This window comes from Trichosurus vulpecula, chromosome 4 (genome assembly GCF_011100635.1).
Source record: "Trichosurus vulpecula isolate mTriVul1 chromosome 4, mTriVul1.pri, whole genome shotgun sequence".
Taxonomy (NCBI): Eukaryota; Metazoa; Chordata; class Mammalia; order Diprotodontia; family Phalangeridae; genus Trichosurus; species Trichosurus vulpecula.
In genome coordinates, this window is record NC_050576.1 from 387,385,115 (window position 1) to 387,529,293 (window position 144,179).

The window sequence follows — 144,179 nt, forward strand, 5'->3', positions numbered from 1 at the left end:
AGAGAATATACTGACTGACCTACATTGTCTTAGGAAGTTCCCTCACCTGACAGTTCTCTTTACTAACAAAATCATAGGCTTAGTCCTTCTCTTTAACTAAATTGAACATTCTATCTACAATGCAAACTAAGTCAGTTATTATAAATGTTATTATACAGCTGATGAAAGTGAAAAATCTCTCAAACATACTAATAGAAATGAAGCAACTTCTACCAGTTTAAAATTTAGTTTTAATGTTGATTTAACAGCAGAAAGGAAAACCTTAATGTAAAGTTTTACTCTTCCAATAGTAAACCTTGAATCCTATGTCCATAAAAGAACACATTTCATTAAATCCATTTCAGTTTCCAGTTTTTTGCTCCTCTGTTCCTGGTTCCAGCAATTCCCATGTAGAAATACTGCTCCTATCCTATAAATCAAAAGAAAAGAAAATCATCATTAAAAAGCTACCTTTTTTCACATAAGCACTCTTTTTTAAAAATAGTATTTTATTTTTTTCAATTATATGTAAAGACAATTTTTAACATTCATTTGTGCAAAATTTTGAGCTCTAAATTTTTCTTCTTCCTCTCCCCTTTTCTTAAAATGGTAAACAATTTGATATAGGTTATATATATGCAATCTTGTAAGACATAATGCCATGTTAGTCACAGTTGTGAAAGAAGAAACAGATCAAAAGGAAAAAACATAAGCATGCCTGATGGCAAGATTTTGAATAAAATTCAAAAAGGGGGATCTTAAAAGCCTTTATCATTTTTTCTGGTGAGAATTTTGGTGCCTTTCGGTCTCAGGGACTCCTTAAAGAAAAGCAGTTTGCAAGCTACTTAAAGACAGCCACTCAAATACTCCTTTTTTAAGGAACTGTCAAACAAAATGCATAAATCTCTTCTCTCCAACTAACGCACATTATTTAAGATACACGGTAGCAACACTTCCAATCTCAATATAAGGAATTTAAAAATCTGTACCTTCTGGCACATCTCCAAAAAAAGAGGCACCCCACTCCCTTCAGAAAATTCTGGAGCATATTTTACACAAAGCATAAGGTATTTAACTAACCTTAATATTGATTCCATAGGCAGCAAGGTTCTGCCGGAGGCTATCGCAAGCTTGGAGCAGTGGTTGCCTTTCTAACAGCAGCTGTTGCCTTTTCTCTCTCTGTAGTTTCTTGGCTTCTTTGGACAGGTCAGATGGGGCAGTCCCTGTGCCTTCTGGTGCAGCCAGGGAGTACTGACGGACCTTGGAACGAAACTGCACTAGCTCATCAACCACACTATGCAGAGTAGCTGAGCTCCTATTTTCTGAAATAAACTTAAACAGACAAAATTCCATTATAAAAAAAACACAGCTACGTCTGGGTCCTGATGAACAGCTCACAGAAACAGTAATTTTCTTGATTTGGTTCAATAAAGTTGATGCAATGACTAGTCCTACAGTAAGCATTTTTTTTTTGGTCTGGATAACATTTATATAAAGAAAGTGCTTGATTATGGAGTATTTGTATTTCAGATAGCAAGAAGAACAAAACTTCAGCAAAGCTATTTATAAATATTTTGTCTAGCCATCAAGTATCTACTAGTCTTCAACTCCCCTTAAACTTTGTCCTCATTCCACATTTGACAAAACTAAACTCTCAAACCAGCAACCAAAGTAAATATATTAAGAAGAGTGAAGTATACAAATTGAAAGCTATAGTTTTCATAAGCATAGATAAGGGAAAATTCATGATGACCAGCCTAAGATAGAAAAGAAAGTAAAAAACAAGACAGACCATCTCAATCACATAAAATTTCCATAACATAGAAAAACAATTAGAAATCGATGAAGCTAGAACCTTGATACAAACTGTGATAAAAATCATATTAAGTAACTGATAAAAAGTCTGACAAATAAAACCTAAATAGAATTGACAAATACAGATTTGAATATTGAATCATTAAGTGGTCAAAATTATGAACAAAGAATTTTCAAAAGAAATTTAAATTGTCAATAACCCCCTGAAAAAAATGTTCAAAAGCACTAAAAATCTGAGAAATGCAATTTGGAACAACACTGAGGTAGCACTTCTCACTGATCAAACTAACAAAGATGGCAAAAGTTGGGAAAATTCATTGTTGAAATACAGAAATAATTTTGCCTCCTTTTGGCCAATGAACACCTCTTTCTTTTTCTTCATTGCTATGATTAGCATTGCTAACATTACATCAACTAATAACCATGACAGTAGACATCCTTGCTTCATGCCAATCTTGATGAAAAAGCTTTCAATATTTCTCCATTAGGAATAGAGTGCAAAGAACTAGAAATAAAGTATATGTCCATCAACCAGCAAATGCCTAACAATTGTGGCATATGAATGTAATGGAATATTAACTGTGCTGTGAGAAATGACAAACAGGAACCATATAGAAGAACAGGAAGAAAACAGCCCTTCCAAAGCCTGATGACTACGTTACCCCAAGGTCTTTTCTCTTCCAAGCTAACCATCTCATTGCTCACAAGGCAGGGTCCAGTCCTGACACCATCCTAGTGATCTTTGGGAAGCATGCTAGCTTATCAATGTGCTTCCTAAAGGGTGGCACTCAGACGTGAATACAACCCCAAGTGTGGTCTCACAGAGCACTGGAGGACTATCCCCTCCTAGCCCATTCTGGACACTACTTTTCATGCAGCCTAAGATCATATTAAATTTTTGGCAGTCATGCTACACTAAGGACTCACGTAAGGTAAGTAATCCAATAATGTAACAGAAGTCACTGGACCTTTCTGAGTCTCAGTATCCTTATATGTAAAATGCGAAGAATGCTGCTAGCATTTCCTACCTCACATGATTGGTGCAAGGGAAATGTGTGCCAAACCTTAAAGCACCTATTAAACTGTTATCATCATTCTCAGTGATTATTCCTTGATTTGAAAGCTGTTTTGTTACAGAGACAAAAGTGAAAGAGCCAAATCAATCCTGAGGACAGGGGGAAAGCTTAATTATTAGCTGCTTCTGACAAGGAGAGGAAACAGCATGGGGGTGTCCCTGTCCTTTCACAATTTCATCCTGAGAAGCAGGGATCTTCTGCACACTCTTAAATGCAGGTTTCAAAAATCTGTAGAATGTAAGCAGTGTTTAAAGATTTGGAGGAATGGGGCGGGAGGAGCACTGGCTAGACTACAGTAAAGGAGCCTTGGGTCACAATTCTTGTACACAATGCTTTGTGTTCAGAGTAAAAGGCAGACTCATTCTGAAAAAAAAGAACACTTCTTTGTAAAATGCCCTGCATTCTGAGTCAGTCATTCATTCAGAATATGTTTTATGAGCACTGACAGCAAGGATTTGACTTTTTTTCTCATCCATTAAAGGCAGTTAGACAAAACAGAAAATAATGGTGATAAAATATGAACTAGAAACAAAGTATCCAAGTTGTGGTTTAAAAACAAACAAACCAAAAACACACACACACCACACACAAATCCTGAATATCCTCAAATTCCTTAAATGCTCTCGGCATATAGTAAAACCCCAAAAAGATAATACTCCTGGCATTGTTCATAGAGAAGTTATCTCAACAAATCAAACACTCCCTGAAAACAGGAACGATTCCTTCGGCATTTGTGTATACCCCCACAACACCTGCCATAAAGCTTTATATTTTATCGGTGTTGAGTTTCTCTATTGAATGAATGAGTATAAATTCTAGTATGTTTTTTAAAAATGTCATTAACAGAAGCGGAGCCAAGATGGTGGAGAAAAAGCAGGAAGTTGCATGAGCTCTCCCCAGTTTCCCTTCAAACAACTTTAAATCAAGCTGCAAAACAAATTCTGGAGCAACAGTACTCACAAAAGGACAGGGCAAAACAATTCTCCAGCCCAAGATAACCTAGAAAGACTTCAGGAAAGGTGTGTCTCACTTGGGTAAAAAAGGAGTGCAGCCCAGCACAGGTGGTGTCCAGGCAAGCCAGCAGAAGGTCCCTAGCTCCAGCAGAGATCAGCAATCAAGGGCCCAGGGTGCCAGCTCAGCAGGCCAGAGGCATAGCAGGCCAGCTGTGAGGCCTCCAGTCCCAGTGCAATGGGTTAACTACCAGCCCTGGAAACTCCTGTGCAACAGGCACAATTAGGCTGGGCAACCCCAGCACAGTGGGCAACCTCTGGAGGTCCTGGAACAGCCAAGTCAGTAACCAAATCCCTGGCCCCCAGCACAAGAAGCTTGGGATAGTGTCCCCTGTGACCCAGAAGCAGAGCTCAACTTTAAGTCACAAAATAGACTGGAAAATGAGAAAAAAAAAACCCTGATCACAGAAAGCTATTACGGTCACAGGGAAGATCAAAACACAGACTCAGAAGAGGACAACAACGAAGCCTCAAAGAGAAATATGAATTGAATTCAAGCCCAAAATGTCCTCCTGGAAGAGCTCAAAAAGAATTTTAAAAATCAAATCAGAGAAGTAGAAGAAAAATTGAGAATAGAAATGAGAGGTGGAAAAGAATTATGAAAAAAGAGTCAACAGCTTGGTAAAGGAAGCACAAAAAAATCATTGAAGGAAACAATTCCTTAAAAAGTAGAATTGGCCAAATGGAAAAGGAGGTACAAAACTAACTGAAGAAAATAATTCCTTAAAAATTAGAATTGGGCAAATGGAAGTTAATGACCTTGAGATATCAAGAATCAAACAGAATCAAAAGAATGAAAAAATAGAAGAAAATGTAAAATACTTCACTGGAAAAACAAATGACCTGGAAAATAGATCTAGGAAAGATAACATATGAATTATTGGAAATTATTGAAAGCCATGGTAAAAAAAAATCGGGGGAGGGGGGTTGGAGAACATCTTTTAAGAAATTATCAAGGAAAAATGCCCTGATATTCTAGAACCAGAGGGTAAAAAGTAACTGAAAGGAATCCACTGATCACCTCCTGAAAGAGATCCCAAAATGAAAAGTCCTAGGAATATTATATATATATATATATATATATATATATATATATATATATATATATATATATATATATAAAATATATATAATATATATTATAACCAAATTCCAGAATTCTCAGAAAGAAATAATTCGAATACTGAGGAGTCACAGTTAGGATTACACAAGATTTATCAGCTTCTACATAAAGGATTGTAGGCTTGAAATATGATATTCTGGAAGGCAAAGGAGCTTGGATTACAACAAAAAATCAATTACCAGCAAAACTGAGCAAAGAAAGTGTTCACTTTTAAATGATATTCCACCTGTAAACTTAGTGTTTCCATCAGCCACACGATACAGAAATTAATGCAAGCTCCTGAACTTTATTTCCAGGTCCTTGCCAAGGGAACTGGATCCACAAATGCAATCACAGCGAGTCCACCTGGCTGGACTTCAGCTCGCACAAGAGAAGTTGGGCACAGGCAAGAGACAGGAGCTTTCTTCATAAGAACCTAAAGCTTTAATATTCCCGGGCAACTTGGACACCAAAGTGTTGTGAGGTACTCTTGACCCAGCAATAGGGCTGTATTTCAAAGACATTTTTTAAAAAAGGGAAAAGGACTTATTTGTACAAAAATATTTAAAGCAGCTCTTTTTGTGGTGGCAAAGAATTGGAAATCAAGGGGATGTCCATCAATTGGGGAATGTCTGAACAAGATGTGATATATGACTGTAATGGAATACCACTGTGCTATAAGAATGACGAGCAGAAAAACCTGGAAAGACTTACATGAACTGATGCAAAGTGAAGTGAGCACAACTAGGAGCATGCTGTCCACAATAGCAGCAATACTTTGATGATCAACTGTGAATAACTTAGCTAATCTGAGCAATACAGTGATCCAAGATAATTCCAAAAGACTTTGGATGAAAAATGCTATACACCTCCGGAGAAAGAACTGAGGGGAGTCTGAATGTAGACCGAAGCAGACTTTTTACAATCTGTTTTTTCATTCACAAAATGACTAACATGGAAATATGTTTTGCATAATCACACTGGTATAACCTGTATCAAACTGCCTGCCACCTCAGGAAGAGGAGGGGAGGGAGAGAATCTGGAACTCAAAATTTTAAAAATGTTAAAAATTGTTTGTATGTGCAATTGGGGGAAAATTATAACAAACTTTTAAAAAATGTTCTGAGGATAGAAAACTTATCTTTGCACATAAGTCTCTGAGCAGCTCCCAAATAACACTGCTAAATAATGGACTACATCAGTCAGGTTCACTACTGCTCTAGACCTCTAAGTCTGGTTTCTTTATGTGTTTGTCCTTAAAGAGAGTACATCTCAAAAAGTTTCGTGGCTGTGATGATCCAAGTAACAGGCAAATGGTACTACAGAACTAGAGACTAAAGAATTCAAGATGAGAGAAATATTCAGGTCAAATGCCTCAAGATGAAGAAACACAAACATAGGAATGTGGATAATAGTTCTTCAAATGGCCATTAATGCCAAAGATTCATCTTTAATTCATTTAAAGCTGTTTTTCTTTCTTCCTAACCCATCTTTTTTTATATACTTTTTAAAAAAAAAATAGATTTTTATTGCTATCTTTTGTTCTAGTATCAACTACATTTCCCCCCTCCCATCCCTCCCCTTCCCCTTTCCAGAGATTTATACTTTATATTTTAAAATTTATTTATTTTTAGCTTACAACATTCAGTTCCACAAGCTTGTGAGTTTTAAATTTTCTCCCCCTCCCTCCCCTTTCCCCACCCTAAGATAGCATGCAATCTGATATAGGTTCTACATATACATTCACATTAAACATATTTTTACATTAGTCATATTACAAAGAAGAATTATAGCCAATGGAAAGAACCATGAGAAAGAAGAAACAAAACACAAAACAGAAAGAGAGCAAATAGTTTGCTTCAATCAGCATTCAGACTCCATAATTCTTTCTCTGGATGTGGATAACATTTTCCATCATGAGCCTTTTGGAGCTGTCTTAGAACCCTGCATTGCTGAGAAGAGCTAAGTCTATCAAACTTAGTCATCACAGATACTGTGTATCTGTAATCCTGCACAATGTTCTCCTGGTTCTGCTCCCCTTATTCAGCATCAGTTCATGTAAGTCTTCCCAGGTTTTTCTGAAGTCTGCTTATCATTCCTTATAGCACAATAGTACTCCATTACATTCATATACCACAACTTTTTCAGTCATTCCCCATTTGATGGGCATCCCCTCAATTTCCAGGTCTTGACCACTACAAGAAGAGCTGCTATAAATATTTTCATACATGTAGGTCCTTTTCCCATTTTTATGATTTCTCTGGGATACAGACCTAGAAGTTGTATTGCAGGGTCAAAGGATATACACAGTTTTATAGCCCTTTGGGCACAGTTCCAAATTACTCTCCAAAATGGTTGGATCAGTTCACAACTCCATCAACAGTGTAACAGTATTCTAATTTTTCCACATCTTCTCCAGCATTTATCATTTTCCTGTTTTGTCATGTTAGCCAATCTGACAGGTGTGATGTGGTACCTCTGAGTTGTTTTGATTTGCATTTCTCTAATCAATAGTGATTTAGAGCATTTTTAAAATAAGACTATAGATAGCTTCAATTTCTTCATCTGAAAACTACCTGTTCATATCCTTTGACCATTTCTCAATTGCGGAATGACTTGTATTCCTATAAATTTGACTCAGTTCTCTGTATATTTTAGAAATGAGGCCTTTATCAGAGATACTGGTTGTAAAAATTCTTTCCCAGTTTTCTGTTTCCCTCCTAATCTTGGTTGCATTGGCTTTGTTTGTACAACAACTTTTCAATTTAATGCAATCAAAATTTTGCATTTCCTAATGTTTTCTATCTTGTTTGGTCATAAATTCTTCCATTCTCCATTGAGATCTATATGTTATAACAGAAAATTCTTTTGTTTTTATAAAAGAGAGGAAAGACTTGGCAAAACCAATCAACACAACAAATAAAAATCTGATGTTCTATGCAATATTCTACACCAAAGCTGGACTAAATGGAAAGAGAGAGGTAAAGAAGGAGCAAGGACAAAGGAAGAGGGGGAAGGTGCCTTCTCATATCTCTTCTTTGGTTCTTGATATATTCGTAAGAGGCAGCTGGGTGGTATAGTGTAGGGAGTGCTGGACCTGGAGTCAGGAAGGCTGGAGTTCAAATTTGGCTTCAGACATTTACTAGCTCTGTGACCCTTGCCAAGTCACTTAAACTCTGTCTGCCTCAATTTCCTCAAATGTAAAGTAGGGCTCATAATAGCATCTACCTCCCAGGCCTGTTGTATCAAGTGAGATAATATTGGTAAAGTGTTTAGCAGCAGCACAGTGCCTAGCACATAGGAGGAACTTAAATGCTTATTTCTTCCCTCTCCCTCCCTAAGCACCCCTCCAGATTCCCGAAACACCAGCTGTCAGCTTGAATCTATTTCTGTTTTGTAATACACTATCCTGCCCACCTCCCCCCCACCCCCTCACCCCCCTACCCCCACCTCCAGCCCCGGTTCTTATTAGCTCTTTTCCTGCCTATTGCATAAATTTACTTCTCTCAGTGGGCAAGAGGCAGTTTCCATGTTTCAAACTCCTGCTTTTCTCTTGCTGACTCAGGAACACGTTTAGGTCACATGAGAATTGTTCAGTAAGCAAAAGTTTTAACAAGAAGACAGGTTATTGGATTGGCATTTAGAGAATACTGTTATGGTTAAGATTTTTGGACAGTATGACTTACCTGTCTACTTGATAGAGAAATTCCAACTGTGTCCAAAAAGCTTTCAATATAGGAAACTATGGCACCATAGACAGCAGGACTTCTAGGACAGTTAGCTTCCTGTTATAAATTGCAAATTATGTTTATAACTCAGTCTTTATCTCGGTGTGAAGAGATAAAATTTGGGCTCTATGCCTAAATGTAAACATACTTCAGGAAGGCTGAAAAGCTGAAAACCCTCCCTGCCCTTCATGATTTAAAACAACCATTCCTTTCCTGGAAGCTAAGAATAATGGGTTTCTACCTCTAGCTAACCTGAGTTGGGAAGATTTGCATTCACTTCTAACTTATACTGCCATGCTGACCCCAGGCTAGTTACAACTCTTTAAAATAAAGTTGCCACCCAATTGCTGATTCGGATTTAGAGAATTCAATGAAATCACAACTCCAAACCCCAACTCATTTATAATATGCTTTTACATACACTATTTCCTTTGATTCTTGCACTGCCCCTAATAAGGCAAGCAGGGCGGTTAACAATACCAGATTTATGTGGCAACTCAGGCTCAGAGAAGTACCTGGCTCAAGGCTGGGCAGTTAGGAAGGGGCAAGCATTAAGACTCAAACCCAGGTTAATCTTTTGAATCCTAGGTTAGCACTTTCCCTCCTAGACGAATGCACCTTAGAAGTTTTTCACACTCCTTTCTTTCATTTTGTCCTCATCAACAACTCTGTGGAACTTCAGTCTAAGAGACTAAATTTTAATAGAGAATTTTCTAGGGGACTAAATTTCTGATTTAGAGCAAATCTAAGATAAGTTTTTAGAAATCCATTCAATAAAAGGGTCAGGAAATGACCCAGCGTTGCAGGTAGCCACGTTCCTATAGGCTTGTTACTACTAGTGGTGGTGAAGTCTATAAGGAAATAGAGTGTGGTCAGGGTTTTACATGATCTAACAGCACAAATGTTTTTAATGGATATCATCTAGATTCTGTCAATGGGCTTTACTAGAATGGTTAAAAAGAAGCACGTGCCAGTGGAGATCCTGCACTCCTTTGTAAAGCTGTCTGAGAGCAAAAATAACAACAAACCCCAATTTTTCTGTTCATCGATGGTTACATTAAACTTGCTTATTTGCCACTTAGTATATTAGCTCCTGATCTATATTCATTCTTGGCACAGTATTTAGGAAGTCTCAACTATTTCACTTGACCTTCGCCTACCCCAAAGAGAGAGAAAAAAAGAAGAGAACATGGCTGTTGTGATTTGTCCAAAGATGGAATTGTACTTTGGTGGCAAGTCTATTGTATTTTGATCTAGGACACATTCCTTTCTACTTGGCTTCTAAAGAACTGGGCAGGTAGGTGGAACAGCGGATAGGGTACTGGGTTTGGAGTCAGGAAGATCAGAATTCAAATCTGGTCTCAGACATCTATTAGCTATGTGATCCTGGGCAAGTCACGTAACCCGTTTGCCTCAGTTTCCTGAACTGTAAAATGGGGATAATAACAGCACTTACCCAACAGGACTGCTGAGGATCAAACGAGATCTTTTGTAAAGCTTTTAGCACAGTGCCTGGTATACAGTAGGCACTCAATAAATGCTTATTTTCTTCCTCACCCCCCCTTTCCCCCAATACTGAAACTGGTCAAGACTGGAGAACTCAAATCTTTGACAAGTAAGAAACTTGAACCAAGTGTAACAAAATATTTGAGCTCAAAGATAGAAGCAGTTTGATGACCAACCCCCTCTCAGGGGCAAGTCTGACTCTAATGTCTCAGACTCTAAACAAGGAATTATAGCCTGCCCTAAGACAGAAATGAAGGCAAGAGTAACTAAGATGAATAATAGGAACAGTACCATGTCAGTCTAAGTACAGACCACACATGACCCCTCAAGCTTGGCTTGACTAGAACCCAACTGATTTAATATTTACTTATACGTTCAGACTTTTCACTTGCCCTTTTCATGTCACAGTTTGGAATCCATGTGAGATACTAAAAAGGAAGACAGTATACATGCCATGTGATAAGAGTGATTTCCAGACTTTGGAGTGAGGAAGAGAGGAATGCAGGTAAGGCTGGCTTTCAGTCTCCATTTCAGTCTTGAAAAGTTAAATTCTAGGCCGAGGGTCTAAGTAGTCACAATGGGCAAGGTACTTTTAATTCATCAGGTAAAGAAAAAAGCCAGTACCTTTAGTTTATAGTCCTCTGAGAAGAGATTTCAGTCTAAGTTAGGGGACATAGGAAGGGGGAGAAGGGAAGGAAAATGAGACAGAGATGATATAAAGTAAAAGGGGAAAGTTTGTACTCCTTAAGCCCATAAAGGGAAAATGAAGTTAAGGTGACAAAGCTGGGTGAAGGAAACTGCAAAAAGATCTCACTCTTATTAGGTTGTAGCCTACACATGGAAATTCATTTGTTGTTTTCCCACTACTGCAATGACACTTCTCTGATTAATCAATGCCTTCTATGGATTCAAAGGTTGGCTTGTAATTTTTCTTATTTAATATTTAAAATATTCTCATGTTGGAAGCAAATCTAAGTACAAATTTCCCTTCTTGGTGCTGAGTTAATTAATTAGAATAATAGGTTAGAATTAGGTAGAATATAAAAGAAGATAGAAACTCCTTCTAGTAAATTTATTCTCTATTCCCAGATACCTGACCGAATCTCTACAGGTAAAATTGACCACATTTTAAAAGTTCTCTGTACACCTATGAAAAATCTGATCCTTGAGAAAACATTCTTAAAAGTGTTGTTAATCTCAGAACTACAGAATTTCGAACTTGAAAGGGGCCTTAGTATCATCTAGCCAAGCCCCTCATTTCACAGATGATGGCACTGAGACCCACAGGTTAAATGACTTGCCTGAAGTTAACCTAGTTAATTTAAGAGTCAAGGGTAGCCAGGTGTGCTACCAGGAAGGCTGAGGCTGATGAGCTGGTCTGAGCTCGAGAGTTCTGAGCTGCAGTACAGCTAAAAACAGTGAGTGTCCACACTAAGTCTGGCACCAATATGGTGAATCATTAGGCTGCCTAAGGAGGGGTAAATTGGACCAGCTGGAAAAAGGAAGCAGGTTAAAGCTTCTGTGCTGATCAGTACTGGGAATCAAGCCTGTGGAGTGGCCATTTCACTATCAGCATGGACAAGTAGGGAGATCCAGTCTTCAACTGTGCACCCCGTCATTCTCATTGCCCCCCTCCCATTACCATCCCCCTCCCCTGAAAAAAAGAGCCAAGAGCAGAACCCAAGTCCCTGATCTGGGGCACACTGACTTCTTCTAAGTCTTACCTATTGCATCACAGTAAGGCAAAGGAGGAAACAGATTTCCCCAGACACTGAAACACAAAAGAACTACTTGGGCCCATGTTCTTGGGTTGCCATTGTTAAAATACAGGTCTCTCCAATAAAGTTAACAGGATTCCCTTCTCATCATTCTTTATAAAGATAAAAACATATTTTGTCTGTATTAAGCAACACAACTGTGGACAGCTGCCATTTTCTGAATTCTATATCCTAATGGGTTACCTTAGTAACAGCCTTAAGCTGTCTGTTGCCATGGTGAATGAGGTCCATAATTGCATCAACAGCCCTGGGGGTGTCAAAGTCATCTGCAAATGCTGCCTCTATCGCTACTTTGGTGCTCGTTAGTCTTTAGGAGAAAAAGTATTAGGAAACAAGAAGGCATCAGCGTAGTAGATTTGTCATCTACCCCAAATAGGAAACTTAAGATTAACAAAAAACAATCATTTCCTTAATCACAGAGAAAGTATGTAATCTGTATAGTCAAGGAGCTCATGCTACTTTTAAAAATGTTCTTTCCCCAGTAGAACACTCTAGTAGTGATTTGGGATTTTTCTGGTTCCACCACCCATGATTAGCAGCCTTCAGCTCTCTTTACCATCTTTCTAGCTTGCTGTAGTCTTTTCTTTCCTTTTCTACTTGAGGCCCATGAAAACATATGGTTTAGATCTCCCCAGTCTTTAGATTTTCCTAAAAGTACCTTGTCTGGATCTTCCTTTTGCCCTATTTATTTTGCCTTTTCTCTGTGTCATATTGTCCCCCACCTCTAGTAAAATGTAAGCCCAAGAGTAGTGATTATATCCTATTTTATCTATGCCTCAAATATCTCCAAAACTGTTAAAGAGCTGGAAAACGGTTTGGGCAACAGCTATAACAGATGAGGATACTGTGGCTTGGAAAAGTGACTCTGTCTCAAATCACAAAACATTTAAGTGGCTGAGGAAATGGGGCCCAAAACCCGATCTTCTGATCCTAAGGGGTTCTTTACATTTCTCTACCCACCGGCAACAAAATTGCTGAAGACCAATTTAAAAGGATCAGACTATTACAAATGGTAAACTTTTCAAAGGCAAGGATTCCATCGATTAAACCTACCATAAGCATATAAGCACCTTCCTAAGTGTTTTTTTAAATTATTAATTTAACAATGATGAATCATTTTTAGAAAGTATGAAAAACTACTCAGAATAATGATATAATCACACCATACTTCGTAATTTTATCATAAAATATAAAAAATCAAAAGAGAAGAGAAACTCGAATTCATAGGAAAATTTATTGTGCTCACTGCTCCAAATCTCAAAACCTAAAATTGCTCTGGACAACAATCACAAAAATACATCCCATGTTGGTGTAGTAGAAAAAGCACTGAAGTAAGAATCAGGAAACTTGGTGTAACCTAACTCCACCACTGGCTAATTTGTGTAACTAACCATTCGAAATCTCACAATCATTAGAATCTCAAGAGACAGAAGTGACCTCAGGTATCCACTATGAAACCTTTATCTAACAACAATGACAAAGTCAGATAGTCTTTGCTAGACAACCTTAGCACTTAGCACAGTGCCTGGCACATAGCTGGAACTATGTAAATGCTTATTCCATCCCTTTCCTTCCCCCAACCTACGCTCAGAGTTGTGAAGGTCAAATGAGATAACATATGTGGAGCACTCTGCAAATACTATAGTGCCATGTAAATACTAGAGTTACTACTATTATCATGATCATTACTACAGTTATCATGTATCCTCCACCAGTTCTACTCTTCTCTAGGCTAAGTATCTCTGTGACCTTCAACCAAGCCTCTGGCGGTAGAGTCACTCTTTTCACTCTCATGGTTGTGCTGCTCAAGACATGCTCAAAGTTGTCAGAATTATTCCAAAAACGTAATCCCCAATATTCTCAAATACATGATCTGACCAATGCAGAATACAGAGTGACTATCACTTTCTTTTATTGCTTCTCTCTATAGCTTTAAATACTCTCCTATTAATGTAGCCTAAGATTCTACCGGCTTTCTTGGCTTTCATGTTACACGACTCAACTTGAAAAGCACTAAATTACCCAGATCACTTTCACCTGAACTTTCTTATCCTTAACCACGCAGATGATTTTCTGAACCCAGGCTTTATAATATTTAGCTTAACAGTCTACCCTATTAAGATCTTTTTGGATCCTCACTGTTTTCTTCCTTTCTTGAATGCACAAACCTCATCAACTCTAGGAGGGAAAAATACAGAGAGGGTCATTTACCTTTTTGGAATCCTCAAATGAAACATTAAGATGTACATCTGTACTGTTAATGTATTTTTGCTTGACGGTAAGATCTTTCCCACACACACACACACACTCTGAGGTGTTTTGCTTTGGGGCTCACTCATGGGAGAAGTGTTCGTGTGATATAGCCAGATGAGACTCTGGGTAGCCATTAAGGAGCCCCCCAGCTTTGAAAACCCAGATGTCGGTGCTTCTCTCTCTGGTAATTATGTATGTATTGCTTTTGGTCAGACAGTTGGAAGCCCTGTCGCTGGTCTCTGCTGTTTGTATTTGCCCTGTTTATATAATTTCTGCTTGTAATTCCTGTTTGTATTTTCTCTGAAGTTCAGGGTGCTGACTTTTCCTCTGAACTAAGTGAATAATATATGTATATGTTTGATTAAAGTAAGATTGTTAACCCCTTAAAGTTGCTTTCCTTTAGAAAAGCAGACCAAAGAACCTGTGCTAGCATCCCTCCCGTGTGCTGGTGTTATTGGTCTTACACCCCCACAGCAGCTGCAAGTAACATTGTTGTTACAACATCTTACCTTTCCCAGAGTAGGTCCTCCCTGATAGGATCACACACCAGCTGTCCTTTCATATACGCATTAGCGTCATCCATGAAAGAAGCTATTCCAATGAGGTGGTGTTTGGCTTCATGCATGTTGTCATCACTATAATCTATTGCTAAGAAAGCAGAGATTTTCATTAAGGTTGTGAAAGCTAACATGCCACAAAACCAATATGGAAAATACATATGTAAAATTCATTCAGGGGAAGCATCAAGTGGAAGAAGGTCAACAGACAAGGAGTCAGAAGGCTTGGATTTGATTCCTGGCTTAGCCTCCTACTGGTTGTGTGACGTTGGACAAGACTACCTAAATTCTCTGAGAACCAGTTTCATCATCTGCAAAACTGGGCTGACATCTGTTTTAAATATTGTTTTATTATACAGTATCAAACACATATATTTAAACACAACAAGGCTTCCTACTGGTATTTTCCCAGGAGACCACTGTACTCTGTTGTCAGCCCTAATATATTATAATCCTTTAGAAATCAAGCAGAAGAACTGATTATTCATTGGTAATCATGCTTTCTCAAAAGTATTAGTGGGTCTATGTGGCCCTAATTATGACATGCTGACAAACAATTATTTCCTCCTTGAGAGAAAAATCACTGTCCAAAGGAAAACCTTCAGAAAGACCATTTAGCTCAGCAGGTCAGTCAGCCTGTCAATCATATCTCCACTGACAGATGGGCAGAAGAGCTGGCTATGCATAGGAGAGTATAGGAGATTTCATCTTCCACATTCATGAAAGAACAGAAAAGTCTAGAAAAGTATGATCAATGACTATACTATACAGCATATCCTTTAAGGATGTTAGAGAAGAAGGCAAAGTAGAGTCTGATCTTAGCACAGTGCCTACCACATAGTAGATGCTTAACAAATGCATGTTTCTTTCCTTCTCACCCACCAGAGGCAAAAAGCTTGAACAAGGAAAAAAAGCTGGAGAAAGTTCTGAAGATAAACTCAGAAACTAAATTACCAGTTCCATTACAAGTTGGACATAAGGCTCCAGAATGAGGGCTTAACTCTGGATAGTTTGTGAGGTGGCATCAAAGACTTATAAAGTCATTTTGACTCAGTGATGAAGAACTTGCAAGAAATATCCAGAGGAGAGAATGGATTCCTCTCTATTCTTCATCCTAATCCCCGTAAAAGAAATAGCTCTAAACACAGAGAAAAGCAGCTACCCTTGGCTTTCAAAACGCAAATCTGCACAATGCTGAACCTGGAATGTTTGAAATGAGTTGTAGAAAAAAGTTTAATTTCAATTGGTTTTGTGAACCAGAAAAAGATTTAAAAAGAAAAGAGGAAAACAGCCCATCAGCAGAAGTCTCCCATCCCCCAAACTGCCGATTCTAGGAAGAGTATAAACAAACCTGAGCAATGAACATTTAAAACTCTTATTCAAACATAACATTTCAAGAAACAAGCTTCTATCAAACTTGGACGAATCTGACACACACTTTTATAAATTAATTTACAAACTTCTAAAAAGCCTTCCCCAAAATACTTCTTTCCAACTCCTTGGTTTCCACCACCTGGGTATCTATCAGAAAGGTAAGAAGAAACTTAAAAGCACTCAGTGCCTTGCAGCTAAAAATGCAGCTGAGAGTAGAAGGGAAACAGCTGAGGGAAAAAAAAATCTTAGCACAAAATTTCTCTGATAAAGGTCTCTTTTCCAAGATAAATAAGAACTGATTAAATTTGTAAGAGTAAAATCTATTCCTCAATTGAGAAATGATCAAAAGATATGAACAGGCAGTTTTCAAAGAAAGAAATTCAAGTTATCAATAGTCAGTTGAAAAAATGCCAGTCACTAATAACTTACAGGTACCACTTCACATCCCTCACACTGACAACCCTGACAAAAAAAGGGAAAATGATAAAATTTGGAAGAGCTGTAGGAAAAGAGATATTTAACACACTGTTGGCAAAGCTGTGAACTGGTTTAATCCTTCTGGAAAGTAATTTGGAACTATGTCCCTAAAACATGCTTTGACCCAGTGATACCATTATTAGGCCTACACTCCAAAGACAACAAAGAAAGAAGACCCAAATGTACAAAACTATTTTTAAAATTTATTTTTATAGCATATATACTTTGTAGTAACAAAGCAAGAACCCTCATCAATTAAGGAACAGTTGAACAAGTTATGATACGTAATGGAACATCATTCTACCATAAGTGATGCAGGGTGAAGTGACCAGGAGTATCAAAACAATTAATACAACAATTACAATGTTGTAAAGACAAACTACTTTGAAAGACTCAAGAACTCTGATCAACGCAAAGACTAAGCATAATTTCAAAGACCAATAATGAACCTCCTGACTGGTGATGCAGAATAAAACATACATTTTTACATAGCCAAATGGGAGGATCTGTTTTGTTTAACAATGTATATTTCTTACAGGAGTTTTGTTCTTTTTTTCCAATGGGACTTAGGTGAGGTAGGAAAAATAAATACTTGTTAAATGAAAATTTTTTTAAAAAACATGGTGCAGACTGAGTTGAACAGCCAGGGAATGTCTGTCCTCCTAGGAGTAGCCACGCCTGGGGCAGTGTCTTTTCCACAATCCCAAGGGCTCCTACTCTAATCACTCACTTTTCTAGCTGCCCACCTCTCAGAAAAGACCATGTCTATACTTCTTGGCCTCCTGGTCCCTTACAAGCTAACAGCCCCCACACTTCCATAAATGTATCACTTGCCTAAGAGTCTGGAGCTAGGGCCTCTTACAAGGCTGTGCAGAGGACTGCAAAGCCCACTCCAGGTCACAGCCCTAGCTGCTGGCACATTCCTTGCCTGGCCTGAAAGGTTCTTCCTACAGAAGTGGATAAAATCTTCCAAAGCCTCCTTGCTAGAATAGCCAAGCCCTCCCATTAGATAGTCTCCAGTGTGGGTCAGACACTTTCTTACAGTGTCTCCATGTCCCATGCTTCCCTGAAATCTCCAAATGCCTCTTCACCAAGATACAGAAAGAATCAGCCTCAGGTTGCCAGGCCACAAGTGGCCATGATAAGGAATATTCACCTTGCTCTGGACAACAAGCTTCTACAACAGACCTAGAAAGGCAAGCTATGCCTGAGCTGGAGGACTTCTACAGCTACCCAGAAAGTACCATTGCTGCCACTTTGCTACTGCCAGTGCTTGTACAGCCCCTGTAGCTGCTGCCTCCTAGGAAGTACCAGAAATTGTTTCCAAAACTAAGGCTGTAGCTTTCCTCACTTATAGTCTTTTGCATAGTTACAATGTCTTTGAAATAACAAAGTACCAAGGCTTCAACTTCTTGTGTACCTCATTCTTGCTATAAAGGAATTTCTCTTTTAATGGATCTTTGTTCTCCTAAGCAATTAAGAGTAACTCCTAATCAGGAGACAAAAAAATCAGTCTGTTGCTACTGTTATGTTATAGTTAACCCCCATGCTCCCCCCCAAAAAAACCAGGAGGAAGAACTTGTTTAGACTTCGTCAAAATAGAAGGACAGAAGACTCTAAAAGATGCGGAGCAAAAAAAAAAGCTCCAACCAAAATCTAGCTAATGTTGGAATTTATCCTGGAGGGAAATGAAAAAAGGAGAGATGCTCAATGATCCTTTAGAGAAACATCTATTACAGCTTTTAAGACCATGGGAAATATCAGTAGAAATCAAATCTCAATTTAAAGGAAATACCAAGTTCAAAGGTTCAATTAACCTATACCCTGTAAGCTACAGAAACCTTACAAGAACACAGCAAATATGCAGGATAGTCCAAAAGACAAACAAACAAACAAAACCCCCTGAGTATTGGGCCTCTTTAAGATGTACAAGCTCTGTTGCAGTTGACTCCCTCTGCTCTGGATGGTTCTATGCTCCATACTTTGACAGCAGGATGTGCTCTGGCTAATCACTGTCAAATCCCTATCTGTTCTATCAGAGATGGGAAATCAAACAAAAGGTTCCTCCGTATAAATCAACCAATCAATCATTTATTAAGCAGCTACTACATTCCAGGCACTTGTTAAAATGGCTGTTGCTTACACTATGGAGCTGCTGAGGGTGGAGGACTGCCCTTCTTTTACACTGACTAGGATGACTGATGGAAAGCTGGTGAAACTGGGCACGTCAAGTCAAAGGGATAGCCTCTCTCTGAGAGCATGACCACCCACTCTCATCTTTCCTCCTCTTGCTTCGGCCAATTCACTTCCCCTTTATAGGTTTCTTCTATAAGATGAAAAACTTAGATCTGGACTCTTAAGATCTTATCTCTTTCAGTTAGTCGTTCTATCCTATGATTTTCCTCTCCATCCTCAATCTTAATCTTGGTCCCACCTCCAACCCACTCAACCAGCCCAAGGCTCCTTGTCTTCAATTTAAGGGTAGGCAGGAAGGAGGGTGGGCAAGTTGGCAGATATGTGGCAGCCTCCCTGGTTGCATCCTTCTCTCACTGCCTGGCATGATACCACCCATGGGTGCTTCATGTTACACCTTAAGCCTTCCTACATATGGGTTAAAAATTAACAACAATAAAGGTCTCTTGCTGCTCTGATTCCTTAGTGAAACCTCTTTTAAATCCTCCAACTAATAACAGTCTGGGACAGTAGGCAAATGAAAATTGTCCATCAAAATGCAAACCTAACTGCCCAAAACCTACTGATGGGAAATAGCAAATGAAATTTCAAAACAATTTTTAACTAAGGAAGATTTGATTACATGGTAAAATGGCCAAGAGAAATATGTAGTATTTCTTTTTATTTTGGAAAGTTACAATTAAAATTTGACACTTTTCAAGTGCATCGAAGCAAGAAATGCCAAAGACAGTTCCTCTAGCAGAAGATGTTAAAACTCATCAATTCCTAAGAAGGGCCACAGTACATTCATTCACAGGTGAAGAGAACCAAAAAGGGCCAGGGTCCAATCGTGAACAGATATTTGCTGTGTATTAGGTTAATAGAATATTTCAGACAACTTAACAGTAAACTGAATCAGACAAATTTATTGGATGGCATAATCTAAGTGAATTGTTATCAACAAGGGAAAAAAAACCCTAACTGAAGAGCTACCCACTGGATTTCCAAAGCTCTATTTGAATACAGAAAGAAACATTTGTAAATATACATAGATGAATTTGAATGGATTCAGAGAGCAATGTTCATACACTCATCCAATAGTATTTTACAGAAAAAAGAACAAATAAACTGAGGTAACCTCACCTGCTGACTGAGGAGTAAAGTAGTCTCTATGGAGGGAAAAACTTTCTCTCTCATTTTCACTTTCAACTTTTTAAGAAATATGAAATTTTTTCAAAACTTAACTGAATGCTACAGAATGCTATTCTACACGCTCAAGGATAAAACACTGTAGAATATACTTCTTGCGGGCAGGGACTACTTCATTTTTGTATCCTTTAACATTTAGCAAAGTTCCTCACCCATAATAAATACTTAATAAATGTTTGTTGAATTGAACCAAAGGGTGATCACAGGGTATATGTTTCAAACAAATTTCCAAATATGTTCTAAGTCATGCCTAATGAGAGTAGGCCCTGAAGGCCCCTGAAATTTGCAATGAAACTCAAACAGAAGTTACATCCCAAGATCTATTTCATCTTTGTTGGAAAGTTGGAAATTTAGTCTTCAGAAGCAACACTGAAGTTACTGTGAGTAGACTTTTACATTAATATTCTTCAGCCCTTTTTACATACAACATGAAACTACCACTCCAATACCAGTAGAAATGTTTTATTCAGTCGTCACATTGGGCATTCATCTATCCATTTTCTATTGCTTGGATCTCTGGTGACCAACAGCATATACCTGGGCAGGATCAAAGAGATAATCTGGATACTTTGTTACTTGAGCCAGGATGGAAGCAAAAGACATATTTGGCTGAGGAATGGGGGAAATTTTCTATGCACCATTCCATTAATTCACTGCTGAAGCAGGCATCAGAATGCCAATAAGGTTGTCATGAATAGCCTAGCCAATCATCATACTCAGTCACTGAAAGAAAAAGAGCATGAGAAACTAGAACAAGGCAGTGAGCTGTGGTATGAAGCTCTCCATATGTCCAACTTCATGTATGCCCAAACAAGTTACTTGAAGGGGAAACACTAAGGTTTTAGTTTTTTTTCTATTATTTCTTCTATTACTAATAAAATGAATTTTCTACTTGACTGTTCACTTGAATATCAAAAACATGTCCCTCAAAAAATCCTCCATGCTTTCTCTAAGCTTTGTCAAAAACTCCTTACAAAGGCATATAAATTTGACTAGATAAATCCTGCAAAGTGATCATCTGTTGTGTTATGTACATATGTTTGATGGATAAGGCAGTAGGATATTTGATCAAACAGGGCAGTCTGGCTTTTTATTTTAAAGGCTTACTATAAAAGCTTTTTAAAGTCTGAAATGTCTATGTCCTAAAATAGCTGTAGTAAAGACTGTCACATTAAAGATCTCCTGTCACAGAGGTCTCTTCTTAACATTATCTTTTCCTACACTGGTTTTCTTCACTTTTCTCATTTTCAACTAGTGCTTTATTAAAGCTAACTTTTGGATGACCAAGAAGAAAAAACTAATAAAACATTAGGAGGGGTAAAACTATCAATACAAAGCCTTCTATCCTGAAAGCCTTCTACAGGTGGGACAGGAATTGTCAGGGGGTGCACTAATCCTGCCACTAGAGTCCAGCTACCACTCCCAGTACTGGATCCTAAACTGGGCTTAAAAAGCATCTCCCTATACCTAAGGAAAATTGAACATGTAACAAGACCTTAAAGGACCATAATCAATCTATGATATGTGTAAATAAAAGGCCTGATCAATGTTCATTAAGGATTCTGATGCACCAACGATAAGAATAAGTTACTACTCTTCCTCGTTCCCTTCCCAAGGAGCAGACAAGACCCATAGAAAAAACTTCTCTAACATTGCTTTGAAGTGGAATGGCTGTTTTTTCCCAATTATATTTTTAACGGTCCTGAGACAACAAAAGTTTTGGTCCCCTTAAGAAGGGGACAGCTCACATCAGTAACAATGAGGTTGTAAAATGAAGATGGAACATTTCTTAAAGGAAAGGGAAGAAGATGCATAGAAGCTAATTGCTAGAGAAACCTCTTTCTAGTTAATCAAAGACAGTTACAGGGAAATGTGGAAGGTGAAATGAAGTATATGACTCCACGTTCTTTCCTCTACTTTTCTATTAGTCTGGAAGTTGGGGGAGAAAAAAGAAGGCAAGACAAATGAGGAAAAACAAGAGAGGCAGGGGGGAAGACAAACTCTGTGAAGGAAATTAAGGTGCTCAAGAGGGGAAACTGTACTAGGGAGGAGTCCTGAGATCTGGACCCTTGTCCTGTCACTAGTTGTGTGTGATTTGGACAAATCATTTAACTTCCCTGGGCTTCTGTTTCCTCCTTTGAGAAATTCAGGAATAGGTCCAGATTATTTCTAAGGTCTCTAGAAATTAATGTTTGTGATTTTACTTTAATAAAAGGTTGTTGTTTTTTTTTTTATAAAAGCTTAATTGGGCTAGATCATGTGCTTGATAATCTGTGCCTATGAAAAGCCTGTGCAACTGGCTGCCAAAGTCATTCATATGGTAGTAACTACCCTAATGACTATCACAACAATTAGGAAGAAACATTCAGTCTCCACAGGGCTAACCTTGAAAATGCAATACTACTAAGTGACAGCTATCATCACAAATTCTTATTAGAGGAGGGTGAAAGAGGCTTTAGTTTTTTGTTTTTGTTTTTTAAATACACTAGCTCCAGTACTACCTACTTTCTTTATCTTTCATGTCATAGAACCCTAAAAGCCAATGGAAGTCAGGTTGAAAGTTGCTACTGACCTCGGGATTAGTTATGGAGGGGAAAATCTGACAGCTAGACTTCTCTGACCTGGACTGAGGGAAAAGCATTATTACCCTAATGTTCAGCAGCTTCTTGGATCTATTAATTTCTACGATTAAAAATGTGCATGTAAGATGGAAAAGCCTCCTAATAACAGAAATTGTCTCTAAAGCTCCTGAGAACACCTCATATATATTTACTTTCTATCACTGTTTTATCTCCTCTAAGTATGAAGGACCAGAAGACTGATCAATGCCCTGCTTCTAGGTAAAGAAAGAACTTCCATAAAAATTCCTTTTGAGAGATCAGGAAACTGAAGCCAAAGACCCAAAGTAGCTTGCTTTTATATAATGAGCAAAACCATGGTAGACTGGAATTGTAAGGCCTTTCTCCTGACTTTTTTACTCTATCAACTAATTACTCTACCCCTGAGGACATGAATACGTGTGAAGTCACAAACAATAATGTTGTTAATAATGGTGAACACTTTCACACTGTTTTAAACTGATAGATCTATGACACACAGACTAATCAGTATAGCACAGATCTATGCAAAAGTCCCCTGTGGTCATCATTCTCATCTTTTGTAGTATTCCATTCAGAGTTCCTCTACTTTACAGAAAGCAACAGACTTGCATCCATGAGATTCTATTCATTGTTTTTACATGCCATATAGCAGCAGTTTAGAGCATCTAGAAATTCCTCACTAGGCAATAAACTAAAATTCAGAGGTTCTACAAATAATTAGAATTTCTGAAACTGCTGTCAGTCAGAAAGCTTTTTTTTGAAACTGAATTGCTCACATAACAAAGCTCACAAAAGAATTACACACTGACACAGATTAACCGAATAATCTGCCTCTGCCACCTCCCTTCTGTCATCATTTAAAACTGAGAAGGGCTCTCAGGCTGGGGGACTTCATTAATTCTTTTTTCTTTTCTTTTTAAAACCAATATAGGATGTACTCCATGTGCTCTGACATCTAGTAGCAATACCACCAGCATGAACCAGATTATGTTCTGTCAAGGGACATATTCTCACCTCCAATTTTGTGTAGGGTGAAAAACCATTTCTTTCTTCACTAAGATGTAATTCATTCATTAAGGCAAGCTACTTCCTTCTCTTAAGGTGTTTTGGGACTTGACGGGGGTAAAAGGCAAAGGTTCTGAGCAAAGAATCTCTTTCATAAGAAAGTTGGGCACAAAGAATCATTACCTATGTCAACTGTCTTAATTTTCTTTAGCATAATGCTTAAACTTTAAAACTATCGATTTTAATAAACATTTGGGACTTTAGCCTCTTGAGAGTTCCACCTCTACCTAAACACGCACCTTCCCTAAATACTGCTTTTATTTTAAGGGGTGAGGCAAAAAACCTTCGAGTACTTACACCTCTATATTTTAAGTTGTTTATTCAACTTAGAGCAACTTCTACCTATAATTTCTCTCAAAATATTAACATACCTTTACTTACTTTGATAATCACAGGGGACAAACTGAAAACCACCCCCCAACTGCCAAATAAATACAAAGTTTAGTTTTATCTTTTTTTCTCATGGACTTAAAATGGAAAAACATGTTTGTATTATAGATATCTTACATAGAAAGCTCTCACAAAACCATAAACCAAGTAACTGAGTGGGATGTGTACATTCACACACATAAAACCTGGAATAGGGAAAATTAAGAGCTGACGGTATGCAGCCAAAAATGTTGTTATTATCATGAGGGTCTAGCAGGAATAAGTTCTGCATAAGCAGCAGACATTTTGGCAAGCATTTAAGTAGCTGTTCAGTGTAAGGTCTGCATTGAAATATAGAGGCTACCGCCATTATTTATTCAAAGCAATGCCTCCAATTCAAAGGCTACATCTCGTTTATGCTTAAAAAAGAAAAAAGGTTCCCCTCCCCCCACATCATTATTATTTCATGACAAGCCCCAAACTGTCTAGCATTCCACATCTATGTTTGTTACACCATTTGAAACTGCATTCATAGCTTTTCTTCTGCTCACCATATGCTTACATCTGTCTAAACCAGCTGACTCCCAAAGAAATATTGTTGTTATTAAATGCTGTGCTTCCTTCCTTATCTCCAAGCCTTTATACTCTATGCCTGGAATATGGTCCTCCTGTTGAATTCTTTCCCACTCTTTAAAGCCATCAATCATCTCCTTCATGAAGTCTTTCTTGATTCCCCCAGTCAGGTATACCCTTGCCGGCCCTAACCCCTGGGTCTCATACAACAATTTGTTTTGCAATTCTGTGATGCATTCTGAAATCTGAGCTAAAAGTAGTTGACATAATTTAAAAATGAAGTTCTAAGACAGAGTAGGATAGAAAATGAAATACTGAGGATAAATGGTTTTCTTACCTGACCTATAATTGCTAAGCATGCAGAACATCCGGAAAACATCTGGAGAAAACTTCCTTAGAAAGTCCTAAAAAATTTTTAAATGAAGTACATTTATTACAATTTTCTTCTAAAAGTAATTTTTATATTAAGTCAGAGATTTGTGCAGCATAGCAGATAGGGTACTGGAATTGGGAATTAGGAATTAGGATCTGGGTTTGAATTCCACCTTAAACACACTTATTACTATATCACCCTGGGTAAAAGTCACTTAACTCCCTAAGATTCAACATCTTCATCTATAAAAGGTGTGTCATTACAATAGCACTTACCCCAAAGAGCTGTTGTGAGAACCGAATGAAATTACATCTACAAAGTGCTTTGTAAACCTTAAGCCAGTGTGTTACTGTATGTAATTATTACAAATGTATGTTAACTCATATAAAAAAGTCTTTGTGGAAATGTTCTCAACCAAACTCTAAGCATCATCAACACCTTTTCTGAACAATTATTCCCCCTTTAAATTTTACCAACACACTAATAACACCGTTGGTGGAACTATGCATTGATATAGAAAACAATTTGTAATTATATAAAACTATTATTTATTATATAAAACTAAACTATGAATTTATACCCTCTAACCCATAGCTTCCACTGCTAAATGTAAATTTCAAACATGGTCAAAGACCAAAAAAGGGCTAAAATATTAAACACAAGACTTTGCGTTGTAGCAAAAAACCGGAAACAAAGCGGCTACCCACGTTGACAAAATGTGGTGGATAAATGTGACAGAGCATCACTATGTCAGAAGAAACAAGGAATTTAGGAAGATTTAGAGGAAGTGATAGAAGTTAAATAAACCGAATCAAGAAAGCAAGATACATAACGACTACAATAACAAAGAACACGAAAATAAAGCTAAACGCTTAGCTATTGTAATGACCAATCCAAACCCTGGAGAAGGCCGGCCTAAGGGAACCCCTTTCACTTTGGAATAAATAGATGCGCTACGTTCAGCAGTTTCAAGTAGGAGCCTGATGATAGACTGTGATCTCAAGGACCAACCTGGTGAAATGGTTATGAGTTTGGGGTCACACTGAGAGCCCTCTAGGGAATACTCCAAAGTACACTGCAGGTAAAACAGGTACCTAATTTAAAGCAGCAACATTCTCTTAGGAAGTTCAAATGGCAGCTGGTGTGCAATTTACAAAATCCTGGTCTGTCAGAGAAAGGGTAAAACTCTCTCCAACAGTAGGGAAGCACAGAAGAAAAAATCAGTATAAATGATGAGGCGACTATTGCACCATCTTTTTAAACAGAACTTAAGTTCGACAAAGCCTGTGCATGTGGAAGCCACTGTTAAGGTATCCACAATTACTTTAAGATTACTTTAGAAGATCAGATATGGAATTCTTTGAAAAAAGGGGGGCCAGGGAGAAAAGCACAGCCTGACTAAAGACTCCAAAGAGATCTGCCTATAGCCACAGCCCTGCCCTCCCAGCCTGTGGACAAGAAGCCCGGCAAGTGCTTCTGCAGGTGCTGCAGCCACCGCTCCTGCAGACCCAGAAAAGATCTTCACCACCAGAAGCCTGAGCGATCTCCAGAAAAGTCAGTGGCTTTGTCAGCGGACAGAATATGAAAGAAGATGCACTGCATCAGCTTTGCTACTGCACCCCAAGGACCACCTGGACTTTTCTAACCTCCATGCATGGTGTTTCCCCCGTTAACATGAGAGCTCCTTGAGAAGGAGAGATTGTTTTGTTTTTCTATGTGTATCCCTAGTGCTTTGCATGTGCCTCTACTCAGAGTAAACACTTACCAAAGGTTTCTTTGTTCATTCATCTTACACTTCAATTTTCAGGGGCCACAAGCATACGTACACATGCACATGTGCACATATACCCACACGCACAGTATGCATATACACACATGCATGCATGCACACACACACACACACAGAGGTACACACCTCACTCCCTCAAACTAGTATTTCAGGTGCAGAACACTTGAATGAAAGAATAAGAGGGCTCTGTTTACTGCATCTAACCTAGTTACAAATATCAGGCTAAATTGCCTCAACTGGGAATTTTTTTAGCCCCCCCCCCCCATTGTTTTAATAATTCTTTTAAGATAACTTGTTTCACTATCATGGCCCAAAGGTTTTAAGTCTAATGTGGACAAGTCTGTAACACACACTCCTCCTCTTTTTTTTCCTATTTGTTGTGCTCCAATACTGTCAATTTTAAGCAATAATCATTTGCCAAGTACCTGCCATGTGAAAGCAGGGCATTCAATATATTACCCAGGCTACAAATTTATATTAGCCACCCCACATAAGAACTATCCAAGGATTCTGAAAAAAGGGCAGATTCTGTTGTTGTTCAGTCCTTTCGAGTCACATTTGACTATTCATGACCCCACTTGGCCTATTCTTGGCCAAGATTTTAAAGTGCTTTGCCATTAACTTCTCCAGCTCATTCTACATATGAGGAAACCGGGGCAAACAGGGTTAAATGACTTGCCCAGGATCAAACAATTTGTAAGTGTCTGAAGCCATATCTGAACTCAGGAAGATGAGTCTTCTTGACTAGGCCCAGTACTCTATCCACTGCATCACTGTGCTGCCCTTTAAGGGCAGATTTGGTTAAGCTAACATAGCAATGTTTTATGGACTAAAATTTAATGGTGTGTGTGTGTGTGTGTGTGTGTGTGTGTGTGTGTAATTCCTGTATGTACTTCCCATCTATTCTGGGCTACCTACTGGTCTTAAGTGTAAGGAGCCCAAGTTCCTTGGCTTTATCTGGAGTCAATCAAGAAGAGCCCATGGATGGGGCTACTTTTTTGGGAGAGGGGGGATAGGTGGCTCAGATCTGTGGTTTCACTGGTAAAGGGAATGCCCAGTGAGAAAACTGACTCTTCAAATAGAGATACCTACCTAGGAACTTACAGCTTTGGATAGTTACCTTAAGTGACCCCAGGTCCATAGAGCTAGACTTGAACCTAGGGTCTTCCTAACTCTCAGGCTTGCTATTTATCCACTAAACGATGCCACCTATCTGCTACTTACTAATGCATGAAGGAAGATGTTAATTTCTCTTTCTCTGTTGGTATCAGATGGTAGAAAGAAGTGCTATTCTCCAGAGTTCTTCCCTCAGGGTCTGAAACATTCAAAGTCTTCCTTCTAAAAATGAAGTTCTCATGCAATCTACCCATTCTTCACCCCCCCCACCCCCAGAATTTCATAACTAGACCTCCCTCTCCAGCCCTTCATACCTGCTAGGTCCCTATACAATACCAAAACCACTACTAAAACAAATTAAATTACTTGCTTGCACCCAGCTTGACACACATTTTTTTTTTAAAAACAATGAAGAGTAAGAGAAGGGAGTCTCCAGAGCTCAAGAGAAAGTTAGTTCACTCTCCGCTGCAAATGCAGACACCTCTTAGAATGAATCTATCTTGTACTGTCTGTTATTTTGCTTTAACTTTCTACTCTAAGTACAAAGGTCTAAGAGGAAATGCCTAATAATACTGGCTCAATCATCTTAGCAATTGGGCCAATAGATTTTTGGCTCCATGAATGTTGCCCAAACTATGAAGTATATTAATGGCCAACCTTTTTCCTAGCTAAATGTCTCTCTTCTCTGCTGCACATTTCAGACATAAAATATCTGGGAGAACAGAAGAGGAAAAAAAATGAAATAATCATCTGAAGACCAACAATTTAAAAGGTAATTATGCAAATTTCTTCAGAATAGATAGAATCCACGTTTGTAATGTCACACACAAGCAATGTGGCATAGTGAAAAAAAGATGCTGGACTAGAAATCAGTGGTTCTGTCACCAGCGATTAATCAGAAAACACCCATTTATTAAGCACTTAGAAAGTACAAGTCACTGTACTAAGTGCTGGGGATACAAAACAACAACAAAAACCCAGTCTGTCATCAAGAAACTTCAATCTAACAGGGAAGAAAACATGCTAACAACTACATACATACAGGACACATACATACAAATGGGAGCTCATACAGGTCTCGGCCTACTCAACAGTAAGATGAAGGAGATGAACCAGATATCTAAAGGTGCCTCTTAAGCCCTAAAATCTTTATTTTATGAACCTGTATATCACTCTCTCATCTGAGTATAAACTTCAGTAAAATTCTAGTATAACCACTGATCTACAATCAAAGCCAGACATTTCCAGTTATATCTTTAACGTTCCACTGATGGAATAATGTATCAATTAGTCTAAACTACATAAATGGGAGAACTATTGATTTATAATGACAATAAAGGTGGCCACATTCTAAAGGCATATTTAGGAATGTCTGGTTGGATTCAACCTTAATCTGTAATTGTGGGAGGTGGGGGGGGGGGATTTGGGAGCGAGGAAGGAGGATAAGGAGATTTTAATTGGTTTTTCAATTGAAGGTTTATTTTTTTACTCAGAAACTGTCCATGCCTCTAAACATTCCTCCTACTTCCACTTTCTTTTCTCTGATCTTCCTTAGCCTCTAGTCCCTTATTCTTTTCCTCTCTTCAACCCTTCAAAAATCAAGGGATAGATTGGGGGTAGAGAAGAAAACCTAAGATTATGAGGAAAAACTCTGAGCATAAGTCAAAGAAGGAATATGATCATATTTTGAAAGAGTAGGAACAAAGCAGCAGAATTAGGCTTCTACAGATATATCCTGCTTCCTAATTTCCCACTCAAGCCTACATACTGTCTTGAGCACATTTTAAAAACCAATAGATGAATAAAGCACGGATTCATACATACATAAGGTCTGACCTACAGGATTCTTCAAAATAACCTAACTCTTCTTCATTACTACATTCTCTGTAAATGCAGGCTGTTAACTATTCAGTAAATTTAGGCCCCAATACATTTCTTCAAGGGATCTCTAATGTCATTAATATGGGCCTTCTCTCCAAATGACGTCAATAACCCTGTTAGGCCTTCTCCACCCACCCAGTTCCTGTCTATGTCCTCCCATAAATCTTCCAGGGAGGATCTACCTAAATCACTGAAGTCTTCACTCTAGGGTTTTGTTTATTTTAACATTCCACGGGTAGTAACTGTACTTGGCTCATCATTTTTGGTAATCCCCTGTTCTCAATATATGACTGGGCCACCACCTTTTTATATCACTTCCTGAATGGTATCATAAATACTTCAAGGGACTGAGCTTCCAAATCTGACTGGAGGAATGTATATAAATACATGAAAAATCTGATATAACTCAATACATCTTATGTCTTTTTTTAAATATATAGCTCAGTTTGTCTAATATTTCTTGAGCCGTATCTCAATGTCAAAGCTAATAATAATCACAGAAATTACAAATATAAAATTCAATAATACCACAGGTATCTAAACACTATTTCTGATATGGTGAGCCATATGGGAATTTTGCTCTTAAAATTTTCTCACAATAAGGAGGGGGGGAATGATCCAGCATAGGTTATTATACAGATCTCTTAAGAGCCAAGACTAAAGGAAAGTTCAGGTGGTATGGCTAGTCTGGTACTGTGTAGCAGAGAAAGAAATAGCAATGAGCCCTTTTGAAACAATATGAACCATGAGTTTCAGTTACAGGAGGATTACAAGTTACAGTTACATTTGTAGTTAAAGATGAAGAACTACTTAAAGAGACAGGTTATTTCTATGGTTCATTGAAGAGAACATTGGATTTGGGAGTCAGAGAGCCTGGGTTTGTCTCCTAGTTCTGCTACTGACTAGCTGTGTTTTTGGAAAAGTATGCCTTGATTTCCCTGGACCTCAGGCCTCTAGTAGTCTCTATCTTTCCTTTCAAAGTACTGAGTTATTTAACTTTCCAGCTATAAATCTTTGATACTATTGTCCCTTGAGGACCCAACTATGCCTCACTGGGGCCCCATACTGCCATCACCTCCTTACTACTGCCTGCTATGGGGAAAGTAATCAAATTAGCACTACCACTGTTTCTAGAAAGGGCCAATTAAACTGTCCTATTACTCCATTCGCCATCCCTGTGATTTTTCCCAGACCAAAACGCTATTCTTCTTAATGTGTTGTCTCCTTCTACTTATTCTAGAAGTAAGATGATGAAGTAAGATCCGAGGGGAAGACTGGCTTGCTTTTCTATTTTTATATTTCCCCATCACTTAGTGTGCCTAGCACATAGTAAGTGCTTAATAAAGACCTTTCATTCATCATACTGAGAAGCAGCATGGTACAGTGGAAAGAATACGGCCTTTGTAGTCAAAGGAGCTGTACCAAATGTCCTTTCTGCTATACCACTGGTAAAACCTTGGGCAAATCCCTTAACTACTCAGTCTTGTTTTACTTTTCTTAAAAGAAGTTATAACAGATTGTTTCTAGGTCCCTCTTAGCTTTAAAGCTAAGATCCTTTCATTAACCTGCAACTAGGCTATTCTATGTTTATTTTCATAGATTAAAAAACATGATTTCATCTCCGCAGAACTACTTTCAACAACACAAGAGTCAAATCCTGCTGTATTTCATGAGATCCTATTCCTCCCATCTCCAACTTGCTCCCTAGTGGCCAACCTTCTAGGGATAAGATTTTCACTAGGCTGGTTCTACTATGATAAATATCATTTGCCATCAATTCCATATGTTAAGTTTTTTGAACTCGGTAAAACCTTCCAGTCTGAACATCAAGGGCACAGCCTTCAAGAAAGCAGGATCACCTCCATGCCAAAAAGAGATATCAGAATTAGATTTTAGAAGGATATTCTACGTTGCTTCACTGAAATCACTTAAGTACAAGTAAACCAAGAGTTTTTATAGATAGAATTTAACACATTTGCTAAATTTCCTCTCAAGATGTTAAATATTTAAGATTAGGAAAGATAACTTAATTCTAACAAATAAACAAAAATTGATGGCTTCGGGGCAGCTACGTGGCACAGTGAGTACAGCACCACCCCTGGAGTCAGGAGGACCTGAGTTCAAATCCAACCTCAGACATTTGACATACTTACTAGCTGTGTGACCTTGGGCACTGCCCTGCCTTCCCCCGCTCAAAAAAAATTTTAAAAAGACTTTAAAAAACTGATGGCTTCATTTTAAATTAACAAATATTTATTGAACTCCCAATAAGCTAAAAACACTTCTAGGGTTTTACTTTTAATTGCTCTGTGGCTGGTGCCATTTAATGGCAGGCTTTATATTGAGGAGACAGGGGGAAATGGCTAGAATCTGGTTATTTTCCATCTATACTTGTTTTCTAATTTGCAGTTATATTTATTTGGTTCCTATATCTGGCAAATCATCAAAAAACATTTTCTTCAATCATATATGTTTTTGACTCTCACTGCGTACTTTCTTCATTTGGCTCACCATTACATAACATGATATGTGTATATAAGCATTATAAAATTTGTCAGGCAAGTAAAAGAGCCAACCAACTACAGAGCTCACCAAAAGATAAAATACAGTGGAACAGCAAACTGCCCCTGGTAAGAGACAGGATGGCTAAAGGACATACAGATCTTTTTCAAAGAAGAGAGAAGGCTAGAACTTTGCAAGTATGATTTAAAAGGCATCCTTTCTAGCTGTGTGATCATGGACAACTCATTGATCATCTCAGTGCCCCAAGCTACTTGCTAAGATATAAATTACAAGGAGAGAAGTTCATTAGTTTTGGTAGGAAAAGTTTCCTCATTAGGAGTTGCCTAACCCTATGAAATCACTGGACCAGGTCAAAAAACAAACCCAAAAAGTATGAAATGGCAGTATAAAAAAGATATAAAACGAAGAGTATGGGGAAAAAAACAAAGGAAACAGTCTATAGGTTAATATGAAGTAGAGCAAATGCTGAAGTAACTGGGATAAAAAGAGCAAAGTTATCATATGCTTCTAAGACAAAGAATAGTAATGTATGTGAGATGGAAAACCATGTTTAGAACCATGGAAAAATTTATTAGAAGCCAACAATAGTTATATGGCATACAATGCACACACATTTTAGAACCAATTTGAGAATCTGTCATTCATTTTGTAAAGTTTTATAGTATATTACCTTAATTGTAATGTAGTTTTTTAATGATTTTGACATTTTTTCTTTCCCTTTAACATGCAAATGCCCTGGAAGAGAAACAAGGTTAAATTAGTTGTTTCTGAAACATGACAAAACTAGCTATCCTATAAGAAAAATCTGAGGAGCTGATATAAGTAATGGAAGGCATTAGAAAATTCGTTCTCCATTAGCACAGAAGCACCTCTGGCTCAATCGGGGGCTAACATATTAATGGAAGCATAACACTAAATATAGATAATAGAATCACAGATCTAAAGCTGAAGGGGACTCAGGAACCAGTTAGTCCAAACTACTTTATTAATGTCCTATTTCCTTCTTATCCCATAATTTAGAAATATCTACTTAACAGACTGAGTGCCTGGATAACAGTTAATATCTTACTTATTTTTACATTTTTACAAATGAGGAAACTGGCAGCAAATTTAATAACTTAAGAATTATATTCCAATGAGTTTAGCCACATTGGCAAGAAGACTATAAAGCTGAATAGAAAAGGTTTAGACTTTTCTGATTTATTACACATAGAATCATTATCTTATGAGCTGGAATGAACTTTATTGAATTCTTTAGTTCAACTCCTCCCCCACCCTAGATGTATATAAGTCCCCTCTACAACATCCCTGATCATTTGTCATTATCCCACTTATGCTTAGACTCTACCTCCATGGATGGCAGTAGAAGACAGGCCATTTCACTATGGGAAAGCTTTATTTATTTAACTGTTGGAAATTCCTGGCTACCCTGAGAAAACTCTTCATTCCTCTAACTTCCTGCTACTGTTTTTAGTGCTTTCTCTGGAGCTCTACAAGATGAAATCTAATTGCTCTTCCATGTGGTAGTCCTTCAAATATTTGAAGATAACTATCATGTTCCTGAGTCTTCTCTTTCCCAGGTTAAATAAGATTCTACAAATTCACGGATTCACCGAATCCTTCTAGAATTGGTTCACATCTTCTCTGTCATGTATATTTAAGAGGTTAGCTTCACTAAAGACTTTTTTTTCTTAAAACACACACACACACACACACATGCACACACGCGCACACACACACACACACTATAAGGACTCCAAAAAGCTTTGTTTGGCATTTATCCTAAGCAGTACAACTCCCCTCAAAAAAAGTCTCCTAGAAATATTTGTTCCTAATGGAGGAAATTTCCCTTTCCCAGACTGCTTAAAAACACTGTGTGTTACAACACAAATGTTTTCTCGGAACTGTTTACATAACAGAGTATCTAAAAAGTGATATAACCTGGAATGAGTCATGTGGTCATCGAATAATATTACATTAATAAATTCAGTCTGGCAGCAAATCAAATAAGATTTATCTGACTTTATTTCTCTAATTCAACCTTTTTTATTGGGAAGAATTAATAATTCTCCACTGTCTTACTAAAGGAGACACATGTTATTTCTTATATCTCCAGCATAAAGCTAAGGGAATATAAAAAGGAAGATGTCTATTTAAGATCTTACTTAGTAATCGGAGAAAATAAATCAATTAGAAAGTGATTCTCTCCCTAGATTTTAAAGTCAGTATCTATTTGTTGTTTCTGAACATTCAATGGATGCTTTTAATATCGACCCTGGCTGGGCCTGACTAGTGTGTGGACACATTTTAAAGGAACCAAAGACAATCAGCGTGAGTATCACCTTCTTCTCATTCTTAGGAATGGAGATACGCCAATGGAAGAACGCTAATTATAACCGGTGCATCATATCCTAAATACTACCCTGATAATCTATGGACCACTGAAAGGCTAGGCACATACAGAAGGCCTATATTTTTAAGAAATGGTCAAGAGTACCAAGTCCTTCAAAATGAAGTATGTCTATGGTCTCCAATGGTTTCCCAATTACGTAAATTTTTTTTAAAAAATATTTTTTCCAATTACATGTAAAGACAATTAACATCCATTTTTAAAAAATTTTGAGTCCTAAATTATCTCCCTCCCTCTCTTGCCACTTCTTCCCTAAGACGGTAAGCAATTCAATATAGGTTATTATGTGCAATAATGTAAAAGATATTTCCCTATTAGTCATGTTGTGAAAGAAGAGAGGCCAAAAGAAAAAAAAATTAAAAAGTGAAAATAGTACGCTTTGATCTGCATTCAGACTCCATAGTTCTTTCTCTGGATGTGGATAGCATTATCCACCATGAGTCCTTTGGAATTGTCTTGGATCATTGTATTGCTGAGAAGAGCGAAGTCATTCACAGTTGATCATCACACAATGTTGCTGATACAGTGTACAATATTCTCCTAATTCTGCTCACTTCACTTTGCATCAGTTCATGTAAGCCTTCTCAGGTTTTTACATGAATAAATTTTACAAACTCTGGCTTTATTTACATTTATTCAGCTAAGCACTGAGAAAAAAGTCTAAATATTTTCTATTCCATATGATCACCGAAGTATAGTATAGCACCTAACCTTGTAAACTCTACATAATGTCTCTTAAGAATTAAGTTCTCAAATTTCTACCAATAAATGACTAGGCTACTTCCCTCAGCTATTACAGTATATCTTCAGAGAAAAATCAATGTAATAAGCAACATCATCAGGAATGTAGCAACTATATCCTGGATCCTATTTAGCTGTAATAAGGGAAAAGTCATGACAGACTGGATATACTCAGCATCCAAACCAACCAACATTTGACAACCACAGCAGCAAAACCATTTTAGTGTTCTTCATAAACAGAAGATTTTTTTAAAAGGAGATACTTTGATAACATTATTGATAGGTTAAATTTTAAAAGGGTCAAATTTAGAGCTGTGAGGAATGTGAAAATATAAAAAATTAGCTGTTTAGTATTTTTTGAACAACCTCAGAATATTAGGTGCTACGCAGAATATATACCAAACAATGACTGAGCTTTCGAGACTTACATTTTCATAAAATCAAATAATTTCAAAATTGAAAGCAGCCTCCAAAGCCATTCGGCCTTATCCATCTATGAAAAAGAATCCCTTTAACCACACACCACAATATGTGGTCATCTAGCCTTTGCCTGAAGACCTCAAATGTGAGAGAACCTACTATATCTCCTGAGCCTACCTTTAAATAGATACCTCGAATTGCAATTAAATTTTTCTTTACATCAAACGTACATTTGTCAATTTGTGACTGCCATCCATTGCTCCTAGTCTTCCTTTGGGGAAACAAGACCCATATATCTCACAGACTATCCATACATCCCATATCAATAATTTTTATATTAGTTCTAGGCATTTTCCCCCTTTTTTCACTTGGTTAACTTAATTTCCTACACTAAAGTCCTCCTTCAATGTTCTATAGCAATGTAGAGATAGACCCTGAGTTCCTCAAGACTGTAAAGCAGGGTCTGGAGCAGGTTCTACCAAGCTGGAAAGGCTTCAAGTACAAGCCCAATGACAAGCTACTTATTTTTTTTATCTGCAGATCAGCCTAAATAAATTCAGATACTCAATACCAAGCTGTCTATATACTGATTAGTTTGTTGGCCACAGCAGCTCATGAATGGACATGGAAGGATTTGAGATTTAGGTTGGCAGAGGGGCAACTCATTACAATGAATCACAGATCCTTTTAATTAGACACATGAGAAAAAATAATTTTTAAACTTAGATGATTAAGACGACAAGTTAAATGTGTGTATTGGGGGGGGGAGGTATATGGTGTTTCCTATTAAAATACAATTAAACCTAATTCTTGGTATTCGAGAGTTTCTGATGGACCACACACATAAATACAAAGAAAACACTGTCACAAACACATAGGGAAACAAGCAACTTCCTTTCTTAACCTCACAAGGCAGCGTGACATTATGGAACTTGGAGTAAGAGAAGCCTTACTTTAAGTCCTGTCTCTGACACCTATCATCTATGTGATGAGGGGCAAGTCATTTAGCCTTTCTGAGTTTCAGCTTCCCAACTGGAAAATACACTCACACTACCTCCCTCCCTCTGGGTGGCTGGAAGAAATCACACTAAAAAGAAATATGGAAATGTGAGTTATTATTGCTATTATATATATTTTTGCTTATAGTCACTATTAAAAAAGAGAAAGACTAAATTTTTTAACCAAAATTTAAGCAGTACACATTAACTTATGCAGCACACAGATGCTGATGACAATTTACAATATGGCAAATTCTGTCCTTGACATTTAAAGGAAATTGCTATCTCCTAGAGTAGGCTGTATTCTTCCTTAACTCATGTTGTTTTTTTCTCCTATACCTTAAATGCCTTCATTGTGCTTTATTCTTATACTCTTCTGGAAATCATAATAATATCTTATATTGCCACATGTATTATTATCTACCAAGCTCTTACCATAGCTTCCTCTAGTAAACAGACAAATCCAATTATTCTACCGCTCAGGATCTCTGACACGTTATATAACTTGACTTCTGAGGGGCTGGTTTTTAAAAAATTATGATTTATGTATAATGAGATACAAGGCAATGTTAAAAGTAAGGAAAACTGCTCAAGTGAATATATTATTATATCCAAAGACTAGAACTGTCTTCCCAATAGTTTTAGTCAAGAGAAAAAATTACACATCGTGTTGAACATTCTTCCTCCCAGTATACACAATCTAGTCAGTCTAATTTATTCCTATATTCATTCATTCAATAATATATTCATTAATCCATTAAAAGCAAAAAATTTCATGTTTCCAAAAGATAACAGAAATTCAGAAAAATGAAGATTCCAAATAGATGACAATTTACTGAAGTTGTACATATATGTGTGTGTGTGTGTGTGTATTCATTTGATATACCTCCTTTCAAATATAGCACTATCATGTCATTAAAGGCTGAATTCTTGTACAATAAATAAAATTAATTAAAAATGCCACTTACCTGAATGTAGAAAATAGTTTCCCCACTGCTTGCACTGGTGATACACCTCACACTGTGCAATTTCATTTTCATGATGTGGAAAAGCTAAATCGATCCCACCTGTATGGATATCCAATTGACTTCCAAACACTAAGCTGGAAAACATAATCGACTGCTTCAACACACTTACTCAGCAACTTTTCTCCACAATGTCTAGTGTTTACTACCCCCACCCCCATATAATATTGCAGAGAGAAAATTACTAAAATGAAACACAAAGCTCTAATCAAATCACTAAACATTCAGTTCATTTCTAACACATTTCCAATATGTTAAAAAAAATTAAACTGAATTCAAATGGAGACTGGTATTTTAACCTAGTTTTAATGCTCTACATTTGCAGTGAATAGTCATAATCTTTCTTTGAGCCAAGAAATCAGCAAATGACATTAAAAAAAAAACCAACCCAATGCATAGCCAATTGCTCTAACTTTAAAGAAGTTAATACATGCAGGATGACTGCAAAATATTGATGTTAAATTTCTTGGTTGGCTCAATGGACTTCAGAGTCATACATCATGCAAACCAAGTGAAAATATTCAAAACAATATATTCCAGTCATTCCTGTTTATTTCCTGACATTTTCATTAAGAGTCTAATATTAGGCATGCCTACCAAAACAATACTAAATTCATTTGAAACCTGCCAACTTTTTTACAGGTGCTTAAAGCAATTTTAGCTTACATCCAAAACATGATGTATTTTAGTGCTGGATGGGTGTGGAGTCAGGAAGACCTCAGTTCAAATCCAGCCTCAGACACTTACTAGCTGTGCGACCCTGGGCAAGCCAATTAACCTCTGTTTGCCTTAACCCACTAAGGAAGGAAATGGCAAACCACTCCAGAATCTTTGCCAAGAACAGTATGGTCCATAGGGTCATGAAGAGTTGAACACAACTGAACAATAATAGCATCATACTATTACCTAGATCAGCTCTTCTTTACACCCTGTAGTCTTACACCCCTTGGTCATAATATCAAAATCACAAAAGTTTACTAATACCTAGTAAATGCAAGGTTCTCTGCTAGGGATGATACAAAGTATTTTTGCCACCAAAGTGCTTCCAGTTGAGAAAAGATATACATAAGCATTGATATTTTTTAAAATGTTAAGCATCAGTTCAGTGTAGTAAGAAAAGTTGGCACATGAGTAATTGCCAGATGAATTCTTAAGAAAGTAGTTGCTACAGGAATTCACAGGAAGAAGAAATCACTTCAGTTTGGGGGTAGTCAGAAAAGGCTTTACAGAGAAAGAATTTGATCCAGGTACTGGGCAACATTTGAATAGGTCAGGGGTTTTTGACCTTTTTTGTGTCACAGAACCCTTCAGGCAGTCTGATAAAGTCTAAAGGGAGGGTGTGTGTGTGTGTGTGTGTGTGTGTGTGTGTGTGTGTGTGTGAAATAAATAATTGAAGGAAAAGCCAAATTTCAGTTAGAAGTCAGTAAAAATAAAGATGCAATTTTTCCCCCATACAAGTTCACAAACCCCTTCAAATCTATCCATGGACCCCACCCCTTCTAAGGAGTCTATGGGATCCCAGGTTAGGAACCCTTAAAATAGGTCGAGAAAATGGAGCAGGACATTTCCAGCAGGCCAAATGACATGAACAACAACAACAAAAAAGGCATATTCCTAGCTTTGCTTCTTTGCACTCCGATCTGTTTTAAAATGTTCTTCAACAGTATAACTGGTTATTAAATATCAGGTTATCTTTGGAACTAATGTCCCCTGGTTTAAGACTAGTAAAAAAAAGTCAATCCTGAAAAAATATAAGAATCTATCTTTGGTCATTTTAGCCAGAAACGTGATCTTTTGAAGTGAGGAGATCTCAATTAAAAGCTAATTGTACTACCAGTAACTTAATACAAAGTCATCAGTAGAGGAGTGTGCAACCTGAAATGGTATACTCATACAGAAGCAATCTTCAGAGCAAAATGTATTTTTAAGAATTTCCTAAATTTATATGATATTAGATCGATTCTTTACAATCACTTATCAGTGTGTCCCTCAGAATTCCCTCTGAAGTAGTATAACTCAATATAAACTCATACATAACTTACTTAACAGCAAAGTTAAAAGTAAAAACCTGGGTCTCCTTACTCCTCCAGTTTAATCAACCACACTAGGAAGTCAGCTCACATGCACAAGGAATGGTGATTGTGTCACCAAGAGTATATTTCAAAAGGCCAATTAACACTTCACTGACCTAAAATTTTCTCTGTTCTTTAGAACAGATATGGTATTGGCCTCTCCTCTTCTGGAGTGTTACTAAGAAATATTTAAAAGGTTTCCACCAGTTATTTCACAGATATTTGCCTGCTGTATCTCATGACTGCTATTCAAATTAAATATATGCATACCTATTCCTATAAAAAAGGGCAGCAAGGTGGCTCAATAGATAGAGCTACACTTGGAGTCAGGAAGACTCATCTTCCTGAGCTCAAATCTGGCCCCAGACACTTACTTGTTGTGTGACCCCGGGCAAGTCACTTAACCCTGTTTGTCTCAGTTTCCTCATCTGTAAAATGAGCTAGAGAGGAAATGGTCTGCAAACAATTCCAGTATCTGGGTCATGAAGAATCAACAAAACAACCATAAAAGAGGAAGATCAGCCCATTAGCCTAAAAGGACAACTGACTACAAAGAAATTCTGCTTCACTGAACCTTCAACCTCATTTGAACTAAAGTGAACTGAGAATTTCTTGATTCTATTTATCAGAATCCATCCATCCAGCCAATATCCATCCTCAGAATAAATTAGTTCAGAATATTTAAAACTGCTGACAATTCCAAGTTTGGTAAAATAAATGTTTCTATACATTAAACAGTTAATGGGTATAAAATAACGTCACAAAGGATATATTAAATCATGATTATAAGCTCCATAACAGCAGAGCACCTAACACAGCGCCCTCTCTGCACATGGTAGGTATTTAAATATTTGTTGAATTGAATTTAAATATTATGAGTTGGTTTTCTTTAAAAATGTAGAGCAATTTTATGATGTACTGAGTTAAAGATTTTGTCCCATGCATAACTAAATTAGAATTTAGGGAGGAGCATAAACTTGGGCTAAAATGCACAGACATGAGGCTAAATAACTGACTGTTGACTGACGGACAACAGGGATGATTAGATACTGATTTCCCTGAAAATACAAACAACAGGCTGGGTATACCATAGAAATGTTTTGCTTTTTCCTAAAAATCCCATCAGTCTCCGATGGTCAGGCTTTAGCTTCAGCATATGACCTGTTCTAAGAAAACTTCTAATTTTCTAAGCATTTAAGAACATTATTGTCTAAAGGCAAACAAATAAATGAATGAATAAATAATGTTTTCTACAAGACAAAAACTAAGGCAAGCCTGGAAATCACTTCTGTAAAACCTGAAAACCAGAATCCTGTATGGCAGTTGTTTCTACTACCAATTGAGATTAAAAAAAAAATAAATAAATTATTATAGTTGAACATATTCATACATTTCTTTTTATTCACCCACAAACTGTTAAAATTTTTTCCTTGTCTACATCTGCTTACATCAACACCCTCTGCTGACCAAACTGTGTATTGTTTGCTTTCCGTTCGCCAAGATTAAAAAAGTATATAAAGCAAGCTATCCAAGAAAACTGACCTTGAGATTGTAGAACATTCAATGTGCCAGCCAGGCCTTCCATTTCCCCAAGGAGAGTCCCAAAAAATTTCCTGAGGTTTAGCTGCCTTCCATAGAGCAAAATCACTGGCATGTCGCTTATCAGAATCATCTGCAACAACAAATTACTTAGTGGAATTTTTTTTTAACATACTAGGGAACTGGGGCCACTAGAAACACACTTAAAAAATTCTGCTCAGTCTTACAAGTGACCACATATTTTTCTTTTCACTGATTTCCCCCCCCATAAAGATAATAGACAGAAAGGCTACTAAGTACACTGAAGTACTTGATAGACACTGACGGCTGGTCCAGTTTTAGTAAAATGATTAAATAAATGTTAACTGGTAAAATGCTAAAGAGCCTACTGAATTGGACATTAACTCAATCATCCTTGAAACATATGTTTGAGAATGCAATCCTTAAGTTATGACTATAAAAGAATTTTTCTGTTCTCAATTACAATAATAAAGCCTGTCAAACCAAGTCAAGGTAAGATGCATTAAGTGCCTACTACATGCTAGGCACTGTGCTAAGCATCTGATACTAGGATACAGATATACTAATCTTATTTAGAGATTTTTATTCCCATATGAATGCTGGAAGTCTGAATATTAAAAGATAAAGTGATCCTTCCTTTCTACAAAGTCTAGTTAAGAGCTTGAAAGGTACCTTAGAAATTATCTACTCCAATCCCTTCCTTCTGATAGCTGAGACAACTAAAGGTTAGCGACGGTTAGTAATTGATGCAACAGTTACATAGCTTGTGTCTAGCATTTGGCACAATGCATGGTAAGTGCACAATAAAGGCAGACTGATTGACTGGTAGAGTCTGCAATTAAAACAAAGATTTCTCAACTCTCAGGCCAGCTGCCTCTGGGAAGAAAACATTGGAGAATCTGTAGAAATGACACAAACATTTGTAGTATTAAAGAATTTTTTATTTTAGCAAATTTTACTGACAGTATTTGCCAACTTAAAAATTATAGAATTAAATTTTTTGAGCACCTACTCTCAACAAATAAGGACCATCTACCACAAAAAAGGAAAGAGAGAAGAGTGGATAACATAAAGAGTTAATTTAAAATAATTTTCCTCAAAGAATTAATTTCTGTCTTTTTAATTTCAGATTTAATTTCAATTTTAAAAGTCTTTATAAATATATAGCTATGAACTAACAATACAAATCAGGAAGACAATAAAGTACTGAAAGATATCTCTACACTGAATTTTCTTTAAAAGAGTCAACTTGGGGAAGCTTTACACATATTTTAGTCAACTAATGCAGTCACTGTTTTAAACAGTTTTGAATCTGTTTCTGAAGTTAGCTTAAAAAAAAAAAAAGAAAAGAAAGTTATCCTAAATATCCTTACTAGCAGCAAATATCCATCTTTTCTTCTTTGAGAAGAGATTTTATTTCTTAGAAAACCCAAAGTCATTTGAAACTAAGTCAGATGAAGAAAGTGGATGATCAACCTGGATGCTTAGTCAAAAACTATTTCAAAGAAATGGTACAATGTACTGTGGGGCACAATCTTGGTGACGAAGTCACAACTTGGGTCCCACACAGTGACACTCCAAATCTTCCAAAACTTCCACATAAGCTTAATTAACTAGCCTAATAAAGGAAATTTTACAGAAAGAGTTGCAGTAATTTCAAAGAAACAGATATTCTCTTCTGTAGTGATTGAGACATTTGATTCTGGGTCATACTGGAAATACTATGTTTCATTATTATTTAGTATTTCCTTAAAAACAAGTTATTGTTTACAGTTTCCTTTGAAAGATAAGAATAATTATTCATCCTTTGCCTTAGGCATTTAGTATATATTTGTTAGACAAATTACTAAATCACTCAAAATAAATGGCATAATCTTCTCAAATTTTTTTCTCATCTTTTAAGTTCTCTTTTAGAACAAATATTTATCTTGGTTTAGATGATGGTCTAAACATAAGACAGTCTCAGACTATTTCACTATTTTCAGAGGTCCTATGGATTGCCAGAGAACCACTTTAGGCAACCACTTCATAACATATAACTAACTTCCCTACCTTCTTTAAATTATTTGTGCCAATCAAAATAGAAAAAAATATAACAAGATAGTCAACCTGAAGTTGGAAAATTATGAAGGACATTTTGGTCCCAAAGAAGAGTTATTAGAAGACACCTCTCCTTGCTCCTTTGCATAAGTCAAGGTCCATGTGGATCACTACATATATAAAATCAATTTTTTTCAATATTTTGATCAGTTTTACTAAATTTTTTCCCTGTCCTTCCCTTTTTTCCTTCTTTTTATAAATAAAAAAATCTTTGTTATAATACCTCCATGGCAGTAGAGGGGAAGGAACATGAAGAAATCCAGGTAATGTTAAAAAAAAAAGAAGATATCAACAAAAAACTATTTTTATAAAACAAAATATGCCATCTTCATCTTCAAAGCACCTAGGATCTAAGAGAAAATAAGCTGAAGCAGATTTAAAACCCTTAGGTGAAAACTAAATCAACCTACCTGGTTCTAGCCCTCCTTCTGGGACAATACCAATTAATTTCCCGTATTTGTCTCCTCTAGACTTAAGGTCAAAGTAAACATTACCTTAAAAAAAAATTATTAAAATCAGTGGTTTATTTCCCAGGCTGAAAGATCAACAGCTGTGTTAACATAATATCAAATCAAGTTATTAAAGTTTAGTGACATTTAAATTTATTTTTGTTAGTCTGTGGATCATGAACAGAAGAGGAAAAAAATACTTTTCAAACCATATATTAGTACAAAATTGGGACACAGTTGAAGTACTACATTTAATAGGCACAAATTCTTTAAAGTTTTAGGAGGATTTTTTTTTAAAAGATAAACTATAAGGCAAGGTAATTTCACTAATCTTGTGCTTTCCTGGTTCATAGGAATTAATTTTTACATAGACACATACCACATTTTTCAAATGAGTTTAAGAGGCAGATTTAATCAGAAAATGTGCTGCAAAACCAGTTGTAAGCATTATCCTATTTCTGATTGTAAAATTGTAATGGAACAGAGCTAAAAAGTGAAAGGCTCAGAACTACAGAGGCTTTATCAAGACAGTATGAACACTCTCAACTTCTAATTTATGAAGTTTCCCTCGCTGTTTAAGCTGCGATTTACGCTGAGGATGATGTTCCTCCCTGAAAGCAAGTAGTGTTAGCAACTAAGTAGCACAGAAATAGGCCATTTTAATTAAAATCAGAGAGTTAGAGCTGAAGGAGACCTCAGAGATCACCTAGTCCAATCTCTTCATTTTACAGATGAAGAAACTGAGGCCTCAAGAGATTCAAAGACTTCCTTAAGGTCAGAGACAAGCAGTGAATGGCAAAGCTGGGACAAGAACTCAGGTTCTCTGACCTTAAATCCAGGTCTCACTCTACTACATCATGTTACTTATTCCCCAAAAGGAAAATCAATTAGATTCAACTTTTATATGACTACTTTCTTGGTGCCTCCATCTTAGGTCATGGCAATCTTCCAATTCTTCAAATTTATCATCTTCAGATTATAGCAAGTAATATAATTAAATCTCATATTTGAACTAATTGTGAGAGGAGAGAACAAATCTCAATAATAGGATTTTTTAAAAAAAGAAATGAACCTTTAATAGGAAATAAACCTAAAAGCATACACAATATTCCAACTAGGCTAATAATTTATTGCCTAGTAGAGAGGTGTTTATAAGGGAAGAGAGAGAAGGGAGGGGTTTTAAAACAAAAAAAAAAATTATTAGCATATCATTTCATTGCATAGCAAAGGATATTTTTAATGCTTGAGGATACATGTAATGTTCTCTTAAACATCTCCCTTTCCAATTTTGTCTAAACTATTAATTTGCTAAGTAATTCTCCCCCAACCCCAACACACAGACACATAACTTATAAGAGCCTAAGAAATTACCAAAAAAGTTCAAATTAATATAAATTCCACCATTTTCAGATTTGGGGTCTAGACCTGTGATTTCACTAGTATAAGAAATTCCCTGGTGAGGAAACACCACTAATATAAGTCAGCACCTTCTCTGCAAATCAGTGTTACAAGACTAACTTGAGGGCACTATGTGATAAGCAACCTGCTCAGGGTCTCACAGCCAGTGTGTACCAGAACAAGATCCTGAAGGAAGACAGAACACATGGTCCAAGGTCCAGGAGTTTGCAATTTATAGCTTGGATACTAGATGATTAAAATCATGACCGTTCACCATGAACTGCAGGATTGTATGTCATTGATTCAATATTTACAAATAGGAAAGTTTATTGTGTGCTCGTGTTGGTCAGGAAAAGATCAATGGTGATGGTAAGGGCCAACGTAGGCTTTAAAGGAAGTACAGGATTCAAACTGTCAGAGAAGAGGGCAAGGGAGACACTTCAGTACTTGCTGATCAAAATGAAATGCCATAATTACTAGCCCCCTTTCCTGGGATACTAAGAAGAGAATCAGAAACCCTCTGAACTCTTGACCAAGCTTAGTCATTGTGGACAATCATCAAATTTATATGATTACATAAATTAAGTTTAAAATAAATTTTATTTAAAGGGCAGAAATCTATTTGTATTATAATGGAACATGATTAGAGATGACCAAAACGTTTTTTAAGTGAGAATTACGTCAAAAAGTCCAGCAAAATATTTTATGTAATCTCTGATGATATTGGTAACTGCTACTGTGCAGAAATAGATATACAGATAGGTAGGTAGGTAGATAGATAAAAAGACAGACAAAAAGATAGATATGTGCCACTGTAGACAGAGCAGAAGACTTGGAACCCAAAAGACCAAAGTTCAAGAGTGTCTCAGATCAACTGTGTAAGCAAAGAAGAGACACTTACTCTATCTGCCTCAATCTCCTCATTTGTAATGAAGGGGATGTTGTGAGGATGAAATGAAATACTTATAAACACTCTGCAAACCTTAAAATGCTATATGAATGCTAGCTAATACTAACATCAATAACAATAATAAATGATATTAACAATATATTGTCAAGTTGCTCAAAATCCTACCAAATGTACTATGGTCATACACAAATTACAACTAGATGTCAATCACATAAATCTTACCTTTGTTAGTTGAATAAGCATGCCCCTTAGAAATTATTTCTTCAATAAATGAAATTATATGAGGAATATTGTCAGTTACTCTCATATACACTGTAGGTGGAAGAACCTAAAATAAAGAAGAAAAGGGCTGGGTTTACACTATTTGTGAAAATTTTAGTCATTTACAATGTGATTGTATTTTGCTTATTACAGAAACCCCAAGAATAAAAAGTGGGGGAAAAAACACGTAGCCAGTTTTTAATGAACTGTGACAGTACCTTCAATGTAGCCATATCTAGTTTAAAATCTTCCTCATAAAGACGGGCGAGAGCTGAGGGTGAAATGTCCATCTGTAAAAGAGAAGGTTATCAATTAATAGGAGGCTATTAAGAGTTAATAGTCAACTATCTGCCAATAAAAGATATGTCTATTTTTTAAATACAAAGAAGGAACTGGGCCAAAAGGTTCCATTGTTCTTAACCCTATTTTAAGGAGCCCCTTGATCCAGTGAATATATTTTACTTTAAAACATTCAATTCTATTAAACATTAAAGACCTAATATGTGCAAGAGACACATCTGTACCAAGCATTTGGTGGTTATAAAAATTTACTTGACCTGGTTTTCTGGTTAGAAGGAAAAGTGACAAATATAAGCAAATAAGTGTCTTATTTTGCACTATAAAAAGGTTTATTTTGCTATATTCTCAAAAAAAGCAAACTATCAAACTATTTCTCTGTACCATTTTTTTACAATTAGGAGTACTTAAATTTCTAAACTCTTAGATGGGAAAAAAAAAAAACCCCAAACCTAAAATATGGCAAAAGGGGTGGGGAGAGGATAAGAAATCCATAAAAGAACTTTTAGGGCCTATAAATATACAAATTTATATAGCTACCTAAAAGGGTGTTAATTTTCAATTTTACAAGAATCATTTATACTTTTAAAATGGGAAAAACATCGGTTTAATTATCCATCAAAGAAAGAAGAGAAATGAAATTCGATTGAAAACCCTAACCAGAAATCATTCAGACAGGATTCCTGCTAGCATTTCATACGTGATTATTAGAATTCCAAAGCCACTATGTGTATGCAAGCAGTTTTACAAATATTTTATTTACTACTTCTCACAACAGCCAAAACTAAATAAATATTCACTTAAACATTCAAAAGGTAAAACAGTAGGAAAACTGGAAATGAAGAGGTGAATTGATTTGCTGAAGGGTACCCAACAAGTTAATCACTGTCTGGAGGTGGTGCTATTAATAATGATGATGATGATGATGATGATACCCCAGATGTCCAAAACACATTCAAATTAAGATGAAAAAAAGCCTCCAAGTGGCCACTTTAAAAGTTTCAAATATTATTTTTAACCACTAATCACGAAAACAAAATTAAGTTAAAGTGATTATAAAAACAGCCTGCAGAGTACTGTTTTCCACAGCAAAAAGGTCCTGTTCTTGCTTATCTGTGTGTGTATTATCTGAAGTAATGTTTAATTCCATGCTGTCTTTTCCTTCCTCTCACTCCTTCTAGGATGCTTCCCTCTGTCATCAGTTTATAAATGCGCAAGGAATTTAAAGTGAAGTGCTATATGAGCCTGAGAATCACAGAATTTGAGTTAGAAGACATATCATCAGCCATCTAGTCTATCATACATAAGACTCATGCCAACATACTCAACAGACCAGCTTCTGCTTGAAGATGAGCAAAGAGGAGGAATCGACCACCTCTCAAAGCAGCCCATCCTACTTGTGGACGCTCGAAATGTCAGAATAATTTTCCTGAGTTCAAGCCTAACTTGGCCTTCTACAAGCTTCCTCCCAATGCTCCTGGTTCTACCTTCCAGTGCCTAACTGAAGAAGTCTAATCCCTCTCCACTAGATAATAACCCTTCGATTGATTTTAGACAGCTGTCACAGCTTCCTGAGCCTTCTTCTCCAAGTTAAGCATGCTCAGGTCCTTCAACAATCCTCACATGACATAGACCCAAGGTTCTTCATGATCCCTGTCTCTTCAAAATTGTCCAATTTATAAACATCTTTCTTAAACTGTGGTATCCAGAACACAGTGGGAGTATCATCTCCCTGTTCCTGGAAATTATACTCTTTCCTTTTAATGTAGCCCAAGACAATACTAGTTTTTCCGGCAGCCACATCTAACTTGGGTCTCATAATGAACTTCAATCCAGTAAAACCTCCAGATCTTGTTCACAACTACTATCTATGTTCCCAATTGTATACTTGACTGTTATTCCTGAAGTGCAAGACTGTACATTTACTGCTATTAAATGTTATCTTATTACATTCAGCCCAATGATCAAGACAATCAAGATCCTTTTGGATCCTGACTTTATCATCCAGTATGTAAGTGATTCCTCTCATCTTTGTGTCATCTGCAAATGTGATGAACATACTCAGCTACATCTTTGTCACTGACAAAAATAAACAGGAGAGGGCCAAGTGCAGAGCCCTTGGGATATTCCACAAGAAATCTCCTACCACCAAAGAACCATTAACAATGTACTCTGAGACCAGTCATCCAACTATTTCTCGATCTGATTGGTAATATCACCTATTCCAGTGGTGTCAAACTCAAATAGAAACAGATCCCTACAGGCAGTATATTAACTCAGAAAACCACAAATTACTATTCTATACTATATTTGTATTTATTTTGTTAAAACATATCCCAATTACATTTTGGTCTGGCTCAGCAAAAAGAGTCTGATATCTGTCCTTGATGATTTGAGAGTATACCTCTCCCACTATAACACAGGAAGGCTTTAAATCATGCGCCAACATTTTATTTTTCAATATAACACCATATAAGAATAATCTTTATGTTATTTGAGATAGTCATATTCCAGCTCCCCTTATTTGTGAAGCTAAATTAAAGAATCAGCTATATGACACTAATTTCTGCCAATGAAGAAATATCTAAATGGTGACAGACACAGGACTCCAATATTTAGGAGTTTACAATTGTTCACAGATGTTGCACCTCAGTCCCTATCATCACAGCTTCAATGTACTTGTAAATACTGGTATCTGAGTAGAATAAAAGATAATTGCCTTAAACCATGAGAAGATATTTTTCACTTTTCAAAAAAGTTAAATGTTAATATGCTAAGGAACCAAGTTTCTCAATTTCTATCTCAAACTCATTTAATGAATCTTCTGCTTTGCTTTTTGTCTGACAATCCCCAAATTATGCCAAAAATTAAATGTCAAGAGTAATTCAGATAAGTGTAATATCACAATTTAAAATATTTTTAAAACAAATCTCAAAGCAGATGGCATGCAGGATTCTGCCACCATTAGAAAAGGATGCAGTAAGATAAAGTAATAGCCTTTTTGACAAATACTAAAAGATGGAATATCATTACCACTGGCTTACAGATACATATTTATCATCAAAAATGCAACACTTCTTTAGGAGACTCCTCATAGAGTTAAATAACATGATATAATGTTAAGATCTTTTTGAATTAAGAGTCAGGAGACCTCGATTCAAATCCCAGCTCTTGACACAAAGCGTAAAACTATGAGCAAGTCACTTAGTCTCTCCAAGCCTCAATATTCATATTACCAATCTCACATTGCTGTTGTGGCATAACCTAGTGAACAATGCCACAGAAATTTACAGGTGTGCGAAAAATTTTAAATTCTTCAGATTGATAGGCTTATAATTAATTCTGCAGAAGTTCCCTGATTACAAACTTTTATTAAATGTATATATATACATATACACACATACATATATATATATATATATGTAAACGTGTAAAAATATGTTGGTTGGTTGTCCTTCATTCTTGAAGAAGACTAAAATGACATCACTATGTTGGGGGTCACAGTATATAGTGTGTCCAACTGTGGCTGATCAGACCAACAGAAGCTCAGGTGATATTTTTTGACTCACACAAATTGGATTTTAAGTATGGCAGAGTTGCTAAAGTCATTGAACTCACTCTCCCTTCCACAGTCACTGAAGTCTAACAGCAAAATAAAAGTCAGGACAACTGGCAATGGCTCAGGATACAGTGGATGACCTTGGTGTCTTCAATGGCTAATGAAGCTCTAAGCGTTCCACAGCCCCTGTTACAGCTGCCTTCATGGCCAATGGAATAAATTGTCCTCACCCACCCATTCCACTTGGGGAAGTCTTTACACACTTGGGACAGACACCTCCCCTTCAACTCACTGAAAGGTTTGAGGCCAGTAGGTTACTCTCACCCTGGTTTAGGCCATCTGCCAAAATGGTTTACTGGGGTATGGCTGCTGTGCATACTACAGCTTCTTGGAGCCAGAGGTGAGAGTTAAGTGAATCAGATGGACACCAAAGGGGGATGAGCAGCCTTGAAAAGGGCTCAGCAGCCCTCATACCAGAGGTACTAGTCTCCCTTGAGCACTATGAAAACATGTGTACAAACACATACACACACCCTCTTGAGCTAGTCTTTTACTTGTGACTTCCAAATCAATGTTGCTATTGCAAACTAGTCTCTCTCTAGGGCATCACTCCTGAAACATACTCCATATCTAAAAATAAGTTGGGTTTTTTTTTTAACTGAAATCACCTTCCTTTTCAGACTCCCTTTCCTAATACATCTTCATCCCTGTCAGCAGCATCTAGTAGACTAGGTTCAAACCCATAATAATAAAGCTTCATTTCTCTCTTTCCTTTGCCCTCTATACCCCATTAACAAATCCTGTCAATTCTTCATTCTCAATGTGTCTTCCTTTCAGACTCATGTCTGGGTCATTAAACTCACTTTTAGATTCCTGCCACAGCCTTCTAAGATATATTGTATGCTCCACCCACCTCCACCACACCTTCAGTCAACTATGAAGAAGAAATCAGAGAAATATGGTTTCCAAGAGAATCTTCTTGGGAAGAAACAAACAAGAACATTTTCATCAGTTTACTCTCTTGATTGAAAATGTGCAGTGCTCCCCCATCATCTACTACTAATTAAAATCTACACTCCTCAGGTCTAAAATTCAAAGTCCTCTCATAATCAACTTGTCATTTCAACCTATTTCAACCTTTTCATTCCTATAATCTCTTTCCATCCAGACAAATCTCTTTGCCATGCCTTTTAACTTACAGGAAACTGAGGGGCAAACAGATTTCTGGATTTACATAAAGTCATAAAGTTAGACACTCTTAGAACTGGGATTTAAATCCAGGCACTCCGATTCACAATCTAGGGTTCTTTCCACTGTATCATGCTGCTTCCTTATAGACTGAGAGAGATGGTTGGACCAGACAACTTAAAAACCCCTTTTTAATTTCAATATCTTAGCTGCAGAATATTTTTTACCTAGAAACTCTCTCCCATGTCAACCACTAATCATATAATCTCCTCATCCTCCTTCCCTTCAATGACATATACAATATACAGGGAAATACCCACTAAAAATTAAACAAAGAATATAAAAGATGTTGAGGTTCTTCTGTAGATTATTTTAAATTAATAAGCAACAGTGTAAAATGAGTAATATCCATGTCCTTAATCAATGACTGACAAAATAGTTTTTAAAAGCCGCTGCAAGTGCGATAAGCATTAACTCATTTGGGGGGCAAAATTCAAACTTTTATAGCACCAAAGAACATATCATAGCCAATTTATCAATAGAGTCAAAGAACCTAAAAGAATTAAAGTATCTTACTGCCCAATAATCAAGCCTGCTCTGACACGATTCAAAAATGAGTACAAGCCTCTAAATTAGTTGTTAAATTATAAGGGCTAGTCCACCTGCGAATAAATTAAGTATTTTAAAAGTATCTAAGTATAAATAATAATATATGAAAGGTCGTAATACTCAGCCATCAAATTAATATTGCTTCATATTTACCTCAGTTGCTCTTTTGATTATTTTATCATCTATATCTGTAATCCCCATCACCATGACAATGTTGTATCCAAAAACCTTGGTTAAGATTCTTCTAATTATATCAAACCGAACATATGAACTGAAAAGAGAAAACAAGATTTAATTCCTCTTTTTTATATAGAAAATAATTACTAAAGTAATTACTATTACTCTTTAAAATAATTATCGTAAAAAAATTTATTTTTAAATACATCTTCTGTTTAAAAGGCTTCAAGGCATTTATTCATTAAACAAGTATCTACCGAGTGCCCACAATGTGCAGAAGAAACATGCTAGATGTGCTATGTGAAATATCAAGCTAAAATAACTTTTCCCTGCACTCATGGGGAAGATAATGAGTACACCAAAAGCTATATAATAGAAGGTCAAATTGAAAAGGGATAAAAGAGACAAGAAAAAAAAGTTCTGAGAGTTCAGGAAGAGAGATTCCTTCTTGACAAGGCCTCAGGCTAAGTTTGTAAAACAAAAAAGACGGTTCCGGAATGATTCCACTCTAAAGCCTACATTACAATAAACCTCTAAAGATACTGCCCAATACACTTCTTCTGGCTTTTGTTTTTAGTAAGCTTGTTTACATCTACACTATAAGATGAAATTCTCTTTAAATAATATCATTAAACAGCTACCCAGTTTGAAAGCTTCAGTAGCCTTGTCCATAGTCTACATGCCATCTGTCCAGTTTCTCATTGCTGCAATGCAAAGAGAAAAAAGAAAAATAAATATAAATGCTCTCCTATTAAAGCTAAATAGGACCAACTTTTAAAAAATATTTATGCTGCTGGGGAATTAAATGCCATTTCTTTATACTATACTTCAGAGTATATATTGAGTATACTTTTAAGGGTGGGGAAAAAAAATCTAGTTAAGAAATCATCTATTAAAAAAAATCATCTAAAAGCTCTTGGGTCTGATTTCCCACTAAAGCAATTACACTAGTCTGTGGATACCAAACAATTACATCAAGGCCTCTGTTAGCATGATCTACTTTTAGGCCAACAGGCACACAAACTTTCTCAACTTCAAACTGTAAGACGCATCCTGATTAAAAGGGTCAGAAAAATATTAACAAAAAAGTATCCACAAACGCTTATTTTACAAAATAAATATTTACACCTAAGTAAATGTGGATTGACTATGCATATTTATGTACACACAAAATATATTTTGTCTACACATGTAGTATATAAGGTGACAAGTATACAAAAAAACTACACAATTAAAATATACATACATGTACTGTGTGTGCATGTATAAAACACCAACCCCGTACACTTTTTAAAATGACTACATCTTTTTGTAGTAGCAGAGAATTGGAAATCAAGGGGATGCCCATCAATTGGGGAATGGCTGAACAAGCTGTGGTATATGAAGGTAATGGAATACTATTGTGCTATAAGAAATGGGGATGATACGGACTTCATAATAACCTAGAAAAACCTACACAATATAAAGCTGAGCGAGCAGAGCAGAACTAGGAGAACATTGTACACAACCACAGATAATATGGACTCTGTGATGACTAACACTGATAGACTTTGCTCTTCTCAGCAATACAAGGTGCAAAGACGAGAGGAAGAACTATGGAGTCTGAATGCAGATTGAGGCACACTTTATGCTTGCCTTTTTTTTCTCTTTGTTTTTTTTTCCTCTTTTTTTTTTGTTTTGGGGGTTTTTTTTGGTTCTGTTTCTTCTTTCTCATGATTCATTCCACTGGTCATAATTCTTCTTTACAACTTGACTACTGTGTAAATAAGTTCAATGAGAAGTTATACGTAGAAGATATATCAGATGCCATGCTGTCTTGGGGGGGGGGGGAGAAAAAATGGAATTCAAAATTATGTAGAACCGAGTGTTGTAAACTAAAAAAAAAAAAACAAAAAAACCATGCTTCAAAAAAAAAAATATTAGATGAGTCCCAGGCCTTACATCATGTTTGTGTGGGCCTGAGAAGACAGTGGAATACCATAATATAATTGATTTTTTGAAAGAATGATACTAAAGCAAAGTTTCAAACAAACAGTATATGGTTTAAAAAAAATAAACAAAACGACTACAGCTAGCATTTGTACAGAATTTTAGAGTTTTCAGGTGCTTTATAAATAGTAATTCATTTTATCATCACAACAACCCTGCTATTTATCTCCTCATTTTACAGATCAGGAATCTGAGGCATACAAGTTAAGTGACTTGTCCAGGGTCATACAACCAAGTGTTTGAGGCCACATTTGAACTCAGATCTTTCTGACTTCAGGTCCAGAGCTGTAAACACTGTGTAACATGGTTGAAGGTGTCTTACAAAATTAAATGTAAAGAAGAGTAATAAAAATGTCAATTTGTCAAAGAAACAAGTAGTTATTTGATCTCCATTCAGTAAGCATTTATTAAGCATTGACTTTGCATGGAGGAAGATACAAAGATAACTAAAACACTAAAGAATAAGGTGATAACTGCTTAGTTATCAAAACACAGCCTGTCTCTGCAAAGCTATTTAGCTTATACTTATCATTTGATATGCAATTACATTTATGGAAAAAGCACAAACACAGTGATTTCTTTACTGAATATAAGTCTATAATGCAATAGTTTAATGCCACTTAAACTGGGGAAAGAATAATAAACTATTAATTTGTACTGATAAAAAAATCTAATTTTGCCTCATTCCTTAAATCACCACAACCTTTCAACCAAAGAACTTCCTATAAAACTGGACAAGCAGTTTGGCAGAAAATCTACAGTTTAGCATCTCATATCAGATACCACAACTTGCTTGAAACGGATATTCAATCTAAACATAAATGGTTACATCATAAACAAATTAGAGGGGTATGGAAGGAGACATCTTTCACAACTCTGGTTGAGAGTGAGGGGTAGGAGAAGAATTATTAACCAAACCAAAGACGGTCATAAAAGATAAAAACAGGTAATTTTGATAATAACTCCTACACGAACAAAATCAATATGCCAGATAAATAGAAAGTACAAATTTAAAATGTTTTCAATCAAATACCTCTGATAAAAATTAATAATTTACATTTACAGGGAATTGACACAAATATATGACCAGAGCAATTTTCCAATAGATAAGAAGTCAAAAGATACGAATGATCTTCAAATGAATTACAAGCTAGCAAAAACCATATGAAAAATGTTACAAATAATTAATAACTGATCAAAACAAAACTAAACACCTGTGAAGTCGCACTGCACCCTCAAAGTGGCCAAGATGGTAAACGATGAAATGAAGTGTTGGAAAGGCAGAAAGGAAGGAGATGGCAGGGCAGCTGTGAGAAAACTCACAAACTGTTCACACACTTTGACCTAACGATTCCACCTCTGGGACAACATGCCCCACAAAGAACAAAGTGAAAAGATTCCATATACACCAAAATACTCATAAAAGCACTTCTGTGGCAGCAAAAAACTGGAAACAAAGTGATGGATGAGCGTTTTAGCCAAAACAAAACCAATGTAGTAGAATACTATCACACTCCGAGAAATAATAAATGAGGAATTCAGAGAAACATGGAAAAACGCATGTGAACTAAAGCACAGTGAAATAATTAGAACCAGAAGAAAACTATACAAGATGACTAAGATATGACCAAAAACACTAAAAAAAAGCTAGATCAATAGATCTTGGTTTCAGAGAAGAGATAATGGAACACAACTCCTCTCAGTACAGAGGTAGGTGATTAGAGATGCAGAATGTTGTACATGCCATCAGGCTAAGTAGCTATGCTGACTGGTTTTGCTTAATTTTCCTTTGTTAAAAGGGAGGATCCAGGGGTGGAGGAGGAAGAGAAGCAGAAAGGGAAGAGGAGATCATATAAAGAAATGGCTATGGGGTAAAAAGTCATCAATAATTTTTTTTTAAATAAACAAGCCAAGCTACAGGTGAGGAGCTGGCCAAATGGCATCTAAACCTATGTATACAAAAATCTATTAGAACCTACAATATCCCTTTCTGAAGCACATGGGGATTAGACCCTAATATGCACTACCTTTACCTCATGGAAGCCTTCAAAGAGAAATTAGAGCCTCTTTCCATAAATGACAACTATTCACATTTCTACAGGGCTTTAAGGTTTACAAAGCACTTTCCTCACAATCCAGAGAGGTAGGTAATATAGGAGTAAGAAGCAGGCTCATCCTTACAGAGTATTCAAAAAATAAAACCCATCCCCCTTCTCTGCAAAGTATCACTGGGAACCAAAAAAACAAGTCAAACAACTATCGCCACAATCTGCTTTTTAGACGATGCAGACCACAGGAACAGCACTGGTTAGACACCCCCAGGATACTCACAATCTTCTGGGATCCCGATTATTTCATCCCACCCCCAATTTCTGTCAAGGTATTTAAATCACTATTCTACACATTTGAGATAATCCTATGTGGTCTATAATTAAGCCACATTCATAGTTCTGCCAAATAATAATCCAATCACCCAGGAAAAGATGCAGAAAAGAATCTTGTTACCAGTCACTATGTTCTTCCTTTATTTTTTGACCAAGAAAAATCTGGAGGCTAGATTTTCATTTTTTAAAGAATTACAGTATAGCAACTCAATCAAAGGATTACTATGGATTGGACTGCCTTTGGAATAATGTTCAGCGCTTTGAATGACCCCCAACCCTCTCCCTAAAATAGAAGCTCATCTTTTTTAACAACGATATTCTTTTAGTGGTGATCTATAGTTTTAGTCATAAAATACCACAGTATTTAAAGAATTAAATGGAGGTAACAGGGTCAAAACGAAAAACTTCGAAAGACTTAGGAACTCTGATCAAAGCAATTATCAACCGCAATTCCAGAAGACCATTTATGAATATGCTATTGGCCTTCTTGTCAGACTAAATACGAAAAATGAGACACCTATTTTTAAACATGGCCAGTGTAGGAATTTATTTCTATAGTCTGCGCGTATTTGTTACAAGGGCTTTGTTTTTAATTTTTTTCAGTGGGAGTTGTGGGAATTGGAAAACAAAAAAGCTTGGGTTACCCAAAGAGCAATGGGAAAAGGGAGGGAAGAAGAAAGAACAAGCATTTCTACAGCACCTACTACTCATCAAGCACTATGCTCAATGCTTTACAAATATTATCTCACAAGAACCCTGTGAACTAGGTGCTCTCATTGCAAAAACTGGTTAGGTGACTCACCCAGGGTTAGTGTTTGAATGTAGCTGACCAGAGGAGGCAAAAGCACTTAACTAGTAAAGAATCGTACATGACAAACAATGAAAAGGATGCCATCGGGAAAATGTATTTTCAAGAAAGGAAGGTATGCTGCTCATATGGGGAGAACAAAGGATAACTGATGAGGCAGCCACATGGTATCAACAGGTATAAAGGGAAGCCCCAAGAATGCTGAATGAGCCATTTATGCAGGAGTTATTAGAAGACTCCAAGAGACATACAGGATAACAGACCTCAAAGAAAAGTGCAGGATAAAATGGGTTATTAACTGGATTGTTGGAGAGAGTACCCACATCACTGTGTAATAACTCACTGCAAAGAACAGATGAAGACTAACATAGGCACCATGTAAGAAAAGTGTCCCAACACTGAAAGTAATCTAAAACTGAAATAGATAGCCTGGGGAAGGAGTGGATTTCCCTTCACTGAAGGTCTTCAAGTGGCCTGTTGGAGACGTTGGATAGAGGATTCCCCTTCAGTATGAATTAAATAAACGACTTCTAGTGTCCCTTCCATGAATGAGATGCTGCAAAAGCCTATCTTTGTTAGAGAGGGCTTTCAAAAAAAATCTATCTTCATTCAAAATGCTGCTAAATTGTGGACTGCAGGGGGCAGTGCTGCTTTGGTAGAGTCTCTGGGCTCCCCTCCAACTAGCTCCAGGCCAGTACGACAAATAAATTCACTCAATTATGAAGCCTTGTTTCATAGAGGAGGGAATACCTGAGCTGAGCTATGAAGGGAAGATGAGGAGTCAAGGCTTTGAGGCAGGTCTAGGTTAGGTAGAACACAGAATATACATGAAAGTGACTAACTTGAAATATATCTGGAAGGGGGCTTTGCACCAAGATTGTGCCAGGTCTTAAATGCCAGACTAAAGAGAGTGTTTTTATTTTAGAGAAAATAGGGAATCAGTGATGGATTTGGGGGTAGAAGAGCTATGATCAGACCTATGACTTAGGAAGATTAATTTGGCAATTGTGCGGAAGACTGATGGAAGAGAAGTCTGGGAGGCTGCTACAGTAGGCCAAATCTAGATCAATCTCCCTATCAGCACTTATCAAAAATGTGGTCTTTACACCTCTGAAGGTCCCCAAGTTCTTTCAGAGGATCTGTAAGGTCAAATGTATTTACATAATTCTAAAATGCTATTTCTTATTAAAATGTTCCTCCCGTTTTCAACTACATAGCTACATGCGGTCATATTTTCTTTATATACTTCAACCAAAACAACACATCACAACAGACTGAATGCAGCAGATATAAGAATCTAGCTGTCTCCTATTATGCCAGACATTAAAAAGACTTGTAAAAATATATAAAACAATGACATTCTTGCTAAATTTTTGTTTTATAAGTTATTTTTATAAAAAAAAGTTATTTATGTTACCATGTAGTGTGGGTTTATTATTTTTTAATGAATAAGTATTTTTTAAAACTATTAGTTTTAACTTCTAGTATGGTAAATATTGATAGATATAACCCATGAAACCCACATTTGGGATCCTCAATAATTTTTAAAAGTGTAATAAAAAATGAAGCATTGCTCTATAGCATTAGCACAGTAGACATTTAATAAATGCCAACTGACTAATTTGTGTCTTTAAATGACAACAGATGTCTTAGTTACTATTCTAACCCAAGGTATAAAGCTAACAAACACCAGATTGAAGTGGGTTATCAGAAAGCCAGGGTTCTAGGTCCAACACATGTATGACCTTTTATAATTCACTTAATATACCCTGGCATTCTTTTTCCCATCTGTAAAGTGAGGTGACAAGCTGACCTCTAAAGTTCTGCTCAATTCTACAATTCTGTGATTTTCTGTTACTCTCTGCTCAAAAATCTTCAATGGCTCCCCATCACCTGTATGCAGTACATATTCCTTAGTCTGAGAATATTAAGGCCCTCCAAAATCCTCTGCAAGAACCCTCTATTATCAAACACACTTTCTACTGTTGCTAACATCTTCCTTCCCTAAACTACCTTTCCTCTACATTAACCAAATCTGACCCACCCTTCAAGGCCCAGTTCCCAAGGCTTCGAATTCCCGGTCTTCTATGAAAATAACCCTGATCCAGGCCAGGCTATGACAGATTTCTCCCCCACCTCCCCTAAATTTGTATAACAAGTATTGTCTCTACCACTCATTGGTACCTGAATACTATAACATATAATTGTTTCTTAAATGCATATAGTCAGTCATTTCAACCAGACTGTAAGCTCCCTGGGGCCAGAAACTACATCCTATACTTCACATTAAACTTATACATAGCATTTGATACTTTTGCTTGCTGACAGGATTCATTTAGTAAAGGAGGGAAGGTCATAGGAAACCAGCCAACTCCAAAATCAACTTTAAGGACAATGTAAAAAATGACTAGGATATTATCAGAGTCAAGTTCCCCCTCTTATTAAACAGGCAATTTATGTAGCTATTAGCATAAAATATCTGACATATAATTCGTAAAGTGAACAGTTCAGGCATCTTGATATCTGACAATAATTTTTTACTTCAAACCAAACCATTCAATTAAACAAACAAAAAAGCCCACCACCACCAAGTACAAAGACTACAGATATATGCATATTTTTAAAAATCCATTTTTTTTCTCTGAGTAATACCCCTTTAGAAGTGTGGGGGAAATCTAACTTCTCAGAATGGCTGCAGAGACTGACCACAGAGTTGCACATTTTCTTTCTTCACATATTTCTCCCTGCCAAATTTTGAGTAATAAGTTTTTGTACAAACTGCTTTCCTCCTTCCTCCCTACTCTGGAAGGCTTAGTATGAGCAGATAAAGGGATGGTTAATTAAAAGCTGGAAGTAAATTTCAGACTAACAATTCTTCAACAGTTCTTAAAATGCCTTCAGGCCCTTAAAACTAGAGTGTGAGATACTAGAAGTGGAAAGGAAATCAGCTATCCAGGCTACCGGGAAGCCTTAGTTCCAAATATTTCACCTTCTCCTCTAGACTTAGTCCTTTCTTAGTACCATAGTTTAAAATGGGGTGAGGGAATATAAGTAAAAGGGTGAGTAACTAGTCATCAGAAGACCTGACATCACCCAATAAAATCATTAGATTGTTAGCTCCTCAAGGGCAAGGATTATTTTATGCCTTTGTTTGTTTCTAAAGCAATTAGCATAGTGCCTACCACAAAGGCATGTGGTTGTTGTTTGGGCGCTTCATAAATATTTATTAACTGAGTGAATGACTGAAATTAAATACCTCTGCCTTCTGTATTACACAGTTATAAGACTTTTATTAGTTACAATATAGCACCTTACATTTCCATTATATTCCCTCAAAAGTCTTATTCCAGGAAGAAATCAAGGCATCTGATTAAACTAACAGTAGAATCTGAAACAATTAGAGGCTATAAATAACACTACTAAAAGGTTAATATTAGTACTTAAGTAACAGAGTACGAGAGAAGACTAAGTGAAGGGGAAAAAAATAAACATTCTTTCTCATCATAGGTCACATACATTGGACAAATAAAAATATTTTCAATGCCTACAACTTTTGGGGGTTTATTCTGGCCAATTTACTTTGAGGAAGCTGATTTTCATACAAAATGATTCAGAAATTTACATTTTTAATCATTTACTCTTAAAAAACGTAAATACCATTAGGACAGCTTCTTTACCACTCCAGTTAGGATTACTAAAGACGCAAGACTTTCACATATTAGGGATGTGTCAAATTAATCCAAAAGGTGTGTTTTAAATAAATGAATACCATAATATCTCCAGTTATGCCAATTATTTAACATTTACCCAGACTGCTGAAATTAAAGTAACTGCCAGAATACTTAAACTGTCCATTTCCTTCCAATTCATAAAATGCATTCAAATCTCTAGAGACTGCAGATTGTGATACAAGGGAAAGTGAACATTGATACAATAACTTCATTATGTAAGGTAGTGATTCTGGCCAGGGCATATTAAAATTATTTTAAGAGAATGACAAATCTATTTTTTTAAAAGTCATTTCTCTTACAAGTAGAGATAGTCTTCTCAAATGCAAAACAAATGCAGAAAGACCAATGTATCACAACTCACCAAGCATGCCCAAGGTGTGCATGATCATAAACAGTTGGTCCACAACTATACCTGTGAACAAAGTTAAGATCCATCATTTTGACTGAAATGGCTTTTTAATAACAAGACAATCTATTCATAATTACAAGATGGCCATTAATTTGACAATGCAGTGACATTTTAAAACAAATTCTTACAGAGTCAGAGGATTTTTGAGCTGGGAAAGATTCAGTGCAACTCCTTCCTTCCCATCTCTCCCTTTTTACAGATGAGGGAACTAAAACAGTGAACCTCTCCCAATCCCCAAGAAGAAAAATAACTTGCATGTGTACAACTAGCACCAGTTATTAACCTGGGGTATAAGAACTTTTAAAAACGTAATCTATGTCAATGTAACTAGTTTACTTTTTAACTTTATGTGTTTTTTTTTAATTTTAAAATACTCTAAGGGGTCCATTGGCTTCATCAGACTGCCAAAGGGCCCATGATACACAAAAATGGTCAACTACCCTTGAACCAGCACGTAGCAGATAGGATTTAAACCCTGATCTCAAGTCACAAGATGGTGTATTAAGAGGAGGAAAAGACCTCAGAGGTCTATTTAATCCAGCTCCCTCATTTTCTAGAGGAGGAAACTAAGGCACAGAGAGATCGGTGACTGTCCTGCAGGCGAGGAGGGGGGAAAAGAAGTTCGTTCATACTCCAAACTCTCACATTCTTTCTACTATACCATGCTGCTTCTGTTGACACTTGACCTAGTTATTTCACATCGCAAATTAAAAACAAAACTGCGAATTCAGTATAACATAAAACCGATTTAATGGTACATAATGCGTCTACTAAAAGCCCAAATTTGAAAAGAATAAATGCATAAGTCTACTCCCCCCCCGGGAAATTGTGGGTTCGCTCTTCCCCCACTACCTGCCCCCACCCCTCCCCGACCCTCGGGGGCAACCCCAAATTCCGGTAACGAATCGCCAGCGCTACCAGGAGATCGCTTCCGGGCGGGGCAGGATTAAAGGGTCTTTCCTTTGGGTTAGACTGTTGTAGATCTTGACGCCCGTGTCTTGGCCGAGGGGCAGCCGCCACTCCTTGCCGCGGCCTACACACACGCAGCGGGCCGAGTGGAGCCAGCCCGTCGGCCTCCGGCGGACGAGAGCAGCGAGGGTGGGTAGCGCCAGCCAACGACCTGCGACCCGCAGCCACCCCAGGGCCGGGGTCAGGCGTGGCCCCCGCGGCAGCGACATCGGCCCCCGAGTCCCGCACGCCGGGGGCGGGAGGGTGAGGAGAACGCACGAGGGTCGTAGAGACTCGGCCGCTGCACCGCCGCCGCAGGCCCCGCACGGCCGCCCCGGGGTGGAGCTGGCAGGAAAACCTGCCGCCTACTCCCTCGGCCCGCCCCCTGGGGCGGCCTTCCAATTCTTCCCCGCCCAAGGCCGGGCCCCAAGCGCCGCCCCGGTCGGGAGGGCTCCAGGCCGCGAAGTTTGAGGCCTGAGCCGGGGCAGCCCCAGCCCCGCAGGCGCCGGGCCGTGCGCCCCGCGGGGCTACAAATTCACAGCCGCTTGTAGAGGGAAAGAACTAGGAAGGGGGCGGGGCGGAAACACCGAGACGCCACGTGAGGGGGACGTGCGGCGGGAGGCGGAGGAGAGCAGGGAGGGAACAACCTTTCCTCCGACTGTAGCTACAACTGTGGCGCCCTGGGGGCCGGGACAGGGTCGGGGGAAACCCCAGAAGCCCGCGCGAGCGCCGGAAAGGGGTGGGGTTTGAAGTGATCCCAGACCCTCCCTCTCCGTCTTCCTCCACCCAATTCGGCCACGTCTACCCCTCCCCAAAGAAAGTGGCACGTTCTCCTAATAAGCGCATGTTGGTGCGCGGCCCTGCCCCGGTGCAGCGCGGACCGAACCAGGGAGCGCCTGGGGAGCCCCCTCGATCTCGGGAAGGCTGCCCGATGTCCTAGGGGCTCCCTGCGGCCGCGGGCCCGCTTAGCCAGGAGCTGCGCTGGAGGTAACTGAGGCGAGCCCGTCAGAGCACGGGACCCCGTCTGTTCGTTGGTTTTTCCGAGGCAGATGCGGAAAAAGCCCCCTTTCCCCGTGCAGGGCGCAATTGACTTCTGCTCCCCCCGCAGAAGCCCCAACAATAGAAGTGGTAACGAAGAGCCTGAAATCCTAGCACTGCGGCTTTTAGCACATACATACAAGACACAGTGTCCACTGCCCCCCCCACAAATTAAATATCGAAGATACTATGTTAAGCTTGTACAAAAATTGCCCAGTTCTCGCGCATGGGCGGTAGGAAATTTCGTTTTGGATTTATTTTAAGACACTTTAAAACTTAACCCTCACCCTCCCACCTTCGGGGGTGGGGGGAATCATTTTGAAATGTACATCAGACTGAGAGACTCATAACTGTTTCAAAATCTCAAACTGTGAACAGCCTGACAGCACAACCCTGCACATGCCCTGCAGTTTTCCAGCCATCTCATTCCTATTTATGTCTAGGATAAGACAACCAATGTCTTTCCCAAAGAATCACTTTCCCCACAACTGCCAAAATAGAAAGTTTCACATCTCACTGCCTATCCTCATTGTGACACTTCTGAGAGACTACATCAAAAAAAAAAACTTTGTTGTTTTCTCATATTACTGTTCCAGAAATGAATGCTAAAGTATAACAGACATAAGGCATTTTCTCCAAATGCCTGTCAAAATAACAAAGCCAAGATGCCTGAGGTCACTGATTCCTATACAACTTTCTCCAGAAAAAAAAAGACATCATCCAAAGACAGATTTAGTGTTATGAGAAAACAAAGTGCGCTAAGACTTGGAACACCAAGTCCCAATTTAAATTAGTAGCACTGGGTAAATATTAAAATTTGATTCTCTAATGCAAGACACTAAGTTATTCCTAATTCCATTTCACTGATAATTCTTTCAGTATAATACATAGGTAATACATTTTGTACTCATATATAGTATAATTTTCTCATTTCTAGTATATTTTAAGTACTATAGAATGTAAACTCTTTGAATACTCATTAGAATTTCGCAGTTCCCTGGAGTAGGCACCCAGTAAATGTTTTCTGAATGTTTGCTGAATTAATCTTGCATAACTTTAATCAGTTGTGCTGGTGAAATGAAATACAGTCAGTAAAATCACAACTTATAAGGAAAACTCTGACCCAGATACACTGAAACAAAAAATAACCATCTTTACAATCTGTGAACATTTGAAACAATCAAAAATTAGAGAATTTTCTTTGATCACAAATTCTGAAAAGACAAGACTAAATTTCATACATGGCTTATATGAATTGGCCAGAGAAAATAATTTTTTATCAAGGATGGATTTTACTGTCTTCCTGAAACTGGCCATGTCAGTGTGCATGCAGCAAGCAGTTGGGCCTTTTACTAGAGCCTTTTAAAATGACCGGTGCTTCACAAACATTTCTTGGTGATGGCAAAACAGGCTGACTATTAAGGTAGTGTAAATATTTTCATATACAAATTGTTCATCATCTTGTTTTCAGACAAAATTTTAACAAATACTAAAGCATAGAATAAAGATGTTTTAAGGAATTTTAAGCTTTAGATGAATTATTCTATTTTAACTTTTGCATTTCATTTTCAGATTTTATTAAAACAAATTTTTACATGTGTATGACATATTTTGCCTTAATTTAAAAGGTCTATTGGTAGCGTAATAGAAATATTCTCCCAAAAGTTTTAACACTTTTTTTCCGCAGTAGGAACCCAAAAGCAAAAATAGACCTTCAATGATTGAATAATTTGGAGAGGTTAAACTCTTTTAAAATGTCTTATCACAATTATTCTGTGTTAAACTGGCCTACTTGTTGTATCCCCAACTCAGCATTCCATTTCCCAGCTCTGTGATTTTTCATATCCATACCTAAAATGCCTTCCCTCCTCACCTCTCTCTTAAAATCCTTAGCTTCCTTCAGGGTTCCACTTCAAAGTTACTTCTTATAAGCACCTATTCCTGTTTAGATCTAGTTAATGTTGGCAACCTCCTCAACTAATCTTGTACTTTATCTGTGTAAATGTTGTATCTTTTCAATATAAATTAAATAAGCTTCTTGAGGGCAGGGACTGTTGCTTTGCCTTTGTATTTCCAGGACCAAGTACAATACCTTGCACATATCAGGCCTTAACAAATGTTTATTGAATTAAATTAACTGCTTGGACTTTTTAACTCATTTGAAGAATGACTATGACCCAATGCAGTGGTGTCAAACTCAAATAGAAAAGGGGTCACTAAGCCATACATAAGGATCCCTGCATATTGACTTAGAAAACCACATATTAGCATTACCAATGTTTTATTTTATTTTTGTTTATTTTGTTAAGATATTTCCCAATTACATTTCAATCTGTTTTGGGCTGCACTTGAGCCACATGTGAGCCTCAAGCGGGTGTTTGACATTTCTTCAACTAAAATCCATAGTATATTGTATTATGTGGAAAAAGGGTGTTTTTCAAACAAAACTTCTGAAGAGAGCCAAAGGAGAGGGTGGATATTATTAGGCAGACATAATAAGATAGCGACTCGACCTGTGATGCCCTTGGTATAAAGAACTCCCACCTGGTCTGCCAAAATGGATAGTGTGTTTTCTCTGCAACTTTTAGTGAGTTGTATACAGAACTGAGAGGTTCTTGCCTAGAATTGAATAAACAGCCTATAGGAACTTGCTTGAATTGAACCCCCGTATTTTTGGTTTTGAGGCCAACTCTCTAACCACTAGTCAATGCTGCTTGATCTAATAACTATTCCAATAAAAAATGTTAACCTAGCTCTTAACTCTAGTTTCTTGGTTAATTTTTAAATGGAAAAATGTTTTCTTTTTTTGAAGTAGCTATGAATAAAAGTTCTAGATTTACAGGCTAGATGACCACTTACTAGAGTACCAGTCTATCAGTATTAAGCAATAACCCTGTGCCAAGCACTGTGCTAAGAATAAGGGATACAGAGAAAGGAAAAACATAGGCCCTAACCTCAGGGAATTTATTATAATGAAAGAGACAACATGCAAAAAGTTGTACGTGAAGAGCATAGTGTAGATGGAATGTAAATTCATACAGGAAGCACTTGGGGTGATGGGGAGTAGGGGGAGTAGAAAAAATGGGGAAAGGCCTACAGAAGATGTCACTTGAATTGAGTCTCCATGGAAGCCAGGAGGAAGTGGTGATGAGGAAGATCCAGTGAAAGGGCACTGAATTGGGAGATTGAGTATCCAGGTCAAGCAAGAGCTCAAGAAGGACACTGTTTCTAGATTATGAAGTTGAAAGGGAGTGAAATAAGAGAAAATTATACAGGCAGGAAGGCCAGATTGTGAAAGACTTCAAATATCAAACAGAGGGTTTTATATTTTATGTTGGAGACAATAGGGAGCTACTGGAATCTATTGATTATGGAAAGTAGCAGCATCAGATTTGTGCTTTAAGATCACCTTGGCAGTTGAATGGAAGATGGACTAGAGGCATGAAGACCAACCCAAAGGTATTGCCAGCAATCCAGGTGTGAGGTGATAAAAGTGATGGATGTCTGAGTAGAGAGGAGACAATATATAGGAGATGGTATGAAGGTGAAAATGACAAGACGTAGCAGGCGACTGGATAGGTGAAGTGAGGAATTGAGGATGACATTGGTGATTGAGAAGGTGGGAAGGGGAAGGACTTGGGAGGAAATCAAATGAGTTGTGTTTAGCTGTGTTGAGTTTGAGAGTTCACTAGGCAATTAGTAATTTAAGATAGAGTGTTGTGTGCAAGGAATAGCAAGAAGGCAGATGTTGCTAGATTTTGGAGTCTGTGGAAGTGCAGAATGTAAACCTGGAAGAAAAAAAAGGTTATTTTGGTGGCTGACTCTCTGGTAATGATTTGGAAGGGAGAGGGAAGAACAGGCAGGGAGACCAGCAAGAAGGCTATTGCAACAGTCCAGAAGTGAGGCTCATGAGAGCCTGTACCAGGGTGGTGACAGAGTATAGAGAAGGGTGGGTAAAGAAGAGATATTGTGAAGGTAGAAACTACAAGACTTGACAACAGACTGGATATGTGAAATGACTTATCAGTGAGGAGTTGAGGATGAAGCTGAGGTTTTGAGCCTGGTTTACTTGTTAGGATGGTGGTGCTCTCAATAGTAGTATGGAAGTTAGGAAGAGGGGAAGGTTTGGAGAGGAAGAAAACGAGTTTTGTTTTGGATGTATTGAGTTTGAGATGTTTGCAGCACATTCAGTTCAAGATGTTAAAAGGCAGTTGGTGATTTGGGATTGTAGCTCAAGAGAGAGACAGGAGTTTGTTATATACAAATCTTGAAATTGTCTGTATGATCCTTGGACCTGTGGGAGCTGATGAACTCACTGAGTTAGTAGAAAGCAGAGGTTAATCTTTTTTGTGTCATTGATCCTTACAGCAGTCTGGTGAACCCATTTTCAGAATAATTGTTTTAAATGGATTAAAAAATAGGATTATAATGGAAACTACTTACATATATGCATATACACATACATGTGTATATTTGGGAGGAGAAGTTTACAAACCCTAGATTAAGAACTCCTAGTTAGGAGGGAGAAAGGACAATCTAGCCTTAGAGGATATCCATAGTTGGTGGGTTTGACTTGGATGTAGTTCCAGCAAAGAAAAATGAGAAGGAGAGAGGACAAGACAGGTAAGAGAACCAGGAACAAGCAGCAGTATCAGGAAAACTTAAGAGAGGAGAAGGTTATTTAGGCAAAGAGAGTGATGGACACTGTCAAAGATTACAGAGAGGCCAAGAAGGATGAGGACTAGTAAAGGCTATTAGATTTGACCATTAAGAAATACATTACTGGTAACTTTGGAGAGCTCACTTTTAGTTGATGCAGTGAGAAGTCAGATGGTAGAGGATTTAGCATCAAGCCAGAGGAGAGGAAGTGGATGTGGCCAGTGTAGACAGCTTTCTCAAGAAGAATAGCCACTTATCTGAGGAGTTATATATGAGTTATATCAGGGATGGGCAGATCAGGTGAAGGATTTTTAAGGATGGAGAACCATAGGTATATTTGTAGGTGGGTTGAAAGAACCTACTGTCTATCCATTTTACTTTTTACATCAGATGTAGGAAGGGAGTAATGTTGAAGGTAAGGTTGAAGTGAAATCTGAAACTTTAGATATGTCCACATGGTTTCATTTTAAGCAGGGCCAAATCTAAAAGAAGCATAAACCTGTGAGCAAAGGAAACAAACATTTCATTCTCCAACTACCAAGCAAATAGCCAGTTGCCTTTTTTCTTCTTCAAGATGAAATTGCTGCATTCAGTGGTTTAAAAACTATTTAACTGATATTGAGGGTAGCAACGAATACCTCAACATTTATAGTCCTGACAACTCGGATACCTCTCTTTGGAAACACAATATATCTCAAGCAAGTTTTATCTACAATTAATCTGCAAGTATCACAAAGATACCTGCTTACACACCTCTTTTAAAAATTTAGACCTCTTAAATTTCACCAGGTCATTCCTCCATACAACAAAATATCAAGTTTTCTATACAATATAAGGATCTGGGTATTTCCTAAGACATTCCATATTAAATCACCAGAACTGTATACTCAGATAAATTTCAGGACTATTAGTGCATGTTCACAGATTTTCCTAGGATGCCTGGCAAAGTAAAAGGAGAAAATAATGCTGAAATCCAGATAAAAAGATAAACCAGGAACATATAAGCATTAAAAGGAGATGGGGGGGGAGGGAGAGGGAGAGAGGAAGAGAGAGAGAGAGAGAGAACGAACACACCTTTGGACATTTTCTGTAAGGGAAAAATAAAACCAAGACCTTTCTCCACTTGAGCGAGTAGCAGAGACTACGTCAAAATAGATGATAAAGCAAGAAGCGATCAGGGTAACTAAAAGATGTTGTAGGCTTCATTGTCGTCTGTTCAGCTACTATAGAGTAGTTTGTGCCACCAGAAGCGGACTCTTAGGAGTCACAGAGGGAAGACAGAGGTAGTTTGCTCCCTATCAATAATCCTATTAGTTGACTCTCCCCCGGTAGTCACAGCTCCGGTTACTGCATCGATGCTAAATCCCAAATTATTGTTTTTGGGTTGTTTTTTTTTTTTTTTTAAGAAAACAAAGACCATCACAGCCCTTCACCGCAAACGAAAGCGAACGTGAAAGTGCTGGCTGTTGGGAGGGGACGAACGAAGCAGCGACTAAAAAGCACCCAAAAAAAAAAAAAAGCAGGGATGGCAGGAGAGGAAAAGGGTGAGAGAGGGAGGGAAGGAGGGGTGGGCGTGGAATTTAAACCCGGGAGGGAAGGGGAGGGGCCCGGCCTCGGCGCCCGCTCACCCTCACCAGTCTCTGGTTGTCCTGGCAACGAGGTTGATCAATCCCTGAGCTTTTCAAAAAGCCTTAAATCCGGGAGTTTGGGGCAGGGGGAGGGGGTGGATAGGGAAGGGAGAACAGGGAGCAAAGAGGACCCAAGTGTGAGGGGGTGCAGCTAGTTTCTGATATGGTTTACTTACTTGGTCGGGGGTTGGGGTTTGGGAGAGAAAAAGGATTGGTCATTTTCGAGGCTTCAGCGGGGCAGAGGGAAGACGATAGTAGGAGAGATCGAAGACTGAGGGGTTTGCAGATCCCCAGCGAAAAGTACTTAAGTGGTTCGAGGAGAGGCCAGGGCAGGTTCAGGGGGGTAAAAAAAAGAGTTGGTTAGGCGCGTAGGGGTTGTTGGCTACTGGGAGAGACGGGAGAGGAAGGCCAGGGGAGAATGAGGCGTCAGCCAAGCGGTATGGTGGGCGGTTTCTAAGTGGCTCCTGCTTGGCTCCTTTCTTCCCTCTTTGGGAAGGGACAAGCAAACTCCCAAGACCCTTTGTCTTCAGCGCGTTCGAAACTGAACTCGGGAGAAAGACACAAAGGGACCGCGGGAGGGAGGGCGGCTGCCGACTGCGCAAGCGCTTCCCGTCAGGGAGGCTGGGAATGGTAGTCCAGACAGCAAATGGCGATAAGACACAGATTCTCCCCCGCCCCTCCCCCTCCCGTTACCAGTTCGTGATGCGCATGTACACTCCTGACAATTCTTCCTCACCAAACTCCCCACTTCATCCCCTAACCTCCGCCCTACCGAGGACCCGGGGCTCCAGTAAGTAAAATCCAGAAATGAATTGTCAGCGTTCGTCCCGCCCTCTCTCGATCCTTCTCTCTGATTGGATTATGTGGCTAAGAGAGAACGGTAGATTGGTTCCTGGAGTCGTCACTCTCACCAACGTCATACTTATACACCGTTACGGAGTGGGAGGAGATGCTGAGGGTAGTTTAAGGGGGAAGTAACGGGGCCGTTCACGCACTGGGTAGTAGCGGTGGCGGGGCCGCTTCCGCAGCTCAGCCGGCCTGCTGGGGGCGGAGCTACCATGTGGGAGGGCGCGACTCTCCCAGCTCCTAGGCGGGCTGTCAGAGCCGCCACCTCAATTTGGCCTCTGAGCGCAAAACTCTCAATAAAGTTTGTGGATCAAGTCGGCCGCCGCCTAGCCCTCGTAGCACCCGGCTTCACTGCCCTCACACTGACCCCCTTCCTCACCGTCACATACACACGCCCAAAAGCCCCAGATTAGAAACCCCAAACTCCCAATCTGAATACAGGCCTCGGAGGAGCCCCAGCCATCCTCACCGCCCCCCATTATGCATCGTGAGGGTAGAGAGGGAGGCCGGGAGGAGGCGGGGCTGCCGTTGCCCCGGAAAGGGCGGGGGGAGGGGGGACTGAGGGAGGGAGGAGGGAGTGGAAAGGAGATGGGAGGGGGAAGAGGGAGGGAGGGGGAAGGGGGCACGCATGCGCCATGCGTGGCGGGGCTGAATGTTTCCCAAGTGTTTGAAACTGGTATTTGGGTTTTCCACGTTGGATAAGTACGGCGCATCGAGCGGCGAGGAGGCTGTGCTCTGTTTCTCCCCTCCCTCCTCCTTCTTACCGACCCGGAACCGGAGCCGGTACTGGCAGGGAGAAAGACAGACACACACACGCACAAATACATAGAAGGCAACTCGGCTTCGCTGCTGCTACTCTCTCCTCCCTTCTGGGTGTGTGTGCGCGCTTCGTACGCTCGGCTCCCCCCTCCACTCCTCCTCCCCACCATCTGGGAGGGGGGGCCTGTGCGGTTGTTTTAATTCTCTCCCCCCACCCCTCCGCCTCTCCGTTTCCCTTCCTCCCCAGCCGACCCTCAGCTTGTTCTTACAGCTCCTGTGTGCGAGTTACCGGAGCGACAGCCGATCTCTCCGCCGCCGAATAGGCGGGGAGGGGGGGGGGCCTGGGGGGGAGGTGTCTCTCCTCCTCGGTTTCTCTCCGTTTCGCAGGAGGAAGGGGAAACGGAGCAGCAGCAGCAGATGTAGCTTTCTTGGGGGGCTGAGAGCCGGAGACCGCGGGGGGTGGGGGGGTAGGAGTGAGAAAGAGCTTTGCATTTTGCAGTGCTATTTTTTTAGGGGGGCGGGGGGTGGGGGGTGGAGGAAGCGGAAAGCAGTGCAGAGTCGCCGGGGACCTTTCGGGTGAACCATGTTGAGTCCTGCAAACGGGGAGCAGATTCACCTGGTGAACTATGTGGAGGATTATCTGGACTCCATCGAGTCCCTGCCTTTCGATCTGCAGAGAAACGTCTCCTTGATGAGGGAAATAGACGCGAAATACCAAGGTAAGAGCTGGGGGTGATGGATGGGGCGGTTGGTCGGGTCCCTCTTTTTTTCCCTAGCTCATCTGAGTGTGTGTGTATGTGTGTCTCTGTGTTTGTGTGTCTGTGTGTGATTGTGTGAATGCTCCTACCCCTTTCCTAGTCTCTTACACCTCCCTCCTCTCGGCCCCTGGTTGAGAAGGGTAGTTGAATTTTCATTGGGGGGTGGCAGAAGTGGAGGGGGCAAGTAATGTTATTGAGCTGGAGAGAGCTGCACAGGGGGATCTGCAGCGGTAGCTCTTGTCATGGGGCGGAACAAAAGGTCTTCAGCTTCTTTTATTCACCAAGGTCTTTCTGTGTAAAACATGGGACAAGAAAGAGGGAGGAGAGAAAGAAAGATCTTAATTTAAGCTAGACTACAAGAACAGCTCTTTCTAGTGGGGTGATGGTGCGGTGGTGTGTACTGGGGGCTGTGTGTGTGTGTGTGTGTGTGTGTTCAACGGGGGGTGGCAAAGGGGGAAGTGCAGGGTGGACACAGATTACAGCACAACAACATTGAGGAATGTACAGTGTTCATTATGGCTGTAGTAGCAGTAGAGACAGAGGCTGATAGTAAAGAGGCTGTTCGAGGAGAGGTTGCTGCTGTTGGGCAAGGTTGTCTAGTCCAAACCAGGGCTACGTCCCTTCTGAGAAATGCCTGCACCTCCATCCTCCTCATCTCTCCTCCTCCTGATCCCCCCACCCCCAATCACCAACCCATCGGGTGGTCTTTAAACCTAAGTGTTACATAAAGTGTAGGGGGGTAGATACTCTCTACCGCACGGTCCCTGCTACCTTCTTTTCTCCAGCCCCCCTCTTGCACTTCCTCCTCTTCAGTGCAGACTTACTAAGACTGATCTGCTAGGGAAAGGCTTGCTGGGTGTAGTTTGCAGAGGGGTTAAAGGAAAGGTTTTATGCAGTGTGTATTTGTGTGTGTGTGTGTGTGTGTGTGTGTGTGTGTGTATGCATGTAAGGGGGGAGGGGGGTAGGAGGGAAGCCGAGGAAACCGCGGATCCATATTGTGCTCACGAGGAAGCAGGGAAGAGGTTAAGACATGTAGAAAGGTAGCAGGGGGTTGAACGTGTGGTTTCTACAGATCTATATGTAAAGCGTGTATTGGGGAAGGGGGGCTACAGGGAATGCCCGCAGGGAATTGTTTGCTTTTGGGGAAACTTTTCTCGGAGGTCACACGCCGTGGTGGAGGTGGTGGTGGGGTTGGTTGTGACAGAAGAGGTTCACTCTTAGTTTTCTAATGTTCACCGTTTACCGGGCTGTGCTGCAGGGAGCAAGGGGGAGGGGGGGGCGGGGAAAGCAGCAGCTTACCCCCAAGAACCGAGACCCCCTCGTTTGAAGGCGCCCTGTGCGCTCTGCCGGAGAGTCAGTTTCGCAGCGAATTTTATAGCTCACTCTATTAGCATATTGCGGAACGTCCCCGCCTCAGCCTCTTAGTAATTGGCCGTGACGTTCCCCATGGAATGTCCTTATCACTTCACCGCCGGGCTATTGGTCCCTGGGATGAAGGGGGGTGGCTTGTGCCCAGTGACTTGCCTCGGTCTCAGTTTCCGCCGCTTTCCTTTTTTTTCCCCCGGCTAGGGCGGAGGGGGATTTGGGGGGAAGCGGGGAGGAGTGAAGAGGTCGGATTGCTTTGAATATCTCGGAGTCCTTTCGCCTCCAGCCTCAGATTGGTACTTTGGGCTCCGCGGGCTGGGCCAGTCCCTCTGCATCTGGCTGCGGATTGGAGCTTTCTCTTTGGAAGGGCGGGTCCCCGAGCCTAACCCTTCTTCAACTCGCCACTCCGATAGGCGCTCTCTTTCAAGGAGGAGGAGGGCACAGGGTGGGGCGGAGGAGAGGTGGAGCAGTTCTGACCTGCAAACTGGATCCCCATTGGCCAGTACCGGAAGGGTTGGACGGATTCCGGCCCAGGTCAGATTTTTAAGTTCGCCATTCCTAAGGCACCAAAGAACTCCGGCTGCTTCCGGCCTGGGAACAATGGCTGCGTGTCACGTCCGGCCGTTAGAGCACGGGAAGGTGGGCGGAGGTATCGGTTGGTGGCGACTGTACCTCTGGCCACTCCCCTGGGCCGTGGCTCGGGCTGTTCCCCCAGGCTAAGCAGGAGCGCTTAGAAGGTGAGGAGTTCCTGCGAGCCTCGAGTGGGTCGCGTTGGGGCCGAGATGCCTGAAGGAACAGGCCTCGCCTCTCTGCCTCCTTCTCCGCCACAGGCTTCGTTACTCACCCGGCGGTGGGTGCCGCCGTTCACCTGGGCCCCGGGGACAGACCCGCGCTCCTCGCGCAAGGGACCGAAGCGCTTTCTTGCCTGTGGCGCGGCGTGGGAAAAGTGAGTGCCCGACGAGGCCTATGGGTGTGGGCGTGCACGCGCGAGCGTCAGTAGCGGGAGGTGGGGGGGGTTGCTGTGGCCTGAGTGGAGTCCCTGGGCACCGCGGCGACTTAGCCGCCTGCCCAGAGGCCTTTATAACGCCTGCCGGCCTTAACGGGCCTCTCCCTGAGCAGCCCTGCCTGCCCGGCGGCTCTTCCTCTGCAGGTTTCCGGCGGTGAGGCTCTGTCGGACTCGGATTGGCTACTGGGAGCGGGCGGGCCTTGGGCCGGCCTAGAGCCCCCCGCCCCCGGGGTGGGTGGGAGAAGTTCACCGTTAGGCCTCCGGGTCCCCAGATCACAATGTGGAGATGCCCTGCGGTACCACCAGGCCACTCCTAACCTCTGACCTGGCTGGTCACCGAGGGAATGGCAGCCGTTTGCGAGCCGAGCGATCGGTCCTAAGGAGCGGCCGAAAGCTGTTTACCTTCTGAGAGACACCCTCGTATCACCACTTACCCAAAAACACCCCCCACGGGTAGCTTCAGCCTCCGTTTTAAGCCATAATCGCTCTCGAGGCAAAAAAAAGTAAGATGGTGGTTTTTGTTGTGTCCTGTGAAAATAACAGTTCTGTCTCGTTCACTGTTTCATATTCATTGCCTTAACCGGGACTGTCATGTGGGAGTCATGGATTCGAGTCCCGACCGGTGCATTTTTCTGCGGTAGATTTTGAACTGTGCTATTTAGAATCTTTAAATATTGTTTTTAGGGCTATTCAGAATTATAAGACTTCAGCCACTCTGGCCATCATAAAGGTAGATGATATTTCTTCCTGGTGATGATAACTTACTTTTCTTGGACATGGAAATAAACCTTAAGAAGTGCAAATCATTTTACCACTCTGGGCCTCAGTTTCCCTGTTAAACGAAGGCGTTGGACATAAATGGTCTCTTCTAGCTCTACCATTCTGTGTTCAGATATTGGCACATTAGACAAATTACGTAGATTTAGCTAACAGTCTGCCTTTAAGATTAAATGAAAGCTTAATGATATATTCATGTGTTGTCATACATCTTGATTTATGTCATTCATTAACTCAAAGAAAATACACTATTTGTGCTTAGAAGAAAGATTAACCCAAATTATATTTTAATAAAATTTAAATTTTATTATTTTCAAAGACGGAGAACATTTCAAAGTGGGTTAACTAGGGGTTGGTTGCTTTGTCTTTAGGAGATTGGCCTTAATACAAGGAATTTATTTGTAATTAGCAGCTACATATGTATATTTAAAGTTCATTGGATACTTGAATCTTTTTGTATTTGGAGACATTGTCCTGTCTTTGAAACTTACTAACCAATGCCAAACTTCATTCCAAATGCTTTATGGAATTGCTCTGCATTTCTTCTTAGTGAAGGCCATGTTACTGTAACCTCAGTGGGATATTTTTTAAAAGAGTTCTGAGAATATGAAATTGAAGTGTCAGGACAATAAATAGAATTTCAGGAGAGTAAAAAGAATGAATTTTGAAACTTTTCTGTTATTTGGCATTATCTTCCTTCCTGTTTTGTAGACTTTAGTGTTTGATACTGTTGAGTAAGACTTTTTTTTTCCACTCACAAGTGAAACTTCTGTCAGTAGTAGAGAATCATACACTAATCAGTAAGTACAAGCAACACAACTCTCTAGTGGCCTACACAGCATTATTATTGAGTCAGACTTACAGTTCAAAGGCATCTATTCGATAGTTCTCCAATTTATAGATGAGGAAATTTAGACTAGTAGATGTTGAATGACTTTCCCAGATCACATTAGTATCAAAGCTAATAAGAACCCAGGTTCTCTCTCCAAGTCTAGTACTATTCTTACTTTTTTAGATACCCTGAGACAGCTATGTTATGACATTTTAATTTAGTAGTACAGTGCCATTGGGTTTTTTTTTTCTGTGAAATACCGCTCATGTTAATTACATTTCTAATTTCACCATGAACAGAAAGCTTTTTACAAACCAATGGAATAACGGTGCTTGTAGAATATGGGAAATTTGTGTTTCATGAACATTGTAGTTGCATTTGTCTGTATTAAGAGGCTACTAGGCAGTCTTGTTTTCTAGGGACAGTCCCCACTTTGCTCCACTAATCCCTGGGTATATCAGAACTTCAGAGTTCAGGGATATTGCCCAAGGAACTAATAGCAAGACAAGTTGTTTTAGTCTCTCTTTCAGTAATCTTAGAAGTTGTCCTGAAATATACTTTTATTGTAACTTAGACTGAATTTTTTATGTACCACCTTTTTTTAGATGACATTTATAGTTTAGATTTGAAGATGACATTCACATTTTATGTATTTTATTATACAGCTTTATGCAAACATGTTTGTAGACTTGTATTTTAAAAGAATGCAGACTCTTCAGGGAAAATTTTATTCCATTTACCTTAATAGTACTGAATAGGGAGAAATCCATTTTTGAAGTTTTAATCTGCATATTTAAAGTAGGCTTTTGACAATCATGATTACTTTCCTTATTGCATTTAGTACAGTTAAAAGCAATTATATTTGTAAAATAATTTCCATTGAGTAATTATGTTCCCAAAATGCATTTAAAAAAAATAAGTTTATAGCTTGTTAGTATGTTCTCTAAAAAGTTTAAATTTAGCATTTTGAATATATTTTTGTGTTGGGGGGGGGAGACCACAGCTATTTGAATTTTGAATCCTAAGTTTTTGGTAGTTTAGCTGGCCATATTTTATTTCATCTTTTTCCTTATCTTCAGAATGGGCACATTACTACTTTTAGACTTGGGAGTGAAAATGAAATCTGTAAACTAATTTAGTTACTCATGGATAAGGAAAAAAGTAAACCATAACATGTCTTTTGTTGTCCCCAGACCCATTTCCTATCTTATATTTATTTAAATGATGCCTCTTTAAAATATGAAAATAACTTAGGTTTTATTGCTAAGACTAGTAGACATATGTTCTAACACAGCTCATTTGCGACAGAACCAAGATCGATACCTAGATCTCCTAGCTCCTATCCATTGCTCATTGTACCACATTGTACTTCTTTTCTCAAATTATTTCCGTATATTGTGGATACATTTTTTTTTTTCATTTGTACAAAGATAACAGGCACTGGTGGGTGATAGCCTCTGTCTCTTGAATCTGTACAAATTCAAAGATTGAGTAAAAATGAGTAGTAATATAAATTCCTCTCTTTAATATCAGCCATTTTTGTTAATTGAGCAAAATCTCAGAAAGTCACAGAGCTTCCTGGAAATACAGAATATCATTTAATTTGGTAGAAAATAATATGGCTAGGCGTCAGATACTTGTTAATCTAAAGCTTTTCCATTAATTAGCAGTCCCCAAAAATGTCATCTTTTCTTTTGTACTTATAAAGTTGTTTGGAATATTTTAAGTGGTAAGTTGCTAAATCTGAAATTTGCTGGCGCGTATATTTAGTTTGAGATAGTTTGTTTTTTAGATTCTAGCACTTTCCTTTGTAGTGACCCTTTTTATAGAATGAGAGATTGTATAGAAGACTTGTTTCATTCGATGTAGAGTATAAATGCTTTTTGTAGTATAAATATAATGTTATTTTCCATTGCAGAAATCTTAAAGGAGTTGGATGAATATTATGAGAAGTTCAAACGAGAGACCGACTCAATACAGAAGAGGAGAGTTTTACACTGCATTCAAAGAGCATTAATTCGGAGCCAGGAACTTGGAGATGAAAAGATTCAGATTGTTAGCCAAATGGTGGAACTAGTTGAGAATCGGACCAGGCAAGTTGACAGTCATGTGGAACTTTTTGAGACTTGTCAAGAGACTAACGACACCACTGGCAATAGTGGCAAAACCAGCCAGGATAAGTCTAAGAATGAGACAATCACTCAAGCTGAAAAGCCTAATAATAAGCGATCCAGGCGGCAGCGCAACAATGAGAACCGAGAGAATGCATCTAATAATCACGATCATGATGATATCACCTCAGGAACTCCAAAGGAGAAGAAAGCTAAAACTTCAAAGAAAAAGAAGAGATCCAAGGCCAAAGCGGAGAGGGAGGCCTCCCCTGCAGACCTCCCTATTGATCCAAATGAACCAACATACTGCTTATGTAATCAAGTCTCCTATGGAGAAATGATAGGTTGTGATAATGATGAATGCCCAATTGAGTGGTTTCATTTCTCATGTGTAGGACTTAATCATAAACCAAAGGGCAAATGGTACTGTCCCAAATGTAGAGGGGAAAATGAGAAAACAATGGACAAAGCACTGGAGAAATCCAAAAAAGAAAGAGCTTATAACAGGTAGTTTGTAGACATTTATTTTATAATAGTGAGAAAAAAATAAAACAAACCAGTGTATTTATTACCTTTACCACCTTCGTGGAGGTACAAGGATTGTAAAATGTATATTTTTAAAGAAAGTTAGAAAATAAACCATTCCTGTTATAGGGATGGCAGTGATTTGTTTGTTTCTTTGTTTTGTTTTCATTTGGTACATCTGAACCAGGAAGTGGTCTGTGGATCAACATTTTTTTTAAACTCCAAAAATAGATTTGGATAAAGCACCCAAGTGAGTCAAAAGGCTCAAATTTCTTTTCATGACCGGGAAGCACTTATGCCCATTAAAGTATAGATGAAAGAATAATTTCATAAAGCCAATTTTTTATCTAAGGAAAATATTATTTACCTCTAAAAATTGGAAAATGTTTAGCCAGATGGCTGTATTTGAGTAAACGTACAGCCTGCTGCATTTTAAAAAAATAACCAATGTGACATTAAACAAATGACTCTTGCTACTATAGTACGTGTCAGTATAACAGTTCAATAACAAAGATTTAGGGTTAAAAGATTATTTTTTAAAAAAGAAAATGGTTAAATTTTACATGACAATATTTTATATACTGGCCTAGTCCCAAAGGGGCCATTTTAAAATGATTGAGTACATTTTATATTTAACCAGAAAGTGATCTAGCAGTGGAACTTAAACACACAAAAAAATCAAGCTTTATACTGTCACAAATAATAGTGTAGCAATCTTTAATTTGTATAAGTTGTATAAATGTAAATTTCTGAGTGGACTTGCACTTACTGTATTATAATCGGAAATGCAGCCAAATGCCGTTGTGAAACCAATGTGCATTTCCTTCTGTATGTATGAAAGTTGTACAGCTGTGATATTAAAGAATAAATCAAACTTTGGACAGTTTGCTCCTTTAGTAGCATTTAATATTCCTATTTTTAAAAGAAATTTAGTTAAAATGTTGGAAGTACCAACAAATTGATTAGAAACTGAGCAGAATCTATACCATTGGCCTACAGAATATACTAATAATGAAATATTAGATAAATGAGCATCAAAAAATTATCTTACAGTTTTTGCTCCAAATGTGAGGTCACCTCTCAAACTCAAAACAGTTGGGTAGTGCAACTAAAAAGCTGCTTTTGTCATGGGGCAGTTATTGCTAAAGCGGTTCTATATACATTATAGCTACAATAGTACTAAAGTTAAAGATAGACCTGCCAAACAAGTATGCATAATAGTGAGGTTCCCATTTTGTTTATTATACAAGGATAGAGGAAATTTTAATGGATGAGGAAACCCTTTACCAGTGTAGGTAACTCTGAAACTTACAGTTAATCTTAATTTCCTGGGGACACTTAAGAGGTTAGTGACTAGCCCAAGGCCATACAGCTAGCCAGGATGTGTCATAGGTAGGACTTGAACAGATGTTTCCTTTGCTCCAAACTCAGTTATATGTTCATTGTGCTACACTTCCTTTTTGTGGGACATAGCTGTTTTTACTCAGTGATTTGTCTGATTAATTCCAATAATGAACAAGACTCTGGCATGATAACTTGTTATATGATTCCTGAGTGGTCACTGTCGGAACTCCTTAAAGTGATGAGTGGTGTTGAGCTACCAGAGACTCAGCAGTAATCCATAACTGGAACTGCACATGTGCTAAATTAACTGGTTAATAAGCACATGCCTCCTTGATGGAGCTCCATTTGTGGTGGGGATCAAGGTTGCAGTTATTATCCATGAACAAGAAATTGCCACTGTATTTTATGTTTCATAAAAATAAGGACTTTCAGTGGAAAAACATAGAATTTTGCATATCAATGATTTTATTTTTAAGAATGCTTTTAAAAATTCAGAAACATTTAAAACATGGTTTGATTAAGAATTTTTGTACAAACAGTTTAGTGGCTTGGTAAAGCATCTGGGCATGTTGCAAATAGAAAAAACAAAATTCACTAGTAGTAAAAAAGTAAAGGAGAGTATAATAGTACATTGAGTTAATCATGTTTGTGGAGAAACAATGTAGGGAGCCTTCAAGTTAAATGGGTAGGTTTTACAAAAAAATTAGGAAATTTAAACTTCATATTCTCTCAGTACTAAATAAGGGAACACTTGAAGAGTTCGAAGTTGAAAGGGACCTCATGTTTTCTTTCCTCATTAGAGGTGTGCTCCTGGATCCCAATGCTTAGCACAGTGTATGGCACATAGGAAGTACTTAATAAAAAGTTTATTGACTGACCTGCTGATGCATAGGGTAACTAGTCCAAACTACACCTGATTAGAAAGCCTTTCTTTGGACATACCTGACAAAAGGTTTTCCCACCTTTCCTTGAAGGCCATTCATGAAAGTGAACCCATTACTTTCCAATAGTTTTTCTTTACATCATCGAAATTAACTTAGGCAATTTCCATTCTTTGCTCCCAGCAATGTTCTTCAGGACCAAGCCAACTAAGTATAATCCCCCCCTTCATGTAACAGCCTTTTGGATTCGTCAAACATTTCCCCCTCCTTTTCCACTTTTGGCTGAACAATTTCAGTTTTTCCAGGTGGTTCTCGTAAGGCATGAACTCAAAACCCTTCACCATTCCGGTGGCTTTTCAGACCCTTTCTAACTAAGAAACCCGGAGTGGAGCACAATCCTCCAGATGATGGTGTGAGCGAGGCAGAGTCAGCAGGACTGGATACTATGCTTCATCATAGAGCCTAAAATTGCATTCACTTTCTTGACGGCCTTATCACACTTTTGCTATACTGAGCATAGATAACTATTAAAGATTCCCCCTGCCCCTTGAATTGGAAATGGGAAATAACACAAGTTTCACACAGTTCTCCAGGAGCTTCTCATTTTTATCCATTTTATACATTCTGGAAAGCAGCCATTTAAAGTTTAGAGAAACATTTGTTGAATGAATAAATGAACAAACGGGTAAGTTTTTACTATCAAGTGAAGAAGTAGTAAATAAAATACATGATGCTCAGGTAATGCCCGGTGAACTGTGCTGATACTAAATTGTATTAAAAAGTAATGAAAGGCAGTTTAGTAATGTAGACCAATTTCTTAGAAATAGATAATAACTACTTGCTGAATGAATACAATGTTTAGGAGGAGAATACTAGAATGGTTTTCCTTAAAACACTAAATGCATTGTAAATTCTATTTCAGGAAATTTGGACATTTTGTCATAGTTCTTTTATTGTATGACGTGAGATAAGCAGTGATGACTTCAACAGAAGGCAGAGTGGATATAAATATTAAACAGCTATTTTTCAGTGACGCTATATTTTTGGTGAATAATATTTTATTTTTTTCCAATTACATTCTTTTTTTATACCGTTTTTAGTTTCAAATTTTTTCTCCCTCCTCCCCAAGATGACAAGCAATCTGATACAGGTTATACATGTCCAGTCATGTAAACATTTTCATATTAGTCATGTTGTGAAAGAAGAAACAGAACAAAAGGGAAAAGCCACCAAAATAGTGACATTGCTATTCTTAATTTCTGTGTTTTTGGTGAGGCAATTGGGGTTAAATGACTTGTCCAGGGCCACACAGCTAGTAAGTGTCAAATGTCTGAGGCTGGATTTGCACTTAGGTTCTCCTGACTCTAGGGCTGGTGCTCTATCTATTGTACCACCTAGCTGCCCCTCTTAAGTATTTTTTTTTAAGATGAGATGTACTTAAAAGCTTGTTTGTCTCTAACTCATGTGATATGCCAGTTTAAAAGTTTATGAATACTTTTAATGATAAACATTTATCAGGTATGTACTATGTTAAAAACACGTGTTAAGTTATTCAGTTTCCATTCATAGTATGGAAGCTGAGGAATCCTGTCCCTGCCTTTTTTTTAGGGACCCTAATATCTAAGGTCCCTTCTCTCAAAATTAATTATTTGGTTTCATGGCAGCAACCTCTAGGCCTCAGTTTGTAATCTGTAAAATGAGTATAAAAGCTCTGTAAGCCCCTTTCTAGCTCTTAAAGTTTTATGATTTAGCTAATTCTGTCTTAGGCTGTTTTAAGAAAGGCATAGTGCCCAGGACTAGGGAGGTGATGGCCTCACAGTACTCTGCCTTCTCAGACCATTTCTGGAGTATTGTGTTCTGGGCACCATGCTTTTGGAAAGAAATTAATAAGCTGGAAAGCATCCAATGGAGGAGAGCCAGGATAATGAAGGGCTTCAAGTTCATGCCATATGAGGAATTGGTTGAAACAACTGAGAATGTTTAGCCTGGAGGAGAAAAGACTAAGTGGATATATGATAGCTGTCTTGAAGTCATTTGGAAGAGGTATTACACTTGTTATGCTTGACCCTGTAGAGGTCACTGGGAGAACTAGGGTTAGTGGGTACAAGTTGTAAAGAGGGGAATTTAGTTTGAGATAAGAAAAACCTCCCCAATAGGGATCCAAAAGGTGGGATGAACTGCCTTGGAGCTAGGGGAGTTTCCCCCTAACTGAATGTCTTCTGGGATAAGTTGGATTTAGTGGGTATTGTATAAAGTGATTCTTGACCAGGTATGGTTCAGAATATATGACCTTAGAGGGGTACAAATTAAGAGTTTATGCTACTGATATATCGATCATCTCTAAATATTCTAAAAAAAAATAACCAGCAAAAGCTCTTCTCAGGAAAGGTTTACAGCTAGTATTTATACTCTGCTAACCTTGCACCTCAGTTTATCTGAAGAAACTTGGGGGTGGACTTCTAGACTGAGTTAGTAGAAATAGTGCTAGATTTAGAGTCAAAAGACCTGATCAGGTGTGTCCCAGCTCTGCTTCTTGCTAGCTGTGTGATCTTGGGTAAATCACCTTCCATCCCTTCAGTGTCCCTATCTTAAATTATTAGGTCACCCAGCACCCTTTTATACTCTTACCATTCTGAGATTCTTCAGTCTAGAAAGATCGCCTGAGTATAATGTCTCCTTTAGATCATCCTTAATTTATCTAGAGGTATCTATGGTGTGTAAAACCTAAGGAAATGGTTATAATTAGTGAGAAAGATGTTTAAAAAGAGAAAATGAGAACTTGACAGTTTAGTATACTGGGAAAAGCACTATATTGGACATCAGGAGACCTTGAGTTGAGATCTAGGGTCTGTCTGTCACTGATGAGTTGTTTGGACATGTCATACAATTCACCCTGTCTATAAAATAAAGGGGTTTGATATAGGATGAGGAGAAGGGAGGCATATTAGGAAATGATTAATGTAAAAATCAAAAGGCATCAATAAAACTTTTTTGAAAAGGAAAAAAAATAATTTTTAAAGTATCCCTTACTTTCCTAAAGTATAGGGGTTTGGACTAGAAGCTCTCAAGGTCCCTTCTAGCTCTAAAATACTTTAAGTGACAACCAAGAAGTATTTTACCAAATTTTATCATACATCCTTTCACACCCCCTCCCCATGTTTGCCTGCACTGCTGTTGGTACAAGAGGAATCTAGCCAAAGTGGTATTTTTGTGTAAACAGTAAAAAGTTTGGTTTTCATATTTTCTTCTTCCAATTCTTTGCCCTAGTGATTTGTTCTTAAGAATAGGACTGGTAATTTCCTTGGTTTGAAATCCTAACTTAAAAAGAGAAATAGCTGCAAGCAAAATTTCTAGGATGAGTAATAGGTTAAATAATGTCTTTAAAGCATTTAATGCTCCATTAAACTGGTCTTTTCAAAGCTTGGTGCAATATACATGCTACTAAAATTCAATCGTCCTTCTAAATACAAAGAAAGTACTGTTTGGAAATCACTTAGGTTGTCAGTTGATAATACCAGTAGCCTAGTGCTATACTCCTAAAATACTTATATTGGCCACAAATAACATGTTTTACCTGGAAGAATATTTTTTTAATCAGGTGTTTCTCTGGCACATGCAAATTATGCTGGTCTAACTGATTGCTCCCCCAACCAAGGCACTTGTAACTGATTTCTCCATTTTCTGAGCAATAAGAAATAGATTACCTATCTACAATCCTTTGACTAATTGGTCAGTTACTGTTTGAATAATACATCTTGTATAATTTTTTAGATATCTCAGACTTAAAGGTCTATGCCAAGGGATGCGCATTTAACATTAAAGGTAGCAGGAGAAAGACACAATCAACCTCAGTATTAGAATAAAATGATTATCTGTTATCCCATCTTCCTTAAGGAGTGACTGTGGTTGCAGTAGCCTCATTGAGAGACTTTGATTCTGTTCTTCTGAAGAAGAAAGGAGAGTAGGATTGTTTTTTTTGTTTTGTTTTGTTTTTTTTTTTTGCTGCATTTTTCAGAGGGAATCAAAAAGCCTGTTGAACTTATTGTTGGCTTACCCCACCCTCTCTTTCTAGCCTGGCTTAGGCTTTCACGCACAGAAGCATCTGAGTTTGGAAGGGGAATTTAGTGATTGTCAAGTCCCCTCTCTCCGCTCAAGGAAACTGAGGCCAGGTGATATTAAATGCCTTGTCCAAGGTCTTTGAATTTCAGAGTAGGAAGAGACCTCATACTTGGTCATGTAGTCCAACCCATATGCCAACATATCAAGGGTCTGTAATTGCAAATTGCAACTCCTTTATAACCTAATAGAAAAGTCTGACAGAATTATGTGAAACTCCAGAGGGTTGGTGACTTACCCATTGTCACACAGTTAATAGGAAAAGTAGGGTTTGAACCCCACTTTGGGGGTTCAATGGTATAAGATACTGGTCTACACCCAGTTCTTCCTGACTCCGTCAGACACTATCCATTGTGCCGGGATTGCTGACAAGCTGTCATTCAGCTTCATCCAAAAATCTCCATTTGAGGGGAAATTCACTAACTCTTGAGTCCATTCTACTTTTCTTTAAAAAAAAATTTAATTTATAAAATAAAACAAGCATTTACATAACAGTAGAATAAAAAAAGATGATTGCACACACATCTGAAAATCTATTATGTACAACTTTCTATTCCTTTTAAATATGTAATAAAGTTATCATGTAACTTTTTTTTCCTATTTGTTCTTCCATCCTCCCTCCCTGCCCTAGAGATGGCAACCATTAGGCATGTGTGTGTGTATGTATACATATATATGCATATGTATGTATGCACACAGATATCATTCTATACATCTATTTATTATTTCTTTCTCTGGATGCAGATAGCCTCTTCCTTGATTGGTTCTTTAGAGTTAATCTGGGCATTTATAATAGTCAAAATGACTTAGTTGCTCAAAGTTGTTCTTAAAACAATATTGCTGTTACTATACACAGTGATCTTGGTTCTGCTCATTTCACTATTATTTCATGCAAATCTATCCATGTTTTCCTAAAATCAATGAGCTTATCCTTTCTTATAGCATAGTAGTATTCCATCACAATTATATACCAAAACTTGTTCAGCTACTCCTCAATTGAGGAGCATCCCCACAATTTCCAGTTTTTTGCCACCACAAAGATAGCTACTATAAATATTTTAGACCATAGAAGTTCTTTCCCTTTTTACCTAATTATCTTGGGAAAGAGACCTAGTAGTGGTATTGCTGTCTCAAAGGGTGTAGGCAATTTAATAACTCTTTGGGCATAATTCCAGATTACTCTCCAGAATGGTTGGGTCACTTCACGGTTCTACCAACAGTGAATTACTGTCTGAATATTTCTATATCCCCTCCAACATTTGTCACTTTCCCCTTGAATCATTTTAGCCAATGTGATAGGGGTAAAATGATATCTCAAGGTTGTTTTAATTAGCATTTCTCTAATCAATAATGATTTAGAGCATTTTATATGACTATAAATTGTTTTAATTTTTTCATCAGAAAACTGCGTGTTCATATCCTTTGACCATTTATCCATTGAGAAAAGACTTGTATTACAAATTTGACAAAGTTCTTTATGTATTTGAGATAGTAGACCTTTATCTGAGAAACCGTCTATAAAAATTTTCCTCCAATTTTCAGCTTTCCTTCTGATCTTGGCTACCTTTTTAATTTAATGTAATCAAAATTATCCATTTTACACCACACACTGCTCTCTATCCTCTTGTTGATTCATAAATTGCTCACTTATCCATTAGTTTGATAGGTAGTATGTTCCACGTTCTTCAAATTTTATTGTAATGTCTTTCTTTATATCTAGGCCATGTATCCATTTTGACCTTTTCTTGGTAAATGGTATAAGATATTGGTCTATGCCCAATTTCTGCCAGATAGCTTTCCAGTTTTCCCAACAATTTTTACCAAATAATGAATTCTTATCCCCAAAACTTAATTCTTTACACTTGTCAAATACAAGGTTACTGTATTCATTTGCTGCTGTAAACTATATGTCTACTCTGTTCCATTGATCTTCCTTTCTATTTCTTAGCCAGTACCAGGTAGTTTTCATAATTACTGCCTTATAATATAGTTTAAAGTCTGATACTGCTAAATTTCTTTCCTTTACATTTTACATTAGTTCGTTTGATAGTCCTGATTTTTTGTACTTTTCGACAGCCCTAATAATTAGGCAGCTTTTCCTTACTCCAAGCCAAAGTCTGGCTCTGTGCATCAACTTGCTCCTTGTTCTGCCCTTTGGAATCAGACAGAACAAGCCTTTTTCCTCTTCCACACTGCTATCATGTCTCTCCCCTCCCCCCCCCCATATAACAAGCATGAATAAGGTTGGAAAGCCATCATTTCCCATGATGCTTGGACCCAGAATTCAGATTTTATTAGACAAGAACAGGAACTCCTATTTACTATGAATCCATGTGCCCAGAGATAACTTGATTAGCAAGGGTAGACCAATCTTGGCAAGATGTGATGGAGAGTTCCTTTCAGTTCGTGAACATGTGGAGTAGAGAGAACTCCTTAAAGCAAACCAAGCCAGGAACTTCATGGAAATGTTGGTGGCCAGGGAGTGGAGCCAAGATGGCGGCTGGAAAGCAGGGACTTGCCTAAGCGCCCCCCCAGGTCCCTCCAAACACCTATAAAAATGGCTCTGAACAAATTCTACAACTGCAGAACCCGTGGAATAGCAGAGGGATGGAGGGCTTCAGCCCAGGACAGCCTGGATGGTCACTGGGTAAGGTCTATTGCACAGAGGTGGGAGTGGAGCAGAGACCAGCGTGGGCTGCACCAGGACCAATTAGACCGGGAGCTGGGCAGAGCAGGCCATAGCGCCCTGAATCATTGAGCTGCGGCAGTTACCAGACTTCTCAATCCACAAACACCAAAGACAACAGAGAAGGTTAGTAGGGAAAAAACTACTGGGACAGAGTGAAAGGAGTTCTCGTTCGGTCACCACCCTGGGGGCGATGGAGGTGGCACGCCTATGAGGCTGCTTCCAGAACTACAGCTGCAGTTGCTTCTGGCCCTAGGCCCACCTGGTGGGAGAAATTAAGCAGCAGATCAGAGCAGGAGTGCAGAGCCTGCTTGGATCTGAGTTGTGGTCCGCATTGGCCGTTCTTGGGGGAGAAGGAGCACTGGTGTGGCAGACCTTTCTGTGGAGAAATAGCTCTGAAAACAGCAGCACTTGGCCCCTAAAGCTTGAGACAAAGTACTCTCTACTCTACAAGCAGTTGTACTCACACAAAAAGCTCAAGGGTCAAGTAGTTGGCTGGGAACATGAACAGGTAGCGAAAACGGACTCAGATTCAGACTCAGACTTTGGAATCTTTTTTTGGTGACAAAGAAGACCAGAACATAGAGCCAGAAGAAGTCAATAAAGTCTAAGAGACTACATCAAAAGCCTCCAAGAAAAACATGAATTGGTCTCAGGCCATGGAAGAGCTCAAAAAGGATTTGGAAAAGCAAGTAAGAGAAGTAGAGGAAAAATTGGGAAGAGAAATGAGAATGATGCGAGAAAACCATGAAAAACAAGTCAATGACTTGCTAAAGGAGACCCAAAAAAATACTGAAGAAAATAACACCTTAAAAACTAGACTAACTCAAATGGCAAAAGAGCTCCAAAAAGCCAATGAGGAGAAGAATGCCTTGAAAGGCAGAATTAGCCAAATGGAAAAGGAAGTCCAAAAGACCCCTAAAGAAAGTACTCCCTTAAAAATTAGATTGGAGCAGGTGGAAGCTAGGGACTTTATGAGAAATCAAGATATTATAAAATAGAACCAAAAGAATGAAAAAATGGAAGACAATGTAAAATATCTCATTGGAAAAACCACTGACCTGGAGAATCGATCCAGGAGAGAGCATTTAAAAATTATTGGACTACCTGAAAGCCATGATTAAAAAAGAGCCTCGATATCATCTTTCAAGAAATTATCAAGGAGCACTGCCCTGATATTCTAGAGCCAGAGGGTAAAATAGAAATTGAAAGAATCCACTGATTGCCTCCTGAAAAAGATCCCAAAAAGAAAACTCCTAGGAATATTGTCACCAAATTCCAGAGCTCCCAGATCAGGGGAAAATATTGCAAGCAGCCAGAAAGAAACAATTTGAGTATTGTGGAAACATAATCAGGATAATACAAGATCTAGCAGCTTCTACATTAAGGGACTGAAGGACTTGGAATATGATATTCTGGAGGTCAATGGAGCTAGGATTAAACCAAGAATCACCTACCCAGCAAAACTGAGTATCATGCTCCAAGGCAAAATATGGATTTTCAATAAAATAGAGGACTTTCAAGCTTTCTCAGTGAAAAGACTAGAGCTGAATAGAAAATTTGACTTTCAAACACAAGAATCAAGAGAAACATGAAAAGGTAAACAAGAAAGAAAAATCATAAGGGACTTACTAAAGTTTACTGTTTAGTTTACATTCCTACATGGAAAGATGATGTGTATAATTCATGAGACCTCAGTATTAGGGTAGCTGAAGGGAATACACACACACACACACACATACACACACACACACATATACACAGAGGACACAGGGTGAGTTTAATATGAAGGGATGGTATCTAAAAAAAATCAAATTAAGGGATGAGAGAGGAATATATTGAGAGAGGGAGAAAGGAGAGGTAGAATGGGGTAAATTATCTCACATAAAAGCAGCAAGAAAAAGCAGTTCTGTTGGGAAGGAAGAGGGAGCAGGTGAGGGGGAATGAGTGAATCTTGCTCTCATTGGATTTCGCTTAAGGAGGACATAACATACACCCCCAAATGGGTATCTTACCCCACAGGAAAGAAGGAGGAAGTTCGAGATCAAAAAGGGGGGATGATATAAGGGAGGGCAGATAGGGGGAGGAGGTAATCAAAAGCAAACACTTTTAAGAAGGGACAGGGTCAAGGGAGAAAACTGAATAAAGGGGGACAAGATAGGAGGGAGCAAAATATAGTTAGTGTTTCACGACATGAGTATTGTGGAAGGGTTTTGCATAATGATACATGTGTGGCCTTTGTTGAATTGCTTGCCTTCTTAGGGAGGGTGGGTGGGGAGGGAAGAGGGGAGAGAATTTGGAACTCAAAGTTTTAAAAGCAGATGTTCAAAAAAAAAAAAGGTGTTTTTGCATGCAACCAGGAAATAAGACATACAGGCAATGGGGCATAGAAATTGATCTTGCCCTACAAGAAAGTAAGGGAAAAGGGGATGGGGGGAGTGGGGTAACAGAAGGGAGGGCTGACTGGGGAATGGGGCAATCAGAATATATGCCATCTTGGAGTGGGAGGGAGGGTAGAAATGGGGAGAAAATTTGTAATTCAAAGTCTTGTGGAAATCAATGCTGAAAACTAAAAATATTAAATAAATAATAATTTTTTAAAAAAAAGAATTAGTGGCCAGAGGAAAATAGAAAAGTGCATAAAAGATAGGATATAGGCCAGGTGTTCCATAACATATGCAGGGGAATCGTGATTAGTCTCACAGATGGATTTGGCCATTCACCAATGCATGGATCTGTCCAGTGGTACTGCTCAGGCTGCTGATTCAGTGCCTTTACCTCATCTGAGATGTATGAGTTCTGGAGGAGTTTTAATGTCAAACTACCATAGGGGAAAGGGAACAAAACTATATTTATTTGGGAATGTGCATAAGACAAGTTTCATTTGCTTTACTTTTCATTTTTGTCCTGGTGAAATATGTTATGGTTTCATCACTGTTCCTTGCCCGTATTAGCCATCTTGGTGAGTGACATGATTGACTTAATTTCAGAAGTTCCCTATTTTCTAAATGGGTGGGGCAAAGGAAGCCAAACAGGCCCCATGATTTGAACCCCAGGATAAGGGAGATGATTGGATGCCAGGTTACACTAAGATATGACACCCAGTATTAGCCATAGTACTCCAGATATGGTCTGACCAGGGCAAAGTGCAGTAGGACTCCCATATCCTTTATGCTGTACATTGTACTTCTCTTGGCACAGGCTAGTATAACATCAACTCTTTTGGTCTCTATGTCATGCTATTGACTTTTTTTGAGTCTGTATATCACTTTCACATGAATAAGAGGATATGAATCAAAAACTTGATTAGTTGAGAGCCCCCCTAACCAAAGTGAAAAACTAGGGCTGTGTAGCAGAAATGAAGATTGAGAGTAGAATTTGTTAGTATAATTATAAAGCAAAACCAGAGATCATGGATTTTATTGAACATTACTCAAGCTTACTTGAAAGGATGATCTAGGAAGTTCACTGTGGGATAAGCATATTATTCTTTTTTATTGAGCTCTGACAGTGCACTTGTGCTGTACAAACATGAGATGAAGCTAAAGTTTCTGCCCAACGGTCTTGCAATCCAAATTTTTAGAAAAAAAACAATTAAAACAAACAGACTATATATGAGGAATAGGGGCCAGAGTGATAAAAATTTGAGGTGGATTACTATCATTGATGGGATTAATGATAGAGGAAGCAAAACATAACTGAAACATTCCCTCCTTTCATTTTCTTATGCATTCCTGTGTGCTCACTCCATAGCACAAATCTTATGATAATTTTAGTTACCTGCTCAATTTTTTATATTTTGTATTGGCTGCAGGAAATAGGCAGTGAATTACAACTTTTTTCTCACCACCAATAAAACCATAACACTGGAGTATGTATTGATGGAAAGATAAACAATAAGGTCATTGTTCTCTACACATTGATAAGAAGAGATATGGAATCTGTAGGTATTTTGCTTGGAAGTTAACAGATCTTAGAGAGGTCAGAGAGAATACCAGAACTAAACTAAAATTTAGGAAAATAACATTTTCTGAAGGAAGAAAATAATAAAACAAGAGCTGAACTTGCCCAATTTGAAGACCTTATGAAAAAGCCATAGTTGTCTGCATTAAATTCTATGAAAGAAAACTACCAAAGATCAATTAATCTCATGGCAGAAGGTAAAGTCAGATTTAAGTAAGTAACATTAACAAAAATTTTGTAAGGATGGACTAGATATCAGAGTAGTGTATCCTGAAAGTTAAGCTGGAAATCCTAACTATGATGATCTTCTGATTTCAGGTTATATCAAATACCTGGTATAATGGTGGGAACTCAGTATTTGCAAATAGGTTCTTGTTTTTCCTCCACATATGCTGAAAATAAAAAGTCACAAATGATTGTCTCAGCCTCGATAATGGCATTTGTCTAAAACCTATACATCTATTTCCAAAGTGTGACAAAAATCATCAGGATCAGTTGATAGGAACTGCTGTCAATTATATAGCGAATGACACAGAGATATGGAAAAATTGGTTTATTATGCTCAGAGGATAAGCATCACTGTATTTAAAAATCAGTGAGCCCTGAGTAACAGTTTTAAGCTACATTATATAGGGTTTAGTTATATAAGCAGGATGCATACAATGGAATTTTACTGAAAGCAGAAGAGGAAGCTAATGATGTACATATCAAAGAACAGATGGTAGAAGGGGAGATCTATAGGTAAAACAGGAAACTAGTTGGTAAATACTAGACCTATAGCTGGTATTTCAAGCTGGAATTTGCAAAAAGAGCAGAAACTAACCAGTTAACACAGGAGCTCTAGTTGATGTCTCAGCTTGATTTTGTAGGCTAACTAGTTATGTGACCTGCTTATCTTCAGTAGATAGTGATAATAAAGTTGAGTCATAAGTTCTCTTATCTCAAAATCTATTTAATCTCTACCTTAGTGACAATTTTATTTTTCCCTCCCCCGCCCCATATGAGAGGTTAAAGGGAAAGCCTGAAACCCTAACTTGAAGTCTAAAACTGTTAGTTTTACCTTCAAACCATAGATAAAACACTACCAGAAATCATCCGTGAAAGCACAAAAGTGTGGAATTGCTGCCCACAAAGTGTACTGGAGTGTGGGCATTTATCAGTTACCAGCTTTATTTCATTAGTGTTGACAGAACCTTAGTAATTAATATCTTGGGGGAATGAATTACATAATTGAGTTGTATAGTTTTTAGATATTTCTTTGGAATGTTGCCAAATTCTCATTTGACTTTGACGTGCAGAGAGATGCCTTAGAATAGGTATGGAGGTCAAAAGGAAAACAGGACAGTCAAGAAAGTCTTCCTCAGGGTCTACCTTGAAAAGCAATAGGGCCCCTTTTTACTTAAGGCATACAAGCAAAGTTTGGCTGATCATTTGCTGAGTAGGTTGTAAGAGGGGGTTCCCTCTCAATTCTCCTTCTACTTGTCTGGCCATTCCTTCTTAGTCTTCTTTGCTGGATCATCATGCACATCCTATCCCGTAGCTGTGGTTCTGCCCAAAGGCAGTTTTCTTTTCTTTATACCCTTTCTCTTAGTGATCTGACTACTACAATGAATTCAATTATCATCTCTATGTGGATGACTCTAAGATCTATATATTTAGCCTTAGTCACTTTTCTGAGCTGTAGGTCTTCATTACCAACTCCCTATTGGACAAATCCAGCTAGATGTTATATAGGTTTCTAAAACCAAACATGTAGTCTGCAAGGCCATGGCATAAAACCCCCATCTCTCTCTGGGCTCTCTTTGCCTAGGCTAGGATGGGTCCCACATTTACCTGAACACCCTCCAGCAGTTTGGGGTTTCCTGAAGCTGATGACTACATTGCTACAACTCAGTCTCAAGGTCCTAGGGGTCACCATGGTGTAAGGGGAAATGATATATCACCTACTCATAACTGTAGCTACTAAGTCCTCAACATTTTTTCCATTTAGATAAATCAGCCATGATGTTATGACTAAAAATTAATTATGAAACATTACTAAACAGGAAGACAAAAGTGATAATAATCATACCATAACAGTGATTCTCAACCTTTTTGCTCTCAAGAACCCTTTTACACTCTTAAAAACTATTGAGGACCCCCTCCCAAAGAGTTTTTATTTCTGTGAGTTGTAGCTATCAGTATTCTCTGTATTAGAAATTAAAACATCTTAGTATTATTATGAAAATAGTTTTGACCTAGCAGACCCTCTGAAAGGGGCTTGGGTCTTCACCAGGAGTCTCTTTTCTTTTTTGAGAAATGCTGCTATCACATAACATTTATTCAATAGAAGATAAAAGGAGGAATAATCAAAACCTAATAGTCCATTTGTAAACCTGGTTTACACTCTCTCACAGTGCACACAGTGTATGTTAAAGGCAGGGGAGAATGAGCACAAACTTTTAGGAACCTAGTAGTGAGCCACATGAGAAGTGAAACCCATGTTCCCAGGGCAGTTCATGATTCTGGACTGCAGACCTGGATGTCTGTGATCTTTTTAGAAAACAATCAGTGCCACACATCTCTGGCTCCCCTTCTAAGCCTCTCCATTCTGCTTTTGGTCAAATCTGCTCCTCTGCTACACTTGAACCACTGAAATGGAATTCATCTTTGCTTTAGCAATCTTAAGCCTGGGATTTTCAGAACTTTCCAGGTATGCATCCTTGCCTAGATGCTGAAACACCATGACACTTGAAGTCAAAAGCAGTTTCTTTTAATCCTTGGCTCTCTTCCCTCAGGCTGTAGATAATCTTAGAGACCACAATGTCTGTTCCCTAGTCAGCTCTTCACACAGCATAGGATGCTATTTTCTGTAGTTAGGTCCTTGCATCAAGGCTTTCCTCTAATCAGATCAGTTTCCAATCAATTTCAGAGCCTTTCCATCTCTAGTCAGCTGGCCATAGCTATGCTCAGTTCACTTGAGCTTCAGTTGCCTTCTTTTATCTTCTTGTGGCTTCTCAGCTCGTGGCTTTTCACCGACTCTCCTGCCTGAAATCAGGACCTCCTCATGTGAAGTCCAAGCCAAAACACATTACCTTCCTCCTTTACCCTACATAAACCTACCCTTTTCCTAACTTCCCTACTTCTGTTGAGGGCACCACCATCTTTTCAACCTCCCCCATTCCCCATATTGAGTGAGTTGTCAAGTCCTGCCAATTCTATCACCTTAGCTCAGCCACATGTGAGGACTATTTCATGAAATGGTCTTCCTTCCTCCTGTCTCTTCCCTCTCCAATTTATCCTTCACAGAGCCACCAAAGTGATATTCCTAAAGCATAGGTTTGACCATGTCCTTCCCCTGCTGAAAAAGCTAGTTTCCTTGCTTTTTTTTAGGACAAAATGCAGGATGTTCCAAGCATCTTAGTGTAGTTTTAAGCTATTAAAGCTTAAAATAGTCTCTAAAATGGTAAAACTTAGATTTGTACCAAGATTTTGGGGACACCCTGTATCTATTCATTTGGTGTGTAAAGACCTTTACTACTTGGCTCTAACTGATTTTCATAGGCTTGTTTTCCCTTCCAGACAAACTATCCTACTTGCTCTTCCTGTACTTTTGCAAAGGCACTCCTTCCTTACCCTTATCTCATAGGATCCCTAGATTTCTTCAAAGCTGAGCTCAAGGGTCACTTTCTCCTTGAGGCCTTCCTAGATCCTCCAGCAGCTAAATGCTTTTCCCCTCCTAAATTACCTTGTTTTAATTTTGTATGAATACCTGCTGTTTCTCTAGATAGAATGTAAGCTCCTTAGAGTTTCATTTTTTGTCTTCATATCCTCAGTGCCTTTGTATTCTTTTTGGGGGGGGGGCATTGCTGGTCCTTGTAACCTCAGTGCCCAGCATAGTACCTAAGTAATAAATGTTTATTGAATGATAAGTTGATTGATCAGTTGATTCAGGGACAGGTTGCACTAGATGGAAGTCCCTTTGAACTTTGAGAGTCTGTGATTCTTTGAAAAAGGAGAGAGAGATAGTACAAGCCTAGGCCAAGATGGCAAAGTATATGGTTGGAATCATCCCTTACCTCTTAAGACTTCCTACCCCATTCTCCCTGGTGCCTGCCCTGGACCCAATCACACAGGGCAAGACCTCTCCATTGGAATACCTCTCTGCTTTTCCAGAAGAGACTCAGAAAAGAATTAAAGAATGTTAAGAGATTATAGGCTTAATAACATTTTAAATTGAAAGGTATCTTAAGTATCATCTAGGCCAACACCCTCATTTTACAGATGAGGAAACTGAGCCCCAACAGAAGAAGCAATTTGCCCAGTTATAGAACTTGTAAGAATTCAGATCCTTTGATTACAAATCCAGGGCTTTTCCCACTATACTATGCTACCTTTATCTTCTAGACCACATGGTCCATGTGGGGCAGCAATACTCCTAAGTGCAGCCCAAATGAAATGAAAATGTCATAAGGAAATATTTAACAAAATAAATAAGTTTTTATGCATCCACATAAGGATCTTTCTATATGGATTAGTGGACCCCAGTTTCCATTTGGGTTTGACACTATACTGTTCTAGACCAATTCTTTGATCTTATAGAGGAGGAAACTAGCACCTAGATAGAGGAAGTGACAATCAAGATGGAACAAACCTGCCACAGAGCTGGAGCTAGGGCCATGCTGCTGCTCTCCCCATTCAATAACCCAGTTAACCACCCAGGATTTCTCATTACCACCCTCTGACCTCACCGAAATTTACCTCTCCTAATACATTGTTAATGGGAGTTGGGACTTGTTACAACCATTCTGGAAAGCAATTTGGAATTATGAAAATAAAGGGAATTCAGTCTATGCTTACATTATTCCATCTAAATAATGACCACCCTATTACAGACAATAGTTTTCAACATTTAACTCCTATTGACTTTTGGCAGTTTGGCAAGGAAATATCTCTAAGAACTGAGGAGCCTAAATTTCAGACTATTGGGCTTTTTACCCTATTTATTTAGTTTAATATCCAGACTCAGCTTCTGAAGTCCCAGTTATACTCTCTGCTATTGGCAATCTAGTTTTCTCACTTTAGAGCACAAAGAAATTGCCTCCAATCATGAATATATGGGCAAAGTAGCTATTGAAATTCCTACACAAAAGGCTGGATACATTTTTCTTCCTAACACTTAAAAGAAATAGCAGTTAGTATCGAGAAGTCTTCTTAAGGAGACCACCCCTGAGATCCCCTAAAAAGGATTCTCTAAATAGGTGACCTTTGAATACAACTTCTTGGTAACTTATGGTCTGAAATGTGGGTAGTACTAAGGAAATTTTGTCTCTTAGACCAGATGTCTTTCTAATATAAGTGCTCTCCTAGATATAGTTTTGATTATACTAATAAAAGGGATTTGAATGATTGCCAAGTTTTACATCACATCTTAGAAAAACCTACCCATATCAAAACAAGGGCTGGTTGACTTGACAACATCTAAAACTTGACCAGTTCTAGAAGCTTTTTCCTCTTGTCTCCTTCTCCTCTCCGCATTTACACACCCAGCTTAAGACCTGCAGGGACCTCCTAACCACCCTTCCACCCCCATCCCATGGGAAATGCACATTTTACCATTTATTGTTAGGCATTCTCATCCATTCTAGCCTCCTATTCTCTAATGGGGGATTCTAGCTGAGAGTTAACAAAAGGAAGAGTGTAACTCTTAACATACTGAAAGAATAGCTACAAAATCAGTAGTAACAACATGTGACAGAGTTGTGATTTTTCAAACCCCAGAACTTGGGGTAGTCATGTATGCAATGTGCATCATGATTGCCCTTTCTTTTAATGAATTCCACAAATCCCACAAAAGAGTTCCAAAAGCCCTAGCCTGGGCCAAAGATTATCTTCTCATTCAGACTGACCCAAATGATTTTTTTTTTAACTAGAATAATAAAAAGGATTTTGGTTTCTTTGAGAGAACTACTTGGCTAGCTAAGATAGTTTTCTAAGACATTAAAGAGACCTTTGATAAAGAAACAGTAGAATATTTCTTTCATACCTTTGTGTCAAGTTTAGATTTGATAGTTTTGTTCTTGGTCCTTTTTTTTAAATCAAAGAGTAATCTTATGTTATTAAGTTGAGTTTCTTTTTACTTATTGGCAAGACAGAAGCACAAAGGAAAGAAGGGGAGAGAAAGGAGGGAAAGAGAAAGAGTGAGGGGAAAAGAGACACATACACAGGAAATGTTTTACACTCTTTGGTGATCCAAATTTTTTGTATGCAAAAAAACCCCTGAATCTAAAATGTAGTAATTAGAACATAGTAACGTTAGATTTAAGCAGCCTATATAGAAGAGACAACATAGGGGGAAATGATGAATTCCCCTCCATTGTTTTAATGTGTTGTACCGAAGTTCTAGTAAAAGTCCAATTGTAAATACTCTCAACTTGGTCCAGTACAGGAGACCAGGCTATGAGGTAGCTCCGACTTATAAGGCACCTGGTTGAGATGTTTAAGTGCCTAGTAACCTAGGTCCAAGACTTGTAACCTGGTGTCCAGTCCCAGGAGAATTAGGGATGTGGCTTAAGTAAAGTGAAGTGTTTGGCAATTACTGAATAGTCAGCCGAGGCAGAGATTACATTTGTGTGACACAGCAGAGCAGAATATACCAATGAGGTGGGGAAACAGAATCAGAATCGATGAAGTCTGGAGCTAGGTTGGACAAAAAGAGATCCCAACTAGGCAACTCTGGTATACTCACTGAGCTGAGCTGGGCCTGGCTATCTAGCTCATATTTTTATAGACCACCATTTAAAAAGCAGTTCCCTCAAAACCCTGTGAGTTTGTAGTGCAAGAATTATTATCTCCATCTTAAAAATAAGATTCAGGTTGGTTAGCTCATTTGTCCCTGGTCACACCGATAATAAGAAATAAACCTGTTAAGTCTTGTACTATCCTCTCTACATCAGTTTTTTTTTAAGAGTGCTCAAACTAGCTGAACTCACCTAGTCTCCCTAACAGGCTGCTACTGCAGGAGAGTCCTTCTTTTTCCTTCATTTTTATGAGTTGGAGGCAACTGTGTTAGGACCAGAAAAGAGCAAATACTCTATTCCTGAAGCACTAAATATAACAAAGAACTGTTGACTGAGGGGGCTGGGGCACTCTCTCCCACTAAAGAACCCCAAGTTCTAGGTTCAAGCAGACTAGATTCAGTCTGGGGAACCTGGCTTCTAAAGAGAGGGAAAGGTTAGGCTCTTTCCACATGACAATTTCTTAAAGTTTAGGGATGGCCAATGTTTAGCATCTCCCCAGAAGTAGTTAGAAAGGTGTTCTTTGTACGACGTAGGTCAGGTATAGGATAGCTATTTATTTCTTCCACACAAAAGGAAATACTAAAACACAAAAGATTCGTAAGTGTGTGTTGACAATGACTTAAATTGTGACATAGTAACTCACAATTCCTGTTATACTCTCCCTTCTATTGGAGATGGATGCTCAAAACATTTTAAAAATGAAACTGAGTTTCTGAACAGCCATTTCACCTTCACCTCCACTCTTCACTGTCTGAATAGCCCCCTCCAGTTTCATATCTTTTGATAAACCATTGCACGTCTTAGATTCAACTTCTCGGCAATAATCATCTCTATCAGGAAGTTATTTCATACTTCTGCTAGGCAAACAGCACCCACTGAGCTCATGAACTTCCAAGGCAGTCACCAGATTTAAAAAATACATCTATCATGATCATCATTCAATCATTTGTGCTCAGGAAAAGACACATAGAACCAGAAGTCTTCTAGGGTCTTTAAAGCCAGTCTCAGGCTCACCTAGACAGATTATGTGCTCAATGCCATGTGTGAGCAACCCCTTTCCCCCTCCCTGGGAACCACAGGAAAAAGGTTTGCAGAGTCCCCACATACTTAGGCAATGTGGAGATCAGAGGACCCCTTTAAAGGTCTGCTGAGTCATCCCAGCTCAGTGGCCAATCCTTTTTGATGCAGAACTTCATGGTGGGCCAGAGATAGAGGAGAAGCACTCGGATTGCATATGTCCCTTAGAAAGAAATTCTCACACACGTTATTTGGCAACCTCTCCTTCCTTGAGGTTTGATCAATCCAAATATATCACGCAATCAAGATTCTGGTAGCTGTAATCTACCCCACCTCCAGCACATTCTCCCTCCTTTTACAGTGAGTTAGTTCAGTGTCTGGTTCATAGTCTCTTCCACCTGAGCGCCTTCCCTCATATTAGGGGACTTAAGCATATATGTTGTTGATATTTCTTCAAATGCCCTAACTTCCCAGTTACTTTATCTACTCACTTCTTATTACCATCCCTTCCTCTCCAGCTCAGCCATACACAGAGGTGGTGATAGTCCAGATCTTGCCATCGCCCACAACTGTTCTATTTCCATGTTCATGAATTCCAAAATTCCTTTATCTGGCCATTCTCACGATATTCCATTTTCCCCCTTTGTCTTACAACCCCTAACTCTTTTTTTCATCCATACTAACTTCCATTCCTCCACCCCCACTTCCTTTCCAAGACGCAGCAACTATTCCAAACCGTTTTTGTCCCACCTCAATTCCCCTACTTCCCCACCTCTCAACTGAGCTCCTCCTCTCCTTGTTGTTCAGTCTTTTTCAGTTGTGTCTGACTCTTCATGGCCCCATTCAGGGTTTTCTTGACAAAGATACTGGAGTGGTTTACCATTTCCTTCTCCAGCTCATTTTATAGATGAGGAAACTGAAGCAAACAGTTAAGTGACTTGCCCAAGGTCACACAGCTAATAAGTGTCTGAGGCCAGGTTTGAACTCATGAAGATGAGTCTTCCTAATTCCAAGCCCAGTGCTTTATCCACCACACCATCTACACATATATACACATACACTCTTGTATATGTATATATTTGGTTGTATATTATTACAATAACCTCCTAACTAAGGCTGCCTAATTTCCTTGCCTCAAGTCTCTCCCTACTCTAAGCCATCTTATACTCAGATGTCAGATTTTCCTAAAATGTGGGTCTTCTCATGTCTCCATATCACATCTTCCTTATTCGATAAACTCTGTGATTTCTTATTATATACTTCTTATTACTTCCAGGATCAAATATTTATCCTATTTGGCATTTAAAGCCCTTTATAACTTGGCTTCTTTATAACTTTCCAGTCTCTTCCATGCAATTCACTTTCACTGGCATAATTGTTGCTCCTCAAACCAGACATTCCTGTCTCTGTACCTTTGAACTGGCTGTTCACCATGTCTGGATTGCTCTCTCACCTCTACTTTTTATTTCCCTGGTTTCCTTCAAGACTCGGCTCAAATCTTACTTATCAGGTCCTTTTATAGTACTATTGCCTTCCCTCTGATGTTACATTTTATTTACACTGTATCTATCTCGTATGTACCGAGTTTTCTACGTTTGGTACTATTGTCTTCCCTCTAATATTACATTCTATTTACACTATATCTATCTTGTATGTACCTAGTTTTTTTTTGCATGTATCCACTGCTATATAATGTGAGCTCCTTGAGGGCAGAGAATGTGGTTTTTTCCTTTTTCTTTTTGTCCCCAGCCCTTAGCACTGTAGATGCCACAGAGTAAGTGCTTAATAAATGTTTGCTGAACATTATAAAGACAACCAACTTTGAAAGACTTAAGCACTCAGATTTATGCAATGACCTACCACAGTTCCAATGGACTGATGATGAAGAATGCTACTCACCTCCTGACAGAGAGGTAATGGGTGATAGATTCAAGATGCAGAATGAGATATAACATTTTTGGATGTGGCCAGTGTAGGAAGTTGTTCTGTTTGACTCTGTATTTGTTAGAAGGATATTTTTCTTTTTTTCCAATTTTTTTCATGGAAGTACAGTGAGAAGGAAAGAAAACAAATGCTTGTTAATTTTCTAAATATTTAAAAATAAATTTGTCGACTGACTAAAAAGCACATTCTCCCAAAGAATTGTCTTTATCACAGAAGGAAACTGCAAACTGTGTGTTGCTTTCCAAGGCAGTACTTTACAGGATGTTAGAACAAATGATTGACTTATTGACAAATAAGGGGTATGGTACCCAGGAGGGATAAATAGATATGCCAGATAAAGCATGCCTGCACAAGAAATGTTGGTGGTGCATGAGATTTTAAAGGAGGTCAAGACAGAGAAAGTGTTCTTTTTCAGGAGGCTGCTCCAAAAGAAACTCTGATGGCAGGCAGTGAGTGCCTTTCCTTATGGAAAAGTCCAAAAGATGTTTTTTCTAGAACTAAAAGGACAGAAATCCTAGGAGAAGATTGATACAAAACTAGATTTCCAAACAGAATATTTTTTAAAATCTTTACTCAAAAGAAAAGTTACTCATATGCTATCACCAGATGTGACATCATGGTGCAGTACATTGCTGGAATCAATGCTTGGCTGTATTCTGTAATCAGAATCCTGGGCATATAAGTGACTGTCAAGCCAGTGGTCAGCTCCATTTGTTTTATGCACCACCCAACACCAGAGGGTGCTCTGGGGTAACTGCCAAGCTTCCTGTATCTCACTCTGGTTCTCAAGCTTCTGGCTTCCACTTACCCCTTGGCTCCATACCTTTCTGGGTTGTGTCAATATTTTCGTCTATCTGGGCAGAAAAGGAAAAAAAAGCAGCCGCTGTCTACTGTCAGAGCTCCTTCAAAAGCAAGTGGAATTGGGAGTGGGGGATGTTTAGCAAACTACTCCCACTTAATTGCCATTCCCTCCCCCACCACCAATCTCCCCCCAAACCTCACATTTGTGGACAGAAAGTGTTGTTTCTTGGACAAACCTATTTCTGGCATGTGGACTTCTGGATTGGCTAGCACACGCATTAAATCAGTGAAAAATCAATCTGTCTGACTACTGATTGAATTTTTTCACTTTTTAAATAACCACGATAGAATAAAGTATCTTTGAACCACTGTACCCTTGGAGAAGTTTTGCAAAACCTTCTCTTGTGGCTTTGAGGTTTAAAAACACTTTCTTCACAATAACACTGAGATGCATATTATTGTTATTTCTGTTTTATGGATGAGGCAGCTAGTTAAATAACTTGTTGTTTGCCTAGGTTAAATAACTTGTTTAGGATCATCCAATTACTAAGTGCCTGCATCCGGATTAGAACTCAGGTCTTCTGACTCTAACACTGTAGCCCCCATCATATCGCCACAAATAAATTTGTTTCAAATATCATTGAGAAATGACTCACAACAAAGTCCAAGCCAAGTCCAATCTTTACACAATTTATTAGAGTTGGAATGAACTTCAATGGCCATCTAATACAACTCATAATTAAACATTATATAATATAATATCCCCTCAAATAAAAACAAAAGATATCAATTTTTTAAAAGCAGATTTGGGTTACTTGAAAAAATAGTTTGCAAGTAAACATAAGCTTTACAGAAGGCTAAAAAAAATAGTCAATTGGGGGGAAGACCTCCAATGAAGTCTTCACCCAATATCTATCAAGTCAGCTATCTAAGGCTGAGTTTCAAAATCTGGTTTTTAATGAAGCAATAAAGTGTTTAGGGTCTTCAGTATGTTATACGATTGCTTTAGTTAAATATAGTTAATAATAATAAAATAGTTAAAATAAACAGCACTCAGTAATGAGCCTAACTACCTCCAATGTTTCTAAAGGTGTGCTCTTGAACTCCTCGACTGAGGTAGTGTCAATTAGAAGAGTGGTACCTTCCAGCTCTAAATCTCTGATTCTCTATGATGCTATGGTGGACCATGACCCAATGGACAACAAGTGGTCAGAGCAAAACTAGGAACTCATACCTTATTAAGGATCTATTATCATGCAAGAGAACTATTGTCTCATTAGTGAGGCAATGAAGACAATGTCTAGACAAACCCAACTACAATTCTCACCCCTGAGCTTTGTACAGTTAGATCTGAAGATTTCCCAAGGGGCAGGAGGAGCAGGCTGATTCTATGCCTCAAAGAAGCCCCTTATCTCCAGATAGCCTCTCATCTGAGGGCCTGAGTTTAGTCCCAGATTATACATCTGTGAAGTTTCTTATCAGTTGTTCCCAGCTGGGCCCGGTTTAAGTCAATTCCAGCCTGCCACATCAACTCATTCTATTTTTTAATAGCTCTAATTAATAGAAGTTTTTCTTTCCCTCAAGCCTAAAAGTATATTTGCAATTTCCATTCATTGCTTCCAGTTCTGCTGTCTGGGGCTGAGCAAAAGCTTTTCCAAAATCCCAGCTCTTCAAATACTTGAAGATAGCTAATGTGACTTCCCATAATTCTTTTCTTCTCTAGGCTAAACAGCCCGAGTTACAACCTATCCTCATATGGTTACTCTACTCTGAAAATTGCATCTTATCAGTGTCCTTATTAAAACATGGGGCCCAAAACTGAGCATAATACCTCCAAATGTGGTCTGAGTAGAGCAGAGTACTGCGGAAGAAAAACCTCCTTGTGTCTAATATTATACCTTTCTTTTTGTTTTGCTTTTTTTTTGCAAGGGGGAAGGTAAGGCAATTTGGGTTAAGTGACTTGCCCAAAGTCACACAGCTAGTAAGTGTGTCAAGTGTCTGAGGTCAGATTTGAACTCAGGTCCTCCTGACTCCAGGGCCAGTGCTCTACTCACTGCGCCACCTAGCCAATTATACCTTTCTTAATGCAACCAAAAATTATCTTTCTTAGCTGCTATATCACAACTGATATACTTTGAGCTTATTCCTAACTGCTGTCTAGCCATGCCTCTCTTGTGAAGCTGATTATTTGTCCATTAAATTTCATCTTCATTCATATTAGGTCCAACATTCTAGCATGTCATACCCCATGGCATGGTTTCGTATTCATCCATAGTGACTTTACTTTCATTATATATATACATATATATGTGTATGTATGTATGTATGTATATATATATATATATATATACATACACACACACACACACATCTTTTCTTGCAGCCTCTCACCTTTCAACTTTTTAAACCTAGGCTTTCCCTCCAAAATATTAGAATTTGATTTGTGTCTTGTCTCTTCAGCAGGGAAAATGGCCTTCAGCTCCCACTCAGGTTAAAAGATATCAGCTATAGAATAGGTTTTATTAACCTAACAAAAACTCAAACCCAAGCCCAAAAATAAACAAGCCAACTGTCTTTTTCTGTCCAATAACTCTTTCCCTTGCAGAATCATATACAATCTCCTAGTTCACCTTTGGTGCCATCCCCATACCCATCCCAAGAAGCAAATACTAGAGTTAATAGAAAATCAGCCACTCTTCTCTAGACCTGCACAGTCCAAGTAACTCAGAGTATCATTGAAGGGCAAGGTTCAGACTTTCTACTTATGTTGTAGCTTCCTTTTCCTCAATTCTGGCACTTGTTTGGTCCAAGAACTCCTTCACTTAGTCTAGAAACCCAGTGTGGCCCAGAAATTCTTCTGATTGATGCATGAACTCCTCAGGTTGATCCAAGAACCATATGGTTGCCTGGAGAGGTTGCAGAAGTACACAGACCTCCCTTTAGAAAACTGAGTCCATGTGGATATGCAGTCTTACTCCACCACTATCTAGACTTCCTTTTTCTTCTGTGCCCCCTTTTAAAAGTCCAGTCCAAAGGCAAAGCTCTAATGTGTGTGTCTTCAAGCATTATCAATAAAGAATCAGTGTGAGACCACGGGAAATGTGCTTGTTTTGGAAGTAGAGAATCTGGATCAGAATCTGGAGTCTGCCAACCTAGCAGTATGACCTTGAGAAAGTTACTTCACTTTCCTGTGTCTTAGTTTTCTCTTCTATAAAATGAAGAGGTTGAACAAGATTACCTATAAGATCCCTTCCATCTCTGAATCTCTGATTCTGTGATCCTGTGGTGTCAGTGGGGCAACAAGCAGCCAGAGCAAGTCAAGGAGTCACCATCATAAGAGAGCCACTCCCTCATTAGTGGGGCAACGGAGACAATGCCTAGACAAACCAACTGTAGCTTACTATTAACTTTAAGATCCCCAAACCTCTATATAACATTGATTCATCTTTATCTGTTAGCCACTTGGCTGAGCTCCACTTCATTCTACTTACCCAGAGCTGCTCAGGAAAACATAGTTTCCAGGGTTGCTTTGTGTCGATAATGCCCATTTGTTTTAAATAGGAAGGGCATACTTCTTGTAAATATAGATAACTTGGCTATCATTCAAGTACCTTTAAAAAATTCAATGAAACCTCTTAGAGCAGTAGCCACAGCTGGCCTTCCTTCCTTTCATAGCTTCCTTCAATCAGAGTTTATTATTATTATAAATTTCATGAATCTGGCATTACCTCATAATAAGAGCATGAGTTTATTGTCCAAACAATTTGGTAAACTATTGTTAAATTTCCTGGAGACATGAGTGTCTAAGATTACCATTTTCTGAACTGTGACCAAAATCTGATAGATTCTCCAGGTGTTTAAGCTATATGACTAATTCTTCACATCTGACATCACTGAGAAATGCAGAAGGGTCTACAGTGGATCTTCTAGATCACTAAGGTCACTAGATCACTAAGGTTTCCTTCTTCAAGCAGAAACATTTCATTTTAACCATTTGTAAATCTTTCTAAATGGATTGTTGTGGAATGAGCATGAGACTCAAAAACAGAAGAAATAAGTTTATATCTCACTTATGACATTTACTAGCTATATGACCTCAGGAAAACATCTTCATTTTTAAAAAGCCTCTGTTTACTCATGGAGCAAAATGGAGACTTCCTACTTCACAATGTTGCTGTGAGGGGAAGTACTTTATAACTCTGTTTCAGTGGATCTGTGATATCATTGACGTGAGTATTCCCTCTGATGGTACACATCTGATGGTGATGAACATAACTTGCCTCTGGGACTCTTGTCCAAGTCCTATCAGCAAATTCTCCATAGGGCATCTGTCCAACATTCTGTAGGCCTTCCAGAACTTTTGACATGTCATGAATATCAATCAAGCATACAATATTCTTTCACCTCTGAAACTGCAGCCCTAATTGGTGATGACCTCTCCTTATCCACTATTTTAGGAAAGCACCTTCTATTTATTGCTACTCTTCAGCCATCTTCACAGCCTCAACAACTACTTTACTACCATGCCTATATTTCATCCCATCCACCCACCTCCAGTTCTATAACAAAATCAACTCTGGCATTTTTCTTATTTGGGGGCTGTCAGTCTATTCATTTATGAACTAACTTAGTACCTTAACTTTCAGGACCAAAGTTTACTCCTTGGTCTCCGCTCTCTTATACGTGTCATTTCTTCCAGTTAGAATATAAGCTTCTTGAAGAGAGGGAGCACCTTGCTTTTGTATTTGTATCCCCAGACCTGAGCACAGTGTTTAGCACATAGTAATTGCTTAATAAATGCTTTTTCATTTGCTTAATTTCTTCATTCAGCTTTTAAAAAATCCACATTTAATTCTGCTATTCCTGCTAGCTACTGTACAGTGTCTCCTCTTTCTTTGCTAAACTCATTGAGAAAACCATTGTTACTAGATTTCTCTCCATGCTGTTTTCTCACCCTTTTGTAAGCATTCTACAGTCTAGTCCCCAGCCTCATCATTTAACTGAAACTCTTCTCACCAAAGTTACCAATGATCTTTTAATTGCCAAATCTAATGAGATTTTCTCAATCTCCAAACTTCTTGACCTTTCTGTAGCCTTTGACAGTATTGATCATCTTCTGCTCCTGGATGTTCTCTTCTTTCTAGGTTTTTGTGATACTATACTCTCCTGGTTCCTAGCCTACATGTCTGACAGCTCTTTCTTAGACTTCTTTGATGGATCTTCAGGTTGTTCCCATTCACTGGGTATCCCCTAAGGCTGTCCTAATCTTTCTTCTCTTCTCCTTCTATGCCATTTTTTCTCAGTAATCATGTCAACTTCTGTGGATTCAACTGTCATCTCTATGCAGATGATTCTCTGATCTATATATCCAGCCAGCCCTAGATTCTCTCCTGAGATACATCACCAACTGCCTTTTAGATATCTCTAACTGAATGTCCTATAATTATTTCCTCTATTATATTTCAAGCTCCTCGAGGACAGAAACTGTCTTTATTATTTGTATTTGTTTATGCAGTATTTAGCACAGTGCCTGGCACAAAATGTTTATTGATCGATAGATTGACCTCAAATTGAATATGTCCAAAATAAGACTCATTATCCTCTTTATCCCCACCCTCCACAAAAAAACACCTCCTATCTTCCCAATTTTCCCGTTACTTTCAAGAAAACTAACATCTTTCTAATCACCTAGGCTAACAACTTCAGTATTATTCTTGACTTCTCACTCTCATTTGCTTTATTTATCTGATAAGTTTGCAAATTCTATTTTCCTAAAGTGTAGGTCTATTCATGTCACCCCGTAACTCAAATTCTAGTGGCTCAATATTAAGTCCGGGATCATTTAAAGCTCTTCATAACCTGGCCCTCTCCTGCCTTTCCAGTCTTAAACTTTACTTCCCCTCATGAATTCTAAGCTGACCTGGCGTGCTTCCTATTCATTGCACACGACATTCCATCTTCCTCCATTTTACTTACTGGCTGTTGTCCATCCCTGGACTGCTTTACTACTTCCTGCCTCGGCTTCCCTAGCTTCCTTCAAGACTCAGCTCAAGTCTCAACTTCTGCAGGAGGTCTTTCCTGGACACCTACTGCTTTCTTCTGTAAGATTGCTTTCAGTCTACTCTGCATGTATCTTACATATTCTTAGTTATATGCATGATATTTCCTCCATTATAATGTGAAATCCTTGAAAGCTCGAGCTGTTTTGCTTCTCTCTGTGTTCCCAATGCTTAGTACAGTGCCTGGCACATATGCGTGTTGATTGTCTGAGTGATCTTTACTCAGTTCTTGGTTGATAATATGTTGGTGCCTACTCTTGTCCACCATGTGCTTCTTTATTGCCCTTTGAATGACCATCAACTTAAGTTCATTGGAAAAGTTGGTATCCCGTGACTTGGAACCATGCAACTTCAACATAAGAATACTGTTATTAAAAAGATGAGCCTTTGTTTCAGGGAGAATGCAGGGTCATTAAAAGCACTGTGCAGTCTCCCAAAGGCAATATAACTTGATCTCGTCTTCTTATTTAGTTCATGGTTCAACCACTGTATAGGTCCAAATTGTATTTACTGATGGATATGAGTTGTTTATTCAGTAGCATATCATAATCTAGACAATAACCAGCCACTTGGTTTTTCTTGTATGAATAGATGAACAAACTCTTTTTAGTGATAATGGATTTCAGTTAAGATATCTGCTTTCTGGAGGTTTTTGCAATCAGCACAATATCATCTGTAAGACTGTGTTGGTAAACAAAATGGGCTCTTAGCACTCAGTTCAACCAAGTGCCCTTGAAGAGTTTGGCCTTTGTTTCCTTGATTAGATTTGAGAGTCCTTGGAGTCCTCCTTGCCTCAGGGGAGGGCCTAGTTTACACATGAGTTTGAGTGACATGTTTGAGACATCAGAGGCTTTTAGACCACATGGGTTTAAGTCGCCTCTTTGTGACGATTTTAGGTCACATGGGTGAGTCGCATGTGTGACTCACCCTTGACGCTGAAAAAGATATAAAGCCAGGGGTTGGCTTTCTCTTTTTTCAGAGCTTTTACCCATAGCCATGGTGGTACACATGACTGGGCCAGCCCCTGTTATGAGCTCCCGGGCTGAACATAGATGGTGGTAACTATGAATTGTATTTGGTCTGTCTGTCTGATATTTGTAATTTGTTTGTATTTGCTCCAAAGTTTAGGGTGCTGGCTTTTCCCCCTGAACTAAGTGAGTGATATTTGTATGCTGAATTAAAGTAAACTTGTCAACCCCTTAACGTTGCTTTCCTTACTAAAGCAGATCAAAAGAACTTGGGCTTTTGCAGCGTGCCAGTAGCATGCTTGTCGTTGGGCTTGTGTTGGTCTTTCACCCCCACAACAGCAACTAGCCATATTGTTGCAACAAAGACCTCACCCTCCATATGTAATTCCTCTTCCCTAGAGAATATAGATGTAAAGAATACAAAATCCCACTATGCTTATGATTTGTTAACTACAAAAAAAACCCCACTATGATAGTGGAGAAAAACACCACCCTAGAATCTCTTTTCACAAGAAGTGTCCTTAGTGCATATGTCAGGAATATACAGGATTTCTTGAAAAGTATAAAAACTGAGGTAACTTTCCCCAAGGACTCTTTGATTAATTTCAAGTGAAACAGAAACCAGAGGTATATGCTCACCAAAGCCACTATCACTACCCCTTCTCCACAGAGGCCATTCCTTTCAATGATGCCATTGATGTGATTGTGCCTACTTCTGAGATTCCCCCCCCCCCCACCAACTCTAATTCATTGTTTCTAGTTTCCTGTGGGCTGAAAACCCAATTAATCAAAATTCTTAAGAATTTTAAGAGGCACAACAACACTTTTTGTGGTTGCAATAAATTGTGGAAAAGTAGGTATCCACTGATTGGGTATTTACAGGACAAATCGTGGTATAGGACTGTAATAGAATACTACTATACCATAAAAAATGATGAATACTAGAAATTCAGAGAAATATGAGAAGATCTGTGTGAACTGAGAAGAGTAAAGTAAGCAGAACCAGAATAATCCAAAAAGTGAGCCAATAATATAAATGTAAATAACACTAAAAGCAGCCAAATTTTGCTTAATTGTAATAATTAATCTTAATTCCACAGAATCGATAACGAAACACACCTCCTCTGCCTCTTAGTAAGAAAGGTAGGGTGACCATGCATCCAGAATGTTATGTATGCTTTCAGACCAGGCTGCTGACTTGATATTGGTTGGTTTTGCTTAATGGTTTTTATTTGTTATAGAGTAGTGTTTAAAGGGGAGAGGGAGGAAAGAGATTTTATCTGCTGTAGTACCAAACCAGAAGGTATCAATAAAACAACCCCTCCTCCATGAATTGTTTGAGTCAATAAGACCCTAAGTCAGGGCCTAAGGGCTCCAACTCTCCCATCTTTAGTCTCTCCCTTTCTACTGGGTCCTTCTCCTCAGCCTAACTTGGATCATTCTAATCCTTAAAACAAATAAATAAAATAAAAATATATACACATACATACATGCATGTATATGCGTGTATACGTATATCCTTCTCTTGAGCTGACACTCCACAAAATTATTACCTGTGTCTCTTCTCCCCTTCACTGCTAAACTCTAAACTCTTAGAAGTGAGTTGTTTTCACTCACTGCCTCCTTAGCACTGCCACCTTATTGACTTTACGATCTGGTTTCCACGCCCAAAATTCCACTGACATAGTTCTCTCTCCAAAATCACCAACTAATGACCTCATCGCCAAATCCAAAGGTCTTTACTAAGTTTCCATCCTCCATAACTTTTCTGCAACATTTGATGCTGTTATCCCTCCTTCATGATCTCCTTCCTTGGCTCCTATAACAATTCTCATTTTCCTTCCATGATCCATCTTCCTACTGTCCTGTAAGCACAGGTATCACCTGAGACATGGTCCTCAGTCCTCTTCTTTATCTTTTTTTTTTAAATAAGTTTTTATTGATATTTTGTGTTTCTTACGTCGCCATAGTATTCCATATATCCCTGTTCCTCCCTCTCCCAAAGAATTATCACATATGATAAATAGTATTTGTAGAGAGTGGAAAAAATCAGCACAGGCAATTATTGAAAAAGTCTGAAAGCATGTGCGATATGTGGCACCTGTGGACATCCCGCCTTCATGAAGGAGGTGGCTTGAGAGTGTCTTCTCTCATCTCTTCATTCAAATTACTCTTGATCTTTATGATTTTATAACATTTACTTTTGGTTTTTTATGTACTGTTCTTTCTGTGTACATTGTTGTAGTTACTGTGTATATTGTTTTCTTGGCTCTGCTTACTTCACTCTGCATTAACTCTTATATATCTTTTCATGCTTCTCCATATTCATCATACACATCATTTGTTACAGTACAGTAATATTTCATTGCATTTATGTACCGCAATTTGTTTAACGATTCCTCAGTTCATGAGCATCTACTTTGTTTCCACTTCTTAGCTAATCACAAAAAGTGTTGTTATAGATCTTTGGGGGTGTATGAAGACTTTTTTCTTATTGGTGGCTTCCTTGGGGTACAAGCCCAAGGGTTATGGACATTTTAGTCACTTTGTTTGTATAATTGCTTTCCAAATAATTGCATATTGCTTTCCAAAATGGTTGTACCATTTACCAGCTCCACCAACACCCCTCCGACATTGACTGTTGCCATTTTTGGTCATTTTTGGCAATTTTCTGGGTATGAGGTAAAACTTCAGGGTTGTTTTGATTTGCATTTCTCTTATTATTAGTGATCTGGTGAATTTTTTCATGTGGTTTTGAATACTGTGCTCTTCTTCTTTTGAGAACTTTTGCTGTTCATATCCTTTGACCATTTATCTATTGGGGGTGGTTATTTTATATATACATATGTGTATATATACACACATACATACATATATACATAAATATGTGTGTGTGTGTATATATATATATATATACTGTGTGTTTTTGTGTGTATGTATACACACAATATATTGTTTATATATCTTGTATACCAAACTCTTATCAGAGAAATTTGATACAAAGATTTTTTTTCCCCTATTAGATCTCTTTCTTTCTTATCCCAGAGGCCTTAATGTTGTCTGTGGAGAAGCTTTTCAGTTTCAAGTAATTAAAGTCCTCAATCTCTTGTTTGGTTAAAAATACTTCTCTTAGCCATAGCTGTAAGAGGTATATAATCTGTTTCTCTTCTAATTTTTTAATAATACAATCTTTAATGTTAAAGTTAGCTATAGTAATTTTTTTCCATCCTCCCGGTTTTATTCTGTGTGTGTATTTGGTTTTTAAATGTGTTTGTTGTAAGCAACAGATTGTAGGGTTTTATTTTCTTATCCAATCTGTCACTTTTTCATTTTGTTGGATTGTTTAATCCATTCACATTTAGAGTTACAAGTTATGAAGTTAAAGTTATGAAAGCTATTTTTTTATTTGTCTCTAAAATTTTTCCCAAGTTATGATTTTTTACCTCTTCAGCTATAAACACAATATTATGTTCCTTCAGTTACTTTCATCTTTTTTTTTAAGGTGGCCCTGTTGCCACTGGCTCTCTTCCCCTCACCCTTGATTCTCTCTTCTTGTTATTTTTTCCCTTTAGAATTTTGTTTATTAGTTCCTCCGTCCTGTTTTTTATCTGGTTATATAATTCTTCCCCCTCTTTTTTTCCTCTCAATCAGGTTCCCCCTTTCCCTCCTCCCCTTCAGCTATTTGTGTTCTTTAATTTTTTAAATTTATTTTTTGCACCTTTTCCCCGAAAAGATTCCTCTCACTTTCTTTATTATCTCTCTTCTTTTTCTGTTTACTCTAGACTCTCATTCTCTGCTTCATGACCCTTATAATCATCTGGTCTCTCTCTTTTCTCTGTATTCAAAGTTTCCAAGGTATCCATTCTAGACTTTCCCCTGTAGGTGCTTTCTGCCACTGTCTTGTAGGGCTTACCCCATGAATTCTGCTTCATTCTCAGAACAATGACAATTATTGCAAGTGTCAGAGAGGATACTGCCCCGTGGTAGGACTCCTCTCCCACCACTGACCTATATCCTCTCTTGTTTTCCTTTTTTTTCTCTATTTTCCTGGACATCTTCCTGTGTCCATGCTCTTCCACTCCTCTATGTACCAGTTACCCCCCAGGGTTCCAACTTCCACCCTCCCAGGACAAGTAGACTTTTCAAGCACCAACTCCCCTAGGCCTCCAACAGTATAAGGTCCTTATCTTCCTTTAGCCATAGGAGCCTTCATTAGTGGAACTCCCTCCCCCTTCTAAAGTAAGGCCTCCATCTCCTTCCCCACCCACCCCCCGACACACACACCTTTTCAATCTTTCCTCCTTACCCACTCTTCCGTAGACACTTCTCTTTCTGAGACCACAGAGGTCACCTTCCTCTCATTGCTAGCCCTCGATTTGACCCTAGCATGTCATACCTCTCTATCCCCCTATTCCCCTCTCCTTCTTTCACATAGCGTTCCATGTTATAATGTAGTTATATGCAAAGTAGTTAAGTAGAAGGAAGTTTGGGAAGGAGGATAATAGAAATTGAGAAGAAAGGCTTCATGCCTTTCTATTAACCTTTTCCCACCAGAGTGACTCTAAACTGATTAATTTTTTATCCCATTTTGAAAGCCTGAAAAAGTAAATCCAGTCATGTAAAGAAATGTGTTCTGGAAGGACAGAAGGAAAGAACAAAGAAAAGAAGGAAGGAGGGAAAAATGAAGGAAGTAAAGAAAGAAAGAAGGAAGGGAGGAAGGAAAGAAAGGAAGGAGAGGAAAAGGTGGTATCTGAGTTCCATCTTAAAGGAAGAGAAGAACTCTAAGGGGAAAAGGCAAGGAAGGCATGTATTTTAGGCATGCAGGACAGCCAGTGTAAAGGCACAAAGATGTGCTTTTTCCTCCCACTTAATTGGCCACCATCCTAGTTCAGACTCTCATCATCTCCTCTTTGAACTACTGTAATAGTCTTCTAATTTCTCTTCTTGACTCTAATCTTTCCTGTCTGATCCATCCTTCACACAATTGCCAAAATAATCTTCCAAAGGCACCAGATTATCATTCCTCTGTTAAAAAAGAAAAGAAAAAACCTTCACTGGATCCTTATTGCTTATAAGATAACATGAAAACTCTTTAGTCTGATATTTAAGGCCCTCCACAAACTGGGTCCAACCTATCTTTCCAGCCTCTTTTGATTCTACTCCCCTTCAACTCATGCCACTCCAAACTGGTCTTCCTTGATCTTGTCCAAACTCTCTCCCTTCCATGTACTTATTCACACAGGTCATCCCCATTCCTAGGATTTATTTCTTCATTTCCATTGGTAGATATCTTTCTGTTTCTTCAAAGCCCAGCTTGTATCACCTCTTCATGATGGCATCTCTGATCTCTTCGCTTGCTTCTCAGATTTCCCTAGCATTCTTTGTCCAGACCTCTCTTGGCCCTTATTATAATATACTTTGCAACATCCATGGATACTCCACATTATCTCTATTATACTTGAAACATTTTAAGGACAGAAATTATATTGTTTCCCCAGTGCCCAAGAGTGATGTGTACACAGTTGGCACTAAATGTTTGTTGAATTTGATTTAGTGCAAGACCCATGTGATAGTTATTTGGGTGTGCTCAGAGGATTTTTTTTTACTTACTTTCAGATTCAGGGCTTTATTTTGAATGATTAGGGTTTCCAAAAATCTGACTTCTGGATAAGTTGTGTGTTATATAGTGGTATCTTAGATTTTCCGTTTTCCCTGTTGCCCCTCTGTCTCCTCGCAGCATATATGATAAATAACATAGCCAGGTAGAAATAAAATTTGCCAATTCTTACAGTCCAGCACTCTGTCCCTGAGATTATTAATCACCCCATTGATAGCTTTCTTTTTTCTACATCACTATTCCTTCCTTTTCTTCTTTCTTTTTCTTTTCTTTTCTCTTTCTCTTCCTTCTTCCCTCCTTTTCTTTCCTCCCTCCCTCCCTTTCTTTCCTTCCTTTCTTTTTTCCCTCCTTCCTTCTTTTCTTCCTTCCTTCCTTCTGTCCTTCCAGAACACATTTCTTTACATGACTGAATTTACTTTTTTTAGGCTTTCAAAACGGGATAAAAATTAATCAATTTAGAGTCACTCTGGTGGGAAAAGGTTAATAGAAATTTTAATGAAACGTTTGACTTTGACAAGATTTAAATTCAATGCCTTTGAATTATGAAATAAAAACTTTTCCCATAAGGCCACAAAGTCTGAGGTTAACAGCTGTCCAAACTTACAGATGGAAAATTAGCCACAAGAGGCAAAGTCCACCGTTCCCTGAATGCCATCAAAACATATTGAGCATGACAAAGAAATAATTAATGATCACATACCTCCTAAGCCATAGCTAGGAATTACACGTATTCAAAGACTTTCTAAATGTCATCTCTGAAGGAAAATTTCATGAACTTAGCCTGATAATCTATTCAAATCCTTGCTTATTAATTAATCTTTTTTGGAAAGGTAATACGGTATTATAGAAAGAGCTCTGGATCAGGAGGTAGAAGTTGTGGTTGGGTGACCTAACTCCACAACTTATTAGCTGGATGACCTTGGACAAGTCACTTATTCTTTTTGAAACTTAGTTTCATTTTCTGTAAAATGGGGATAATTATACTTGCATTACTTACATGGGTGTTATGTGGATCAGATGAGGTAACATCTATAAAAGTACTTTGTTAACTGTAATGTGCTATAAATATGAGCTATTATAATTTCTATTTGGGGAATACACCTGTAATTACTTTGAAAGCATTATTTCAGTCTCACTAATTCTTATTGTTATGAACTAGGGTGATGGGATAGAATTAGGATGATTGGGAGGTCAGGAGAAGGTCTTGCCACTAACTTGTAGCCTTGCAACATCCAATACCCTAAGTAATGTCATGTAGGATATGGGATGGAATGAATGAATGAATGAATGAATGAGTTTTTTTAGTGCTTACTAGATGCTAAGCACTGCTAAGTAAGTGCTAGGTATGCAAGTAAAAAAGTAAAGGCAGTCTCTATCCTTAGGAAGCTTGCATTATAATGGAGGACATGATGTAGGGAAGTGAGGATGAGGTATTTTGGTTTGGAAAGTTACAGGTTGGTAAGTGGAGCCATAAAGAAGAAGATTGACACTCCCTTTGCTGTAGTAATGGTAGCAGTGATTTGATTATAGTTCCAGAACCATAATTTGTGGTGGTGAGGGAAAGGGAAAGAGAAGGGAAGAAGGGAATAAGCATGTATGCAATGCCTACCACATGCCAGGAACTGTGTTAAGTGCCTTACAAATATTGTTTCATCTGATCCTCACAACAACCTGCAAGATAGGTGTGACTGTTTTCCCTATTTTACAGTTAAGGAAACTGAGGCAAACAAGTTAAGAAACTTGCCCAAAGTCACACAGCTATAAAGTGTTTGAGGTTGGAACTAAGGTTTTCCTAACTCTAGGTCTACTACTCTATCCACTTCACTACCTAGCTGCCTCCATCTCCGCAGAAGAGAGAGGTGCAGAGGATTCACTCACTGTGGAGAGCAAGGTGACTAGGGAGAAGATGATTGGGGAGTAAAGTGAAGCATGTCTGGAGCCTGCCTAGATATTGAGTTATTCATTAGACAAGGTTGGGAGTTGTAGTAGTAATTTAGATTTGAAGATCTTTCCCACTAATTAATAGACCATGTGACCTGCTTACTCACAGGAAGCCTAAGTTACATGTGGTGGGAGGAGCTTCCTGACAGGAGAAGGAAGTTATGTCACAGGAAATGGAGAGAGAGAGAGAGAGAGAGCGGTTATGGCTAATGGCCACCCTCCTGATTGTTAGAACTGGCTGACTTCGCTGTACTGTAAGTTTGTCTTTGGGAAGACCCCAGCAGGGGGTTGGAGAGGTTTTGGGATGGAGAGGCTCCATGCTGTGATATTATGTATCAAATGTTTTGGGTTCCTTGCTGTTATGATAAGGTGGACTGACTGGTTGTGGGAGCTGAACATTTGGTTTTGGGATATGGTTCTCTGGTGTCTGAATAAATGTTATACTCCTTCTACCTTCTGTGTGGAGAGTCTCGTATACTTTGCAATACAGAACTACTTAGGCATTTTGACAATTATCATCTACATTGTTATTATTACCTTACTGATACAGGAGGCAGGAATCCCAGGACAAGAATTCCAGAGTTGAAAAGGTTAATTTCTCCAGTGCATAGTCTCTGGTCCAGCTGCCAGGTGGCTGATGGTAATATGGCTGGGAAGTATAGATTTCATTTATTTTATTACCTGAATATTTATTTACCAGGACTCAGATAGACTAACAAAAAATACATAAGTGAATCTGAAGGAATCTATTTATTTGATCAATTTTTTGCATGGTAGGGCAGATAAGTGGCAAAGTGGGTAGAATGCTGGGCCTGGAGTCAGGAAGACTCATTTTCCTAAGTTCAGATCTGGTCGGAGACATTTACTAGCTGTGTGACCCTGGGCAAGTCATTTAACTCTGTCTCAGTTTCTTCATCTGTAAAGATGAGCTAGAGAAGGAAATGGCAAACCACTCCAGTGTCTTTGCCAAGAAAATCCCAAATAGTTAGGAAGAATCAGACACAACCGAAAAATGATTGAACAGCAGCAACTTTGCATGGTGCTAATTTGCTCAAAATATACGGGGCATCTGCTGTGTAACTAGGCTCTGTGGGACAAAACACTCTGTGCCTTGATTTTCTGAGTTCAGAAACGGTGATGTGGTGTTGCAGGCCGAGTTAGAGCTAAGCCCTGTTCTCCTCGGACCTCCAGGCCCAGGGGCCTGCTGAGATAGACTCAGGGCTTTGGGATGTGGGTGGAGCCAGGAGGAGGGGTCTCGCCTTTGTTGCCTCCCTGGCAATTCCAGGTCTTTGCCCGTGCCCGGACCTGCCTGACCTGCCTGACCATGTGGAACTTCCGGTTCTTTTCCGGTTACTGCCTGACCGCAGGGAGCTTCGGGTTAGCGCGGGAAGAGAAGGGGAGGAGAGTAGGCGGAGTCGGGGCGGTCCTAGTCCCCAGGTGTATTAGCTTTACCTGTCTTTCACCCACGTAACCAAAGAATGTACCTACGTCACTAAAGGTATAAATGTGCTGCTTGCTGAAATAATAAACGGAGTCATTCACCATCTTGTTCGGCTCCCGCCCCGTTCATTGTCCGCGAGATCAGGTCCTTTGCTTAGGCAGAGGCCTGGGGCTTGGGGGGAACCCCGAGCATAGTTAGGAGTCTTCGGTAGCTCGTAACAATGTGGTATTTGGCATTTCTCTCTGTAGACTGTTGTAATGTGCAGTTATTGGCCTTTCATGGGGTTAATGTAAATTATTAGTAAAGATGATTCTAGTATTACTTCTCTGTTGTGTCAAAGGGCTTACTAAAGACTGCAAAAGGCATTTGCCAGAGTGAGTGATATGCTCATTATCCTGATGATAAGCTGGTAATGAGTCCTGACCAGAGTACTGGGGCAGCACAAAGCAGTGAAAAGAACCCTAGACTTGGAGTCAGAGGACCTAGCTTGGAGTCCTAGCTCTGCCAATTGCTACCTATATTCTTGTTGTTGTTGTTAAGTTGTGACCGACCCTTTGTGATGCCATTTTGGGGTTTCCTTGGTTTCCTTCTCCAGCTCATTTTACAAATAAGGAACTGAGGCAAGCAAGGTTAAGTGACTTGCCCAGCATTACACAGCCAGTAAGTGTTTGAGGCTGGATTTGAACTCATAAAGATGAGTCTTCCTGACTCCACACTTGGTGCTCTATTCACAGCGCCACATGGCTGCCCATGTGACTTTGCACAAGTCAATTAACATTTGAGTCTCAGTTTCCTCATCCATGAAAAAAGGGAACAGATTTGGATGACCTCCAAGCTCCTTTCTAGCTCTTAATTTATGTTCCTATAATAAATATCATTTATTATATATTAATAAAGATGGAGAGAATGGCAGAGGAAGCTGAAGGTGGGCAAAGCCTACTCTAGCACTTATGGCATTGACCTAACTAATTATTGAAGATCCACAAAAAAAGACTTATGTCTTCCTCCACTCAAGTACACAGTGAGGGTATTTGAGGGATAGGTGTGGTAGGTACAGTAGATTTTGTTATAAAGTTTTCTTGAGATGTATTTGAGGCCTACAGGGGCCTGGACATATTCTAGGCCTACAGAATAGGGTGAGAAACAGCCCTTAGATAGAAAAAAGGGGAGAAGGGGTTGAAGGAAAGTAATAATCCTATTAATAAGTAGGTTGTGTTCTAATGATGTCACTACTCTCAGCTTCATTGCCAGAGAGAGCAATAATACCCCAGGCACCATGGTGTAATGGAAAGATCACTGAATTGCTTTCCCTTTCAGGAAACTGGTACGTTCTAATCCTAGCTCAGTCACTAACTAGCTATGTGACCTCAGGAAAATCATTTAGCCTCTCTGGGTCTTAGTTTTCTCACCTATAAGACCAGAGCCAGAGTAGATAATAATCAGTGTTTGGATGTCTAAAGCACATTTAAGGTTTATAATGTGCTTTCTTCACAACAGCCCAGTGAAAAAAGTAATGCAAGTTCAATTAGCCCCATTTCACAAGTGAGGAAACTGAGGCTCAAAGATTTGATTTGTCTAAGGTCATGCAGCTGGTAAGTGTCAGAGCAAGGATTTTAATTCAGATTGCTTGACTTTGCTTAATAGAAAGGCCCACAAATGTGCAGTAATGAAAGACTTAAAATAGGTTCTAGTAACATAAGTACTGTTGCACTGTCGAGGAACATGTCAAAACATAAAGTGTTTTGTGAGATTGATGAATACATGTTTTACATTTAGCTTCAGTTCTGTACTGTCCAAACAATTCTAAATTCATGGCTTTAGGAAACTGAGGAATACATGTTTTACATTTAGCTTCAGTTCTGTACTGTCCAAACAATTCTAAATTCATGGCTTTAGGAAACTGAGGCACAAGATGGGGCTCCTCCAGCCAGTGATCACACTCTGCAATGAAGACTGAGGATCTCTCAACCTCTTGAACTCACAAGAGTAATCTCCACAGTTGGACATGTCTATCTCAGAATCACTTTTTGGTCACCTAAATTCAGGAAAGAAAGAAAAAAGAAGCAGCAGCCAGGGTGTCAAGGACCAGGGACAGGTTCATTTAAGCCTGTACATTTGCTTTATGCCTGTGGAGGAAGGGTGCCAACCCCGCTCTAGCCCTCCAGGGAAAGGCTTTAAGACTCCTGCTATATTCAGCAGTCAGGAAGAGAAGAACCAAAAATCTGCATCACTCCTTTGAGTTAGTGTCTCTTCTTGCTTTGTTGACAATGTGGTAATTATTTCATTATCTCAAAGTCCTAAGCTCTTTAGTAATAAGCCTACATGTTCCTAGAGGATGTCAGAGGTTCTCCAGCAGATGCTGCATGAGATGGACCCAACAGGACCCCATGTTTGCTCCTCTTGTTGTTCAGTCATGTCTGGATCTCCATGACTCCCCCCACCCCACACCCATGGGGTTTTCTTGGCAAAGATGCTAGAGTGGTTTGTCATTTCCTTCTCTAATGGATTAAGGCAAACAGAGGTTAAATGACTTGCCCAAGGTCACATAGCTGGTGAGTGTCTGAGGCCAGATTTGAACTCAAATCTTCTTGACTCTAGGCCCAGCTCTGTATCCATTGAGCCACCTCATTATGAAGCATGTGAAGACTTCTCCTGCTAGAATGGGCAGATGAAAAGTTTGTTCCAATAACCGTTAAGGTGGCCGAAGCAATCGCTGTGGAGCAATTAGAGCTTGATAAGACATTAAAGATGCCAGAGTCATCCACTGCATCTCAGGCCTTCAATATTTGCCCTGACTTTTGTCTTATGGCTGGACTTCAGTGACTCTGGAAGAGCTGAAGATTTGCACAACTCTGCCTCACTTAAATCCAGTTCATGTGCAAGTCAAGACATCACTCATTCATGATGTCATTAGTCTTTTTTTTTAAGTTTACTTTTAGTTTTCAACATTCACTTCGATAAGTTTTAAATTTTCTGCCCCTCCTCCCTCTCCCTCCCCAAGATGGTATGCAATCTGATATAGGCTCTACATATATATTCGTATTAAACATATTTTCACATTAATCATGTTGTATAGAAGAATTAGAATGAATGGGAGGAACCATGAGAAAGAAACAAAACAAAACAAACAAAAAAAGAAAACAGTCTGCTTGACTCTGCATTCAGACTCCATAGTTCTTTCTCTGGATGTGATGGCATTTTCTATCATGAGTCTTTTGGAATTGTTTTAGGTCCTTGCATTGCTGAGAAGAGCTAAGTCCATCAAGGTTGGTTATCAAACAATGTTGCTGTTACTGTGTACAATGGTCTCCTGGTTCTGCTCACTTCACTCAGCATCAGTTCGTATAAGTCTTCCCAGGTTTTGCTGAAGTCTGCCTGCCCATCATTTCTTATAGCACAATAATATTCCATTACATTCATATACCACACCTTGTTCAGCCATCCCCTCAATTTCCAATTCTTTGCCACCACAAAAAGAGGTGCTATAAATATTTTTGTACATTTGGGTCCTTTTCTCATTTTTACGATCTCTTTGGGATACAGCCCTAGAAGTGGTATTGCTGGGTCAAAGGGTAAGCACAGTTTTATAGCCCTTTGTCATTAGTCTTCTTCAAAAACAAACATGAACAACAATAATGTTATGTATAAATTTTAGTATAGCGGGAAGTTACACTTGGGTTTTTGGTAAGACTACATCGCTGAAGGTTAAGTAAAAGAGAAACATATGACAGTGTTACATTCAACAATTAAGAAACACATGCTAGGTGCTTAATAGATACTTAATAAATACTTCAAGTATCTGTAAGTTCATTGGTATAATAAGTAATCTTCCCATGGACATATATGTCTCTGGATCTGGCACAAAGAAGAAGTGAGTTCGAATACTGCCTCAGACATTTACTAACCATAGGACCATGAGCACATCACTTAAGCTCTGTCTGCCTCATTTTCCTCACCTGTATAATGACTGTAACACCTATCTCTAAGAGATGTGAGAATAAAATGAGACAGGATTCGTAAAGCACTTTGCAAACTTTTAAGAGCTTTATAAAATGCTGGTTATATCATCATTATTATCATTTGCATCATCGGCACCTCTAAAATTTGATGGCTATTCTTAGAGTTGGTGTGGCTGAAAAATTCATCACTCTGAAGTCTACTGAGGAATGCACCCCTCTGACCTCAGCTAGTCTGGTCATTGAATGGGAATCAAACTTAAAACCTTTCCAGCCTAGCAGGACTTGCTGAAGCTTGCTGTAGAGAGAAATAACCAAGTTCACCTCCACTATACAACTACTGCTGTGGGAATATTGGAAATAAAAGACTGGAAAATCAAATGCCTTGTTAAATGATAGATTCACAGGAAGCAGCATAGAACAGTGGAAAATTCAGTGGATTTGGAGTCAAGGTTATTGTTTGTTCAGTCATTTTCAGTCATGTCAGACTCTTTTTGACCCCATTTGGAGTTTCCTTGACAAAGATACTGGAGCAGTTTGCCATTTCCTTCTCCAGCTCATTTTACAGAAATTGAGGCAAACAGGATTAAGTGACTTGCTCAGGGTCACACAGCTAATAAGTGTCTGGGGCCAGATTTGAACTCAGAAAGGTGAGTCTTCCTGGAATCACAGTACCTGACTCCAAATCCTGGCTCTGCTACTTGCCGCTTGTGTAATCATGGTCTGCCAGGGTGGGGGGAACCTGTGGCCTCTCGGCTGGCCTCAAGGCCACAGGTTCCCCACCCCTGGTGCTGGTCACATAACTTCTCTGGTCCTTAGCTCCTCTCCTCATCTCTGTAAAGTAAGAAGCTAAATTGCCCTTCCAATTCCAAATATATAATTCTGTGAAATCTATTCATCCTTAACAGTGAGCCAATATAAACAGGGGATAGCAGTTTTTTTCTAGTTTTAATAGGAGATGTGAGCAAGAGGAGGCTGGTTTAATAATAATAACAATATTAATAATTTGTTGTTCATTCATTTCAGCGGTGTCTAACTCTTCATGACTCCATTTGGGGTTTTCTTGGTAAAGATATTGGAGTGGTTTGCCATTCCCTTTTCCAGCTCATTTTACAGATGAAGAAACTGAGGCAAACAGGGTTAAGTGACTTGCCAAGGGTCACACAGCTAGTAGGTGTCTGGGGCCAGATTTGAGCTCAGGAAAAAGAGTCTCCTGACTCCAGGTCCAGCACTTATCCACTATGCCACCTAGCTGCGCCGCCCCCCCAAATAATAATAACAAGCATTATATAGTACTTTATATATTCTATTTCATTCGATTTTCGAAACAATGTGATGACATAAGTGGTTCAACTATTCTCATTTTGCAGAAAAGGAAACAAGACTGAGAAGTAACTTGTGCAGGGATATACAGCTATTAAGTGTCTGAGAGAGGATTCAAATTCTAGTGGATAGAGAGCTAGATTTAGAGACAGGAAGACCTGGTTTCAAGCCCTACCTCTGACCCCAGGCTAGTCCCTTAACCTCTCAATGCCCTAAGTAACTTTCTAAGACTATAAGGTACTAAGAAGGTGACTTTCTACCTTGGTGAAGGAAGTTCCACTCCTGCTTTTTACACTGATGAAATCACAGTTTTAAAAAAGGAGGGAAGATTAAAGAGCAAAACCATTTCATCTCCAAACCTTCAGATTTCTACTAATGGCACTAACCATCCCACCCCATTTCCAAACATTTTTATTTAAAGTTTTGAGTTCCAAATTCTATCCCTCCCTCTCTCCCTCCTTCCCACTTCCTTCCTCAGATGGTATGCAATCAGATATAGATTATATGTGTGCAATTATGTAAAACATTTACATGGAAATTTCTTGTACAATATTAAATAATAGTGGTGATAATGGGCACCCTTGCTTCACCCCTGATTGTATTGGGAAAGCTTCTAAGTGCATTTTGTACGAGAATACTAGAATAAAAGGGAATAAAAAGAAAGTGAAAAATAACATGCTTCAGTCTGTATTCAATCAATATGAGTTCTTTCTCTTGAAGTGGATAGTATGCTTCATCGTTAGACTTTTGGAATTGTCTTGGATCATTGTATTGCTGAGGATAGCTAAGTCCTTTATAGTTCTTCATCAAACAATATTGATATTACTGTGTACAAGGTTCTCCTGGTTCTGTTGACTTCACTCAGCATCGGTTCATGTAAGTCCTTCCATGTTTTCCTGATGTCATCCTGCTTGTCATTTCTTATAGCACAATAATATTCCATTACAATCATATACCATAGCTTGTTCAGCCATTACCGAATTGATGGGCATCCCTTTGATTTTCATTTCTTAGCCACCACAAAAGGAGCTGCTATAAATATTTTTGTACAAATAGGTCCTTTCCTCTTTTTCAGATGTCTTTGGAATATAGACCTAGCAGTTGTATTGTTGGATCAAAGGGTATGCACAGTTTTACAGCCCTTTGGGCATAGTTCCAAATTGCTCTCCAAAATGGTTGGATCAGTTCACAACTCCACCAACAATGCATTAATATCCCAGTTTTCCCATATCCCCTCCAACATCCAACATTTTCCTTTTTTGTTATATTAGCCATTCTGATAGATGTGAGGTGATATCTCAGCATTGTTTTAATTTGCATTTCTCTGATCATTAGTGATTTAGGGCATTTTTTATCTGACTATAGATAGCCTTGATTTCTTTGTCTGAAAACTGTTCATATCCTTTGACAATTTATCAATTGGGGAATGACTTATATTTTTATAAATTCAACTCAGTTTTCTATATTTTTGAGAAATAAGGCCTTTATCAGAAATACTTGTTGCAAAATTTCCCCCAGTTTCTGCTTTCCTTATAATTTTGGTTGCATTGGTTTTGTTTGTGCAAAAACTTTTAACTTTCATATAATCAGAATTATCTGTTTTATGTTTTGTAATGCTCTCCATATTTTCTTTGGTTCTACATTCTTCCCTTATCCATAAATCTCACAGATAAACTATTCCATGCTCTCTTAATTTGCTTATGGTATCATCTTTTGTGTGTAAATCATGTACCCATTTTGACCTTATCTTGGTATATCATGTGAGATGCTGGTCTGTAATTAGTTTCTGCCATACCATTTTCCAGTTTTTCCAAGAGTTTTTGTCAAATCATGAGTTTTTGTTCCAAAAGCTTGGATCTTTGGGTTTATCATATACTAGATTACTATGCTCATTTACTATAATGTAGTTTGTACCTAATCTATTCCACTGATCCACTACTCTATTTCTTAGCCAGTACCAGATTGTTTTGGTAATTACTGTTTTATAATACAGTTTGAGATCTGGTACAGCTAGACCACCTTCTTTTGCATTTTTTCATTGATTCACTTGATATCCTTGAGCTTTTTTTCTTCCAGATGAATTTTGTTATTTTTTCTAGCTCTATAAAACAATTATTTGATAGCTTGATTGGTATGGTGCTGAATAAATAGATTAAATTAGGCAGAATTGTCATTTTTATTATACTAGCTCGGCCTCCCCATGAGCAGTTAATATTTTTCCAATTGTTTAGATCTGACTTTATTTGTGTGAAAAGTGTTTTACAGTTGTATTCATATAGTCCCCGGGTTTGTCTAGGCAAGTTGACTCTCAAGAATTTTATATTGTCTACACTTATTATAAATGGAATTTCTCTTTCTACCATTTGCTGCTGGACTTTGTTGGTAATATATAGAAATGCTGATGATTTATGTGGGTTTACTTTGTATCCTGCAACTTTGCTAAAATTGTTAATAATTTCAAGTAGTTTTTTTAGTTGATTCTCTAGGATTTGCTAAGTATTAACATCCTAACATCTTCAAAGAATGATAGTTTTTGCTTCCTTATTGCCTATTCTAATTCTTTTAATGTCTTTTTCTTCTGTTATTGCTATAGCTAACATTCCTAGTACAATATTAAATAATAGTGGTGATAATGGGCACCCTTGCTTCACCCCTGATTGTATTGGGAAGGTTTCTAGCTAATGCCCATTGCAAATAATGTTTGCTGATGGTTTTAGATAAATAATACTTATCATTTTAAGATAAGGTCCATTTATTCCTATGTTCTCTAGTGTTTTTAATAGGAATGGGTACTGCATTTTGTCAAAGGCTTTTTCTGCATCTATTGAGATAATCATATGATTTCTGTTGGTTTTGTTATTGATATGGTCAATTACGCTTATAGTTTTCCTAAAATTAAACCAGGCCTACATCCCTGGTATAAATCCCACCTGGTCAGAGCGTGTGATCCTTGTTATATATTGTTGTAAATCTCTTTGATAGTGTTTTATTAAAATTGTCGCATCAATATCCATTAGAGAAATTGGCCTATAATTTTCTTTCTCTGTTTTGGCTCTTCTTGGTTTGGATAACAGCACCATATTTGTGTCATAAAAGGAATTTGGTAGGATTCCTTTTCTGCCTATTTTTTCCAAATAGTTTATATAGTATTGGGATTAATTGTTCTTCAAAGGTTTGGTAGAATTTGTTTGTGAATCCATCTGATCTTGGGGATTTTTTCTCAGGAAGTTCATTGATAACTTGTTCAATTTCTTTTTTTCTAAGATTATGTTATTTAAGTATTTTATTTCTTCTTCTGTTAATCTGGGCAATTTATATTTTTGTAGGTATTCATCCATTTAATTTAGATTTTAAATTTATTGGAATGTATTTGGGCAAAATAGCTTTCAACAATTGTCATAATTTTCTCTTCATTGATGGTGAATTCACCCCTTTCATTTTTGATACTAGTAATTTGGTTTTCTTCTTTCCTTCTTTTAATCAAACTAACCAATAGTTTATATATTTTATTGGTTTGGGGTTTTTTTCCCATAAAACCAGCTTCTAGTTTTATGGATTAGTTCAATGATTTTCTTACTTTTAGTTTTATTAATCTCTCCTTTGATTTTCAAGATTTCCAATTTTGTGTTTAATTGGGTATTTTAAATTTGTTCTTTGATCTGCTTTATCTCTATTTTATTGATGTAAGTAATTAGAGATATAATTTTTTCCCTAAGTACTACTTTGGCGGCATCCCATAAATTTTGGTATTTTGTCTCATTGTTACCATTTTCTCTAGTGAAACTATTGATTGTTTCTGTGATTTGTTCTTTGACCCACTTTTTTAAGGATTAGATTATTTAATTTCCAATTAATTTTTGATCTCCCTTTCCACTGCCCATTATTGAATATAATTTTTATTGCATTATGATCTGAAAAGGATGTGTTTACTATTTCTGCTTTTCTGCATTTGGTTGTAAGGTTTTTATGTCCTAATACAAGGTAAATTTTTGTGTAAGTGCCATGTACTGCTGAGAAAAAAGTACGTTCCCTTCTATTCTCATTCACTTTTCTCCAGCAATCTATCATAATTAACTTTTCCAGAATTTTGTTCACCTCCTTAACTTTTTTCTTGAAAAATTTATCTAGATTTATCTAGTTCCAAGGGGAAAAGTTGAGGTCCCTCACTAGTATAGTTTTATTATCTATTTCCTCTTGTAACTCATTCAACTTCTTCAAAAATATAGATGCCTTACCCAGACCACTTGGCTGGGGGGATGCTGGTTTTGTCCCCAGGCTTAGAGCCCTGAGGCAGAACCCCTGCTGTGAGACCGACTGCTGCTGGTCTCAGACCTTGCTCCCTTCCCACCCCAGGGAGACAGATATTTCCTTCCATGCTGGCAAGCTGCTTCACTGCTCCTAGATCAATTCTGAGGCAGTTTTCTAGTTTTTGGAGGGGAATTAGAGCTTCAGAGAGTTCCTTTCTTACCCCACCATCTTGGCTCTGGAAGTCCCTTACTAACCATTCTTAAACTCACATATATTTGCAGCCTCAGAATCTTGTTGGCTGTTTCCCCTTTCTCAACCCAGTAGCCAATCATTTGCCAAGTCTTGTTGATCTTATCTCTCCAGCATCTCTCACATCCTTCCTATTTTTTCAACTTATAGCTTCCACCTCTTGCCTGATCTGTTATTATAATACCCTCCTAACTAACTTCCCTGCTTCCACCTATCTCATCCCTTTCCAAACCATCTTCCACACAGCTGCCTGTGCAATATCCCCAAAACACAGATCTGACCATGCCACCCTCTCCACCCTCCACCCACTCCAAAAACTTAATGGCTATCTATTGCCTCTGGGATAAAATACAAAAAACCTTCAGCCTGGTACTTAAAGTTCCCCACAATCTGATTCCCACTTACTCTTCCAGGTTTATATCATGTTACTTCATACTGTTTCAGCCAAATTGGCTTGTTAAGCTGCTTCCCTATGTATAGGGATGTGCTAGTAAATGTTTAACAACCAGCTTTCTCCCCCCAAAAAGGTTATGCTTCATACTTTTAAGTTTAATCTGCATCGTTAACATTTTCTCCATCATTTTCTTAAATGTAGGCAATCAACAAAATGATAACTCAAGCCCTGATCTATAGAGTTGCCAATTTCTGAGGCACAAATTCTCACACTGAAACTTTAACAATTGGATCTCAGATGGAGCTGGTTCTAGCATACCCCTACCTACATTTGATCTCCTGACTCTAAGCCTTGACACAAATAATCCATCATGGCTGGTATTTACTCCCTGCTTACCTCTGCTTTGGGATATCCTCAGTATCCTTCAAAAGGATGGCGAGTAGTTTAGGTGCAACATTCTTCTAAAGATCTTTTCCTGATTCTCTGTTATTGGTGTTCTCTCTCTCTCTCTTGAAACAGCAGCATTACAATGTATGTTCTTTATGTAACCCCAGTCCCAAAGCCCATTGGTATGGGACTCTCTTCTTATTGGTGGAAATGAACATCCTACCCTGACCAAAGGATAGGGCATAGTTGGTGGAAATGGTAAGAGTAGGAGCGTTCTGGTCTTCTCGCAGTTCCAGTAGAGTCACTTCTTCAAGCTTTAAGTTGCTTTGGGGCTTGCAGTCCTTCTTGGCATTTCTGGCTTCCATTTTTGAGAGGGAAGATGGATGAGGCCAACTCTGCTTCAGGTTGCTGAAGGAAAAGACTCTGGGAAGACATGAGAGGAGCTGGCATTCTCCATCATGTCCCTATCCACAGATTGCTATACTAGAGACTGGGGAAATTCTCCTTGGATGAGATGTAGTACTGACTTTCTCTCTCTCTCTCTCTCTCTCTCTCTCTCTCTCTCTCTCTCTCTCTCTCTCTTTCTGTCTCTGTCTGTCTCTCCATAAATGTGTGTGTATACATATATATAGATATAATATGTACATATATATATTTATCTTTCTCTTTCTCTCTCTCTCTCCCTTTCCTTCTCTCCCTCTTTCCCTCTCCCCACCCTTAGTTAAGCAGAGTTACCTCATTCCCAAAGGGAGAGCTCCTTTACTCTGCATTGCCTAGTATATATTCTCACATGTATACTTTTTCTGATATGTTTTGCTATGATTTGGATAAATGGGTTTCCCATGCTATTTTTGCTATGTGTGTTCATTGTGGAACTGTGTATTCAATGGGAAAGGGCCCAAGCCTTGGATATAAAGCTTGGTGTCCTCCCTACCCCCAATAAAGAAAAAGTGATCAGAACTTAGCTTGAATAGGAAAACCTCTTTTGCTCCACTAACAATATTTAAAGGACCAGATAGATGTAATTCTAGCCCTGTAGCCCTTTCTGTGGGGGGAGCAGAGTGGTCAAACTTCTGACCCCAGCTTCCCTGCTTCAACTCCAAGCAGGAATTGAAGTCTCCCTTGGAGAAGGGTGCGGAGATAAGAGGTTAGCCACATCTATTTTGCCTACCATCAGACCTCTATGTTACATGTAGGGGACAGCCCTCATCAGAGGGGCTAGACATGGGCCCCTCACAACATCTGTATTTGCTTTGCGTATATATAGAACTACCTCAGTGGAGTGCAGGGAATGTTTCCTTTTTGTCTCTGTGTATCTCTGCTTAGTATTGAGCCTTGCACATAGTACTTAAAAAATACTTGTTGAATTTGTTTTTCACATGACCACTTCTCTTATATAGGAGCTTAATTCTCAGAGGGCTCATTAGCGGATATAGTATGTTACTTCTGTGGGGTTTAAAAAATATTTTTAAATCATCATAACCTTGCTCATAAGTGTCATTCCCGGCTCCTGCTGGCTTCTGAGGGAGTTTTAAGTACATAGAAAAAGCTATGCAGGGCTGAGGAAAAAGAGGATTTTCAGTTAAATAACTTGCCTAAGGCCACCCAGCAAGTCAGAAGAGGATTTCGGAACAGAACTCTGAAGTCTAGACTTAGAATATTATGTTTAATCCAGTAGAGATGGCTCTCCATTAAAAGGGATGGTTTTCTTTAATAACATATTTTAAAGTATATTTTGAGGTTTGGAGAAATAAAGCTAAGGCTTAATGACCCATCCAACCTGGGTAGAATAATAGGAAGGATTTAAAAAATAAATTGCCGAATCATCTTCATTCTCTGGGTTTATTCTTGTCCCCTTTATTGGTTAAGGATAATATTTGGCTGCTGAGTTCCACACTGTTGCAATTAATGTCTCTGGGAATATACAGGTGTTAAATTAGCCACAGGAGGGCTCTCCAGTTGTTCAGTGAATACAAAAGAACCATTGACTTGTGGATTTTTTAAAAAGTTTAATAAAAGGTAATTTGGAGGTCACCAGGGTCAAGCAATATTCATCACTTCATTATATCAAGGTAAAATATAACTACCTGCAATAAAAAAATCATTTCAAATATTTGATGTTCTTCTTCTAGGGAAGAAATGCAAGGGGGAAAAAACTAGAGGAAAATGTTGGGGTCTACTTAACTAGCCTGCTCACTGTCCTCTCACCTCTGTGTTCAGAGCTGCTGCAAAACTCTGCTCCAGATTTCAGAAGAAGGAGAGAAGCAGCTTTTTCTTTCTCTGCTCAAGTTCTTCCCACAACTTTCAGCAATTAAATTTGACAATTGAACCCTTGACTGGCACTATCAGACAAGACAGGCACATTAAGGAGATCAAGGCCAGGTCTGGGGCACACAAAGATCTCCCTCACGCTGATAGCATGTCAGTCTTCATCACTGACCCTGCCAGAAGCTGCCTCCATCTCTATGCCTGATTGATACCTTGGGGAAATTATCATGCTAGAAGGGAAATTGGATTCTATCTGAAGTCTTGTGCAGATTTTTTTTTTAAGCTGAAAACTCAAATAGGCCCCTGAGGGGTTAAAATATCTGGAAGTGCTAGGTGAAGTCTGTAAAAGATGTTAGTTGGGGGAAAAAATGCCTGAAATCTCTTACTGGGTTTTATCAAAGGAAGTTCAGACAGATGGGGCTATCTCTTAAATTCTCACTTTGGGGAAGAATTAATATTTAAATAACTTGAGCCTCCAGTTTGCTATAAATCTCTTCCAATCCGTCCTTCATTTGAATTTTTCGATCCTAGACTGAACTTCTGCAACTTTTAAAAATTTCATTCTCAGGAAGGCAAATACAAGATTAAAATAAAATCCCTAAATGTTCACATGAACTTGATATGATATTTTTTCTACTTTTCCCCCCCTGCAATGGCAGCATTTTTTTCCTGGTGAGGTGGAGCCTTCTCCCACTTCCAGAAAAAAGAAAATTTAGGCATTTGATATTGAAATAAATGCTACTCAGAAAAGAAATTTTACAGTTTTCTATCATATCTGGAGATTCCTTCAAATATACAGTGCTAAATAAGCCTGGTAAAATGTATCTTTACATTTAGGCAAGGCAGACATTATTGAGATGATGAGGAAAGCAAGGAAGTTCTGTTGCCAATTTAGAGAGAAAACCCAATCAGCTCTTGATTTTTTTTGTAAGTAGATTACCTATTTTCCTAAGACTATTAACATACAGGCTTTCAGTAATTATTACTACCTATTGCCTACTGTCAAACAAAATCAGTAGGGAATATAGGGTAAGTCTACAAAGAAGTGACACTTTAAAAAATACTCATTTTTAGTTTTCAACATTCACTTTTATAAGATTTTGAGTTCTAAGTTCCCCCCGCCCTTTGTGCCCTCCCCCATCTCTAAGACAGTGTGCAATCTGATAGAGGCCATACATGTACAATCATATTAAACATTTCCACATTAGTCATGTTGTGAAAGAAGAATCAGAACAAAAGGGAAAAACCACGAGAAAGAAAAAAAAGAGAGAAAATAATGTGCTTTGATCTGTATTTAGACTCTATAGTTTTCTCTGTATGTGGACAGCATTTTCCATCATGAGTCTTTTGAAATTGACTTAGATCATTGCATTGCTGAGAAGAGCTAAGTCCATCAAGGTCGGTTATTGAACAATGTTGCTGTTACTCTGTACAATGTTCTCCTGGTTCTGCTCAGTTCACTTAGCATCAGTTCATGTAAGTCTTTCCAGGTTTTTCTGAAGTCTGCCTGCTCATCATAAGAAATGAGAATTTTAAAAGAATTCTTTTATTATGAACAACAAACGAACATTTCAACAACACATCATCGCAGCAAGAAGCAATATCACAACAAACACAACATCATCAACAAACACAAATATTTCAATATATAAACATGAACAAGAGAGGATTATATAAGAAACTGTACTCATATAGTTTCTTATTAAAAATATATATTGATTTTTTGGTGTTTTCTTTCACAACATGACCAATATGGAAATATGTTTTGCATGACTGAACATGTACAGCCTATATCAAATTGCTGTCTCAGGGAGAGGAGAGGGGAGTGAGGGAGGGAGAGAATTTAGAACTCAAAATTTAAAAAAACACATTAAAAATGTTTTTACATGTAATTGGAAAAAATATTTTTTAAAAATTTTAAGTATATATTATTCATATATTCAATTTAACTCCTTATTAAATTTAACAAGGTGGTGATGATTTGATTTGTTTTTGATAAACCTACCAAAACATAAGCATTTAAATATGTATTGACTTTTAAAGTAGTCTCCTTGGAGGTTATTTACTTACTCTATTGGTGTATCTATTGCTCAAAATATTTTGGAATTGCCTTCAGATTCAGTGTATAAGCCACACAAAGAAATCAGTCCAGCTAGGCTGATTTCCTTTTAAACAAAAAAAAAAATAAGATTTTGCATAAGACCACCTCCCATGCATTCTTTCTTCCCTAGTGCCTCTTAGAATTTCTATGTTTTTTGAAGTTCAAGTCAAGCGCCCCTTCTTAGAGAAAGCCTGTTGGCTTTCCTCCTAGTGGCCAATAACCTACCTTATGGAAATTATTTTGGATTTACTTTGTACATACTTACTTTGTGTTTGCTTATTTGTGTACATGTGGTCTCCACCCCCAACCTGAATATAAGCTCCCTGAGGACAGGGGTCATTCTGTGGTTGTCTCTGTATCCCCAGTACCTAGAACATAATATGCCCTCATTTGAAAGCTTGAACAAAGGAATGAATGAACCATTATCTAGCCTGACCACCCACTTTATTCACTAGCAGAGCCATAACTAGCAAGGGACAATCAAGGGTTTGCTTTGGGTACTAACATGGAAGGTTCTTCCTGTTAGCAGTTCAGAGACCTTCTTGCCCTTACCCCCTAGTTATTCTACCAGCTTGTGCTGGCTTCTCTGACCTTAATCCCTCATGAGATCCCAGGTTCCCATTGCCAGGGCTTCACTCCCAACCCCATTACTCTTCAGATGACAGCCTACCCTTCCCCCACCACAGCTATTCTTGTCTTTGGACTGTCTTCTTCACTTGTCCTTTCCAACCTTCACCCCTAATTGGTTTTGCCCTAGGTGAAAGAATTCTAAGTTACTGCTTCATTTACTAGACTTGGCTCAGAATGATTTTTGTCTCTTTCTAAAACGAAATCACCCACCGTTAAGGGAAAAGATTTGGCACCATTGAAGACATTTTCACGACTGTGCTATTGGCTCTGAGGCACTTCCAAAAGAACTCTTCCAAAACCGGTTTGAGCAATAAGCAGCATTGTTGGAACAAGTGTACAGCCACCCCAAGTAGCTACTTTGGAGGGATAGCATTCATTTGAATGTAAGGAAATTCTGGAATGTTTGTTTTAAATGGTATCCTTACCTTCTAATCGCACTCTTTCTGTGGATGTGCATGGGTATGTATTTACGTGTGTGTAAATACTTGCTGGATTGTCATCTGTCTTGTATTATTTATGCCAGCTCTTCCTTCCAAGAAGGCAGATGATCAAGAGTTGATATCACATTATCCTGCTCTTTCTACTGGTTCTGCTTATGACATGGTAGTGAGAGGGGAGCTGCCCAACACAGTGTCCCAGGTTGGGTATGTCATGAGGTGCTTAAGAAGCAGCAAGAACAGTAGATCAGCAGAGGTGGGAAGCAGGTAATGCAAGTAGGTGTATTCAGCCCATCAGGTAAGGGAAGGGACACCACCAGGATGCATTATCTTCAGATGGAGAGTAACACCAGAGATTTGGGCCATATCAAGGTACTTTTAGAAGGGCTAAAACCGGGTCAGGGTGGTCAGCTCTTTCTATGATCTATTATGGTCAGAGATGTAGGCATGGCCAGGACCTGAAACCAAATTCATCCCACCAAGGCAGGGAAGAGGAGTACAGATAGGGTGATGATTAGGGGGCTTGGGATTAAGTCCTAATATGCTACTTGGGCAACACTAAGGTTGGAAGGACACAGAGAGAGGGGGCTGGCTTGTTAATAAACACAGCACAGAGTACCCCAGAGGGTGGGTCAACAGTCAGTATGTATGCTTTGCCATTAACAACGAGCATCATGATATTACATTATTTTGACTTCTTTATTTGGTACCAAAATTTGAGTCATCTGATTTCCGGGCTAAAATCAAAGGATTAAAAATTGTACTATAAGTATATAGGTCAAACAGAAGTTATTGCTATAAAGGAAACTGTTGAAATGGTAACCTTGTAGATCTCAGTGTTAACTCCTTTCAGATACACTTCCTGCTAGTGTATAACTCTCATGGCCGTTCCTTACAATGAGAAATAATTCACCTAGGATATAACTTGTTATTCATTTGTTTCCATTGTGTCTGATTCTTTGTGACCCCATTCAGGGTTTTCTTGGCAAAGACACTGGAGTGATTTGCCATTTCCTTTTCCAGCTCCTTCTATAGATGAAGAAACTGAGGGAAACAGGGTTAAGTGACTTGCCCAGGGTTTCACAGCTAGTAAGTGTCTGAGGTCAGATTTGACTTGGTGAGATAAGTCTTCCTGACTTATCTCTAATCCACTCACCATCTAGCTGCCCCTAGGATATAACAGTACTCAATATTTCCAGTCATCCTGGGGATTAGGCGTGTGGCTCAGCATGATCAATATATTTCTTGGGACCCAGGATCAATTTTATTGATCTATTGGTTTATTAATTTATTATCCATAAGACCATCATAATTTCAGGAAAGATAGGCAGAGGCTGGAATGACTCATGTCATATCTGTGACCCCTGGATGTATTCTGTGATTGAAGTAATGACTCCACTTATATTGGATTGGCATTAGGTGACTCAGTACCACCCTTAGACAAGCCATGCATCAGCTCCCTGCCCCTCCCCCAAGCCTGCCACTAACCTTTGGAGGACCTGGCTTATCATAAGCACCAACAAATCTTAAGATAAAAATGAAATATGCAGAATAAGACAAAATAACTATGAATGACCTGTACAACCAAGCCAAGGTTACCTTATACAGTTGTGAGAGATATATTGTGTGGGCATATAGGAATATCTGAATATACCTAAATTAAGTCAGCCAATCGTCCTGGACTATGTGGTGAGAAGGCACCATGGGAAATGCAACTTGATGGATTTGGACTGGAGGAATGATCCGGCTCAAGTCTCCTGCAGATCTGTGGTGGGATCATGGGCTGGGGCTACTGCTTCCTCAGCAAGCTAGTATTATTTGGGGACTTTGAGCTCTGCGTGTGTGTGTGTGTGTGTGTGTGTGTGTGTGTGTGTGTGTGTGTGTAGGGGACCTGCCTTGGCTGTGGAGACACCCCTATCTCATGATCTGTGGGATACAATTTGCAAATTCCGACAGCAAGCCAAGGTGGGTAAGCGCTGGAGTGGCCTATAAATAGGCTCAGGCTCTGGGTACTTTTTCTTTCCCACACCCAGACACCGGGGGATAGGACTGAGTATTCAGTGGAGACATAATAGTAATTTTAATAATAATAACAACAGCTAGCATTTATATAGCACTTAAAGGTTTGCAGTACACTGTGCACATTTCTCATTCAATCCTCACAACTCTGGAAGGGAGGTGCTAACAGTGTGCCCGTTTTATGGGTGAGGAAACTAAGAATGAGAAAGGTTAAGTGACTTATCAGAGTCATGCAGTCAGTTAAGTGTCTGAGGTATGATTGGAACTCAGATCTTTCTGACTCCAAGTCAGTTACTGTCTTGTACAGTAGGAATCTCAATCACTATCTTTGAAACCTCCGAAGTACTCAATTTAGATTTGCAAATACTTTTTCATTCTGTGTTGTTTGGCAGGGATAGGGAGTAGGGACTGAAAGTCATGCACATAATCTGTAAGGAAGCAGATTTCAACTGAATATTGAGAGGCAGCTTGGTTTAGAGCAGGCCGGCCCCAATACATGCTAGCTGTGAGACCATAAACCTCTCACTTAAACTCTGAGTGGCCTAAACCTAGATCTCTAAACTATTTTGACAGTGTACTCCTATAAATAAATATTTTCATTTATTTACAAATTAAAGGTGTGTACTACTATACTAATATGTGACATTATGAAACACGAAAATAGACATTAAAAAGGGGATAAATACAAAATAATCAATTTTTAAAATTTTCATTTATAAACAGCACAAAATCCTTTTTGCTCTCACTAAAACATTATTTTTTAAAAATCTTTAAATATTGATATTAGTAGCAAACTCTCTATGGTCTGAGTTAACTGCTTTTGATGTCCTGTATTTGCTTCTTAGAATTTCTGATACAAGCATATCTCATTTTATTGTACTTCGAAGATATTGCATTTTTGTTTTATGTTTTTTTTTTTTTTTTGCAAAATGAAGGTTTGGGGCCACACTGCATCAAGTGAGTCTATCTGCACCATTTTCCCCAATAACATGGTCTTGTGTCATGTCTCTGTCACATTTTGGTAATTTACACAATATTTCAAATTCTTTCATTTTATTATAGCTGTTATGGTGATCTGGGATCAGCGATCTTTGATGTTATTACTGTAATGGTTTTGAGGCACCACCAACCACATCTATATAGGACAGCAAACTAAATAAATGCTGTGTGTGTGTTCTGACCATTCAGCTGGCCTGCCATCCCCTGTCTCTCTCCCTTTCCTCCAGCTTCCCTATTCCCTGAGAAACAACAATATTGAAATCAGGCCAATTAATAACTCTACAATGGCCTCTAAATGTTCAAATGAGAGGAAGAGTCAATCGATGGGGCAAACTTTATGGTTGTGTTATTTCATAAGGTTATCACAGCCACCTCAACCTTCAGCAACCATCACCCTGATAATTCAGCAACCGTCAATATCCAGGCAAGATCCTCCACCATCTGGCTGAAGGCTCAGATGATGGTTATAATTTTTTAGCAATAAAGTCTTTTTAATTAAGGTATGCACATTGTTTTTAGTTATAGTAGACTTAATAGTCTACAGTATAGGGTAAACATAACCTCTATATGTACTAGGAAACAAAAAAATTAATGTGACTTGCTTTATTCCAATATTCTTTTTTATTGTGGTGCTCTAGACCTGAACCTGCAGTATCTCCAAGATATGCCTGTATGTCCCATGTTAGCTACTTTAAAATTGTGGATATTTTTACCTAAGTTCCTAATAATTCACCAAATACACCACTATTTCTTCAAATCTGCTTTTAAAATGTTGTAATCAGTATTAAGATTGTAATTATAATAAGGGCAGCTAGGTGGCACAGTGGATAGGGTGGCAGGCCTGGAGGCAGGAAGATTCATCATCCTGACTTCAAATCTGGTCTCAGACACTTACTAGCTATGTGACCCTGGGCAAGTCACTGAGTCTTGTTTGCCTCAGTTTCTTCATCTGTAAAATGATCTGAAGAAGGAAATGGCAAACCACTCCATTATCTTTACCAAGAAAACCCCAAATGGGGTCACAAAGAGTTGGACATGACTGAAAACCACTGAACAACAAAAAGTTGCAATAAACTTAAATTTAAGAGTTTTCCCATCTAGAGAAGGGACAGATTGACAGTCCTCATCAAAGTGTCATGTGTGCTAGCTCATCATATTGTGTAGGGTGCTGTCTTCTGTTATATAACATGTTAGAAGCTTGATAATTTGTATGTAGACCAGAATATTTTAATTTTGTATTTTTTGTGTTTAAACTGTAAACCACAGTACAAAAAACAAAAGTGTAATGCAATTTTACTGTGAAAATATTGTTATAAGTTTGTGTCAGCAATTGAAACCTAAGTTCTCTTTGATTTCATTTTCTTAAATTGTAATTCGGACATGTTATATACATTTAACACAAAGTGGTCATTATTTGCATTTTAAGAGTTACTATATTGGAGATTTCAAAAATCAGAGCACTATGAAATGTAAAGATAGTATTAACATTCCATTCTCTGTTTTATTTGCACTACCAAAACAACAAATATTATTTTTTTAAAAACTCAATTCAAACTTTAGGGTAAGATGCAATAAAAATTATCTTTAAATTAATTAAGTTTATTATCTTTCATGAAAATGAATATGATTAACAGGGTCTTCTAGGAAGGGCCTTTTAGCCATCAAACATTTCAAAACAAAGTTCTGATTTAGGAGAGTTTTTATTCACTGTGTTTTATTCTTTGACACATGCCATTGCAAAAAGAGTAATATTTTTAGTGTTGGGTTTTTTAAAAATGTGTATTATTGGGGTATTATAGGAAGCTATTTGATGTATTTTATTGTTGGGGTATCAGATATGGAATGGTGTTGAAAACTTTTAGAAAGTGTATAGGTGTTTTTGGCAATGTTTAGGATCTTCAGGCAGTATGAGAGTAAAGTGAATGGTCAAGGTATAAATCAGTTTCCCTGGATTAACTGAAGAATAGTGTTGTGAGTAGCCAGAAGAATGGATGTGTTGGGGGGATTCACTTTTTAATGCTGCTGAATGGAATTATAACTCACCTAGTCAGGTATATCATAATAGTAATCCAAATTTACACCATCATTTGGCTCTGTTCAGTGTTTTAAATCACAGTATTTTTTATGAAAAGGTAATTATTGGGAGCCATTTATCATGCATCTTTATTGATAAATGAGTATGTGAGCGCATGAATTTTGTAATACATTTTAAATCAATTTATTTATAAAAACAGTATCCCCCCCAAAATTTGCCTATTGCTCCTCATACTCTTGGGTTGCCCTGGAATGATTGGTTTGATTTTCTGTGTTCTTTTTCTTTGAACAACAGTTATTCTTTGCCTGGAAACAAGAAATAAGTGTGTTGGAGTTCCATGGACAAAATGCCCATTAGGGTTTCATTTATGAATTTTTAGGTAGCATTGTCATTTTTATTATATTAGCATGACCTAAGTGCAAGCTTATGAATATTTCTCTATTGGTGCTCTCGTTAATGTTCATGGGGAAAAAGAATGGTAAACTAATGGAACTTTCAACCAAATCATGGCAGAAGATCAGTTCTCTCTGCCCTTGATTCCAATGGACTGGTTCAGCTACATCATCAAGCAATGATTATCACCAAACTGAATTGCAGAGGGTGTCTGGATGGGGATGAATAGAGGACTGTGTTTTCAGACACAGTCTGAATTGTGTGGGTCAGTTTAAATATAGATTTATGCCATTTGGATTCCATAAGGTCCCTGCAGTTTTCCAGCAATTTATGAACCCAGTCTGTTGCAACCTGCTGGATCAAAGACTAGTAGTTTCACTCAGTGACATCTTGATTTACTCATGGGACCTTTGCCAAGACTTAACTGTGGTAGAAATAGTTCTCCAGCACCTGTACCAGAACCATCTGTTCTCAGAGTTGGAAAAATGTCAATTTGGGCAAGAGAAGCTAGGATTCTTGGGCTATGGTGTTAAGGCTGTAGTGAAAGGCAAATGGATCACTGAAAGGTGAAAATGTTCCTGTAATAGGAGGCACTCATAATAATCAGGGACCTACAATGACAAGGTGGGGTTGCTTCCTGGGATGATGGCTGTGGGGGTCATTCTGGAATGGTCTAGGAGGCACTGCCATTCTAAGGGATCTTGGGCTTACTTGTCCATTGGTGGCAGTTAATTAACAGTTGGTGTTGGTGGTGTCAAGAAAGTACATTAATATTCCAGTGCTCCACCAGCCCCTCCAGTAATTGCCATTTTCCTCTTTTTTAATCTATGCCAATTTGGGAAATATGTGGTGGAACCTCTGAATTTTAAAAATTTATATTTCTCTTATTATTAGTGATTTGGAACTTTTTATATGGTTATTGATGGATTGCATCTTCTTTAAATACTGCCTCTTCATATTCTTTGACTAATTTATCTGTTGGGAAATGGCTCTTATTCGTATGTTTTTATCAGTTCCCTATATATCTTGAATATATTAATTCTTTACTAGAAAATTCTACTACAGATATTTTCCCCAGTTAACTATTTCCCTTCTAATTCTAACTATACTGATTTTCTTTTTCAAAAGCTTTTCAGTTCTATGAACTTAAATTTGCCTATTTTATCATTTACGGTCATCTCTATCTCTCATTTAGTCAAGAATTCTCCCCTTCTCCATAGTTGTTAAAAAAATTTATGTGATCTTTTATATGTAGGTCATGTAACCATTTAGAGCTTGTTGTGGCATATGGTATAAATTACTGGCCAAAACTTAATTTCTGCCAGACTGCTTTCTAATTTTCTCAACAGTTTTCCCTGGACAAGGAGTTCTTGCCCAAGCAGTTGATTCTATGTTTGATTGCTTCTGAATTGTATGTACCTGATAGATCTCAGTAATCACCTTTTATATATTTTTTAACCAGGACCAAATAGTTTGATGATTACTGCTTTGTATATAGTTTGAGATCTGGTACTGCTATAACTCCTTCACCCGTACTTTTAAAAACTATTTCCCTTCAGATTCTTAACTCTTTGTTTCTCCAGATGAATTTTAGTATGTTGTCTAGTTGTATAAAGTAACTCTTCCCTTTAGTAATTTGATTGATATGGCACTATATCTGTATCTCTTCTACTCTGCCCTCATCTGAATTTTAGATTAGGAAGCTGAGACACAGCAAGGTGAAATAAGTTGGCCAATTTCACATAGCTAGTAAATTTGGATCTAAGATTCAAATTCAGAACAGAGGATGACAGGATCATAATGGAAGGGACCTCAAAGGCCATGTAGTCCAAAACTCTCAGTTTACTGTTAAAGAAACTGAGACCCAAGGAGGTGAAGTAATTTGTCCAAGATTACAAAGGTGTTGACAGGTGGGATTTGAGCCAAGAGATCTTGGGACTCAAAGTCCAGTAGTCTTTCTGGTGGGTCATACTGCCTTTTAAGCATCAGAGAGAACATATGACTAGAGTGGATACAGATAATATGTACACCGAGTTCTAGCTGCCTACCATCAAAGCAAAAGGATATAAATAGACCTTTCCAAATATTTCATATTATTCCTCTTCATGTACTTGAAACTTCTACCTCCTTCTTCTCTTTCTATGACTTTGGATAAAATGACCATTATGACTGAAATGTGCTCCTTATCCACCTCCACCTTAGATCCATTAGCTTTCTTTCGGGTGCCATCTCCTGGAGTAAACCTCTTCTGATACCCTCAGTTCTTGGTTGGGGATCCCCTCTGCCTCTCCTCAAATTATCTTGTATTTATGTAAAGAAGAGGAGATTGGGTTTAAATTTAGGAACATTAGGGGATCTAGTACATTCCAGGTGGCACATAGTCCTGAGTCACATCTGTGTAGCTTGGCCCCAGATCAGGATTGCAAATTTAGCCCATAAACCCAAGCTGCTGTAGCCGGGTAACCAGCCCAAGGAATTCAGGGCAAGGGTGAACCTGCAGACCTGTTGTCCTGAACCAGCAGAGCCTTCCAGCTAGCTGGTAATATATGGGGCTAGAAGCACTGTACTTCAGCTCCAACCAGAGATAAGTTTGCAGTTATATCACCCAGACTCAAACTGGGGTTGGGAGTTTATAAATCTCAGACAAGGGATAAAGTAAACAGATTTTGCCCAGGATTAGACCACTTGGAGCACACTAAAACTTTGTAGGTCCTCACCTGAACTGCCCCAATATCTTTGAAGAACCATAGCACTCAATAAGCCAAGAAAACATCAGCAAAAACCTAGAAAAAATAGATAGGGACCAGAAAAATTCTCAGTATTCTCTTTAGAGATATGTAGAGCCTGGCCCTAATATAAAGTCCCAATTCAGGAGGTAACGGCTGGAAAAATTAGTATCTAGCAATCATTCCCCACCAAAATACACCCATGATAAGAAGCTATTATAGAGCCAGGAACACCTAAGACATAAGTCAAGAAGAAGAAAATTAACTCCACACTATCTATAAGCAAAGCCTCAAAGAAAAACACAATTTAATCACAAAATTCCAAGAAGAAATGAAGACTAAAAAAACATTGAAATGAAATCTCTTAAGAAAGAAATTAGAAAAAGAAATGAGAGTTCTAAGCAAAAAACTTGCAAAGACAATTAATAGTTTTGCACAAGAGGTACAGACTCCTTGAAAATTGGAAAGGATCAGAAAGAAGTTAATGTCTCCAAGAGACAACAAGAAATGTTTTTAAAAATAGAAGAAAATATAAAGTACCTCATATCAAAAACGAATGACCTAGAAAACCAATGAAGGAGGGAAAAAACCCACTAAGAATCATTTAACTACCTGAAGGCTGTGACCGAAAAACAGGCCTGAATACCATATTTCAAGAAATCACAAATTACCAGATATATTAGAACCATAGAGTAAAAATAGAAAGAATCCACTGGTCACATACTGAAAGAAACTTCAAAATGAAAATTCCCAGCAATGTAATTTACTAAAATCCAGATGATCCAGGTCAAAAAAAGAATGCTGTAAACACTCAGAAAGAAAGGATTCAAGTACCAAGGAATCACACAAAGCTGCTCCTATAAAGGAGAGAGCTTGAAATACAGTATTTCAGGAGGCAAAAGATATAGGATTACAACCAAGAATAATTTACCCAGCAAGAGGCAAAACTGACCTTTAGAGGAATTCCAAGCATTCTTGATGAAAATATCAGAGCTGAGTAAAAGTTTTGAAGTGAAAACACAAGAATGAGGAGAAATATAAAAAAGGCAAATATATTTGACCCAGTGACATTGGCTCTTTGATGAACAAGACACTCCATCTCTTGGCTCATGCAATTTCTCTGGCTTTCTCCCTCTTCCTGTAAAAGTGGTTTTAAGCCTCAACTAAAATTTCACCTTTTACAGAAAGATTTTCCCAACTACTCTTAAATCTAGCGCCTTCTTTCTGCTAATAATTTCCTATTTGTCCTCTATATAGCTTGCTCTGTATGTATTTGTTCACATATTGTCTTTCCCATTAGATTATAAGCTCCTTGAGGTCAGGGACTTCAATGCTTAGCACAATAGCTGGTACATAGTAGGCACATCATAAATGTTTATCGATTG

General features: G+C 38.4%; 2 protein-coding genes across 4 annotated transcripts; one reads left to right on the plus strand and one right to left on the minus strand.

The window, feature by feature from the left end:
* Positions 1–210: 210 nt before the first annotated feature.
* Positions 211–63,121, minus strand: CARS2 (cysteinyl-tRNA synthetase 2, mitochondrial). The gene is made up of 15 exons (XM_036755100.1): positions 62,739–63,121; positions 61,773–61,823; positions 52,476–52,593; positions 46,888–46,959; positions 46,631–46,736; positions 44,062–44,145; positions 41,534–41,663; positions 37,863–37,996; positions 32,996–33,060; positions 24,981–25,047; positions 14,757–14,895; positions 12,178–12,301; positions 8,669–8,767; positions 1,060–1,311; positions 211–409 (listed from the first exon to the last, which is right to left on the minus strand). The coding sequence occupies exons 1-15, from the start codon at positions 62,996–62,998 to the stop codon at positions 341–343; spliced, it is 1,770 nt and encodes a 589-aa protein (XP_036610995.1). The 5' UTR covers positions 62,999–63,121; the 3' UTR covers positions 211–340.
* An 8,459-nt stretch (positions 63,122–71,580) lies between these two features.
* ING1 (inhibitor of growth family member 1) lies at positions 71,581–79,946 on the plus strand. Of its 3 annotated transcripts, none has more exons than XM_036755101.1 (2): positions 71,581–72,417; positions 78,355–79,946. In XM_036755101.1, the coding sequence occupies exons 1-2, from the start codon at positions 72,282–72,284 to the stop codon at positions 79,056–79,058; spliced, it is 840 nt and encodes a 279-aa protein (XP_036610996.1). In that variant the 5' UTR covers positions 71,581–72,281; the 3' UTR covers positions 79,059–79,946. The 3 variants fall into 3 exon arrangements, with proteins under 3 accessions (XP_036610996.1, XP_036610997.1, XP_036610999.1); XM_036755102.1 differs by lacking the exon at positions 71,581–72,417 and adding an exon at positions 74,398–74,558; XM_036755104.1 differs by lacking the exon at positions 71,581–72,417 and adding an exon at positions 74,573–74,767.
* Positions 79,947–144,179: the final 64,233 nt, after the last annotated feature.

Bases quoted from the DNA above. Each gene is read 5' to 3' on its own strand.
- CARS2 (XM_036755100.1), bottom strand. From the start codon at position 62,998: ATGTCGCTGCCGCGGGGGCCACGCCTGACCCCGGCCCTGGGGTGGCTG. The intron at 44,146-46,630 runs GTAAGATTTATG...TTTTTTTTTAAG, and splicing joins TGCTTATTCAACTAACAAAG to GTAATGTTTACTTTGACCTT. The intron at 12,302-14,756 runs GTAAGATGTTGT...TTTCTCCTAAAG, and splicing joins GAGGACCTACTCTGGGAAAG to ACTAACGAGCACCAAAGTAG.
- ING1 (XM_036755101.1), top strand. From the start codon at position 72,282: ATGTTGAGTCCTGCAAACGGGGAGCAGATTCACCTGGTGAACTATGTG. The intron at 72,418-78,354 runs GTAAGAGCTGGG...TTTCCATTGCAG, and splicing joins AATAGACGCGAAATACCAAG to AAATCTTAAAGGAGTTGGAT.